This window comes from Populus nigra, chromosome 16, assembly GCF_951802175.1.
Source record: "Populus nigra chromosome 16, ddPopNigr1.1, whole genome shotgun sequence".
Taxonomy (NCBI): domain Eukaryota; kingdom Viridiplantae; phylum Streptophyta; class Magnoliopsida; order Malpighiales; family Salicaceae; genus Populus; species Populus nigra.
This window is the reverse complement of record NC_084867.1, coordinates 3,653,318-3,797,496: the sequence shown is the minus strand read 5'-3', so window position 1 is coordinate 3,797,496 and position 144,179 is coordinate 3,653,318. Positions and strand designations below refer to the sequence as shown.

The 144,179-nt window shown below is 32.4% G+C and overlaps 9 protein-coding genes across 12 annotated transcripts; 3 read left to right on the top strand and 6 right to left on the bottom strand.

Annotated features, from left to right (window-relative positions):
• Positions 1–551: 551 nt before the first annotated feature.
• Positions 552–4,983, bottom strand: LOC133675274 (pre-mRNA-splicing factor SPF27 homolog). The gene is made up of 7 exons (XM_062096602.1): positions 4,629–4,983; positions 4,360–4,538; positions 3,559–3,642; positions 3,077–3,146; positions 2,850–2,983; positions 2,708–2,767; positions 552–804 (listed from the first exon to the last, which is right to left on the bottom strand). Exons 1-6 carry the CDS (start codon positions 4,875–4,877, stop codon positions 2,716–2,718), a joined length of 768 nt encoding a protein of 255 aa, XP_061952586.1. The 5' UTR covers positions 4,878–4,983; the 3' UTR covers positions 552–804; positions 2,708–2,715.
• Positions 4,984–14,901: 9,918 nt separating this feature from the next.
• LOC133675089 (peroxisome biogenesis protein 3-2-like) lies at positions 14,902–21,722 on the bottom strand. The gene is made up of 7 exons (XM_062096365.1): positions 21,316–21,722; positions 20,762–20,923; positions 20,463–20,662; positions 20,232–20,362; positions 16,805–16,932; positions 16,037–16,264; positions 14,902–15,340 (listed from the first exon to the last, which is right to left on the bottom strand). Exons 1-7 carry the CDS (start codon positions 21,327–21,329, stop codon positions 15,079–15,081), a joined length of 1,125 nt encoding a protein of 374 aa, XP_061952349.1. The 5' UTR covers positions 21,330–21,722; the 3' UTR covers positions 14,902–15,078.
• An 11,146-nt stretch (positions 21,723–32,868) lies between these two features.
• Positions 32,869–34,996, top strand: LOC133675865 (small ribosomal subunit protein RACK1y). Its single transcript, XM_062097389.1, has 2 exons — positions 32,869–33,875; positions 34,667–34,996. Exons 1-2 carry the CDS (start codon positions 32,988–32,990, stop codon positions 34,763–34,765), a joined length of 987 nt encoding a protein of 328 aa, XP_061953373.1. The 5' UTR covers positions 32,869–32,987; the 3' UTR covers positions 34,766–34,996.
• A 2,777-nt stretch (positions 34,997–37,773) lies between these two features.
• On the bottom strand, positions 37,774–47,046 carry LOC133675912 (uncharacterized). 3 transcript variants are annotated; one of them, XM_062097468.1, is made up of 10 exons: positions 46,500–47,045; positions 45,940–46,409; positions 45,154–45,353; positions 43,816–43,986; positions 42,169–42,483; positions 40,392–40,550; positions 40,161–40,310; positions 39,830–40,036; positions 39,700–39,738; positions 37,774–39,530 (listed from the first exon to the last, which is right to left on the bottom strand). In XM_062097468.1, the coding sequence occupies exons 1-10, from the start codon at positions 46,900–46,902 to the stop codon at positions 37,991–37,993; spliced, it is 3,654 nt and encodes a 1,217-aa protein (XP_061953452.1). In that variant the 5' UTR covers positions 46,903–47,045; the 3' UTR covers positions 37,774–37,990. The 3 variants fall into 3 exon arrangements, with proteins under 3 accessions (XP_061953452.1, XP_061953453.1, XP_061953454.1); XM_062097469.1 differs by having other exon boundaries at positions 43,816–43,983; XM_062097470.1 differs by lacking the exon at positions 39,700–39,738 and having other exon boundaries at positions 46,500–47,046.
• Positions 47,047–54,111: 7,065 nt separating this feature from the next.
• LOC133675890 (exonuclease 1) lies at positions 54,112–59,395 on the top strand. Its single transcript, XM_062097427.1, has 12 exons — positions 54,112–54,276; positions 54,367–54,403; positions 54,503–54,677; positions 54,806–54,884; positions 55,268–55,312; positions 55,480–55,629; positions 55,764–55,878; positions 56,269–56,369; positions 57,544–57,641; positions 57,802–57,894; positions 58,230–58,447; positions 58,526–59,395. The coding sequence occupies exons 1-12, from the start codon at positions 54,199–54,201 to the stop codon at positions 59,068–59,070; spliced, it is 1,734 nt and encodes a 577-aa protein (XP_061953411.1). The 5' UTR covers positions 54,112–54,198; the 3' UTR covers positions 59,071–59,395.
• Positions 59,396–59,543: 148 nt separating this feature from the next.
• LOC133675891 (beta-glucosidase 44-like) lies at positions 59,544–62,985 on the bottom strand. Its single transcript, XM_062097429.1, has 11 exons — positions 62,690–62,985; positions 62,462–62,520; positions 62,060–62,135; positions 61,893–61,964; positions 61,696–61,783; positions 61,306–61,558; positions 61,089–61,204; positions 60,325–60,542; positions 60,194–60,225; positions 60,011–60,113; positions 59,544–59,896 (listed from the first exon to the last, which is right to left on the bottom strand). Exons 1-11 carry the CDS (start codon positions 62,937–62,939, stop codon positions 59,619–59,621), a joined length of 1,545 nt encoding a protein of 514 aa, XP_061953413.1. The 5' UTR covers positions 62,940–62,985; the 3' UTR covers positions 59,544–59,618.
• A 3,488-nt stretch (positions 62,986–66,473) lies between these two features.
• On the bottom strand, positions 66,474–71,293 carry LOC133676287 (actin-interacting protein 1-2-like). Its single transcript, XM_062097942.1, has 6 exons — positions 70,830–71,293; positions 70,553–70,714; positions 70,249–70,435; positions 69,266–69,688; positions 68,102–68,509; positions 66,474–67,057 (listed from the first exon to the last, which is right to left on the bottom strand). The coding sequence occupies exons 1-6, from the start codon at positions 71,219–71,221 to the stop codon at positions 66,800–66,802; spliced, it is 1,830 nt and encodes a 609-aa protein (XP_061953926.1). The 5' UTR covers positions 71,222–71,293; the 3' UTR covers positions 66,474–66,799.
• A 26,958-nt stretch (positions 71,294–98,251) lies between these two features.
• Positions 98,252–100,666, bottom strand: LOC133675678 (transcription factor MYB3-like). Of its 2 annotated transcripts, XM_062097129.1 has the most exons (4): positions 100,442–100,666; positions 100,189–100,342; positions 99,903–100,032; positions 98,252–98,919 (listed from the first exon to the last, which is right to left on the bottom strand). In XM_062097129.1, exons 2-4 carry the CDS (start codon positions 100,316–100,318, stop codon positions 98,622–98,624), a joined length of 558 nt encoding a protein of 185 aa, XP_061953113.1. In that variant the 5' UTR covers positions 100,319–100,342; positions 100,442–100,666; the 3' UTR covers positions 98,252–98,621. The 2 variants fall into 2 exon arrangements, with proteins under 2 accessions (XP_061953113.1, XP_061953112.1); XM_062097128.1 differs by lacking the exon at positions 100,442–100,666 and having other exon boundaries at positions 100,189–100,434.
• A 20,777-nt stretch (positions 100,667–121,443) lies between these two features.
• LOC133675337 (protein MOTHER of FT and TFL1) lies at positions 121,444–123,695 on the top strand. Its single transcript, XM_062096687.1, has 4 exons — positions 121,444–121,656; positions 121,838–121,899; positions 122,012–122,052; positions 123,472–123,695. Exons 1-4 carry the CDS (start codon positions 121,462–121,464, stop codon positions 123,693–123,695), a joined length of 522 nt encoding a protein of 173 aa, XP_061952671.1. The 5' UTR covers positions 121,444–121,461.
• Positions 123,696–144,179: the final 20,484 nt, after the last annotated feature.

Here is a 144,179-nt window from a genome sequence, read left to right as displayed (position 1 = left end):
GGAATTAAGATCCACTCAATGGATACATGCGTGCCAGCAGCATTGTGAACGAGGAATTAGTCTTCGGAAATGAAGAAGAACCCAAGCATAAATCTATAGACAGAGTGACGGTCCATTTGGAAGCCAAGTTGGTAATCGTTCACTAAATTCTTTAATATTTTCCCTATCGATTCAATTTGATTAATATCAACTAGGACACTGGATACAATTGGGATTCCTTAGGAAAAAAGAGAGGGAGATTTGAAAGTAATTGCAAGACTAAAGGCAGCAGATTTGCTTTCAAATTGGCAAGGAATATTGTTTCTTTCGCTAACAAATTTAATATTGATATATTGATGTCAAAAAAAAAAAAAACATTACTTCATTGCAACACAATCGTTGCAAAATACGCAGAACAGTCTTAATGCATTCTCGTTTCCGGTTGCCAAATACCAATGACCGTGGGGGAAGTACGACTCTGTCTTCATTTTTCTGCATATTTTCTAACATTTAATTATCTCTGAATAACTATTAGTTTCTCACTTGGCATGAAACAACATATGCAATACAAGTTCTTTGCAAGGCAGATTTCTCTTTCAAAGTTCACAAAGAGTGGGTTTGATTAGATTGTTTAATTCGAATTACATAAGAAGAATCTAGGTAGAAATGAGGCCAAGTACATTAGAATTTCTTACTCCTGTAGAGACATCAATCTTTGCCAACAGGGGGACCTGTATATCCTTCACGCACAGGCCACCATATGCAGCAGTTTAGATCCGTGCTTTTACTGATGTGGTTGGACTCTTCCCAATCTGCTTATGGACCCTGGATCACAACCAAATAACAAATATACCTAGTCAAAAATTCCTGTTGAACAGCAATATCCGCAATGACAAAAATATGAGTATTTTCTTAATCCAGGCAATGATAGAACTTAAATCTAAACTTTATATATCAAAGTATACTCATGCAATGTAATTTTGGAAAAGAATGGTGAGTGAGAAGGTGATGGGTGGGACTAGAACGTAAGACAGCAAATCTGCAACCCATATTTTTGCCAGGTATCATGATGGACATGAGTGTTAAATGCAAGGATATATGTCCCAAATAGGGTTTTGGTGCCGGCTTTTGCTGTTTTTCAGTAACGCATGTTTGAAAGTTGAGGCAACAGGCTTTGGAAGCCACAATTCAGTATTATTTGCTAGCAATCACTACACAGTATGGTAGTGGAACAAATTCCCAATTGCGCCACTCTAGGTCTAGGCTAAAGCTCCTTTCCATCAATCACACATCCCCTCCACACAGACACACACAACAAAGCACCCTCACCTCAAGTTTTTTTGACTCGTTTCTATGCATCTTTGTGGTAGAGTTGGGAGACACTAAACTGGATTGAGCAGATTATTAATAAGGAAAGTAGTTAAACAAACTTCCCATATGAACCCATTCTCTAGTCTAGGATAAGGTTCCTTTCCCTCTCTCGTGCACACATGCACTCACCCACTTACACACGGCACACCCTTGCATCAATTTTTTGACACATTTATCTGGTGTTGGCTCAGTTTGTTCTGGGAGTGGCATAAACTAATAAAACAATCAATCGAGAGCAGGCCAATCCCCACAGAGAAAGTTCAGAATCTGTCTAATCCTTGTTTGATCCCATCTCATCATTGACATGGAGGTTTAGAATCTCAACTAAGAATTAATATTAAAACGACAATTTTTTTTTTTGGAGCTCAGCCCATAATAGTTACCTAACAAGCTGACCTGATTCACATTTATTGACCTAAGAAACCATATCTAAAAGTCTATGCATATCATCCATGCGACATGCACACATTTAGTCATGCACACCTATAGGATAATTTTATTAGTGTTTCTATAGATTCAAGTTACATACACCACATTCATTCACAGTAATATAATCTCAAATGGTTCAAATTCTAAGTTTCCATTGTCACAAGCAATATAAACACTATTCTATCAACAAAGAGACAGCACCACCACCAAAATAATTTTCACAACTAAACTTGCTCTATTGAACATATTCATAAGAAATCCATTAGGTTCCCATTCCGCAAGTTCAGACCTCAAGCCAACCCCCAAACCATCTAGAAAACTTCCCATCTACCATGTGATCCACATAGCATTCTAGATACCTCACGAGTGAGTGACAGACTAACCCTTTTTTTTGGATAAGTGTAAATTGTATAAAAGGGAAAAACTGTACAAAATACGAGAGGCATAACCCAAGAAGTTCATAGTTCTATTAACCAGATCAAAAGACCTTTAAGGTAACAAATAAAAAGCAAACGCTAAGGAAGAAGCTCAAATGTTAGAAAAACAAAAGGTTAAAAAACAGCAGGAAAACATTTCATTGCACAACCCGTGGCATCAATTTCAAGAATACATATCAAGACATCTGAAATATCTTTAGAAACTTTCACACTTTTAATTACTCTTTGTCAAGATTAAGCACTAAACAAATCCAATCTGACTAACAAATGATTGCTTTCAATCTTTGTGATCATCTGTGACAGTTGAGAGCCAGAATTTATTTGAATCCCTTTGATCTGACATTTATAAATAGTTTTCTTATCCTGGCATATTTTACACTGATGCATAAGTGGGTCTCTTCAGAGGGAAATCAAGGCACATAATCTTTCCTAAATACTCTAAACACATTATATGAATCACAGTCAAATGCCAGATAAAACAGAATCAGTACCTTATTGATTATGAATGCAACAGGGAACCATTTTCTATATTAGCTTCCACATTCCAGCCTCTGAAGAAGTTGAAAGTAATTAGCTTATAAACTTGTGAACTGCTTGTAAGAGAAAATCAACCAAGTGGAGAAGGTATATCACCTCTCTGAAGATTCTCTCTTAAGTTCCTCTATCTGATTTTCAATTTTAATACATGCCTCTTGGATTTCTATATTTTTCTGACAAAGCTCCTTCCATTGTGCGGATAAAGCATTCAGCTCATATGCAGTATTTTGCTGAGCATTAAAAAAAAACGGAAATATTTAGCAGGTGACAGTCAGGATAGTATTAGAGCAGAGCATAAGATGAAAGCTTGAAATCAAAATCACCTGATGGTATTTCCTTTCACGGTTCACAGCTTCAATCTTTTCATTTTGTTCCCGTGCTAATTTTTGTGTTCTGAAATATTCAGAAAATTTTGAAACTATGAAATACAAAACAGTACAAAAGTAAAACTTGCTTCGTTGATAAAAATGGAAAAACATCCTAAAGCATTTCTATGTTGTTGCAGGAGCAAGTACAGCAAGAAATTACAACAATTTTTTTCCCAACTCATAACACAACTGGTCATCTAATTTTGAACAATTTCTAAATTGTTTGCAAGGTGTCCACCTCAATCACTTGCACAGCTAAAGTACAAAATAAAACTTTTTTTTTTTTGGCAAGTTAGCTTTGTGCAAATAAAACTTTTGATGTACCATACAGCGCAAACTACAGCCAAGAGATGATTTCAGGAGTCTGAGTCAATAGTTTTAAGAACAAACAATCAGCATAACGGATGCCCCCAAAAAAGTGTAACCTTAAGACAGACCTGGTTAGCATTGTTTCCAACTGTCGGTTGTGCTGTATCCAAACCTCAGGACCATATTTTGACATGAGTTCCAAGTTTTCCAGCCTGAAAAATCACAATCACTGTGCCATCAATACTTCACACAAGGTCATTAAAAAATTTCATATGCAGAAACTAATTGATAGATAGAAATATCACTAGAAGTTGCAGCATTAATAGGATTTTATTAGGGATAATAAACAAGATTAAGAAAGAAAATTTACAATGCAGCTCTTCAGCCATTAGCAATTTCCTGCCCAACTAGAAGCAACATTGATAAAGAATTAACAATGACTACTACACATAGTAATAATCATGACACCTATTACAGGTTTTTTTTTTTTTTAAAAGCAGAGGGTTATGTGCATGGCCTTAGGCAACCGTAACTAATCCAAACACTGCTCGGGACTGGCACACCAGTTTGAGGCTCAGTCTTATTCCAAGGGCCTCCCATGTCCTGATACTATCAAGGGCAGCAACCATCCGAGCTGTCCAAGGACATGAGTTGAACTCACAAACTGGGTAAATCAAGACATTCCATATCACCATCAGAGCCCCTCCCCATGACAGTGGTATGATGCCTACTACTCGGAGAATACATTTCATTTAATAAGTTGTTTAACCTTTTCAAGACAACTAAACACAATCAAAAAGACTAAAAGTAATCTCAACCACATCTCTCAAATTAACTTCCACTCTCAAACACAATAAACTTGTCACCAACAATTATTTCCATAGCAAACAAATAACGGATGAACACTGAACAGTAATACAACAATTAACCTGATTACTTGATGCTGCAGCAAGCGTTGGGCACGCTGAAGAGCCTGTTTCCAAGCAGTCTCGTCATTCATTTTGTTCGCAGCTGGCAAATCCAAATGAGAATACCTCGAAAAATCGAGCGTAACCGGCGGCCTCCCCGCTCTCACTCTCTCGTACTCTTTAGCAAGCATCGGATAATTCTATTTATTCCCAAAGAAAAAAAAAACCAAAACTCCTCAAAATCAATTCTCACTTTCAATAAATTAAATAATAATACAAAAAACCCTAACCTCGAAAGTGAATTTGGGGACGGGTGGCAATTCTTTTAAGAAATCCGAGGGTTTTTTGGAGCTTCGACGCATCTCTTCCTCGACAAGACGATCGACTTCAGCTTTGACAGAAGGGTTTCCGTAATCGTCGTCGATGTAAGGCAGTGCATCAATTATTTCAGCATTGGAAGAGGTGGACCAGGGACGTGAGGCCTCTGGTGCTGCTTCTAGCATCAACACGTCACCGTTCGCGCTGTTGCTTGTCGCCATTCTCTCCTTTTCGAATTCAAGCTCAAATAACCTAAGGTGAGCTTGATCAGTCCAAGTGCTGGCTACAAGAGGGTGTTTTTTAGTTTCTCTGGGTTACATTTTGGTCCTTAGAAATATCATAAAAGCAATTTTATACGCTTTGTTTCTTGGCACATTTGATAATTGCTCGGTACCCTGACTAGGAAGTGCTATAATAAAATACGGGGTTACTATTTAGAATTAAAGGTTTGTTTTTTCTATATTATTGATTTGATTCGAGTATTATAAATTTTAAAATTATTTAAAATTTATATAATTATTAATTTTAAAATTCATAAAATTAATTAAAATATATATAAACTGGCATGAACATTCATATTAATAAAATAAAAATATACCTACATTAATAAAAAAAAATTACAGAGTTACATTATCACCTCACTTCTATGTCTTTCATTCATGTCAAAATACATATTAATTTTCAAATTCAAAACTAAATCTTAATTATTACCTAAAAATATAAAAGAACTAGATTTTCATATGGTGTTCAAAGCACCTAACTTCTTCTTCTTTTTCATTTTTTTTTTCAATTAAATCCTTTTGCGACCTAATTAGATCAAATTAAGTTTATAATTGTGGTAAAAATACCAAAATAAAAAAATATAAAACTAAATTGTAAAACAAAAAGAAAATATATGGTGAATTCTAAATTCACAAAAAAAATTTATTTTAATCCAAAAATTATTTTATTTATTTTTCAATCTTTATTTAGAAAAAATAAATAAAACCCGTAATAAAACGACAAAAAAAAATTATTGATTGTCATGATTTAAATAACTAAAATAGTTGAATTTAGTGTAAAAAAGTTTTGTTCAACTAAAGTTTGATGATGGTGAGTTTTGGTCTTTATTTTACCTAGAAAAAAAAAATTAAGTTTAAAAGAAATTATTTTATTTGAGTTAGATTTATGTTTTTAGAAAAAGATGTTTCGAATTTATATCTTTATTTATTGATGTTTCTAGTTGTTTATTATATGTTTTTATATTAAAATAGGTTAAAAATAAAATTTTAAACCCAAAATACTTTAACTCGATTTTTCTGGGCGGAATCAAGGTGACAATTGATGCTTTGTGTGCTTTTTAAAAAAAAAACAGAGAGAGAAAGAGTTCCACACCTTAGAAAGAAAAATAAATAAACGAAGCCCAAATGCATGGGCATAGCCTACAAGCACAAATCTTGCATTCTTTAGTTGGGTCCAAGCTTTCGGCGTGATCCTTTTCTTTTTCTTTTTTCTTTTTTCTATTTTTCAAATCTAAAAAATTATTTAAAATAATAATTCACCTGCATTTTATTTTTAACATGATTCTTAAATAATATTATAGGTTTTATTAGAATGTTAACAATTGCTTTTTCAACAATTGTGTCTATAATATGTAAAAAGATTAATAGTAATAATAAATTTCTCATGAATATTTGTTTAAAATCAAATTATTATTTTTAAAATTTATAAATATATTTTGACATGATATTATCATATTTATTATTTTTTTTAGCTTTAAATCACATACAAAATACAAGCACATTATTTTGATATATTTTTTTAACTTGCTTTGACAATTATGAAATGTTTTATTTTTTAAATAATGATTATAGTTAAAAAAAAATAATTTCACTAAAATAATCAAGACATACGGGAATAAGAGAATTGGATTTAGATTTGAGAAATATATGTTTTCTACTTAGCTTAAAATTTTAACAAACATTTATTTTAATTTTTGCTCCTTTTTATAAAAAAAAATCATGATCCTAATAAAAAAAATGTCTTTGTTATTAAGAAGATTAAAATTTTTTTATAATGATATTAATGATTGCTTTATTAATAATTTTGCATTGGCATGATATGCAGAATTTTGATAATATTTTGTTCATTGATATTGAATGAAAAAAATATCTATATTTATTCTAATTATTATTTTTATTAAATTAAGAACACATGATGAAAAGCATAAATTATACTAGAAATTTCTTTTCAATGGAGTTTAAATTGTTTATATTCTAACAAAAACAATTAAAGATCTTCTTACACCATGAAATCAGATATTTTAATATAAATTTTAAATGGTGTTGAAATTAAGCTTAACATATCTTAGGATTTCTAACTTCATAGTAACTAAATTCTATATGAATTTCTCAATGGAGTTAATCCTAAAAAAAAAAATTTAATTGTTGGTAATCAGATTTTACTAATTTAATTAATAATCTCTCTCAAGCATTAATGAGTTATTTTAGCAAGAAAACTTCCTCCATCTCTATGAAAATTCATTAGAAAAAATAAAATCCTTAATGATTACACAAGTTCCATAGACATCTCTATTATATAGATTTTTTATAGTATTTCAAACAATGGTTGAAACAATTATCACTTCTTAGTCTCAAATCAAATCTCAAATCATGTAAACAACGATCAAATATACATAAGTATTAAATTCAAAATGAAATGCTCAACAAATATTGAATTAATTCAATAAAAAATATTCATATAATTATAGTTAGGCTACATCAAAAATCTTAGAACAAAAAACTACTCCATAGCTAAAAAAACCCTTAATATAATGAGCTTCGCTCAAGAGTATGAGAAAGTCAAAGAATTGGACGTCTTGAAGGGGTTGTTGTCCTTGGCTTCTTTCTTTTAGTGCTAATTGCTTCTGCTCCTAGTGTCACTTTTTTTTTTCGGTGTGTTTAGGGTATCAAAAACATTTCTTATTTGCTGCTTAAAGAAGTTTTTATAGTTTGGCTATAACCTTCAAAGAAAAAAAAATCACTTTCCTTCCTTATCACAAATTCTGATTTTATATTCTTTTTCTTGATACTGCGGGCCAGTTTCAGGGAAGAAAATGTGTGAATTGAGACTTATCTATTTCTAGAATAATTGTATACAATTAAATGTTCTTTCCAGCAAAATTGGTTGTGTAATTTTTGGACATTTAGAACTCGATATATGGGCCAAAAACTGAGACAGTGTCTGGGTTGTAGGAATTTTAGATCTAATTTAGACTCTGTATTTTAACTTACTTTTTAGGCTTCAAAACAGCAAGACTAAGTTCTTTTCTCTCATAATAATTGTAGGTCTATATTTTAGCTTTTTAGAAAGATAGAAAATGCATGAGCCGGAGTTGTATAATTTTATTATACCTCAAAAACTGATTAGTGCCCAGGCTTATCTGGGACAGACCAACTAATATTTGAACTCTAAGTTTAACCCATTGTTTATCTCTTCATATGATTTCAAATTGATCATATTTCAGGGGTTAAATATCTGAAAAATATATTAAATCCTCAAGAAGTAAATAATTTTTAAAAATACTTAAAATTCTAGACAACCCGTTAAGAATCATATAAAATTCTCTAAAATGAAATAGAAATGACTAAAAATATATATGCAATATATTTCCTTATCATTTATTCTATGTTTGTGCAATGCATTAAGATTGGGTTAGCAATCCGTATCATTACTATATTAACTTTTACTAACTTGTTTATTTTTTTTTATTAATTTGGTTAATGGTTGTAAGAAGATTATATAATTAAATGACAGTTGTCCTTTGATCTCTTTAACCTGTTAATTATTTTTTCTTCATTTTTTAATATAAAAAGTATTTATTGAAATTATAAAAAAAATATAATCTCAGTTTTTATAATTCTTCTATTGTCGTTTTTATTTTTTTTATAGTTTTAATAACTCTTTATATTATAAAAGTAAAAAAATAATTACTACAATTTTTATGTTCTGAATAAAATGTTAAATCACAAAACTAGATTTAATTATACTGATTGTAATATTTACATAAATGAATTAAATTAACAATCTTCCTTAACCCCCCCTACACACACACACACACACACACACACACACACACACATTAAAAAGACCTATCTCATTTAATTAAAATCCCAGAAATATATATTTGTTATACACACATTAAAAAGACCTATCTCATTTAATTACGTATTTTTAAAATCCCAGAAATATATATTTGTTATCTTTTCAATGTTGAGAATTTTTTTAGAAATATTCCAATAAAATTTCTAACATTTTACTCAAATCAAGATTTAATAAAATAAATATCAAATCAACGCAAATTACATTAATACAAAATAGACAAGTGAATGATTAGCATGATTTTAGCAATATTAATAATGCTTAGTTTTAATAATTCAAAAAATATCATCATACAAAATAAGTTTTTAACAATTAAATATATATAATTCACCACTCAACGCCACTAAGAAGAACATGTATAATTTATATAAGAGAATGAAACCTTAACTTGATGATGGAGGGTCCCCTAAATTTAGAAATGGTTTTTGACAACAAAAAATCTTCAATAGACCAAGACATTGCAATCTCATGAGAGATAAAGGAGCTGAACAATATTCTTCAATCAAATAATATTTCCGACTATTTTTTTTTTTTTTTACCTTTTCTACTCACCACATTTCTGTCTGATTTATTCTTCAACGCATCTTGTTTTTTTTCCCATGATAACAAAGAATAGCAGTTAAGAGTATGGTTTTTTTTATTAAAAAAATAGGTTTTTGTTGTTAAGAGTATTTTTAAAATGTTTTTTAATGTTAATTCTAAAAAGAATTATTGTAGCAAGTCTGATTTACCTTTATAATTTTTTAAGAAATTAAATTTCATTTTAAATTCAACAAAGATTTCAATATAAAAATTAATTTAACCCTTAGGTTCAAGCATTTTGTAAAGAGTTAAATAAGTTAAATGACACATGTCACATGATTATGCAATTTACCTATTATTATCAACAAATTCACTATCCAATAGTTTACAACAAACAAATTAATTTAATATAGATAGTTAAGTTGATACAAATATCTTATTAGTTAATGAATTGGATGCGATAATTCATTAAAATTAGAGATGGATTAAAATTGTTCGACAAACATAAATGCAACTCAAACTGATGAGGATGAGGCCAGAAGAAGACAACATTTTTCTCTCGATGCACCCGTCCAATCTTATTATTGTACTATATATTTTTTTCCTTTTTAGTATATTTCTTGAATAGCAAAATTCTTAGAGTATCCTCCATCCCAAGACTCGAGAAGATAAGTCTTTGAGTTGTAACATGTTAAAATGCTAGAAGAATATAATCAAATTAGAATATTTTGACAAGATAGATTGAAGAAAAACTTAGAGTGTTTTTGTGGTAGATTTTTTGGTTGAGGTTTTAAAAAATAAGTTTAGAAAAATCACTTCTAGTTGTGGTTGGTTTGATTTAAATAGGTGTTTGATTAACACTGTGAATGAAATTGTTGCTTAACCAAAAGCGTGTTAAAAATATTTGGTTAAAATTGTGATCGAAATTAATGTTGTAAATTAAATGACCAAAGAAGACAAAGTATTTTTTTTTATTTTGCATAGCAATTTTAATACATTGATATAACATAATTTAACTTAAATAGGAGCTCGTTAATAGAATTTTAGTTAGTTTGAATAGAACCGTATTGAACATTCACGCTTCAACATAAAAATAGCACTTTCACTGCATTTTGATTTGTAAACTATCATTATGAATTTTTAAGACCTGAAATGTTGTTGAAATGTGTATCGGTAATTTGATCATCATAATGGATGCTATTTTTACTATTTTATAAATATGTGTCTTACTCTATAGAAACACACTTGTCATGTTCCAACTGTAATATCACTCAAACCATCATTATCATGGTCGTCCACATAATATTTAAAGGAACACAGAGGAAAGGGATGAGGAAGGTTAATCTCATATTTTAAGGAATGAACAAAAAGGACAACACAAGCAAAATGACGAGGTAGGACAAGAGGTTAGTGAAGGTGACAGAGAGGACGGGGAAGATGAGGGGGTATTTTGGTAACTGTAAAAAACAACGGTTCTTTTCTTTGAAAAAGAGTTGTCAGAAGAGGCAAAACTGAGATTCCATCTTAGTAAAAAGCATCCAACAATTGCTTTTTGTAAACCTGTTATTGGAACATCTCTTTTAATGGGTTCTACTTTCACAAAACTGTGTTTCAACATTAAACAAACTTGTTGTTTTTATGGTTTATCTTAAAAGCACAAGCTGCCACAAAAACAAACACACTTAATGGAAATAAAGTTGAGGTTGAAATCCAAAATTGACCAAAATTAAAAAAAATAGTTAAGTCTAAAGAATTAATTAAACTTTCAATAGGTATAATTGATTTATTTAAGGACTTAATTCGAGAAAAAAAAAGTTTGAAAGTCAATTTAACAAAAAAAAATTAGAAAAATTAATTAAGTTCAATGACTTAATTAAACTTCTAAAAGGTTTTGTGAATTCAATCAAAGAATCAATTCAATAAAAATTAAGTTTGGAAGTCTATTTTAAATTAATTTACAAAAATTAAAAGATCAGGGGCCCAATTAAAACTTGGGATAGCCTAATCGGTACAATTAAGACTTAATTGAAAGAAACTTGAAGTGTGAAGGTCAATTGAGGACTACATTAAAGAAATCTGAGACTAATGACCAATTTGTAAAAAAATATTGAAATCCAAGGGTCTAATTGAATAATAAGGATAAGGGTGAAATTGAATAGATTCCCAAAGATTAGGACCAATTGAGGACTCAATTGAAAAGGGACTAAATTGAAAATGGATAAATTAGATAAAAAGCCCAAATTTTCCCCCTAATGGATGACAAGTCATTTGATTTTTAATTCTAGACCTTAAATGATATCTCATTTAGTGATTATTCATTGTCTTCTTCCCTTTTAAAACAAAAAAGAAGGTTATTCAAGTGTCCACCTTTCAACCATAATTTTTGTTTTACCTTTTTACCACAAGATATAAATTTCATGTCAATTTACACCCCAGTAATTATACTTCACTCTAAACTAAAATTCTAGCTCTAATTGCAAGGAAAACACCGGCAAATTCTCTCCCAAAAATATTATCCAACACTACTCTACATGTTAAAACAGTCTGGTGTACTTACTAGCAAACTATAGAGCTAGATGAATTTGGGTCTTCATCTTCAACCAATGGCAAGGATCACTTTCCTATAACTAAAGATTGAGGTTCCATCAAATTATAAGCCCTAGAAAACCCCTTTATTTCTCTCATAAAAATCCCCCACAAAACACTAACCCAAGAAGCCTAGAGGAGGAATACCAATCAAGATAAACATTACCATGAACTTGAGGGACAATGCTCTCTTTAGAGGTGTTTTGAAACTTGATAGTAAGTTTTAGGCAGTTCCCATTATCTTATACTTATTTGTTTTGTTGATGGGCAATGCTCTTTTTAATTTATATCTATTAATTTCAAATTGATAAAGGCATGAATGATATTGTAATTTCTGTTTGGCTTAAAATGCATGCATCTAGGTTTATATGTTCCTGGGTTTAAATATGAATAGTGTTAGGGCTATAATTTTTATTGAAGATTATAGATATAGATCTTTTGTCATGGATGTAGTTTTCGTTTATAATGTTTTTGGGCATGGACTGACAATTTAATGAGTTTATTTACTTTGATAAAGAGTTGGGCTACTATATTAATATGGATTACATGGTTTTTCCTGGTCGAGTGCTATACTTGCAAACTTTATGGGCTATTGTTTTTGGGTGTTAGGTCTAGGGTTGAGCCTATTCCAGATCTAAAGCGGTGTTTGGTTGTGTAAAATTTTACAAAAGAATAATTTTTTTTTTGTTCATAGAGTATATTTGGCAAACACGCCATAACGAATTTTGACAATTTTCTTTATAGATTTTTTTTCTTGTTTTGCCAAACAAAGCCTTATTATTATTATTATTAATATTATTTAATCTATGGTCTTCTTTAAGGGATCCTTTTGCAACTGTTTTTGGTCCCTTAAAGTTTTACCTTTTTCTATTTAATATTTAGGATTATAACCTACACGTGAGGTGTTTTTTTAATAATAAATAAATCATTTTTTATTTAAAAAAACAAAAAATCTCTTTTCCAAAAATACATTTAAATATTTTTATTTTTTGCATATGGCAAAATTTCTAAAAAATAAATCATATTTTCATAATTTAGCGTACTAAAAAATCACAAAAAAAAATATTTTTTTCATTTTATTTTGCAAGCATATTGGATTTAATAATCAATTTATTAAAGTCATGAGAACTTGGTCTACATTTTAAAAATACTAAAATTTTATTTTATCTTTTTTAAATATCCAAGATTATGAACTTATACGTAAGATGTATTCCTGATTTTAAATAAAAATATATTTTATTATTTTATTATTATTATTATTATTATTAGCAGTAACAACAATACTTACTACTACCATTAATATCATTATTATTATTATTATTACTACTACTATTACTACTACCACCACTACCACCACCACTAATATCATTATCATTATTATTGTTACTACTATCACTAATATCATTATCATTATTATCACCACCACCACCACTATTATTAAAAAAAAACATAAACTTAATTTGAAGGATAAAATTGAAAACCATAAAAATTTTAACAAAAAAGCCAAGGAAATAAAAAGTAGAATGACCAAATTGAAATTATTATAACTATTGAAAAAAGAAAAATCATAAACTTTATTTGAAGGATAAAATTGAAAGCCATAAAAACTTTGACAAAAAAAAAAAATCAAAAGTATAAGGATCGAATCAAAAAATATTATATATACATATTAGAATTGAAGGGTTAAATTGAAAAAAAAAAAAACTTTAACAAAAGGAAAAATGACAAAAAAACAAAGATAAAAACTAAAATGAGTGAATTTGAAATATCAATAATAATGAGGACCAAAGTGCTTTTCTCAGTGTAGGAGAGAAATGAAAGGGGGAAAGGATCACTAGCGATAAACCGGTCATTGTATGATGACACACACCACTCATAAAGAAAGAGGAGACGATAAAGAATAAAATGAGATGGCGGAAGCATATTTTCTATCACTAGCAGCCGCTACACGCGCTATCCAAAATACACGGCGGTTCTCATGCGCCAACAACTTTTTAAATTAAAAAAATATCAATTAAAAGCGAAATTACATTAGTAATCTCACTCAAACCAACAATTAACAAAATAATTGAGGCTAAAAAACTCTAATGCCCCTAACTCTAATTACTTAAGTTTCTTAGATTCAATAGCATATTTATAATTTCACTATGCATAAAAAGAAAAACACTTAAATATCCTTTCCTGACTTTTAGTTTTTCTATTCTTAGAGACTTTTTAGTTATTTAACTGTTTATTAAAATATAAAAAAAGATAAAAATACCTCTAAACAAACTTATAATAACTAATACACTATAATAAAAGACAAAAATACTTCTAATTCTGAAACAAGTAATTTTTTTTTATGAAGACCATAGACACCACTTTATTATTGCAGGGAGTAATGAACTGTATCTATGGCTATAGACAAAATCACTTTCCTTTTAGTTGTTTTTTTTAATGTATGCATGTGTTTCTTTTCTCTCTCTTTCTGATGTTATAATAATTCAGTGTATCAAATCAAAATGACTATAATTCATGAGGTGTTTGCACAGTGCCACTGCTTGATAGGTTGTAAGGATATTCCTATTCCCCAGGCCAGAATTACCATGGCCAAGTTCTCAACCAGTCCAGTAGCCATCGCCAGAATGATAATTAGCCTTCAAAGTTCTAAAATTGACTCTATGCATCACCTTCGTTTAGAACATTCTGTGGATGGCAGCCACTTTAAACAAGCAAGCACCTCAGCAGAAACGTTAAGTGCAGATTCTTTTCAAGCATCTTTAAGAAAGAAAAAAAAAATATAGCAAGTCCACACGGAGATAGAACAAGAAAGTCGCAGAACTGAAAAGAAATCTCTTCAAAGACGTACCAGATCGGGGGGGGGGGTTGTTTCCAGTCTGGTGCTTCATGCACAGTTTCTGTCATTTTTCCAGTTTTAATACCAGACAGATGGAATCCATCACAAAGCAAATGACACGTGACAATGGCTCGACGAAGATATTACGAGCGAGTAAAGAATTACAAAATGAAATCTCTTTTAGCCTTCTCTTTCATTCCTCCTTTCATGCGGTTGACATTTTGTAGATCCCAAGCCTGGTACCATACAAATTTTAACATGGGCGCGCGCACCCCTTGTATGAAAACCAAAATTATAATAATAGAAAAAGGAGATGGATAAAGATACAATCCGGCTCGCTAGTCTAAGAGGTTGTTTGCATAGAGGAGAGTGAAGAATAGTTCAACTTCTGGTACATTCCGGATGATTTGGATAATCTGGTTTTGGCTTGCTTCACCGAGTAAAGATGGTACTATCTGCAGAACTCGTGATAGGAGTTTTGCCAGTGGCATCCCTAATGTCAGACTGGCCCCAGTGGACTGGCTCTGAGCCTCCATATCATCTACCAGTGCATCCACCGCTACTTTCAAAGATATTTCCATGATTTTACCAAATTCAGCACTGCAATGGAGGGGAAAAATTCCTTTTAGAGGAGCCCAACATAGAGTTAGTTTGATTAATTTTCAATATCTCAGCTTTCAGCTGGTACTAGGCAAACCAAGAACAAAAACTTCAAAGGCATGTAATGAAAGGCATTGCAAGGATTATGATGACAACAAGCTCTTTGATGTTGTAATGAAAACAGGACAAAAAAACCTGGAAACAGAGAATCTCTTGATACTAAAATTCCAGAGCACCAAGCACAGTTCATACATTCAGGAAGCCACCAGCAAAAAGAAAGGAAGAAAATAGGGAAATGGAGAGAGGGAGGGTGTCTTTGGAGGGGAAATGGAGAGAGGGAGGGGGAACTTCGAAGGTTGATATTATTAAGCATCCACTGGAAAAAAGGAAAGGGTTAGAGAACTCTAATGGTTATTTTCAATTGTTTTCCATGCCACCACACAAGATTATAAGTGTGGAGAATAGTCAGCTCTGTTATGAGAGATCGTTGACCTTCTGCTGGCAATAATGGATTTTCCTAAGCAGTTTGAGTCAACCAATACAAAACAGTCCTTGACAATTGCACCTTCATGCAGTGTATTCTTGTAATTAATTTTCCACCCTTGTGTGAATTCCATGGGTAAAAGTAATTATTATTTTTTGTGCCTGAACATAATAAGCCTTTTTTTTTTTTTGCCTACTAGAACGTAAAGATACCTTGATAGCACTGCCCGTGCCTCCACCATAAGCTGATCAAAATTCATGCTATCAGGAAGGATCATGTCATCAATGCTGGAGCTTGGGCCTAGTTTGTAGTGCCCACAATCTTCAGGCATTAAGTAGTCTATCCATTGGTGCGGACTTCCCATGCTCATGAACTTGTTAAGTATTTGCATGACAGTTTCATGAAGTGATGTGGTGTTGAACAAATCTGTCAGCTTCTTTCTGCACAGAATAAGGTTATAAGAAATTTAAGCAACCCTTCAATCATCAAAACATTTATGATTATTTCCAACAGATGCTTCATATGCGCAATTTTCATTAAAAATGCCCTTCCAATACATTTAGCTTTTTGTTCACTATCCCAGATGTTACTGTAACAGATGTCATTGAATGGGTGGTTTTTAGACTTCATGAGCCTCTACGCATTTGGTTTGAGGTTGTTCTCATGTGCCTTAAACATAGAGAGCACCTAGAGACTATGTGATGGTGTGAACTTCTTCATGCAGTCAATGAAGCGCCAACAAAGTCAAACATAGGCCAGATTCACTCTGGATTGATCGAGAAAGTAGTGAAATTCTAAGTTTGATATTCAGTTGAGAAAACTTTCACTGTCTGATTTTAGCATGTTTATTTTGAAAAATGGAGATACAATCATCAGAAGCATGCAAAAATACTTTTAATCTTATAGAATGCACTTTCTTGTTTCAAAGAGAAAATTATTAGCTTCTATACATGCCATTTTTCAAACATGGAAACACTTACCCCTCAAGAACTTCTGTTACCACAGCTTGGATATTTGAAATCAATGCCAGCAGGCCATTATTTGCGAGAAAATCAGCACTACCCAAAAACTTTTGCTGGTCATCCCTATCAACAAGATCAACATTCTCCTGTGTGAAATGAATGAAATGGATTAACTTCAGAAAAATGACAATACACTTTAAGACATCAGAAGCAACATTAAAAATACCACAGGCATCGTCTACCAAGAGTGGGTTACACTATTTCAATGTACTAAACAACCATGATACCATCACATACCTAACTGACAGATAAAGAATAATTTAAACAGGAATTTAAAATATAATGTACACATGCAAAAAGCCAAAGACATGAAGGGGGAATGATCAAAACAAATGTTTATATCAAAATTGCAGAGAGATAAGTTTACCCCGGTTTACATAAATTGCTGGCTCCAAACTACGGTACACATTCCCCTTTTTTTACTTTTCTTATGAATACTTATTTTTCATGCGCTTTCATTGATGTTTAATTAACTGAATCAACATTTCTCCATTGTGGTGTCGCTCAAGTTTATATAGCCTTAAAGATGACACACTAGGCACCATGAACATCACAGCACCCAGAAAACAAGGTTGAACCATCCTAAATTCAGCATTCTCACTTCTGACAAGTAGTAGCCTGTTTGGGCCCATTAAGGAGCAAACTCAATATATTAGAAAGAAACAGAACTGCAAAAGACATGTTGTATTATCATGGGTGGCATAACTTTAAGAATCACAAAGACCTCTTACCATGCTTCTCTAACCACCTATAGTGTATTCCATTCAGATGCATCATTAAACAAGCAGCCAAAAAGGGAGGAATTAGAACCAGCTCAATTCAGTTATGAAAAAATCTGGTTCAAGAGATATTTTCGTTTAACACCATCAAGCCAATGACCTCAAACTAATGTCAGCATCTAAGATTCCACGTCAACTGTTGAAAGCGCTAGAGCATGCCAGTCCTGATGCACAACCATGGATGAGACTCCTCCAAGAACCTCCTAAAGCTTGAGTCCATAAAGAGTGGACAGAAAACAACTCCATCCCAAAGTTTTTTCTCAAAAGAGAAAAATCATCAAATGTTCTTGAGTTCTGTTCCATCCAAATGCTTAAATGCACAACAAACATAGTACAAATGCCACAAGATTTTACAATCTCCATTCCCTACTGAAGCCTCCCAAAAGTACTCAACCACATTATTCACAATTTATCCACTAAGCTAAGGACCAGTACCACCTAATGTTTACAACAAGTTATAAACAAACTCCTGAACATAACCCATGCCGCTGGACAAAATATTGAGAAATCATTGGAACATATATTATATGGTATGCAGACTTAACTAACAAACCCTGAAATATACAGCCACTTGTACAGGTAATAAATAGCTAGTAGCTGCTACCTTCAAGTTGCTAAGAAATAGCTAGCAAATAGGCATGTGGAGATTGTTCATGATGAAGGAAATTAAGGGTATATAAATACGAGGGAGGGGGAGTTAAGACAAAAAAAACGACTATGAATTGAGTGCTGGAATTCTACCCTTCCCCACCTCCTCACTGATTTCTCTCTCTTTCTCCTCAAGAACTCTCTCCCCCATTTCCTCTTTGCATAAATTCTCAGCAGATCTTGTCATAGTCTTTCTGTGAAATCTGGTTTCTAACAGAAGTCAGATTCTGGCCCCATTTCACAGCCTCCAAGGCTAGGAATTATACATTCATTTTTATCATAACACATCTCCAACCACCTTCCAAAGCAAGACATCACATAACCTCATTTATCAGTGCTATCCTGCATCACACATGCACAAACATCCTCCCACCTGCCTGACACACATGCCGGGGAATTGCTGTGAGACCAGGGTGCTATTTTGTCATTGAAGAGCGAGTGCTTAAAGAGAAGAGAGATAAATGGGTGAGGAGGTGGAGAAGCATATATTCCCCCACCTCCTCACTCATTTCTTTGCCTTTCTCCTCAAGCACCCTCTCTCCTAATTCCTCTTATTCTTGCCCCTCCTCACAGCCTCAAAAGCTAGGAGTTTACATTCATTTTATCATCACATCCCAGCCACCTTCCAAAGCAAGACATCACATAACCTCATTTCTCAGCGCTGTCCTGCATCACATAAATGCAGAAACATTCTCCCACCCGCCAATCCAATTGTAGGCACAAGGTTTACTTATATACAGTCACAATGTATGTGAAGGGAACTGCTGAAGGGCTCACGTTAGGGAAAACTGATGACTAAACTTGCATTTTTTGTATGGAGGATGCCTTAAGGCTTGAAACCTTCAATAAAAACAAAGAACATTGACATCTAAAGCCATATAATATCCATAGGGAGTTGAAAGGGGGTCTCTAATAGTGATCACATCATTTCTATACCAGAGATATAAAAAGGCATCATTCAACAACTGTCCCTGCTACAAATCACAAATACAGACCTTCATCAAGACAACCATCCAGAAACCCTTTCTCAGCCTCCCCCTTCAGCACATCAATGCAGTTTGTTCATGAATTACAAGAAAAACATTATTTATTCTTATATCAAAAATGAACTCCTGTATGCATGAGATGTTAATTAATACATGTGCTCCTCCAAAAGCCTCCCACCACCTCAACCATAGTGGAGAATGTCAGAAATGAAACTTGTCTTCGTACTTCACTTTAACAAAAGCCTGGAATATCTCTGTAGATCATCAGTTCTCCTAGGCCAACTATTGTTAACTCTCCGGAACTGAGCTCTTCATGCATTATTTCAGATCACTATACTACCAAACATCAAGAATTCTAAATTCCATTCGTGGCTAAATAACTTTAGAGTCTTAAAACATTATGTGATGTCATGAACATAATCGAGAAACATTTGAGTAAAACTATAAGAATTTAGTAATTCAACAATGGTGACAATTGACATTTACATTGCAGATATGCAGATCCCCAAAGCTGCTTTCTGGATCAGTTAATGGTCTGAGAGTACAAATCTTAAAAGTACATATTTGCAGTCCAACTAAGTCAATGCAGCTTAACAGCACAAATAATAAAGATGGGCATTGAGGAGCAGTATTTTGGTTGGTTATAGAATGTATACTTCATTCTCTGACTAAATTGCTCTTCCAAGAAACCCCTATGACTAATTTTCATTGAACATACTTGCTTAAATGACAAACTAATAGCAATAGCAATCTGAAAACAAATTACAGTTCAAGAACTCAGCGATTTTCAACACAAAAATCAATTGCACTGGACTGATTAGCCAAAGAACAACTATTTAAGATTATTGCATGACAGACATGAAAATGAAATTTGACAAAAGCTGCCTGAAGAAACACAGATACTTCTGGCAAATGATAGTTGTATGTGAGCATTTATCTTAAACATGGGAACAGAAATAGAATGGATCTTACAAGTAAAAGTGAGCTTCCAAGGCCACGAGCAGTATCAATATACAAATGTCTTCCTAGAATATTTACTTGAACTTTGATGTATAAGCTAAGCATTGTCACAGCCCACAGCGAAACCAACATTTGTGTGAAACCTGGAGGAAAATCAGCCATAAAATTTGAGTGAAAAAAAAATCTGTGAGAATGCATATTGTATGCACCATAAATATGTAGAAAAAATAAGTAGCTGCATACTTAGGATTTTGAGTCTGTCCCACAGTTCAAGTTTCTCTGAAGAGGTAAGCGTGGTTGGCTGACCCTTCCCTTTCTGTAGCCTTTCAGTGAGCTGAGAAAGGTCCAGTTCTTCTGCTATCCGAGTTCTTAAATATTGCATTGCATGAGGCAATGTTGTTGTATCAGCTATTAATTGCACATTCTCGAAATGGTCTTGCAGTCTATAAATACAAGTCATAAGACACAGCATAAGAACCAACAGAACATCATAAATAAGAGGGGGGAAAAGACAGACAAAAACATAATCAAATTCTCTTAACTGGGCCTTGATTAGTTCATCATTTGCCCTTTGGCGAGCAAGTTCCCTCTCCAGATCAGCGAGCTTCTGTTGGTGAGCATTGTATAGTTTACAAAGAAAATACCCACTTCCTAGAACACCTGATGTAATAAGAATTTTCCTCTTATGCCTTCTCCAAAAATTCCTAGTGTCAAAAGAGTACTAAATAGTCAACAAGCAATAAAACCACAAGGAATAGCTATTCGCAACCAAAATCTAATAATTAAAGCACAAATATAGTTCTTTATAACATAAAATCTAACTATTCACAAACAAAATGAACAGAACTAGAAGATCAAACAAGCAAATTGCGAAGCGTAACAGTTATTCTAGCAAAGACCATGCATAAAAGAAAACTTCACAGCCCAGAAGATATCATATAAAAACACAAACTACCGACAAGGGCAATTACATGGACAGAACTCCCACATAAAGATTGCCAAATAAGGAGGACCCATCTGAAGAAACAGATAATTAAAGCAATAGAAGAGTAAATTAGCATAAACCCAGAAGATTAAGCACAGTAGAAAGCACAACCTTAAAGAAAGCATTTTTAAATACTCTGATGCTATGCAAACACCCAAAAGCCCATCTCTAAGCTCTTATACCATTCAAATCCATCACTGATAATTTAAGTTGCAGGCAGGCTAATGATAGCCTGACTTTAGGCAATGCAAAAAGTTAAACTTCTTATCTAAGACCATACAAGATTGTGTTGAAAGAGAAATAAGGGTTTGAAAAGGGAGAGATGGATTGGTGAGAAATATGAGGTTTTTGAGAATAATAATTATTAAGGGGAAGTTTGGAATTTTTTTTTTAGATAATAAGTGGCAGTAGCCAACGATGGTTGTTGAGGTACCTATGTCTGCCTTCGTTTCTTTCTACTATGGTAGTTCTCTCTCTTTGTACTTAGTTTTGCGGCTTTTGCCAACATTCACAACTCTTCTAAACTCTCTCTCAGTCTCTCTTTCTTCTTTTTTTTACTGAAAGATGCCTATCATCCTTGAACTTTTGGGATATTTAAATTTACTCCATGAACTTTTCAGTTTTGACTGTGGCCTTACTTGAACTATTTTCTTTTAAAATCAAGTAATTCTACTAGTTTTTGTAGAATTTATTTAAAGAAAGCAATGGATTTTTGTACGTGAATCACATGATTGCCAAGAAATAATGAGAAAAAAAGATTTTGGAGACGTATGTATCATGCAACGAGATACGTAGATGGCATTCTTTTATTTTTTTAATAAATAAATAATAATAATAATAATAATAATAATATCCAAAATATTACTCATTTTTTAAATAAAATTAATAGTATTTTTAAAAATATATCCTCTTAGTATTTAATAAAAGAAATTTAAATCATTAAACATCAACTCATACTTTTTATGGGTGGCAATTTACTATCATCCAGTCTTAGACAATTCCCTTCTAACAGCTATAGGGATTCAGAATCCAACACGTATTAAACAAAAATTATTTTTTTAATAGTGATCATTTTATTAGCCCTAAGTCATCCAATTCAAGATGTTTTTTAGGGTTGAGCATGTCTTAATACAATAGTGTTTAATTGTGGAACATATATCCTACAAGTAAGTTTTATGTCTTTTTATGTGAAACATTGAGGTAAGCATTATCTAATCTAAAGAGAAGTTTCTTATTGTCCCAATGATTATCCTCGTGAAAGTAATATAGAGGCTCAGTAGATAGTGGGATAGTATGTATATCAATCACTACCAGTTCAAGCACGTAGCAAAGAGTCGAAAGGTTTCACATACTTAAACCCTAACTAAAAGTCATAAGGTAAACTGCTATTCCTCCACCTAACTTGGAGTTTCCATGTGTGTGCATTTCAAAGCGATATATCACAAATAGACTAGTGATGCATGAATACATTCATCCATATCCAACGTACATATATAAGCACGATAAAACATGTTAAAGTGTAACTAAAAAAGAAGACAACTATGAAAATTTAAACACATCAAATCACATAAAACACATGAAGTCTAGTCCAATACAGTCAAAAATAGAAAGTCCCTAGTGAATTTGTCATTCTAGCTCATGTGCGCGCGCGAAATGATGACATGTTGGGGTTAAGGAGTCGCCATCTAATTGTTTGGTTTAGAGTTACTAGAAAACCCGGGTGGACTAGTCTTATCATAAATTTCAAGGTAATGGACTGGTTGTGGTTAGGGAATGTATTGACACCCCTAGTGCAGCTTACCTGAGATAAGTTGTATTATGTGATTTGGACATGGTTTAAATGTGTTATTGGATTCTTAGTTGGTGGTCCGTTTATGGTTCGAAACAAAAATTTACGTTCATGAACAAAAATGACATTTCAAATTTATTATGGATTCGTATGCCCAAATAAATTCTTATAGAAAGAATTTATATAGGTGCCCTAACAAGGTTCACTTATTCTAGAAAGCGAAAGCGTTTTCCAAAACTAGTAAATTATGGTGAAAAATTTTCTAATTAAAATTGATGAATATCCAAAAATAATTCTGAGAACTTTATAGTCAACTTCTAATATTTAAATATCAACCTACTTGTAGGTCCATCATTTATACTAGAATATTTATCATTAATTTTCAAAAGAAAAAAAAATTAGAGTTATTGAAATATTGACCAAATCATTAAGGAATTTTACAAACAAGAAGTTTGTAAAATTCTTTTTTTTATGAATAAAATGCATTTTATTTTAGATTAGGCTATATGCAATAAGTAGAAATTTTTTTTAAGGTTATGCATGGCAAAAACCTTTTTTTTTTTTTCTAAAACCAAAATTGTTAAAATAGGCTTAAAGGGTGTTTACCAAACATGCCTTTAAACCAAAACAAAAAAAACCTTTAGCAAAAACATTGTCAGCCAAACAGGGTTTTAACCTTTGACCTGATTTTGACTTGACCGGTTGACCCGAAACTTTTGATTCGACCATAAAATAAACCAAAGTCCAATAGTTTGACTCAAAAAAAAAATCAAAACCTAAACCAGAATCCACAACGAAATCAAACTTAAAAAACACAAACTTAAAAACTTTTTATCAAAACTGATCAAAACTTAGAAAAACAAAGAACATGAAGAATACTGAAAAACATTCAACATGAACCCAACAATGTAGATTTTAAATCATACTAGATATGGACAAACCAATGACACAAACATGTTAGAAATTATACAAGGATCAATAATCTAGCATTCATGTACTTCGATTATCACTCAAAAACCATGATTTTATCAAAATAGGTTTCGGTTCAAAACCGAAACCCTAAGATTAAAACCTACTAAAAACATGTAATTGATGCAAATAAATCTTAGATTATTGACTAATAAAGTCGCGCGTAGGATTTTGTGCAAGGAATTTAACCAAAACTAGTTCAAACCATGGAGTTAAAACAATGTTCTTCCCAGAAACATTGCTTAGATACCTGACACACTCAAGCCTCAAAAACTAACATTTTTAACTTCTAAAACGTGTTTTCTTCATTTTAACAAGTTACATAACCATAACCAAACATGTTAGAATCAAAAACTAATAAATAACATCAACACATCAAAATAATGCAAGACGTTCCAAACTTTAAAATCATCAACTTAAAACAGCCTACAAAAACATTAAATTTTGATTCACAACTGCCTCTTTAAACACTTGGGCCCAAACCATGCCTAGGAACCAAGAACACACTCTAACAAACCAGAAAAAAAATCAATAGCCCTACTGTCAGATTTCCAAATCACTTTATTTAATTTAATATAAACATCCAAGCATATTCTAAACATTCGACAACATTAATTGATAGCTCCAAACAAGATCAAACAAAGAAAAAAATCATATTCTATGCATTAATCAAAATTAAAGCTAAAAGCAATATAATGCAACAAATGTTCAAAACACCATAAAACATGAAAGAACAGGCTAGAGATGTGCCTCATAGACATCATCTACTAGGATAAGTGAATATTTTATACCCTTCAAGCTCAAACAATGGTTGTTTCCTTTTAGTTCTTTATTTTCAAAGTTTGTCACTTTCTCTAAAAGTTGAGGAAATCCTTATTCTAAGCTCACTTTAGAGTTTCTTTATCAATCTTTTCCTCACCTCCTTCTCTCTTCATGCTCTGATTTTCCAGCAAGTATTTATAGGGTTTTGCTAAGGTTTTTTATGGGTTCAAACATAGATCAATCAAAACTTAGCCCTTTAATCAAAATGAGATGGTTTTGGAGTACATTTCATAGTTGTGAGCTTTTTACCCATGCTAGTTTTTTAATTATGGTTTTGCAACAAACTTGGTTTTTTAAGGTTTTGATGGTTTTCTAAACTTGGAGACCAAAAAGCTTGTTTCTAACCTTTTGATCTTGAGAGAAGCGTGACCAACATTTGATAAGAACCCACCGATAAGGCTTGAAGTGTGAACACATGAAAAAGATTAGTGGTTTTGTGAAATGGGTATCACGACCATCGATGATTGAGTTGACCACTTTCGAGGCTTTGTTGGAGCAGTTTTGATGTTATCATTATTGAAGACCATCTAATCTTGGTAGAGGGTGTGCACACCTTTTGTTTAGATCCAACCTTACTCAATTTAGAGGTCTGTAGTTTCACTTTTATTTATTTGAAAGTGTCAATCTGATCAGCCTAAAATCTGAAAATGCAATGATGACTGATCAAGAAAAAGATGTTGTTGAGTTCATTGAAGAAAATGAGATATAAACATTTGATGAGAGTAGCTAATCTTTGTAGAGGAGGTGTTTCTCAATTGAATAGTAATGGTTACAACCCCAAAGATGGTTAAAAATGTCACATTCATTTTGCTTGAAAAATACTTACTCGATCAACTAAAATTGTTGAAGAAGAAGCTAAATAGTGGTTGAACGACGCGTCATCTAGGTTAAACCTTAGAAATTATGGTTTTTAATTTGGGATTTGATAGATTTCATTTTAGTCCCTATTCTTCCAATCATTTTTAATTGCACCCGTATTGTCTCCAAACTCTTAATTTCAAGCAATTTCACCCCTGTCAAACTCAATCATCAGCCCCAAAGTTTAGCATCATTTTCATCTTGGTCCTTGGTTTCTAATTTGTGCACTTGGGCCCTTAATTGACTATTAAACGTTTAATTTTCTTAAATTTGGCCTCTAATTTAGCCAATTTCAGCCCTTACAATCACATGTCTTTTTCAATTTGGTCTTTGATTTTGGGTTTCTTCAATCATATCCCTAATTGTCCATCAAACTTCAATATTTATACAATTAAACCTCTATTTTGATCAAATTAACTATTTAAAATTGCAAATCAACTTTCAGACTTTAATTTCTTCCAATTAAGGCCTAAATTGACTTCAAATATCAATTTTTCTTGCAATTAAATCATCAAAAAAATTAAATAAGCCTTCCAAAATTCTTATTGCATCTTTACCTATCCAAATTTGTATTTCTTTACTTTAAATAGAAATATTTTCACCAAATAGCCCTTTTGTCAATCAGAATTAGTTTGCCAATTTTGTCAATCTTATACAAGTTGGTCCTCCGACTTTTTCACTTGTTATTTTGATCTTTCACCACCAACTTGAACAATCTTTTAAGCTTTCTTCATGTATATCCTCTTGTATTTTGGATTTTCTTTTTCTATTTTTTTTTCTTTTCTTGATTTTTTATGGGGTCGAGTGGGTAACAACAATACAATCTAGATGTCTTTACCTTTTCTCTTTGTGAAGGGAGTGGTCTCAATTCTACCAAAGTTGAAACCATTTTCAATAAGAAAAATTTTTAATCTATCATACCATACTCTTGGTGCTTGTTTTAAACCATATAAAGCCTTTTTAAGTTTGAAAACATGATCGGAAAAATAAAAGTTTGCAAAACCTTAAAGTTGCTCAATATATACTTATTTCATGATAAAACTATTTAAAAATATGTTTTTGATATCCATTTGAAAATGTGTAAAATTAGCATGACATACAAAAACTAAAAGTATTCTTATGGATTCTAGTCTAGCCACGAATGCAAAGGTTTCTTTATAATCAATACATTTTTCTTAATTATAACCTTTTTACAGCTAGTATAGCTTTGTTTCTCATTATGGTTCCATGTTCATCAATTTTATTCCTAAAAACCCATTTTGCTCCTATAATGAATTGAGTTTTAGGTCTAAGGACTAGTTTTCAAATATCATTCATTTCAAATTGGTTTAGATCATCTTGCGTGGCTAAAATCCAATTGCATCTTTTTCGGCTTCTAGGTAGGATTTAGGCTTTATATGTGAAACAAATACACAATGCTTATTGATATTCCTAAAAGATGTTATAGTCTTAGTTCCTTTAAATGGATTGCCAATAATTAACTTATGAGTATGAGAGCTTATATACCTTAGCTCTTTAGTGACACAAAAGAGTTACTTACCATTTCTTGTTGATAACTTGAGCTTAGTTGATCATTGTTCATCTCTTCATTGTTGTTCTTCATAAGTGTCTTATTATTAAGATTTAAACGTTGAACATTTTAATTTACATCATTTAGAATCTCATCAATTTTTTCATTTTGAGTTTCCTCAAAGACGACATGCATGGATTCTTCAAGAGAAAATGTTTTATTGTTATAAACTCTATAAGCTTTGCTACAAGAGGAATATCCAAGAAAAATACCAACATCGAATTTTGAATCAAACACGTCTAAGTTATCCCTAGTGTTAAGAACAAAACATTTTAAACAAACAGTTTGAAATATGAGATATTGGGTTTCTTTCCTCTTCAAAGCTCATAAAGAGTCTTTCTCAACTTTAGTCTCAAGATAACACAATTTAAAACACGGTAAAAAGTGTTTATGGCTTCTACCTAAAAACATTTAGGGATATTAAATTTATTTAACATTGTTATTGCCATTTTTTGAAGAGATCGATTTTTTCTTTCCACAACTCTATTTTGTTAGTGAGTCTAGGAATTAAAAAATTATGGTGGTATCTTTTCTCTTTATAAAACATTTCAAACAAATCACTTATAAATTCATCATCATGATCACTTCTTATGTTTATGATTTAAAAACCCTTTTTATTTTCAATTTTTTTATGAAAGCTTTAAAATTCATAAATAGTTTCATCTTTTGATTTTAAAAACAATATCTTGTAAAGTCATCCACAATCATGAACACATTTATTACCGCTTATGCTTCTAACTCTAGTTGGTCCAAATAAATTTGTGTGTACTAATTCTAAAGGTTTTTCGGTAGAAATGTGGTTCTTGCTCTTAAAAGATGTTTTCACTTGTTTACCATTTGATAAACATCACATAACTTATCCTTTTTTAATGCAATTTAAGGAAGTTCTTTAACAAGCTTATTTTTTACAAGTTTAAAAAGAAAACTATTATTAATGCTAGCAATAAGACAACTTTCTATCCTTATACATGCGTAAATTTTAATCTTGTAAACATTTCCTTTTATATTACCAATAAATAAAACTTTATCATTTTCAAGGATTAAGCAATATGCATGGTCAAACATGATTTTGAACTCTTTATCACACAATTGATTAATACTTAGCAAATTACATTTTAGATCATTCATAAGAAAAACCTTTTCTATTAAGAGAGAAGACTTACCTTCAATATTACCAACTCCAATGATCTTTCCTTTTGAGTTGTCTCTAAATGTGACTTTTCCACTATTGATCTTGGTTATGCTTGAAAACAATGAATCATCTCTAGTCATATGTCTTGAGCAAGCACTATCCAATAATTATTCTTCATATTCCTTTGATTCCTACACACACAAAATCAAGATGAAGTTTTTGGTACCCGTACCTTCTTGGGTTTTTTTTTTCGGTTAAGTGGTGGTTCTTTTTCAAACCCAAGTCATGCTACCAACTTTGTCCTTCTTTATATAACATGCATAAATTAAATTATCAATACTTCTACAATGATGACATGTTTGGTTTTGATCATATGATTGTTTGACTTTAACAAAGTAGTTCTTCAAATATTTTTTGTTCCTTTTGGTTCGATACCGTATACCTTTTTGTTGAAGACATATATTTAACTAGTAAGCATGATATCTAAAATCATAGAACCTTGAGTGAACTTTACTAATATGGTATTCGATTTGTCTACCTTTTCTTTTAAAGATTTATTTTCCTCTTCAAGTTAGCTAACATTGTCATTATCAATAATAATGTATGCTTTCTTTTCTAATGCATCTTTTTCAATAAGTAAACATGCATGACTCTTTTTCAATGAACTATATTTATAACCTAGTGTTTTAAATTCATTATACAATGATTCAAAGGCATTATATAGTTCATCATAAGAGAGGTCACACTCATCATCCAAAGAAATAATCGTATTATCATGTTTAATTGCTATAAAACACATGTTTGCAACATGCTTTTCATCGTCACTTGAGCTAAAGTCTGATTCAGCACTCCATGTTACTTTCATTGCTCGTTTATGATGGTAGTTCTTCTTTTTATTTTGAAAAAGAGGGCAATTGACCTTAATGTGTCTCCTTTTGTTGAACTTATAGCATCTAAGTGCCTCCTAACTAGATTCTTCCTTATTTCCATCTTTCTTGAAGTTTGAGAACTTTTTATTCCCTTGTTTTTTTCTTAGGAAATTTTAGAATTATCTTATTATAAGTGCAATTTGCTCCTCCACTTCATCATCATCATCATAGTTAACATGGTGTATGGTTTTGAATACCAAGTTTTTTTTGGCTTCTCATCTAATTTTTGCTTTTTCATGGTGATTTTTTTGAGTCATTAGTGAACCGATGAGCTCTTCTAATGGAAGTTTGGTGAGATCTTTAACTTCTCAGATTGTTGTAACCTTTGCTTTCCAATACTTTAGCAAAGACCTAAGAATTTTTCTCACAATATCAGTATTACTATAAGTCCTACCAAAAGCATCTAAACTATTAGTGACAGTTGTCATTCTAGTAAACATACTAATTGTGAATTCATTTGAAAGCATTTTGAATAACTCATATTACTGTACAAACATATCAATTTTGGATTCTTTAACTTGATTAGTACCTTCATGAGTTACTTTTAAAGCATGTCATATATCACTAGCATTTTTACAAGATGATATTCTATTAAATTCACTTCTACTCAAGATACAATATAAATTGTTTATAGTTTTAACATCCATAGAAAATAACTTCTTATCGCCATCAGTATACTCACTTCTAGGTTTATGAATCGTTATATCATTTTCATTCTTAGTAGGCTTGTAAGGTCCATTTTCAATAGATAGTCATAAATCATAATCAATAGATTGAAGATATAAAATCATCCTAACTTTCTAACAGACATAATCATTGTCATCAAAGAATTGTGGCCTAGAGGTAAATGCTATTTCATTTTGAACATTTATAGCTAGTAGTTGTCATTCTATTTAAGTCTAAGCAAACTTATATATATGAGAACTAAGCTTCAATACCAATTGTTGTTCTAGGATTAAGGCAACAACAACACCTAAGGGGAGTTGAATTAGTTGTTCCACTAATTTTGTCTAATAATGCAAATAATCACAAAAGGCACTTATAACACAATAACCAATAATATAATTAAAGTGTTTAAAGTAAAGAGATAAGAAAAGAGAGATTGCAAACTTGTTTTTTAATGTGGTTCGGCAAGCCTACATTCACATCTCAATTACTAATCGTACTTGAGTATTACAATTACAATAAGATTCAATTTCTCAAATAGTGGATCATTCAATTTCTTTATATATCACTCAATAGCACTTAAAATTATTAAATGTGTGCAAGTGTAATGAGTGTGTGAGATTTTATACTCTTATGCTAGAATATAAAGATTTAATTTAACATAACTTAGAGTATGTTAGAATTCATGATTTCTAGTTGGTTTTTCTTTTGGTATAACTTCTATATCATGTATGTTTAGAATCTCTCCTTAATTTTGCATCATATATATATATATATATATATATATATATATATATATATATATATATATATAAACTAGTCATTTATAGCCACTAGAATGCCTCTAACATCTAAAGTGGTCGATTAGTTCAAATGACCATATCATTTGGTTGACCAGTTCCTGCAAAATTCTCAGGTGTTCATCATGGATGAACAATGGTCGACCAGTTCAGTTTAAAAATCAGTTTTGACAGTTTCAAACCTAGTGAAACTTGAACCGATTACATATATATCAATCCTATTTATGCATGCAATGTGAAATGTGTGAGTTCATTTTAGTTTGCTATTGAGTAAGATATAAAGATTTAACAATAAGCTCTACAATAAATCCTTAATAGCCAAGTCTTCACTAGCTTTTCACCCTAAACTTATTGATGAATTTCTTCTCTCGATTCCATATACTTGTTGATGTGATATTCATATAAAACATGTTTAAATTTAATCTTATTCAAACATATCATTAGTCAATTTTCCATTTAATTGCTATCACTAAAATACAAGATATTATAAATATTAATATGTGACCCATAAGTCAACAATAACTTACACATATAACTAATCGAAGTTAAGTGTTAACTCTCAGTCTATCAAATCCAAATTATTCCAAATCCTTTTTTTCTACTTTGTATCTCTTAATGAGAGGCCTTTTGTACATGTAAAATCTAAACTCAATCATTCACAAATCATGTGATGTATATCAACTAGTTTTAATAGCAAAAATCAGAATGATAAATTAGAGACACAATAAATTTTAAAGATTATATTAAATGTAATTAAATATATAAGTATAAATTGAATAAGATATTATGGTATTTATAGTCATTTCTTTTAAGTTCGATGTTAATTCTTAAGCATAATAAATTCACTTTTATAGTTTATCTTTAAAAGTTCATATTTAACAATGCTACATATACTACCCTTTTCATATACTTATAAAATTACCAATAAAATGATTTTTTTTAGTTTTCTTTTAAAAAAACCTTTCATAATAATTTTTTTGAGTGTCAATTTATCTCACTTGCAAAATATTTTATGATTATAATCTTATTTTTTATATTACTAATACTAAAAACCTTGATTATACTCAGATAAAAAAATAAGATTTTAAAAATAAAAAATATATTTTATATATTTTTAAATGTTGGTTTTAAAATAAAAAGTTTAATTAATACTCACTAGAATGATGAGTTGCCCTAAAATATCTCTAAGAATTACAAAAAATTAAAAGAATAAATTGTATGATAATAAATATTTTAATTTAAAAAAAAATTTAAATTTTTTTTTTAAAAAATATAAAAAAATAAATTTAAAAAGTTACACAATAAAACTTGTTGTAAATATTTTATATATATATAAAAGATTTTCAAATATAGTTTAAGGATTTTGTAGAAAAATACAAGAAGATATAAACTTCCAAAAAAACTTAAAACTAAACTTATTGATCTAAAGAAATTATCATAAACTTGGTGATCATTTATCTTTTAAAATGAACTTGTTTATGTATTTTGTTTTTAAAGTCGTAGACAAAGACAAAGGCATTTGTCAAGGAAGTAGTGAGAATAATTATCTTATAAACACAAAATTAAAAAGCACAATGAAAAATCAAATAAAAAAATATATTGTGAGACATAAAGAGATCATTATTATCAATATATAGAAATAGGTATTATTATTTGAAGGTGGAATCAAATAATTAAACCAATTGAGGTTTTACATATGTTTTTACATAGTTTAGTTGACAAATTTATTAATTACATAAAGGTTGTTGGTATTTATGTTCTATTTTTGTTTTTATTTTTTGTAAAATAAAAAATTATTTGATTGATTTTAAAATCTATATTTCTTAAGTTAATTTTAAAATATAAATTATAAATGTTAAATTATAAGGTGACAATATAATAAAAATTTTAAAAATTTATTGAAAATATTTAATTATTTGAAATCCAATAATAAGAATAATAAAAACAAGTTTTTATCATTTTATTTTCAAAAGGCTTTTGAAAACAAAAACAAATATATACTCAAAAGTTTGAAATAATTTCAAAATAAAGAGAGAGAGAGAGAAGAAATTATTTGGGCTTAGGCGGGGCTGGTGTATCAGAGCCCAGTGATGATATCAAAACTCACAAAACCCTAGTTTGCCTGTGCTTACGCTTTCTCCGTCTATAAATATCTCGTTTCTGCTAACCAGTTCCTTCCTCGCTGCCTCTCTTGCTCAAAAACCCTAGAAAACAGCAGCAGCAGCTCTTGTTCTTCTCTGATCCAGCCATGGCCTCCGATACCCTCGTTCTTCGCGGCACCATGAGAGCTCACACTGACCAGGTTACAGCAATAGCTACACCAATTGACAACTCTGACATGATTGTTAGTTCATCCCGCGACAAATCCATCATTCTTTGGAGCTTAACCAAAGATGAAAAAACCTACGGTGTCGCTCGCCGTCGTTTGACGGGGCACTCCCACTTCGTCCAAGATGTTGTCCTTTCCTCGGATGGTCAGTTTGCTTTGTCCGGTTCCTGGGACGGAGAGCTCCGTCTCTGGGACTTGGCTACTGGTGTCTCTGCTCGCCGATTTGTTGGCCACACCAAGGATGTGTTGTCTGTTGCTTTCTCTATTGATAACAGACAGATTGTTTCTGCTTCCAGGGATAAGACAATCAAGCTGTGGAATACTCTTGGTGAATGCAAGTATACCATTCAAGAGGCTGAGTCTCATACCGATTGGGTTTCGTGTGTGCGTTTTAGCCCAAATACGTTGCAGCCCACGATTGTTTCTGCTTCGTGGGACAAGACAGTAAAGGTCTGGAATTTGACTAACTGTAAGTTGAGGTCTACCCTTGCAGGACATGGTGGGTATGTGAACACTGTGGCTGTTTCGCCAGATGGGTCATTGTGTGCTAGTGGAGGGAAAGATGGGGTGATTTTGTTGTGGGATTTGGCTGAAGGAAAGAGGCTTTATAGTTTGGATGCAGGTGCAGTGATTAATGCTTTGTGCTTTAGCCCCAATAGGTACTGGCTATGTGCTGCCACCGAGAATAGCATTAAGATTTGGGATCTGGAGAGTAAGTTGGTTGTTGATGATTTGAAGGTTGATCTCAAAGCTGAAGCTGAGAAATCCGAGGGTACTACCGGTACTGCTGCTAGTACCACGAAGAGGGTAATACATTTCTCTGCTTTTGTTGTTCTTTTTAGTTTTAGTTTTCGGTCTTTTGTTAAATAGGTTGTGCTATATGGATATCCTTTTGCTGATTGTTGGATTGAAATGATGATTTCTGTTAATTGCTTGTGTTATTTTTATATTTGCCGAGTTGGATGATTTCTGTTAATGGTTTGTTCTCTGGTTAGTCTCTGTGTGCGCGCGCTGCAAGTGCTAAATTTGTATTTGTTGTGAAAGTTTTGTATTGCTAGAAAATTGGTTTGTCTGCCTGTTCTGCTGTTAATTCTTATGAGAAGTTGTGATTTTCAGATGTGTTGGAATCGTTTTGCTAGTTGTTTTATGTTGGTTTTTGTTAATAGGGTTGGATAGCTATTATGGCAGGTAAATATGTCTTTTGTTTGTGGACACTGGAAATGTTCTAGAATGAATATTCTTGGCATCCTTATGACTTGTATTGTGCATGTTTTTAGGCATGGAACCATTCAGAGAGATTTTTTTCATTTGGAAAACCAATTAGTTAATTTGAGATGCTTAATTCTGGTCTAGTCAAACATATAATATAGATTTGTTCTTCCTGCTGATTGATAGATTGTTTTCTAAAAAGTACTTATTTTGATACTATGCTTTTGCTGATAATGGTAAGATTTTGCACCTAGAACTGTGCAATACATTTGAGTTTTTTATACCTATAGAATCACTTGATGGTACCATGATAAGATAATGATATGCCTTTTTTTTGGGACAATTATAGAGCAATCCCAATTCACATAATTTTGCTTTGTGTTTTGTAGATCTATTGCACAAGCTTGAACTGGAGTGCTGATGGAAGCACCTTGTTCAGTGGTTATACTGATGGTGTTATTAGAGTCTGGGGAATTGGTCGCTATTAGGGAGCTTTGAGTAGTTACCAGGCGCCTTCCTTTTTTCTTTAGTATTTTGAAGACCAATTTAAGATTTTGTTGAAATTATTGGATCTTATGTTATCTCTTGATGCTGGATGTTACACATTGGATTGAGCTGGGGCTATATTTTTGTTTTTCATATCACATGTTAGATATGTTGGTTTTGAATTTCACATCGGTACAAGTGGTTTATCAAGTTAATTGATTTTGATTCTCCTATCTATTTGGCGTTGCAAGTATTATAGCATTTGCATCATAAGCGTTGATGCTATCATTTTGAATCAATACTGATTGTGTTTTGTTACGAAGAGTCTGGTGAAGGCCAGCTCCTGAAGGACTGCTTTTTGACTAGCTGATATTGTTGTCTAATAAAGTGTATATGCTTATCAAACATAGTTGTCCTGTATTCCCCTATCGTGAATGTGTTGGGTATTGCTCTTTGCCTCGGCAAATCTGACATTATGCCCATTTAACTGGTCATGGATGATGGATGAATGTGTAATATTTGCTACTGGAGCACAGCATGAAGGGAGAATTCTCGGCTCTATCAATCGGAGGCTTGAAGTTCTTAAGGTTATTTGTGCATCTGATCGATTTAGTTCTGCTAGACAACAAGAATGAATCCGATGTAATCCTTGAGCTACAAAGAAAATCTCGTACAGGGTAAAATCTAAGGAAGATACCAGATAAAGAAGGTTTGATGGATGTTGAATGGAAATGGAGTGCAAACTCTTGGCAAAAATTTAACCTCCTGGGTTAAAAAAATCCCTGGAAATTAATTGTGATGTGGTATAAGAAATTAATGGTGTGATATTACTCTGTTTTTAGATTAGTGAAAAGTCAAGCTTTTTTTTCCTTAATTTTTTTTAGGATTCTTTTGTTTTTCTTTTTTTTAAAAAAATTAATTAACCTTAAGTTTAATGGTATAAAACTTTAGAATTTGCTTTCAATCTAAGTTATTTCATTATTATAATTCAAGCCATGTTTTGATTGGCCTTTTATTTTTAATTATTTTTTTTGTTATCTTTATTTTTTATTATTTAGTTAATTAAAAATTAAGTTTTATAATTATTATTTTTTGTTTTATATGATGTATTATGGTTTCATGATCCATTGTGAGTTTTAAAATTTAATCATCTTAATATAGGTTATTTTTTTAATTTTTTTTTTAATTTTATTCTTCAATTATATTACAAATAGATGCTTATGCATTTACATGGTGGACAATATTATTCATTAAGACTTGAATTTACCTTACAATATACTGAAATACCCGGGGAATTCACTATAGCAGTGATCATTACCATGGAAATTTTATTTTAATTTTATCCTCAATTTATGTTCAATTTTAATTTTTCATACCCAATTTGATGAGCAATTTGTCAAAATTGATAAATGATAAAACATAATTCAAAAAATGGATCTAAGTCAAAATTTAAAAATTCGATGGAAGTAAAACAAGGAGAAACCCATGACGAATTTAAAATTGAGGATAAAAACTCTTTTTTGTCTTTATATTGTTCTTTTTCATTCTTTATAGTTCCTATTTATTTTTTATACTTTCAATTTTAATTTAAAAATTCATTTTCCTTACATTTAAGTTCTTAAGTTAAATAAAGAAAAAGAACAATTATCGATTTGATCACTTTTAAACTATAAAAATCATCATTTTTGGTGTTAATAAATTCTATTCAATAAGAAAAATGTAACGGTGGTTGGTTTTTTCTCTAGACATTCATAAAAAAAAAATCTAGTTTAATATAGTTTTTTTTTAAATAATTTTAATTTTTTTAGTAATTTTATAATATTTTAGGATTGTTAAATCATTTATAAAGGAGTTTGTGGTGTTATAGAGAAGAAATCAAAAATTAGATTTTTGGCCGAAACAAAAGAAGTAAACCTCCCTCAAGTTTTTGTGTTTTTTTTAAGGTGTAGTTATGAGCATAGATGATCAACATGTCCGGTTGAGCGATTAAAGTGATGGATTTTAAATTTGGTGATCTTCCCTCGTATAGGTTCGACTCCTGTTGTCCACATTTGCCCAATTTTCTTTCTTCAAGTTCATTCCTTTTTTTTTAGCAAACTTTATTCTCTTTTTTTTTTTGGACGCTTTTTAAGTGTTTTTTTTTTAGTTTTTGAGAATATTGGAGAATATTATGTTATCAAGCATATTGGTAATAAAATTTGGATAGTATTTTTTGAAAAAAAAATAACAAGTGACATGCAAATAAATTTAAAAAATCTATAAAAAATTTATTAAAAATTAATATTGAAAGTTGAAATTGAAACAACATGATAAAATAAAAAATAATTTCTAAAAAAATAAAGTTATTAAAATAAATTGAATCCATGTCCTGAATTGTAAGTTTGACTTGTTTACTTGGATTGATTGAAAATTGAAATTTTAAATTTATTTTCAGTTTTTTTTTATGAGATTATCGCAATTTCAAATAAATATCTCAGCTTTAAGTTGGTGCTCAGTTTTATAAGCATCTATTTTTTTATATAATTAAATAAAAAAAATTTACAAAACAAAATATTAAACCCAAGAAAGTCTAAAACTCAAGTCACGGATTTAATAGATTAAGTTACGGAACCTAACTTATTCAATATATCATAGTTTTAATATTTTTAAAAAATATCATTTAAAAATATATTTTTAAAAAATTAAAATATATTTTTTCTTATTATTCAAATTTAATTAAATTATCAAAAAGTTTAATATTCAAAACTTTTCATGGTAACCTAGTAGTTTGTCTAAAAGCAGTATCGGTTAGAGGTCCATTACCGTTGTATACACAGCTGCTTTTGGGCTTGTTGGGGTACATGGAATTTTGTAGCTTTTTTGGTCTCCCTTGAGCAGCAGTTGTTTTTCACCGATTTTATCAAATTTGGACACCATGAAATCACCTCTGATTTTGATTAGAATTTAAAAATATTAAGCCACATACAAGGCACCCTACTGAAATAGCTTCTTTTTTTTTTTTCTTGTGGAATAAAATAAAATTGCTCCGTTTTCAAAACTTTTAATGTGTTAGTTTCCGCAGAAGTAACAATCACATTCAATTGTATACTACAAAATTCAGTGTACTCAGTCTCCAAGCAAAGCCCCGCCTCCACCAGAATTTCATCTTCGTTTCTTTTCCGCACTGCACAAAACGTTCCTATTTACAGATTTCTCTAACCCTGGAGGTGTAAGCTCTCCGCTCATGATCAGTGTTTTGAACGTCTTTTATAGAACTTTAAGGCTTCCCCACTGGCTGATGGAGAGTGGCTGGACCGTCCACCTGGCTCAATGTCATTGCCTATGATAGTTGGCTTGCTACTTGATCCAATTGAGTTCTTTACAGAACGTGACAACTTGTCTGGACCTGTATCACTGCGCGGTTGTTCTGCCCCTTTGGAATGCAGCTGCGGGCCCTTTCTTGCATGGGTGTGGGTGTTCACCCCAGAACCACTTCCAGCAGGAGAAATGTCACCGGGCTCAAGAACAGCTTCCTGGTCGATGCTTCCTGGTTCTCTCACTCCTTCCATGGGAGCGAATACGCCACAGTTGTTCACATCTAACTCACAGCGCTCTGTCTGCATATGATTTGATTGATGTGCGTACATATCACATGATAAACCGTTCTCTGAACTTCTGCCATGGGAGCATGTCTGTCCTTCACTATTGCGCACAGCAGAGGACAATTTATTACCATTGCTAGGTTGATCTACTCTGGAGAGCACTTCAGGCCTCGTTATCATACTGGAGGATGAGCAAGCCTGACCAGCATTTTGTGCAACTTTAAGTCTTTTCTTCTTTGATTTATCCCTAAGGAAGGAGGCAAGCACAACGTCATCTTCATTTTTCGTTTCTAAAACCTTTTTAGAACAAGATTTGCCTCTGGCTTTTGATTTTTTGCTGGTATCCTGCTGACAAGGAACAGCAGCAAAACATTGGTCTTTCCTTGATGGTTCTTCATTTCTTATTTTCCTCCTGCATGGAAGCTTAAAAGCCTTCCTCTTCTCATTTGTAGGGGTCCCAAATAAAGAGGATTTGTTCATGATTTCAGTACTAGTTACTCTTAATTCTGAATTCTCATGGGGCGGCAGCAGACAGTCAAGGCTACCTGTCCATTCTGAACTCTCTGAATGTAGTTTCGGTACCCTCTTCTTGCCAGGAGCATCACGCTGACCAAGTACGTTGTCCTCTTCATTGGTTGTCACTAAATTTGAATCCAGATAATCATTAACCAACGCACTAGCATCAATAGTAGTTTCTGATAACACAGAACTCCCTTCACTTGATTTAGCACATATGTTCTTCCTAGAATGCTGCTTATGAGCTCTTCTTTTCTTACTTGATGTGGTACTGTTCGGGTGAAAGGTCTGAGAAACGTCACCATTTATTATTCCAGCATCCAAGTTTTCAGGGGGTGACAGGAGAAGACTCTTGCTGTTTCCATCTCTGTCCACAGGCTTACGTCCCTTAGGATGCAAGTCGGGAAGCCGCTGGTTCTGACTGGAATCAACCCCTTGAAAACTGGTTGTCATTAATGGTGTCAAATTAGAATTAGATGATGGATGATCTTGACCTCGTTCAGCATGTCTGTTATTTTCTGAACAGTATTCCATTGTTGTCTCAGTCAAAACAGAACGACTTCCACCTAAGTTGCCAACCTGAGTGCCATCAGGTATCTCTGGCACTTCCTTGGAAGAAATTTGCACCTTTTTCCTACTCCTGTTTGATCTAATCTTCTTTAAAGCATTACTGCATTCCACAAAAAAAAGAGAAAAAATCAGAGCCATGATTGAACCAAGAATAAGCCTACAGATACTGATAGACATAATTCCTTAGTAGCTTAATAATATGACATGCAAGAAAAACAAAATCCTAATACATGAACAAAGCAAGTAACATGACTTGAAAGATAACTTACCCAGGTGCAGCAACTTTTTCCATCTGAGATTCTTCCCTCCTGCACAGAAGGGAAGGCCTCAAATCAAATACAGGGTGCACTAAAAAAACAAAAAACAAGGTGGCAATATTTGAAATTCTGAACAGCATACCTTAACTTTCTCTTACGTTTCCTAGATTGATCCATCTTTTCAGGTTCAGATACTGGTCCTGTAATTGCCAGTGGAACAAAATCATTTGGGCCAAGTGCTGGCCGCTCTGACTCACGATCTACGAAGTTGCTTATAAGAGCAGCTTTCTGCATCCTCCTAGCCGCCTGTAACAAGGGCACTTCATGTGGAACCAACACCTTCCATCTCCTGGTTATGCAAATAGATGCAAATGAGAACAAAATCTAGAGAAACTTCATATGATGAAAAAAAGTACAATGAACAACACAATCAGAGATTTTAAATCCATCCATTAAAATCCAAAACATGATACCTCAAACACTGATTATCAGTTCTTTGTGGGAGATGTTCAGCAACCTTGGACCAGCAATATCCACATTCTTCAATTGCTGCTTTTAACCTCAAATCCTCTTCTTCAGTCCATTCATCCCGATTCATAGAAGGATCTAAACAATTAACCCATCTGTCACATAAATAAAAAGTCAACATTACTTCATATTGTCTACAAAATTAAATCTACTTCGACTTTGAGATTATACTGCACCTTTCTCTACACTGCACTTGAGTTCTACCTGGCACAAATTGAGCTATTTTGTCCCATTTCTTTGGACCAAAAAGCTTTACAGCTACTTTCAGGCGTTTGTCTTCATCCAAAGTCCACCTCCCAACCCTTCGTATGGCAGGATGAAGGGTTTTCTTCCATCTGTATATTGAAACATCGTGATGGTACACTCATTTAACAGAACTGGACTTAACAGATGCACAAGAATCATATAAGAAAATCTGTTGTCTGCAGTAATGATCGTCATCAGATGGAAGGCATGGATTAACACATGAATCAATTCAAGAACTAATATAAAGGATGAATTGAGGCCACTGATGGTGCAGAAGAAAGAAAGTGAACTTTCATGGAACCAAAAAAACAAAAAACAAAAGAAATAGTGTAAACTCCTCAAAAAAATGCTTCAGTGAAAAGACATATTATGACACCTTTGATGACACTTTTAAGCATGTTTGGCAATGCTGAGACTGAATATATACAGTTGACAGGATGGTTTGTACTTTGTAGGCCACACGACCTGTGTTTGTGGCCAGGACCTCGGTGCCAACCACAGCTTAATTGGAAGATTAATAAAATACCTAAGGAGTCTTCAAAAACAGCTTACAAGGATAACCAAATAGAATCTACTAGTAGAACTTTCTAGATTTGTGTAATGGTAGGATAAAATCAAGAAGGCCCAATTGAATTTACAGATATAAGACCAAGTACAGGGGGGATATATTGCCACATTAAATTTGTGAAACATAGAGAAAAAGAAAAACACACATATTATGTGCACACAACACTTTCACCTTTTGGGTGAAGATGACAAGTAAAACAAATAATCCTGGAAACAAAACTGACAAAAATAAACCCTGATCTATCAACTAGGTGACTAAATGATTTAAACAAGTTACAAATATAAAATCCTTGATGATTTTACAGGGAGGTATCCTCCATCAAACTAAAGCAGCAGGCTCTATAAAATACTTCAAATCTCACTTGGTAAAAGACAATCTATCCTTGGCATTTATCACAATCACAAAATACCATGTATATAAGCTCCATTCATTTAAAGGCAGATTCAATTGGAAATCTTCCGCTGGCTTCATCATTTTTTTTAAAAAAAAAATCTCACCGGAATACACAATTTTAACGCGCAACCTTTAGGTTGTGTAACTTGTTGAGAAATTTTCATGGAATTTAAAAACTATAGAAAACACATTAACTAATAGAAAATGAAAATTATTCTCTTGGAAAAACTTGTTTTCTATTTCTCCAATTTTCTAGAAAATTGAAAAACACCAAAAAGTTGTTTTCCAAGTTCTCCAGTATAAAAACAAGGGCCTTGTTTGGTTTATCTAACTTTTATGCCTATTTCTTTTATTATTTTAATGTAAGCCAAACAAGGCCTTATTTTTTATTGTGGAAAATTTGTATTCAATAAACATGTTTCCTTAATTTTCCATCGAAAAATCTTTATAAAATAAATAAGAAACTAGAGATGGAAATTACAAAGCATTTTTCTTTCCGTGGGGAAAATGCTATCAAGAAATTACAAGAATAAAAGGTAATGTGGGAAAGGAAAATGCTTCACACTTGTTTTTATAGAGTAAATGGAGATAAAAAGAGAAGAAAAGTTGAAAACAGTAAACTGTTTTTTGGTTTGTACTTGCTTTTTTTTTTGGTATGAAGGAAATTTCGCACAGAGAATTCAGCGACTAAAAGGATGTGCTCAAATTAAATAGTTACAAGAAATGTTTAGAGGGAACAAACTGACCTGTTAGAGCATTGAGTACCAGCTCGTCCTTCCAAAGTACAAGCCACAGACTGCCAATCTCTTTCACCATAAGTTTCTACAGCAATGCGAAGTTGAGCATCCTCCTCCTTGGTCCACTCCCTCTTCAATATGCGCGCATTTAAACTCCTCTGGAAGCGAGATAGACACTGAGATGGAGTCCTATTCGTTCCCAATGATACTGCAATATCAAACCAGTTAGTGACCCCCTTCTCCTGGACAATTAACAAGAGATTCTTATCCTCTTTGATGGTCCATGGACTTTGATTTATCAACAGATCTTCAAAATTCAGCCACCTGCAGGCATTAACCATTTACATCAAGACAAACACACATGTAACAAGCAATTCAGAATTTATAGCACTTTTACAAGATAAAAATATGTAAGCACACAGGAATCTGTGATGACAATCATCATAGACGTAATCAACACTGCTGTTTTGAGTAAAGCAGAAGTCACTTATGGGTCCCACCTGTATGACTTGCATTAACCTTGCACTTTTATTCAAAGCGAGCAATGGTAAAGATGTCTGTTATGATCATCGTCATAGAAGTCTGTGAATCTAGCTTGACAGGGGCTTCATAGAAAATAAATAAAAATGAAAACACTTGTCAAGAACAGCACTAATGGAGACCAGAAGCAAATCGAACACGGCGCTAGTGATAGTTTTCCACTTAGATCGCCTAAATTAAATTAAATGGATTCTTAAGAGGGACATCGAAAGTCTCTTTTTTGGGAAGGTCCTAGAAAGTTGTCTAATAGAGCCGTTCTCGAGTGAGTTCCAATTCCTTCCAGATATTAGGCGAGAATCTCTACAAAGGATCGAGGCCTCAAGGGAGAATGCCGCGATATGCAATAAGCACACTGTGGCAAATCTCCCAATCACTTCCAACGAAATTTCATCGAAAGTCCAGTTTATAGGTATTTTGACGGTGGTGAGACCATTAAAGAAACAGAAGAACCTAGAACTAGAAATCCATTAGAAAATGCCAGGAGTACATAAAATAACAGAAAACTATGAAAGGGAATCAAATGTGTTTAGATACATACTTTGTTGAGAAACGAGATGACTTTTTTATAAATATAATTTGGGTGCTACATAGAATGTTAACTTGTGGAACTTGGATCTCATTTGACATGACTAAATAAAAATTAAACAGAAGCTAAATGCTGCTTGCAAAATGTTAGGATTTTTATTTCACTAAGACATTATTAATAACACATCTACAACAAATTAAAAAATTAGTTCTCCTATTAGCTGAAATGTGTTGCCTATCATCAAAGAAAGTAAAAGGTAATCCCAGATACCAACTGCGTAGTTAACAAACTAAAATTAATACAAGAGAAATCACCTAGTCATAAAGTCATAAACAAACCAGCCAACAAAGCAAGGATAAGAGGTCAATTAACTAGATAGAAGGGGAAAACATGGGCATAGAAGGTAAAGGGTGTGTGGCAAGGTTAATATTTCATAGACTACCAGAAGTTTTTTATTGTCAATTTAATAATCAAATGGCAAACAACAAGTCTATGGTTAAATACTTTACAAAATGTTCAAAACAAGCCATGCAAAGAAGGTTCATAATTTGACTGCAAAATAAGAGTTTACTGTTAAAGAGACTAACTACCGTGCTTCACACTCTGCACCAGAGCGACCTGCAACATACGAGGAAGCCAACTGATCCCAATTAACCCTTGGAAGAAACTCTCTAATCTTTTCAGGGGTAATTTCAAGATCTCTGATTGATAATAGAATGCTATCCAAATTTTTTCCATCTTCAGGAGATCCTTCTGAACTACTTCAAAATAAAGCATGTCAGAAAAAGAAAAGCTAGGTAAACAACAACAAAAAAATAAAAATAAAACCCGAAGAAGTCATTAATATGTATAATGCAATGCCTAAAAGTTTAATAAACAAGAACTGAAGGTGCATCCGTGCATGCATGCATCGATTTTCCCCGAAGATACATGCAAGGCTTAAGGCATACATACAAAGACAAACAAAATCAATGCATCAGCCTTTATCACTAAAGGACTTAGGATATCCTATTTTCGCACCTACACCACATAGATACACACACATCATACATATATAGACACGCCAACTCAAGCCCCCTCCCCTCTTCTGCCGCCTTCACACCCACAAACAAAACAAAATATGAGAAACTCCACGTAATCTAAAGTAGAATGATTTTCTAAATTATAATGACTAAATGTACATAGAAGTGTTACATATGCATGTCCAGGCCCGAATTAAAGTTTAAACTGTGAAGCACCTTTTCTCTTAAAAGACGCATATTCAGCAAAGAGCAGTCTGATCAAAAAGCACAAGCTTTTGATCATGTTGCTAAAAAGTGCATGTTATAGTTTCTACTGAATTATACAGGTGATTAATTAGGCCCTTGAACAACATTTATTTCATAAAATGCTCACAGCATAAATTTCCCTTTCAAATATTGATCAACGTTAATAAACATATAAAGCATTCAAAATGTAACAAATAAACTGTGACATCAAATTTTTATCATATAGTCTGTGCTTGAAACTAAATTGTAGCCACATAAATAAAAAACTGCTTAACCAAATTCTATATATGGATTATGGTAACTTTTTTTCATCACAATAAATGTACGTTGGGAGCTTTAGACATTCTGGATTTGATAGTTTGCTAATTTCACTGCATATCACACATGTCAGACCTTCTAGTTCACTAGCCAATTAACAACTAAAGCATCTAAAATAGGCGGACATAAAGTTTTTAATAGATGGCAGACAGAAAACACAAGAAAGCACCAAACGTTCATAGAAGTTAAAAAGGAATGCTTTGCAATAATAGGAAATTAAATGTTGACACACTATATCATAAAATGTAAGATTTGGAAGTCAAGAAGACTGGGTCGGACAGGGCTGCAACACCCTTAAGATATAAATTTTTGAGCCATCAGTAAAAATATAATTGAACATACCTGAATTGATCCATGGAAAACTGAAGCATCATTTCTTGGAGTTGTTGTCTTATTCCCTTTCCAAGATTTTCCTTCTCTGTCTCTGTCCACTTTTTACGATTCAGTGAGAGTGGAAAATTAGTCAATGCTGTTCTATAATTAGCAACATGCGAGTTCTCCACTGGCCCATCTTGCAAAGGAGAGACCTTTTTACCATTAACCTACATCAACATAATGTGTCCTTGGTGAAGAAAAAGCATTCAACTTCAAATTATAAAGACAACTAATATAATCCAACTCAAACACCTCTATAAAACTCAAGCCACTAATGTTACATGGGTTCGGAATTGTCAAAATTTCCTAAAACTTGTAAAATTTGGGCATATAATGAAACACCTATAGAGATAGGGATATGAGGCACAAATGGGCAAAGAAAGGCTTCAGACGAATTCTAAAATTGAAAAGGCCATGATTAGTAAATAAAAAAGCTCATGCTCACATACATTGGTGCTCGCGAAGACCGACCCTTCAACTCAATGAAAACACCTACTTGCTTCTAATAGTACCAAGCACCATTACATATTCATAACAGAAATATTCCATGCAAGGTGAATTTTTACAATAATTTATTTCTGAGTTACTGTAATTGGCCGTATAACTCGTATACAGATATTTCACCAAAAAACTCATTCAGACAATGGAGAAATGGATCCCTAGATAAAAATAAAAGGATCTAAGCAGTATGATAATCAAATGAAATACTTCAGTAAGCAGTATTTAAATGCCTAAAATAAACAGGATGATTACCTTCGGATGCTTAGAATTTGATGTCTTTCGTGCTGACACTAATTGGATCCGTGGATCCTTCCTCAAGGACAATGCCATTCCCGTAATTTTTCTACACGAAAACTGAAAATCTTTCAAAATTTTCACCTTGTCCTTCAATTTATTATTCTCCTCAATTCTTGCTTCAATCTGAATTAACTTATTTTGAATAAACTTCTGACACGACCTATTCCTCTTAATTGCATCAATAAACACCTGAGCCGACTTCGGAAAACTAGAGTAGTCCAACTCCAACGTAGATAATCTACCACTATCCAATTCATTCTCCTCAGCAGAAGCAGAATTCCCTATCTCCACATTATCACCAAGCAAATTCGCAGCATTATCATCTTGTTCAGTAACAGGTAACACTTCACAAGCAGTATTTCTTTCAGCTAATGAATTATCCGAAGCTCCAACCTCAGGTTTCTCCGTTTCAGTTTTCAATTTTTCTACATTAAACAAAATAAATTCAATTATAAGCTAAAATTAGAGAAATCTTAATTAAAAAAAGTAAATCTAGATACGTAATTACTACTTACCTTGATTGTTATTGTTATCATAGGCGGCAAAACGGCGTTTAACAGCACAGAGTGTTTCGAAATCATCCTCCTCGTCATCTGAAACCGGCGGAAGCGCACAAAGAGGTTTTAAAGATAACGGCTCGAGTGAATTCGCCGATGTCGCAAACCGATTCTGGACGCTCCGAAACAATTCAAAGTCATCCTCGCTCCCCGAATCCGAAACGGAGGCGCCACCACAGGAATTTCCATCTGCTTCACCGCTTCCGTCGGAGACAGCGGCGGAAGGAGAGATATTGGTGAGGTTAGTGCCAGTTAGTAAGCAAGCTTGCCTGAGAGCCTCCATGTCGTTTTGGAAGTCGTCGTCGTCGTCATCTTCTTCCTCCTCATCATCGTCGTCATTTGGGCGTCGGAAACGAGACATTGTGTGATCACACGATGGCGTATGAAGGAATTTCTTAGGGTTTAAGGTGAACAATTGTGGTGGAGATTTGAGGGAAAAAAAGCCTTGATGAAATAATTTTGGCTTCCATATTTTATTAAGCCCTGTTTGGTATTGGAAAAGATAAGAATCGGCTACATTTTAATTTTTTTTATAATTTTAGATGGTTTTGATGAGTTATATTAAAAATAATTTTTAAAAAATTAAAAAATATATTATTTGATCATGTTTATATAAATTGGGTTGAACCAAAAGCCTACTTAATTAGTTCTTCGTAGACTTAAGTTCGCATCCATTTTAAGAGACCATTTAGAAACATATATAAAACCTTGTTTTTAAAAAGTTGATTTTTTTATATTTTTTAATTATTTTAATATATTGATGTCAAAAAAAAAATTTAAAAAATAAAATAAAATAAAATAATATTATTTTGATGTATTTTCAAGTAAAAAACACTTTGAAAAGCAACTGTTACCACACTCTTAAACACCTCCTAAGTCATAGTTATTAAACCTGGTTGGAAAATTGACTTGACCAGGTGGTTAAACCCAGGTCACCCGGATTAACTTGGGTCAACTCAAGAAAATAAAAAAAATAATATTTGAGGTTTTAGTAAACAATGCATATACATATAGACTATAAGAAAAAATATGAAGCATGAAGTATATAGTTATCTCATACCGAAAAATTAAAAAACAATTTATGTGGATATAAGCTAATATATAGTTATTCCACATCGAAAAGTTAAAAAACAATTCATATGGATATAGGTTATAGAAAAAAAATGTAAAGTTAAGTATTCATAAATTAATTTATATTTTTAAGGTATATTAAAATAAAAAAATGTTAAAAAAGAGTCGAGTCTCACCTAGATTACTTCGGGTCACCCAAGTTTCGAGTTAACCAGATAGGTCACCCAGTTTGACCAAGCCAACTGTATCTTTGAGTTTTTATGGTTTGAAACTCGGTCAAGGCCCCAAGTCAACCAACTGGGTTGGGCCGAGTTTTATAAATATGCTCTAAACTTGCTTATTGTTTCTATTATATAGATATTTACTAGATTATTGATTCGCGTTATATTATAGGTTGAATCAATTTTTTATCCAATAGTTGATATCGTGTTTTCTAACATAATATTTTTTAGTCATTAATTCAAAATATGATGTATATTAGATGACATCTTCTTTAAATATTGATTTACAACAACATATTGAATGACATTTTCTTTCAAATATTAAGACTGTAACATATTGGATTGACCTGAATTTACCAATCAAATTTACGACTCAAGTCATGAGACTATGATAACCCTATAGAAATTAAATCAAAATAAATTATGAAAGTCAATTCCTAATTAATACAATGTTGAAAAATAAAATTAACTAAAATGAACTAAAAAACGACAAATCCACAACCTGAATCATGAGATCGAGATAAACCACGAAGAAGCAAATTAAAAACATTTATGAAACCCAATTTCCAACTAACTCAATATTGACAAAAACTACTCGAGTCAACTTAGGTTAACCTGTCAAACTCGTAACCTGGGTTATGAGATCAAGATAACCTAATAGAAATAAATTGAAAACATTTATGAAACCCAATTTCCGACTAACTCAATACTGAATGATGAAAATAAAATAAAAAGTAAAAAAAAAGACAAAAAAAATAACCCAAGTCAACCCAGGATGACATGTTAAATCCATAACCTAAGTTATGAGATTTAGATAATTTCATAAAAAAAAATTAAAAAAAAATATGATGCTTCATTTCTAACAAATTCAAAGTTGAATGTTGAAATTGAGAGACAAAAAATAAATCTGTGAGATAGGGATAACTCGACAGAAAACAAATTGAAAAAAAAAATGAAGCTCAATTACTAGACAAACTAATATTGAAAGATAAAATTGAAAAAAAACTAAATAATAAAAAATATTGAGTTGTTGAAGGGTAAAATTGAAAAAAAATATTCATTTAAAAAGTGACCTAAAAATGAACAGAATCAACCCGAGTTACTTGATTAAGTACATGTTTGGATATTTGACAAGATCTTGGTTCATTTACTTATGCAATGAATCCATTACTATCACATTACAAGACTGTTGGATTAACAATGCTACAAACCACACCTAGTTCAATGATAAACTTCTTGACCCAAACATCTTTTTTTACGCCTTAGATATAGATATGTATTTAGATTCAATTGTAAAATCAGTTGTGATCTTTTGTTTGGAACTCTTCCAACTCACAACACCACCATTTAGAATAAAAACATATATCCTGACTGTGAATAGTTATCATCAATATCTGATTGAAAACTGACATCTGAATAATCATAAACTTCTAGTTCATGCTTTCCATACATCATAAAGACATTCTTAGTTCTTCTTAACTACTTAAGAATATTTTGAACTATCTTCTAGCAACTCTTACCTGGATTAAATTGGTATTTACTCATTATACTGAAAGTATAAAATATATATAATCTTATACATAACATTAGGAGTGTTTATTTCTAGTTCGGTTCGGTTTTTATAAAAAAAAAGTAACCAAAACCAATTTTTTTCTGAAAAAAAAACTAAAACCGGTTCAAACTGACCGGTTCGGTTTTTTCCAATTTGGCTCGTTTTTTTTTGTTTGGGTTCGGTTTGATTAAATTCGGTTTTTTCAGTTTTAGGCTTATAAAACCGAAACTGAACAGAACTGATTGGTTTTTTAAAAATTCTAATCGGTTTTTTTCACGGTTCGATTTTTTCAGTTATTGTTTTTCTCGATTTTCTCGGTTTTTTGGTTTTTTTGCTCACCCCTACATAACATTACATACATAATGGATCCTATAGCCAAAGCATATGAAATCCTTTCTATCCTATATCTCTTAATTTATGTTTTAGGATACATATCTTTGGAGATATGCATTCCTTACTAAATAGGTAAGTATCATTTTTTGGATTCTTCCATGCTAAACAGTTTTAACATATTATCTATATACGTGGATTTGGATAATCCAAGCAAACTTCTAGATCTATCTCTATAGATTTTTATTCTCAATACATAGGTTGCTTCTTCTATATTCTTTGTGGAGAAATTCTTGGACAACCGGATAATTAATGATTGTAGTAAAGAAATGCAATTTCCTATTAATTATAGGTCATCTACATATAATATTACAAAACAACTCTAATCCCACTAACCTTTTTTATAAACACAAGATTTATTTATATTTTTAATGAAATCAAACTATTTGATTATCTCATCAAAATAGATTTTCCAACTCCTTGAAGTTTGCTTAAGTCCATAAGCTTACTTTGTTGGCAAATTTCTTATATTCAAACCTTTAGGTTGTGTCATAAACATATTTTTATGAATATTCCTATTCAGGAATACAACTTCGATATCTATTTGCCAAATCATAATCATTATACGAAGCTATAGCAAGGAAAATACGTGTGAATTTTAACATAGCTACCAATGAGAAAGTTTCATCAAAGTCAACAACTTGTCTTTGTCTGTAACCTTTAACAATTAATTTAGCTTTGTGCATTTGTATATTGACTTTCATATCAGTCTTTCTTTCAAATACTGATTTACATCTAATGAGTTTTATCCCTTCATATGGATCAACCAAAGTCCATATACGGTTAGCGTGTATGGAATCCATTTTAGATTTCATAGCTTTAAGCTATTTATCAAAATCAATATTAGATATTGCTTTCATATAATTGGTAGACTCATCAAGTATGAGAAACTTGTCATCATCAGCTTTACAAGAAGTTGATATCTTAATAGTACATTACATGTCCTACCAGATCTATAAAGTTCTTATGTTTGTTGAGTTTTAGGCTGAACATCAAATGTTATAACCTTGGGCTTTAGTTCCATTTAGATGTCAGTTCGTGGTTCTTGAACTTCTTTAAATCTTATTTTCCTCCCACTCTTCACTTCAAGAAAAAAAAAATTTCTCTAGAAATGTAGCATATTTTGAGACAAACACCTTTTTTTCTCAACAGGATGGTAGAAATAATATCTAAATAATTCTTTTGCATATCTAACAAACTTATAATTATCTGACTTATCTCCTAGCTTTTTAGATATTATACGCTTTATATAAGCGTTACATCTCAAATCTTTAAGTATGATAAAATTGGTCTCCTACCATTTCATATCTTATATGAAATTTTATCAATAAATTTTTATGGAATCCTTTTTAAAAGGTAAGCAGTAGTTTGTCGGGTATAACCTTAAAAAAAAGTGAAAGATTTGTATAGCTCATCATGGATTGCACCATATCGAACATGATGCAATTTTTTCTTTTAGAAACTCCATTATGTTGTGGTGTTCTAGAAAGTGTCGATTATGAGAGAATCTCATTCTCTTTTAGATAATCTTGAAAATCTTAGTTGAAGTATTATTCACTACCCCGATCTGATCAAAGTATTTTAATACTCTTTCTAATTTATATTTTAACTTCTTTTCTAAATTTTTTAAACCTTTCAAATGATTCAGATTTTCATCAAATACACGTGACAATATCCAATATGGTCATCAATGATGAAACATGTATATACATCTATGGTACAAATCATTATTAGTTCACATACATTTACAAGGAGAATAATTCAACAACTTAATTGTGATTCCTAATATCAGAAGGATACCAAGAGGAGGCAAAAAGGAACATTAAATGTGACCTACAATATTTTAACTTGAAAACCAAATAGACGAAAACAAACAAATGATAAATACAAAGTTGAGATTAAAACCCTATTATAACTTGAAAACCAAATAGACGAAAACTTCTCCTTTAGTTCCTAGGATTATTAGGAAGCAGTATAAGCTATAAATAAGTCTTGTATCAGACCTACAATATTTTCTTTTCTTATTTTCTTCTCACGACACATAAAAACTTAGGACTTATGAGCTTTATTTTTATTTTTGTTAGCTACATCCCAAAGCTTAAATGAACTTAATTAATACTTTATTTTCAGCTGAGATCCAAGACTTGTTTGAATCAGGGTTTAGACTTATCAATAAAGGTTTTGAGTTGGTTTTTATATGTGGATCAAAAACTAAAGTGCACAAGGATAGATCCATTAGGGTTAATTTTTTAGAATTATTTAAACACATGTAAGCCTAAATTTCAGCAGCTATTGATTAATAACACTTCTGAATTTTTCAGTTTTAGCATGTGAGAGAGATTTTTATATTTTTATATTTTTGATCGAACTGAATTTGACTTATCAAAGATTAAATAGCTTTGTGGCATCATTCGACTTCATTAGTGTTAGTGCCTTGAGATAAGTTTTTATTGTATCACACTCCTACCAGACTTCTTTCGACTTTTCAAGATCAGATCTCAATCTTGATTGTGGGTTGCGCGACCACGTGATTATAAGGTTCGCATCAAAAGTAAATTTTATTGATTACTTTTTTATAATGTAGCAAAACATGAGAAAATAATAATAAAAAAGTGTTTTATATAAAAAGTACTTTCTAGCAAACAAATTAGAGAGCCTTTTTATTTTGTAACGGACCAACCCAAAACAAATTTAAAACAAACCATAAATATTTTATAACTATAAAAAAAATGTTTTCTAGTCAATAAAAAAAAGAATCCAAAATATTTCCCTTGATAACACTACATTAGTATATAGTAAATCACAAAGTAGGTAAAAAATGACCATTATTTTTAAAAAATTCATAATATTTCATGATAAAAGAGGAAAATATAAAATTTTATATATACAAAATTCTCATACAAACTCATATAATAATAATTATTTTTTTAGAAGGAAATAATTTAGATTGATTATCTATCACTTACATATTTCCCGTATCATAAAAAAATATTTTATGAAAATATAATATAAAGAATTTCTGTATAAAGAGCAATAAGGAATTGTATTATTTTAGTTTTTTTGTTGTGTTTTCTAATCTCTTAAATTAGAAAACACTTTTTTTTTATCTAAAACTTATATTGTTTTAATCAAAAGTGAATTTCAATGATTAATTTTTTATAATATAGCAAAACACAAGAAAATAAATAAAATACTTCATATAAAAATTATTTTCTAGCAAATAAATAAAAAATAAACCAACCCAAAACAAATTTAAAACAAACCATAAATATTTTATAATTATAAAATTTTTTTTTTCTAGTCGATAAAAAAGAATCACAAAACATTTTCCCTTGATAAGACAAAATCACAAATTAGACAAAAAATGAGTATTCTTTAAGAAAAAACTCAAAACATTTCATGATAAAAGAGAAAAAAATAATGTTATACATACAAATTCTTATACAAACTCATATAATAATTATTTTTTTTATGAGAAGTAAATCATTTAAAGTAATTGAACCCATAATCACTTGATATTCACTCTATTATAATTTTTTTATATAAAAATATAATATAAAAACATTGTGTACAAAAACTAACGAGGAATTGCATTACTTTAGTGTTTTGGTCGTGTTTTTTAATTTTTTAAATCAGAAAACACTTTTATTTTATCTAAAATTTATATTTTTTTAATTAAAAAGTGAATTTCATTGATTAATTTTTTATAATGTAGCAAAACACAAGAAAAAAAGTGCTTTATATAACAAATATTTTCCAACAAATAAATTAAAGAGTCTTTTTATTTTGTAATGGACCAACCCAAAACAAATTTAAAATAGACCATAAATATTTTATAATTATTAAAGAAATGTTTTTAAAAAATCACAAAACATTTCCCCTAGATAAACATAACATTAGTACATAGCAAATCACAATTTGAACAAAAAATGACCATTATTTTTAAAAAGCTCGAAACATTTCATGATTAAAAAAAATAATAATATTATACATACAAAAAATTCTCATACAAACTCATATAATAATTAATTTTTTATGAGAATTAAATCATTGAAATTGATTGAACCTTTATCTATCACTTACATATTCCCCATATCATAGAAAAAAATATTTTATGAAAATATAGTATAAAGAATTTGTTTGAAAATCGTTTTCTTTAGGAAATATTAGGAAAAGATTCACTAAACTAAATCTTACGTACGTGGCGATCTAGAATTAGCCAGTGAAGGATTATTGAAAACAGCCACGTCAAGTTAATCCCCCAAGAGTCCCAGCAAGGCACCTCAGTGCCGCGCATTTTGACATTTTGCCAATTTCCCGCCATTTCTCACCCTCTAAAAAAGTCACTATGACAGGCACAGACCAAAATTAAAAAATCAGAAAAAAAAATCGAAGGAAAGAAAACAGAACCTAAAAGCTGCAAATGGGTGTCAAAGATCTGCTCAAGTTCATGAAACCCTACATTGAACCTGTTCACATAAAAAAATATAATGGCAAACGTGTATTAATCTAAACCCCATCTGGGTTTTGTGTTTTTTTCAATGCTTTGATATTATGTTTTTTATTTACTTTTTTTTTGGTTTTTTTGCAGGTGGGTATTGATGCTTATAGTTGGCTACATAAAGGAGGTGTATAAAAAATCTATTTGAACTCATTTCTTCTTTTATTTATTTATTTTTGGTGTTGAAGGGAATTGGTTTTTTTTTTTTTGGGAAATGGTGCTGCAGCTTATTCATGTAGCATGGAGATTTGTTTAAATTCAAATAGCGAAAAGAAGTTGCGGTATTTAGACTATTTTATGCACAGAATTAATCTACTTAGACACTACAAGATTACACCAGTAGTTGTTTTTGATGGTGGAAATATTCCCTGTAAAGCTGGAACTGAACAAGACAGATACAGGTTAGTTAAATTCATTAAAAAATATTGCCTTTTTGGATAATGTGCAATATGTTCTTTATTGAGTTCCCATTTGGGGTTTAGTAATTGGAAATTCGAAATCTTATTTGGGGTTTTGTATTTCAATTTAGGAAAAGAAAAGCAAATCGTGAGTTGGCAATGGATAAGCTCAAAGAAGGGAATGCTAATGCTGCTACTGAATTTTTTCAGGTATGAGAAATTTTAACCAAATGAGTAAATTTCATCTTCCATGTTGTTTGTCCTAATTGAAAGATGGGTCAATGAGTAAAATGTCATATAGCCATATACACCAAAGTTTCTTAGCAGTTGTGACTGTTTCAAATTGTCCAATTCCATCTCTTGTTTGATTTTAATCTGGAAAATTTGAAGGTCTTTGGTATCTCAAGCAATGAATTATTAGTTGTTACTAAACTTTAGCCTTCACAGAATCTTGTGTGATTCTTTTACCCTCATGTTATAGCTTGTGTTTAATTATTCTTTACATTTTGCTAGGGTTTATATAATAGCTATCTATGTTTGGTTTCTTTTTCAATGTATATAAATTACTAATCTACATTGCCCTTTCCATACAGAGAGCAATTAGCATTACCCCATTGATGGCACATCAACTGATTCAGGTATGTGATGGCAGCATCTTTGACTGTGACCTGCTATCTGTAGCTCTAGAAATTATCATATTTCCATAGAATATAGATATCTGCATGTTAGAAGCTATCTACATTTTCTTGCGTACAGTATCTAAGTTATAATAAACCATGCCCTATGTCCTGTGATTACTTTTCAGATCTTGAGATCGGAAAACATAGAATTTTTGGTAGCTCCATACGAGGCTGATGCACAGTTAGCACATTTAGCTAGCCTTGAAGCAGAAAGAGGTGGTATAGCAGCTGTTATAACAGAGGACAGTGATCTATTGGCATATGGTTGCCAAGCTGTAAGAACTTTCATGAAACTTTGGTTTGTTGGAGATGGAGGTCTACTGCTCTCCTAATTACACAGCTGTCTTTGTTCATTACTGACAGTATTAGTGGTGGTATTGTCTTGACTTGATTTGCATTGGTTGCTCAGACTATTTTTAAGATGGATCGGTACGGCAATGGTGAGGAGATAGTTTTAGACAAGGTTTTTGATGCTGCAGCTCGCAAACCTTCATTCCAATGTTTTGATAAGGAATTGTTCATGGGTGAGTCCACCACTTTGAAGCTTGCTTAAAAGTTTACAAACCATAGAGAAGTTTTGAATATGAACAAATAGAAACAGACTAAAACAGAGAATATAAAACACATCGATCGTAGTGCTTTCATGCATCTGAATGGAAATATTTCCATTCTTTTATCGACTTTGGTTGCAGATTTTGTTTCCATAATTATAATAATATTCACATGAGCTTTCAGTTTTCAATCTCACGAGATAGAACTAATTACAAGAGGACATTGAATAGAAAACTAGCTCATATTTTGACCTCTGGGGTATGTGTATCATAGCTGGTTGTAAGAAAAATAGTCCTTATGTTTCCATTGTCGAATTAGTGCAATTAAACTGAAAACTGGCTCATTTTATGACATGTGTACAGGTATGTGTGTCTTAGCTGGTTGTGATTTCCTTCCATCTGTTCCTGGAATAGGGATTTCGAAGGCTCATTCTTATGTGTCCAAGTATCGGAACTTAGATCGTGTAAGTGTGTTCTGGTGCTTTTGATAGTCCATAATGTTGATCAAATTTCAAAACCTTAAGATGAAATCAGGCATAAACATGTTCCAATGCACTGCATAAAGGCTATGTTCACAGTAACAATCTCATGAGGTCATAATCAAATGATTTTGGAACTAAAGTGCATATCTGTAAATCAAACATTATTTTCACTTGATTTTCCCAATCTATAATATCATCAATTCTGTTGGTGACAAACAAATTCGATGAACATATTTTAAATTTTGATTGATCTTCAGAAGATGTTGGAATTTCCAGTAGGAAAAAATTATTATAGTTTCTGGTGCTATGGAAATTCTGTGGAATTCATGCAAGATACAAGCTTTTCTTTACAGAAATAGCTTGAGCTAAAGGTTAAAAATGAACTTTAAATTATTCAGAAAATGTTTGTTGAGCTTATAGTAGCTGTTGAGGTAACAATATTGTGCAAGGTTCCTGCCTTGAATCTGAGTTCTACTGAAAACAAATGAAAGGAGGAGCAGGAAACAACAGAATGCAGTGATAGCAAGAAAAACTTGTGTTTTAGATGGTTTCTATCCATGCTAGTTTTAACGACAGCAGTTTATTTATTCATTTTATAATAACATCTAAATTTGTCTGTTTTTCTCTATTTAGTTATGAAAACATGTTAAAGCATCTGAAAAGATATCTGGAATCTCTCTCTCTTTTTTTTTCCTGTCTGGCTAGAGAAAATGAACTTCTAATTATTCACTCTTCCTGTGGTTCTTTGGGGAAGCATATCATTGTTTCTAGACTTCTCTTTCTCTTTCTCGTACCCTACCCTTTTTCTGAATATTATTTGAGCCAAGACAGGAAAAATACGGTTGAATTTTATGGTTTGGTTCTTTTCCCTAAAACATTTCTCATCTCACTAGCTGAGAGTTGATCATGTATGAGCCTTGAAAAGCACATCTGGTTTGGTTTGCAACCAGTTTATTGTACTGCCCACTTATTTTGTCTGGCATTGTTTTTGGTCAAGGAGATATTGCATCTGCTACCCAAAAAAGGAGCCTTATCGATGACAACCTTGTGAACTTTTGTATGGTTTTACTCTGCCATGGAGTTAAACATTTATCCAACTGATGCTTCTAATTAATCAGTTTCTTTTGAAAGCTTATATTTGATGGCATACTTTCAGGTTTTATCAGTTTTGAAGTTGGAAAAAGGTCGACAAATGCCTGAAGATTATTCAAAATCTTTCATAGAGGCTCTAGCAGTTTTCCAGCACGCCAGAATGTGTGTAGATTGCAAAACTAATTATTCCAAATGATTTATTTCCTCATCCTTGTTGTCTTTCAAATTTAAGTTACTAAAATGATCTATCACTCGTTGCTCATTTTCTCGCTGCATATACTTATGGACTGACCCTTTTTTTTTTTTTTGGCATTGGACGCAGATATGATTCGAACAGTAAGAGACTGGAACACATGAAGCCTGTCCCTCAAAATTTACTGGAATCTTTGGAAGGGAAGCTGGATTTCCTTGGACCGTATCCTGTTTTAATTGAGCGAATACTATTTCTGAAAGTTCTACAGCTCCTGTTTCAGCTTGCACTTCCATGTCAAGCATAAAGAACTGTAGCCTTCAAAACCCAAGATGTTCTCGGCCACGGCACAGATGCTTTAGTAAATTCATCGAGGTTGTATTTAAAAAAGAACTGTATTGTTTTGTCTGGGATGAACACCTGGAGAGTTCTGGATGCTGGCTCCATATTGGGCGTATTTGACCTTAGCAATGCTAATCTACCCGTATAAACCTGTGCATATTGTGTGCTTGTGTCTGGTGTGCAATTTTTTTTCCTTGACTGATTGCAAATGACTCCAGAGAAATTCCTCCTTCCGTAGCAACTGCAATTGCTGAAGGGAACTTGGATCCAACAACCATGGAGGCCTTTGCTTGTTTTCGAAGTCCTGGACGTCTTCCAGACCCTATTTTCATTCAAAATCCTTCTCAACTTCAGAAACCCAAAGCTAAGGTTGTATCCAGACAGATGAACAGCTCGATGGCCTTTCTTTCCTATAAATCTGAAGGAGACAGTTCAGGCAAGTTTTTTAACCCACTTGACCTTTATTGATACAGACAATTGAAAATAATTTTACACTATGAGTTTATTGTACCAGGTGTGGTACTGAAGCAGGAGCCACTTTCCACTGAAAGTATGTATATCAGCGAAGCTCTAGCACTTCAGAAACTAATTTCGCCACCTGAAGTTAATATTAAAGAAACAGCAATGGTTCCCAATGATGTTCCACTGAAAGTTCCTAAGAACCCATTCAGGATTCAACAAGTTGAAGAAATCAACTTGGACCAGAAAGACAGCAGCACTGGACAAATCTCAGTTGTGCTTGACCATGAAAAGATGAATATACCATGGGCCGCTCCCGATGACATCCAGTCAGAGGTTCATGATAAAAGTCCTCCCAAGAAAAGAAAACTCAACAAAGTTCACTTAGATCAGGGAGCCAGCATTACTGCACAAGCTTCAGTGGTAACCAAGGCAGAAAACTCAGACAACGTGTGTGTTGCCGAGTCCCAAGAAAATGTGAATTCCATGCCTAAAATGACTTCTAATGGAAAGGGTAAAAATGAAAAGGCAAAGAGAAGCAAGCACATGAGTCTGGAGAACACGAAGAATACTATTTTGAATTTCTTTTCTCGAGCGTAACCTTTCAATCCCTTTGTTTATGATTGATTGCCCATTTTCTGGGTATCTTTCAGAAGCCTTGGTTGGATTTCATTTTTCATTGAAGTCCTGAAATAGGCCAGAGAAAAATTGGCTTTAAGATGTGAATTAGAGATTAAACTGTTTAGGCGACAAGGTCAAGAGAGCTTGCCCCATTGTTGTCCACCAAGGGCGGGGGTCTACACATGACATTTGCAGTTTTTTGAGCCTGGTTGGTAAGAGCTGAATTTGATGTTCTGGTTGCTTATGGAGATACGAGGATAAATTTTCATTATCATTCACAGTTAACACAATACGTTCTGAAAAACACTCCACTTAATTTTGCAATCCAGTACAATTACCAAAGCCATGCTTGAGGACTTTCTGCAATTTTTACGTTCTTGATAGGTTAAGGTGTTCTGCCAATGTCTGAAATTTAAACACCACTGAACAATCATAAATCAAAAAAGGAGCCAGAAAACGAAGATCTCAATAGCTTTATTGCAAGAACATTGTTTTCCAGACAACTAAATCAAAGAAAGCCTGCCAGCTTAATGTTTGTTCCGCTCTAGGAGATGCTTGAACCAATTGGCAGACATTTTTGGGTACCTCTTAAGGTTGGAGTAATCAACATACACAATTCCAAACCTTGAAGTGTAGCCTAATCTCCATTCAAAGTTGTCAAGTAATGACCAAGCAAAGTACCCAACCAAATTGGCTCCATCATCAGCTGCTTTCTTCAGTTGAGACAAATAGGCCTTGTAGTAGCCAATTCTAGTGGTGTCTTGCATTGCTTTGGAACGTGTGAGATTACCAGGATCATCCATCCCTGCATAAGAATTTTTTTTTTTTTAAATTCTCATATTAACAGGGTCAAACAAGCCCATAAAAAGTTACAACATGGCTTAAATAAGAAATCATGACGTATAGTAGTAGCTCATACCATTTTCAGACAGTATCATTGTAGGGTTTCCATAGCGCTCTTTGATGTACATCACAGCCTTGTACATACCCCATGGTACATTATAAAGCCAATAAGAATTTGCCTGCAAATGTCCAATTACTCATATGAAATAAACCCAAACCCATAGCTCATGCATTGTTAACTTGTGTGGGAAGAACTTACTCTTGGACCAATTTCCACTCCCTTCTTCTTATCTGCAAGATTCACAAGACACTGCACTTTAGTGACTGAAGGAGTAAATGAACTTCGACGTTCCACTATTTAAGAGAGAAAGGAGGGCAAGAGTTTCTTACAAGCAAATCCAGCATTCCAGTCTTGCTGGTAGCCCAAGTTCTTTGGTTTGGACTGATGTGGATCATACATGTAGTAAGTAGTATAATGGTTGATTCCCACAAAATCCATTGAGCCCTTCACCATCTTGACTTCTTCTTCTGTAAACTTGGGCAGCCTACTCCCGACAATATTTTGCATTGTTTTCGGATATTCACCATATACAATAGGATGAATAAACCTGCATGAAGCCAAAACCAGCGTGACATGATTTTTTTTAAGCTATCAAGATGTCTGAATTATATCATAAGGTTTGTTGACTTTACCATATGAATGTGTAATGCAACTGGAATGCCCTTGAAAGTATCTCATTCCCCTTACTTTTGTGGAAAAATATGTATCCCAAGTCTCAACCATACTTTCATATTCTTTTCTAGGTACATTCTTTAGATATACTTTCACTAACAATCTAAGTGCTTTAAATAAATTTCAGATAGCCCATGATCGATGACAGTAAGATGCAAGTTCTTCAAAATGTGTCAGCTAAATGCATCGAATTTTAAGCCATTTTCAAAGATGCATGCAGCATCTACTGTGGTTTTCAAATTTTAGCTCATCAACTACATTTTGGTGATAATTTATCTCCATGGTCAAAAGCATTGACCAAGAAGGTCAGCTTTAGTCACCCTGGGAAAGTATATGTGATCCTCAATTACCCCGCACCGATCACTGAAATGAAATAAAGAGGGAGAATTTCTTGCATTACTAAGCAGTAATGAATTTTTACCATCCAACATGAAAATCTCTTGCTCTTTGAGCTGCTAAGTTGTCAGCTTTTGATCTGGTAAGAGGTTCGTAATAAACAAAATCCAAGAGAATTCCAATCCTTCCCTTTTGTTTTTCCTGCAATGTAAAATGAAAAAAAGGGACAAGCTATAACATATTGTTCCATCGAATAAATGAATTCCATCCCATTCAAAATAAAAGAACAAATGCTAAATTACTTGATACTTTTCGCGATATCTCTGAACAGCAGCTGCATGAGATAAAATCAAATGATGAGCAACAATATAAGGCTCTGTTGCAGAATTGCCGACTGTACAATTCCCAAATGCTTTGGAACACCTTCCAGGAGCAAAGAACCCATTATCATATCCAAGCGCAGCCACCACTCTAGGTTCATTGAATGTCATCCAATTCTTTACTCGATCTCCAAAGGTCTTAAAACAGAAGTCTGCATAATCGGCAAAGTCTTTCCTGCAGAGCCCGAAGCATTTATCTAATTTCAATCTATTAAAGATGATTGCTCAAAAACATAATCCCCAGAAACAATCATTATGAAAGGTAAAAACTACACATGGGGAAACATTACTTCTTAGTGACTGTATACTTACACTACTTGGTTACTCAACAATCCATTATACTTCTTCTCAAGTGCTAGCGGAAGATCATAGTGATAAAGATTCGCATATGGAGTAATGCCTACAAAATATTCATGGACATAAATTATATCCCTATATCTTGATAAATGTGAAAGCAATTAGTTGGAAATCAACATACATCTCATTTAAAATTTCATAGAAAAGCATACCTCTTTTGATCATGTAGTCGATCAACCTATTATAGTATGCAACTCCGTTCCAATTCACTTTTCCAGCTCCATCTGCATCAAAGAAGTCAAAGAAGGCTAGGAAATCCAATGATACAAACTCACAAACAAAATTTGAATTTAATAGAAACTGCAGATGAAACAATTACCAGGGAAAATTCTGGACCATGAAATCGAGAACCGGTATGCATCGAAGTTCAACTTTTTCATGATATCTACATCTTCCTGCAACATCAATGGCAGAGTTTAGATCTAGCATGTGTCCTGAATGGGAGAAACTTGATAGAAATCAGATACAACATAGAATGGACATTTAATGCCATCAGAACAACACAATTTAAAATCTGCAGATAAGAAAGTTACACTAGTTATAATAATGTAATAGTAATGTTTAGTAACAGTATGCTAGATGTTCATATTTTTGGGGCATTCTCCTCATTCTTAGCAATGTAGTGATCCAAAATGCTGAAATTAAAATCAAAATGAAAGCTCAATCATGGGGATTTCCTTAATAGTAAGAAAGGTTAAGGACGGACAGGAGCAGGACCTACCTTGTAGCGGTGATACTGGTCCACTGACACTTCCCCTGTAGCATTATTGGCAACGATCCCTGCTCCCAAACATCAACATTTCATTTCATATTATTACCAAAACAAAATAATCTAAGGCCTCAATATTAAGTTTTTAACTTTTATCACTAGCTGTTGCCATAAGCCAACAAAAACATCATTGACTTGACATTAATGAAGCAACCAAACACCAGAACATCTTATTATTACCAGGAATTTTGACAAAGGCATCCCAAATGCTAGGCCCACGACCATCCTTGTCAGCCATGCCTTCAACTTGATAAGCAGAAGTAGCAGTTCCAAAGACAAACCCCTTAGGGAAGCCCTGTCTCAGCCCTCCGGCTGTTTCGAAACTAATGGTCTCTGACTGCTTTGAAGGTCCATTGAGTTCTGCTGCATGGGAGATACAGTGAGTAATACTGAGAAATAATATCAAGAATGGCAATGCCTTTGCTCTCATCTTGAAGACACAGAGAAAGAGTGGTCAGCGAGCAGTTAGAGAATACAGATAGTGAGTGGGGGAGTGTAGAAATTTATAGAAAATGAAAATAGCGGAAAAAAAAATTGCATAAAATCTTTACAAATTATATAATAAAATAAAGAGAAATTATTCGATGTGTCGATGCCTCATGCATCTTATCCCGTGGATGCGTTGGCGTTTGAGATTATTTTCTTGTCTTGTCGCTTACCTAATCTATAATCAGATCTTATTTTTATAAAATAAGGTATGATTATATATATATATATATATATATATATATATATATAATATAATATAAAGTCCTAAATACAGGAATGCAATGGTAAAAAAATTAACATTGTGAAGGTTAAAAATAACCATGGGTTTACCTGGTTTAGTACAGGTTCTATTATATAAGGTATGATTATATATATATATATTATAAAATAAGGTATGATTATATATATTATATAATATAATATTATTGCTTAAAAATTAGTAGGTTTACTTAGTTTAGTACACGTTCTATTACAATTGAATTATTAGACTTAGTGCATTCAGGTATTTAAGGACTAGCCCCTGTTAATTATTTTAATAGAGAATTTTAATCTGTGGTATTTAAGGACTAGCCCCTGTTAATTATTTTAATAGAGAATTTTAATCTGTGGTATTTATTGAAGTTTTTTTAAGATTTCATGGATTTATTTAATTCAAAGGAAGAGCGATGTTTATAAAATATTTTTTTATTTTTTATTTAATAGTTAAAATAAAATTTATTAGAAAATTAAAAATCTTACAATCAAACTCGAGGTAAAAAGTATAAAAATGTAAACAAGTATTTACAACAACATGGTATTCAATATAGGATTGCATGCCCACATAAACATGAATATAATGGTGTCTCGAAAAGAAAAATCAATTATTTAGTTGATGGTCTCATCTTGTTGGCTCATGCTAATTTTTTTTTTGATTAAGTTTTATCATAAAGTTAAATTCTAACCACCTCATTATTAAAAAAATAAAATCGACAAAGATAATTTTAGAAAAAAAATATTACAAAAAAAAAACACAAAAGAAACTACAAAAAAACTTTGTGAGAAAAAACACTATGGCAATTCACAGTAATTTACGAGGAAAGTTATAATGCTTTTATCACATATTGTAATTATAATTTTTAACCGGTTCAATATTAAAAAATAAAATAAAAAAAAGATAGTTTCAGAGAAAATCATCAAAAAACAAAAACAAAAAAAAACCATGCGGAGAAACACTGCAGCAATCAACAATGTTTTAAAGAAAAAAATTACAAAACTAAATTCTCAATCAGCTCAATATTAAAAAAAATAAAATCAATAAATATGATTTTGAAAAATAAAAAAAATAAAATAGAAAAATCATGTGGGAAAACACCGTAACAATCCACAATATTTTAAAGGAAAAAAATTATAAAGCAAAATTTTTAACCAGCTCAATATTAAAAAAATAAAATCGACAAAGATAATTATGAAAAAAATAAATAAAAAAGGGAGGAAATTTGAAAAAAAAAGTAATTTAAAAAAAGAAGAAAAAATAAACGAAAAAAAAAGAAAATGAAAAAAAATGAAAAAAAAACAAAAAAATATTCTGTAGATTACTAATCCATGTGTATTACTGTAATATGTGTGAGTGAACAGTAAATTTCTCTAATCCTTTAGGTAATTACTTAATTATATATATATATATAAAATAAAACAACGTTTTGAAGACGGTGTCTGGACAAGGACATTCCACATGTTTTTAATACAAAAAGACGCTAAATATCTGATAGCATTTATTGTTTGTCTGTGCTGTGGGCACGTGAAATTGAGCTGCTAGAATTTGCTTTATAGCCATGATTTTTGGCTTGTAGGATAAAAAAAGGAGAGACCACAAGAAAGCTTGGTTGATTTAAAATAATGAAAATGATATAATAATAAAAAAAATCCCCAGCTTTTGCAAAGGCAACTTCTGTGATATTTATAGAAGGCGGGACCTAAATTTGCTGGTCCAACTTTTATTTTCTCACCACACCTATATCAACGGCTTTTGTTGCCATCTGGAATTTTTTTATTTATTAATATAGATATTTGAATTAATTTTTGTATATATTGATTAATTTTATAAATTTTAAAATTAATAATCATATAAATCTTCAGTGATTAATCCTTATATATAACCAAGTATTGATGAGCTTCTTTACACTCTCACAATAATCATGCTTAAAATTAATTGCATAAGTTTATAACAATTATTTTAGTTCATGGTCGCTTACCTATAGTTAAAAATTATTTAAATTTATTAAACTAGTAGGAGATTAGACTAGTTGTAACAAAATTTGGATTGAGTTATATTTCAAATTATTTTTAATTAAACCGATCAAATCTGAGTGACCAACAAGTTAGCTTGTAATCCGATTGACCTCACCAAATTTAATTTCTAATTAAATTTAAATGATTAATGAATTAGCTTGTGATCTAGTTGGTTTAACTAAATTTGATACCATTACAATTAAATTAAATTTAAAAAATATATAAAATCTCATAATTAAAAAAATTTAAGTTAAATCGGCAATTTAGTGATCTAGAACCTTGATCAACTACCATTCAAACTATTCAAAAGTATTACTAGAATCTAAGATCTTCTCATCTCATGGACCAATTCATTGTATGGTATAATATAATAATATAATTCTAATAATGGATGAATATTAGTGTGCTTCTTCCGTACTTCGATAACCCAGTTGCCCACGGGTAGGCCCTGTATGTTTGGTAAAGGCATGTTACAATATGGCTAGTAGTCAGTGTGTTGTGGCTGTGACCCTAGTCCATAAAGTTTAAGTTCAAGAGCTGGCCTGTCTTACAATCAAAGCTTATCCACTCATTCAGGTCCAAGATATCCTTCTGAGCAGTCAAGCCGTCTCTATTGATATTCGTGAAGGGGCCAGCGAAGACCACAAGTGCAGAAATTATTGGTGATTGGTCTAAAATTCATGAAGTTGAGGCAAGCTCTGTTTCATCTGCATTTTCTCGTGTACATGTCTGTGGCATCCAGTTTAAGTTTCAGGGTGCCTTGAGGCTGACAAGAAATTTATCATGTTCGGCGAGCCGAATCGAAAATCCAATCTGTTACGTGCCATTTTAGAGGCAGTCTAGTCTGATATTTTAGTAGCTGAACCGTTCAGCCTGGGCGATGAACATGGGCTAGCCATATAGAGCCCTTGTTCTCCCTCGGCTGCTGCACACTTCTACTTGTATAATCTGTCTATTGGGCCTGGAACCACGTTTATTATTATTGTTTCTTATGAGCATCGATGGCATTTCAGTGATGATGAACATAAACAACAGATGATGTAAAAACGGGATAAAATCACTTCAGCCAAACAAGAAGCAGAAAATACAGAGAGTGATGTCGCACGACGAGCATAATCCAAAAAAGAAACCAACATGACATTCACTTTGTGGCAAGTGCATAGAAAAAGGGGGGGGGGGGGGGGCGATTGTGAAGAAAAAGATCACCTAGACAACCAAAAACCATCATCTTCTCCGCCCCAAAAGCAAATTAATATCTCAGAATCCCAGCTGCGTTACAGCCTTTGTTTTTTAAAATACGTCCAGCCCTTCAAAGAAACACTTTTGAATCACGAGGAAGACCGCATAAGACCACAAAAAGCAGCTTAGCCCATCCTCAGCAAATCCCAAGAGAGAAAACCAGCAATGTTTTAGCTAGGAGAAAGAGCCTTAATCTAGTTACACCTTTTCAAAAATCCAAAATAATCCAGCATGGTCACCAAGTTTCAAAAATTTTGATCTGAATATATTCGTGGTGACCTCCATTCATTCATATCACTGTGGATTTACCTTCCAAACACGAACACAGGCATCCTCACCAGAACTTACCACACTACGATCATCAGTAAATGCTAATCCATAAACTCCACCCAAGTGAGCTCCCTTGATGGTCATCCGACTAGATGCTGGCTTGTTGATTTCATATATGATTATACAGGTGTCAAGCGATCCAGTTGCAACCATGCTGCTATCAGGAGACCAAGCAAGGCAGTTTATGCGGGCAGTGTGGTACAACATGTTTTTAAGCTTCACCTGCGCAAAAATATGCAAGTAAAAAATTAAGGCTCCACAGTTCAGTGAAGTAAAGAAAAGAAGGAAACCTGGTTCATTTTGACATAAAATTTTCATATTATCTTTAATTTAAGAAAACAAAAAAAATAAAAATAAAGCACGGACAATTAAAAAAACAAAACACAGCGAATTGACAATGAGGCCTAAGGGTGCCTGTGGCATGTAACACAAACTGGCAAATCCCAAATCAAGGAGCAGCATCAGACTGCAATATACCAGTCAACCTGTGCCTGCTTATACGGAAAGCAATCCTTCCACCAACCCCATCCATTGCCCCTTTCAAACTAAAAGAACAATGTATAACATAGAAAGATTTAGGCAATGTAAAGGTTGATGTTCAACTGTAAGAACAGTAGTTATTTCTGCATTTCACCTACAGTGCAGCCTCACTTGCCCCTTGCATGCATACTAAGCAAAACATCATCCAAAAATGAGTGACTGCTTATCTAAGCTGATTTTCTAGCAACCTCAAGAGTGATAGCTGGGCATAAAACAAAACATTCTTCTGGCCTATGCCAGATGTAAGACCAGTAACTATGGAAGTCTCTGTTTTGAAAACCGAGGTTAAGGACAATGATATGCTAGTAGGAAAGTAAAATTCACAGAACCAAAAACCATAAAGACAGGAGCTATGTTATTCATGGTTTTATATATAATGAACTGGCCAAATCCCCCAATCAAAATCGATATCTATTGCAAGTGCTTCATTTGATTTGGTGGCTTCTCCAAATCATGCAATTCAATAAAATTCCCATAGACAGAGATGTGACAGCCAAATTTGCTTTGCTCTGTGACAATTAGAAAGCAAAATAACAGAAAACTTTCACTGCCTCGCTGTCATGTAGATATGTACTTAGTGTAGCTCAATTGCATAAAGAGCACAGACCTGGCACAAGTTTGCACATCTGCAACTTCAACCAACAATAACTAAGTGCTATGCATAAACAGCTGTACAGAGAGGAGTATAGCATCAACTTTTTGGATCTAAATAAGCAATCAAAGTACCTCTCTGGAAGCACGATCCCAAACTACAGCTTCCCTATTTAAATCACCAGAAGCAAACATTGAAACATCTGGAGAGTAGCGGATGACACTGACAGCTCCACGATGTTTTTCAAGGACTGCATCTTCTGTGAGTGTATCACCCGTGACAGAATATATGTGCAATTTTCCATCCTGCCCACCTATGATTGCTTCACTTCCATCAGGTGAAATTGCAGATGCTGTCACAGCAAAGTCAAGATTGATGGTTGACACTACTTTTGTACCACGAATCATGACAACACCTGAATCAATTGCAACCAAAGCAAGCTCAGGGCAGAGAAGGGCAAGACTTATATCCTTTGGTTGGCTGTGGACATCAATGGAATCTGCATCTCCACATTGATCACCAAGAAAACGAACTCTCCATAACTGAAAAATAGAAAGAATAGCAGAAAGAAAGAATTAGAGGTGAAAAGGGGCACAGATTTCTTTCCTCAAAGGGAAGGAAATGCACCAAACCTTGTGTAGAAATCATAATTAGTTCATAATTTACCCAAATCCTGTTTAATTAACAGACATTGAGAAGAAATTAAAGAAAACAATGAAACTTATTTTGATAGAATTCAGGGCTTCGTAAAGCTTTCAGTTGGGAACGAAAAGCTCTCCTTTTTCTTTCTTCATTTCAACTTGTTTTTGTTTTAGGCTACTAAGAATTAGAAATCAAAGCAGGACAAATCATTTTCATATTTAGACAACTTGTAGAGGCACCAAAATGGCACAGATAGTTTTTAAGGATGATTGAAGAGGCATGCTAAAAATACAATTCAGGGGATAAGAATCACTTTCGCTTGCAATCAAAAGAGTATAACTATATACACATGTCAGGGAGAAATTCTCCATTCAATACTGATTATTTGATACATGTGGTCAACATAAAGAAAGCTACAACACTTATAGTCCTTCTAACAATAGTATGACTATTCAAATAAAAGAAAAACTTCCTCTCACAACCAGTAAGTTAGAAGCAGGAGAACCTACTACAATCCCTATAGCATGTTTCATATGTCATCTATTGATCCTGATGAGCAGGAACTCATTCACGTCCTCAAATTCATAGTAGATAAAAATAGAAAAGGAAAACAGCATACTCATTTAAGAATCAAAACATGTAGCCAAGCTAATCACCTTATTATCAAAACCAGATGTGATGACTTCTTCTTCAGCAGCAGCTAAGCATTTAATTTGAGAATTCTCCTTCCTCCGCAATTTGCCGCTGTATCCAATGCCTTGAATCCATTTAACTATCAAACCATCATAGCTGCTGGACAGGATTGTCTTGGGGACATTTTTAAGCACAGATAAAGATGTAACATTCTTCATATGACCAGATATTTGCAGTGCACTTTTACCAAGATCACTAGCTGAGAAAACGCTGATTGTGCCACCAAGAGAAACAGTGACAAGATGATCATTCTGCCAAAGGCAACTGACTAGCATATCATCCACTCCACCACAGTCAGAAGAAGTCAAAGTTTTTGTCAACTTTCCACTACCATCATCACAGATCTCCCACACTTTTGCAGACTTGTCGGCAGATACTGTTAGCACCTGTAAAATAGTTTAACCACAATTTGGTTAATTATCAGGCACAAAAAGACTTGCTTTGACCAGGTGGAGAAAGAGCAGAAAATAAAGGAATGCAACTACAGAAATGGGAAACAAAGTATCAACGGAAACGAAAACAAATCCACAATAAAAATAGAGCACTTTTTGTACAGTCCTCAAGCACATCAATCAAAAATAAATTACTTTTAACAAGTAAGAGAATAGCATGCAATTGGTCCTTAATTACGAAATACTAGTAATTGGCTGCAGATTCTGTTTCCATAAATGGTCAATGAAGAAGTAAGCAAAACACACCACATAATTCATTTTAATCCTCAGTAGTAGCTTCACAAATTGAAAGAAACTAAAAACAAATGATGAGATAAAGTTGTAATTTCTACACCTATGCTTCTCTACTGTAATACCCTCATTTAATGTCTTCTTATAATTATATTATTAACTAATTTTTTTTGAAGTGTCACATCAACAAGTATTGGTTTAGGCACCACAAAACAAGTGTGTTCACCACAAAAGCTTTCATTATAAGTTAATACCAGGCTTACCTGTTTACCATCAGGACTCCAACTAACAGCATAAATACTGCCCTTATGACCATCCTCAGATGACAACTCTCCGATCTTCTCTCCTGTCTTTCCGTCAAACAGTATGCCTTTCTTATCAGAACTTACACTGATAAACTTGCTACCATCTGGAGAGAACCGTATACAATTGACAAAATTTGAATGATCCCTGCATGTAACCTAAACTTTTCAACCAATGCACCCTCTTTATTTTGCTCTAACTCTAAGAACTTAAAATCAGAATTCAAACTCTCATAATTTCCTACAAAAATACACCATTACAAACCTGTGAGATGACTTGAATTTAAATGGCGGTCCTTCATAGAAATTAACCAAGAAATCCTCTCCACACGTGACAATTCGAAATGGCCTAGTTGGCTTAAACGCACAGCTCAAAACTCGCCGTGAATGCCCATCAAATTCCCCTACATTAGTCCCTGAATCCCACCTATAAAAACAAAAAATAACAACCATCAACATCAATCATAAAACCATAGAAACCCTCCTTGCTGACGTTTAGCCATACGTTTAAAAAGTAAAACAAAATTATTTTTTAGACTCACATAAAAGCGCGAACAAGAGATTTCCCTTTTCCATCCCCAGAGGCGACGATCCTCAACCCATCAGGGGACCACTGAAGATCATCGATCCGACCGGTGAGTACTTTAAATTCTTTTTTCAAGACATGATCATTGTAAGCACCCCAGATCCTGACAGTCCCAGATACATCAGCGGAGGCGATCCACTCGCCATTGGGAGAGTATCGTGCGACGGTGGCTTGGTAAGCGTGCTCACCATAGACGGAGACGTCAAGCGGGTTGTCAAGGTTGAGGATGAGAATGGATCGGTTGTTAGTGTAAAGGATTTTATTGGTTTTTGGATGACCGGAAATTAGGATCCCTCTGCCTCGTTCGGTCGAGGGAACGCAAGCGTAGGTTTCTGCGAGCTCTGTCATTTTCTTTTCCAGATTTGATTTGATGGAGATAGTGGAAATGGTGGGGATTTTGAACGTTTCTTGATTTTATATACTTGGGGACGTGTAGAGCATCCACCAATGGGGCGTTTTGAACGTTTAATAAAGTGTTTAAAATAAAATTGTGATTTTTTTTAATAAAGAATTTTTATTAGATTTTGTCAAATAAATGATGACACGACCATTAGACTGACAAGATAGCATATTTTAGGTGCGGGGAAATTATCGTGAATTTGCTATGTATATAGAATTATTGTACTGTGGACCGTGTTGGCACTATAAATGTTACTGTATTGTTTGGACCGTTGTTTTTTAATTAAAAAATATTATTATTTTTGTTGTTTTTTTTTTTTATAAAAAATTATTATATCCAATGCTATTGAATTTGATATAAAAATCAGATTTAAATTGCTTCCAGAACATTCTGAGTCTGAGTCTGGCTTGACAGTTAGACTCAACACTATTGAGTTTGGCCGTCTAATTAGACCCATTGATTTTTGATTTAGCTGCGCAGCCGAATCCAATATTCTTGGGTTTGGATGGACCGCTAGATATTTTCAATTGTTTTTTGTCGTTTTAGATTTTTTTCTTTTTATTTTTTTTCATATGGTAAAAAGAAAATAAATTAATAGAACTTTTTTTATATTGTACAAAAGTTGGGTGATGATATTTTTTTTTCTTTTGAGGTTGGATTGAATTTTCTTATTAAAACATGTTTGTTTTTGTGTTTCAAAAAGATTTTAATTTTTTTTACTTTTTTCTTTAATTCAAATTAATATTTTTTGTATTATTTTTATGTGATGATATAAAAAATAAAATTTTTAAAATAAAAAATATTATCTCAATATATTTTTTTAAATAAATATTTTAAAAAATAACCGTTACATAATAATACAATAACTAGTATATTGACCCGCGCTCCTCAGCAGATCAATAAATTATTTTTTTTCAAATACAAAAAAGCTTGAGTTGAGTTAAAAATATAGAATGTATTTGCACCATCACCATCTTCAAATAAGTAGCACCATGAATAGCGCATAACAGAGCAGAGCCCAATACATCAACAACTAATTTCTTTTCTTTTATTTTTTTCATTTTAAGATATTTCCAATTTTATTTTTTTTCTCTTTAATTTTTTTTCTCTTATTTAATTTTTTTTTCCATATTGTAAAGAGAATAAATTGATGATATATTTTTTTATATTGTACAAAAGTTAGGTGATGATATATATATTTTTTTCATTTGAGGTTGGGTTGAATTTTCTTATTAAAGTATGCTTGTTTTTGTTTTAAAAAAATGCTTTAAAAAATTTATTTTTTTTATTCTTCCTTACTTCAAATAAATATTTTTTTAATGTTTTTGTATTATTTTGATGTGATTATATAAAAAATAGATTTTACAAAATAAAAAAAATAATATCTTAATATATATATTTTTTAAAATATTTTAAGATACATATTGTTTTTTTTAGAATATTGGGTCTGGCTCCGTAGAAAGATCCAATGCTTTGAGTATGGTTCCGCTACCAAACCTAATGACTTTGGGTCAATCTGGCTAGCTAGACCCAATAGCATTTAGGTCTGGCATGATGCCAAACATAAGGCTATTAGGTCTTGCTTGGTTGCTAGATCCAAAGCTCTGGCCAGCTAGGCCCAAAGGTATTGGGTCTGGCATGACGCCAAACACAAGGCTATTAGGTCTTACTTGGCTGCCAGATCCAAAGCTCTTAGATATGTTGCTCTATACTTTTCATATTTATTTTATATTTGAAAAAAAATTGTTATTAATTTGCTACGGAGTGCGGACCAATATGCTAATTGATATATAAGCCAAGAGTGCACGAATATTATATTTTATTTTTAATTGAGTATCTATACTTTTATTTGATTTCCACTTGTTTGATTTGTGAGAAAGTGAAAGAAATCAATTCTATTTGATTTATTTTATTTATACATATATCCTTTTATTTTTATTTTCTTTTAATATGAAACAAAATTGTTATTTTTTTTATATAACCTGGGATGTCCGGACCAGCTTATGCACACCGCGACTAATTCCCGGATACACTGAACACCCTATAAGCCAAGAACACAAGTAAAGTACCGTGGGAATGACAAACGTATACACAAAAATTCAAACCTAGAGTGCAGAGGCAGAGAATTCCCTACCAGAATCGCTAGGCTAGAAACTTGGGTGCCAAAATTGTTGTTTAACTTGCTCCAAGAAGGTTTATATAAGGATTGTGAAATCTGCACGCTATTGAATCTTTCTTCTTCTAGAAAACATATTTAAAAATAAAAAATAAAAAATAAAAATAGATACATTTAAATAAAAAAATAAAATAAAAATAAAACTATATACACTCGATTGAAAATAAATTGTGATATTCACGTATATTTAGTGTGTATGTCAACATGATGACATGCCAATTTAATGACCAGCATGCTTTTGATAGAACCTAATAAAAAATACATGATCAGAATTTATTTTTTTCAAAGTTTGGTACTCTCTAATAGGAAAAAATAAAAAAAAAATTCATGCCAAGAATATTATAACTTGATTGGTTTTCTAAATTTGCTAAAAATTTTAATTGAATCTCACACACACATTCCTTTGCTAAGATTATGATAAGTTTAGATAAAAAATTGTTTGGAATGTTCTGATGCTTTAACTACTCAATTGAGATTAAAAACAATGGGGACTTGATTAATTGAGATTTAGATTATAATTTGAAAGCTAATTTGAGGTTTCTAAAAAAAAAAATTACAATGAGGCATATAAGTTATTAACTAGCCAGTTTACTCTCGCATTATGTCGTAGGTTGAATAAAAAAAATTAACGCAGAAAAAGAATATATTATGCTAGCATTAAGAAAGAAAAAATTTAATTATAAAAATAAAAATAGATGCTTTAATTTGATAAAATAAATTTGGAACTATATGCATTAATAAATATAAAAATAATTTAACGATAACTGAATATTAAATAAAGAAGTTGAAAAATAAATGCAAATTCAGATATCTAATCTCTTGCAACATGGATCTCTTTTAATTTTTGTTTATTTAATTATATTAAAATAAAGTTATTTTTATATAAAATTATAATTTAAATTCCATTAAACCAATAGTTTTACGGTATAACTCCTCCTTTTTTGTTAATATATATTTTGATCTATGTTGTTTATTCGATAAAAATTTAGAATAAATAGAAAAAAGAAAAATTTTAAATAATGATAAAAATAAATATTTTTAATCAAAATCCTTTCATCTTATTTATGAGCTCCTTTTTTGTTTGATATTTTTTACAAGAATAATTATTTTTTAGATAATAATTTATCAAAACCATTCAAGCAAGTTTTAATAGAGAAAAAAAATTGTTTTTGATAATTTTGACTAATAAAAAAAGAGAGAAAGATATATTGTCTACGTGCGGCTGCATAAAACTTTTTAGAATCTATTTTTTAATTAATAATAAAATAATAAGAAATTATTTGTAGGAAAGAGAATGAATAAAATTGTGATGGAAAAATATATTTTGTTTTTTTTGTCATAATCATATTTCTAATTCATGTATTTTTTTTCATTGTTTTGACCAAAATTTGTTTTTCATAAGAAGAATAATTAATTAAATAAAAAGTAAGAATAATGCAAAAACATTTCTTAAAAATTATAATTATTTGAACTTTGTTTTCGTGACCACAAACTTAAATAAGTTTGTATAGCACTTAAAAATTATTGAAATGATTGCTACCACTTAAACAAAAATGCTATAATTTTATTTGAAAATAAATATCAAATTGAACGGTATCTTATTGAAATAATATCTTAAATATAATTTTAATTATTTTATTTTAATTAATTTTTATCAAACTTTAAGAAAACAAATCCTAAATGGCTATATAAAAAAATCATTTGCTAATATTCTAAAAAAAGATTATAATTTTATTTGAAAAAAATTCAAAATGAATGATATTGAATGAAATAATTTTTTAAATATAATTTTAATTATTTTTATTAAAACAATTAAATAAACTTTAAGAAAAAAAATTAAAAAAAGGATTTATAAAAAGAGCCCAGGTGGCCTTGCTCTTGGAATCGTAGATATAAAACCTAACCTGCCAAATGGGTTGACCCGGACCTGGACGACACAAGACCTTGGTTGGGTTTTAAATGGTCTAAACTCGGATTTGCAATTAGCCTGGTAAAACTTAAGTGACCTGCTTGAACCCGAGTGAGACCTGACTTTTTTTTTCTTACATTTTTTTTTAATGAACCCAAAAAATATAAAGTTAATTTGTGAATATTCAGCTTTACATATTTTTTTATAGCTTACATCCCTATGAAATGTTAACTTTTTTTTATAAGATATATATAGTCTCTATTTACATGAATTATTTTTTAATTTTTTTTATGTGATAACTATATATATATATATATAGATCACATACATATTAAATATTTCTTAGCCTTTTCATATGAGATAACTATATATAGCCTTCATCTACATGAAATGTTTCTTAATTTTTTCATGTGAGATATAAAAACCTTAATTTTTTTTTCCCGAGTTGACCTAGGTCAATTCGTGGGCTGGGTTGAAAAACTATGCTTGACACAAAATAGAGAAGGTCAATTTGTTAAATTAGGCAGACAAAATGTCGCCAGCCTATTTGTTTTTCAAAACACAAAGCAGATGACAATTTATTTATGGTGGCAGACGATGCGTCATCTTTTGGTTGAACTTCAACTACATTGGGTGGTTGAAAAATTGAGGCTCGACTCCTAAGACCCAAAAACCCCATATTGATCGTTTTTTCACCTGAAAACACTTAAGAAATACCCTAGAGACCTTAATAAACCCATTTATAGTCTTAAATAAACCTTTAATAGGTAAAAAAGTAAAAATAAAAATAAAATAGCCTAAATAAGATGATAAGATGAATGACCAAGAACATCTCAACAAAACTTCTCTCATCAAATGGAATCCATTGATACTAAGAGTATTTTTTTGTTGTCAAAAAGTGGCATACATACAACTTTATCTCCCCTGCACCATTTTCCTAGGAATTTCTCTTTTCTCTCTCAAGCTTAGGGACTAGAACATTAATAAAATGAAGTGTAATATTCACGTATATTTAGTGTGTGTATCAACATGATGACATGTCAATTTAATGACCAGCATGCTTTTGATAGAACCTAATAAAAATACTTGATCAGAAAACAAATTTTCAAAGTTTGGTACTCTCTAATAGGAAAAAATTAAAAAAAATTCATGCCAAAAATATTATAACTTGATTGGTTTTCTAAATTTGCTAAAACTTTTAATTGAATCTCACACACACATTCCTTTGCTAAGATTATGATAAGTTTAGATAAAAAAATTGTTTGGAATGTTCTGATGCTTTAACTACTCAATTGAGATTAAAGACAATGGGGACTTGATTAATTGAGATTTAGATTATAATTTGAAAGCTAATTTGAGGTTTCTAAAAAAAAAAATTACAATGAGGCATATAAGTTATTAATTAGCCAATTTACTCGCATTATGTTGTAGGTTAAATAAAAAAAATTAACGCAAATAAAGAATGTATAATGCTAGGATCAAGAAAGAAAAAATTTAATTATGAAAATAAAAATTGATGATTTGATTTGATAAAATAAATTTGAAACTATATATATCAATAAATATAAAAATAATTTAACGATAACTGAATATTAAGTTGAGAAGTTGAAAAATAAATGTAAATTCAGATATCTAATCTCTTGCAACATAGATCTCTTTTATTTTTTGTTTATTTAATTATATTAAAACAAAGTTATTTTTATGTAAAATTATAATTTAAATTCCATTAAACCAATAATTTTACAGTATAACTCCTTCTTTTTTATTAATATATATTTTGATCTATGTTGTTTATTCAATAAAAATTTAGAATAAATAGAAAAAAGAATAATTTGAAATATGATAAAAATAAATATTTTTAATTAAAATCCTTTCATCTTATTTATGAGCTCCTTTTTTGTTTGATATTTTTTACAAGAATAATTATTTTTTAGATAATAATTTATCAAAACCATCCAAGCAAGTTTTAATAAAGAAAAAAAATTGATTTTGATTATTTTGACTAATAAAAAAAGAGAGAAAGATATACTATCTGCGTGCGGCTGCATGAAACCTTTTAGAATCTATTTTTTAATTAATAATACAATAATAAAAAATTATTTGTAGGAAAGGGAATGAATAAAATTGTGATGGAAAAATATATTTTGTTTTTTTTTTTTGTCAAAATCATATTTCTAATTCATGTATTTTTTTTCGTTGTTTTGACCAAAATTTGTTTTTCATAAAAAGAATAATTAATTAAATAAAAGGTAAGAATAATGCAAAAACATTTCTTAAAAATTATAATTATTTGAACTTTGTTTTCGTGACCACAAACTTAAATAAAGTTTGCATAGCACTTAAAAATTATTGAAATGATTGCTACCACTTAAAAAAAAATGCTATAATTTAATTTGAAAATAAATATCAAATTGAATGGTATCTTATTGAAATAATATCTTAAATATAATTTTAAGTATTTTATTATAATTAATTTTTATCGCACTTTAAGAAAACAAATCCTAAATGGCTATATAAAAAAAATCGTTTGCTAATATTATAAAAACAATTATAATTTTATTTTAAAAAAATTCAAAATGAATTATATTGAATGAAATAATTTCTTAAATATAATTTTAATTATTTTTATTAAAACAATTAAATAAACTTTAAGAAAAAAAATTAAAAAAAGGATTTATAAAAAGAGCCAGGTGGCCTTGCTCTTGGAATCGTAGATATAAAACCCAACCTGCCAGACGGGTTAACCTGGGACTTGAGCAATCCAAGGCCTTGATTGGGTTTTAATTGGTCTAAACTCGGACTTGCAATTAGCCTGGTAAAACTCGAGTGACATGCTGTAACCCAAGTGAGACCTGATCTTTTTTTTTTTATACATTTTTTTAATAAACCCAAAAAATATAAAGTTAATTTGTAAATATTTGGCCTTACATATTTTTTTATAGCTTACATCCCTATGAAGTTAAATTTTTTTTATGAGATATATATAGTCTCTATTCACATGAATTATTTTTTAATTTTCTTTATGGGATATATATATATATATATATATATATATATATATATATATATTAAATTTCTTAGCCTTTTCATATGAGATAACTATATATAGCCTTCATCTACATGAAATGTTTCTTAATTTTTTCATGTAAGATATTAAAATCTTATTTTTTTTAATTTTTCCTGAGTTGACCTAGGTCAATCCGTGGGCCGGGTTTAAAAACTATGCTTGACACAAAATAGAGAAGGTCAATTTGTTAAATTAGGCAGACAAAATGCGCTAGCTTATTTGTTTTCCAAAACATAAAGCAGATGACAATTTATTTGTGGTGGCAGACGATGTGTCATCTTTTGGTTGAACTTCAACTACACCGGGCGGTTGAAAAATCAAGGCTCGACTCCGAAGACCCCAAAACCCCATATTGATCATTTTTTTCACCTGAAAACACCTAAGAAATACCCTAGAGACCCTAATAAATCCATTTATAGTCTTAAATAAACCTTTAATAGGTAAAAACAATAAAAATAAAATAGCATAAATAAGATGATAAGATGAATGACCAAGACCATCTTAACAAAACTTCTCTCATCAAATAGAATCCATTGATACCAAGATTATTTTTTTTTTTGCCAAAAAGTGGCCAACATACAACTTTATCTCCCCTGCACCATTTTCCTAAGAATTTCTCTTTTCTCTCTTATGCTTAGGGACTAGAACATAAACAAAATAAAGTTCTAGATCAACTGTAAAATTAGGTTGTAGAGGCTGGTCAGGTCAACCTCTTTGGGTCAACTTTGCAGCGAGTTCAGCGCTTTCAAGGGACAATGTTTTTGTTTAGGTTCGAGTGCTATGACAGATCACGAGGGTGGCATATTTTTTTCTTGTATAGTGAAGGTATGAGAGAGAAGGAAGACTTGAAAGATGGCATCAGAGTTGCCATTTTTGTTGCTATCGGGTGGAGGTTGAAGGTAGTGAACAAGGGGTTTTGAAATGACGTCGTTTCTCTCTCTCTCTCTATATATATATATATATATATGTGTGTGTGTGTGTGTGTGTAAATTAACAAAAGGATGTTGTTTCAGATAAAAGGCGCTGTTTTGATGCTTTAGGTTTAAATCTTTTTTTTCAATTTCTTCCCTCAAATTTTCAATTTATTCAATGAAATCCTCAATTGAATTTTGATTTTAAGAATCAATTTAATTTCAACCCTGCCAAGTTTTAAAATGATGCCCCATGTTTATATGTTTAAAGCTTTTTTTTTTTAACTTGGTCCTTGGTTTTGGGTATTTTAAATTTCATCCCTAATTGATCTTCAAACTTCTATTTTCTTTAATTTCACCTTTGTTTTTAATTGAATTAGGTCCCTAAATTCGCACGTTTTTTGCAAAAAAGTCATTGGTTCTGAATTTCTTCAATTTTGTCTTTAATTGACCCTCAAAATTTGATTTTCTTGTAATTTTGTCTCTGATTTCACTTAATTGAGTTTGGAAAAATTTAATCTGATCGTTTAAAAATTTATTTTCAATTAAGTCCAAATTAGGCTTCCAAACTTAAATTTGCATCAATTAAGTCCCTAATAAAATTAATTTGACCCATTAAAAGTCTAACTAATTCCTTGCACTTAATTAATTATTTTAATTTGACCCAAATTAACTCTTAAGTATAATCAAACCTTTAACTGGACCCATGATTAAATCAAAATGTCCTATTAAAAGTCTAATTAAGTCTTTAGACTTAATTTTTATGCAATTCATCCAATAGTCATTTAATGTGACCTTATATTTGCATTGTCTTTCAAACTTGGGTATAATTGGGTTCCCGATTTTTGTCAAAAATCTCAGTGTGGTTCCTCTATGCATTTGAAAGCATAGTTATTAAACCCGACCCGGGGATTGACCCGACTAAGAGGCTGGGTCCCGGGTTTCATGGGTCAACCCGGGTCAACTCGGGTCGACCTGGATCAACCCAGAATTTTTTTTTTTTAAAATTAAGTTTTAGTATTTCATAGGAAAAAATTCATGTAAATATAGGCTATACATATTGTAAACAATGAAGTTTAAAAGAATATTTTAAAAAGTTTTTTATCCCATATTAAAAAGATATTATGTTAAGCTTTTAAGTTGAAGTATTTAAACTAAAAAAGTTTTTTTATCTCACATTGAAAAAACATAATTTTTTTATTGGAAACATAGAGTATATATATTAATAGGTTTCAAATCTCACATTGAAAAAACATAACTTTTTTCATGTAAGCATAGAGTATATATAAGAAAAGGTTTCAAATCTCACATTGAGAAGATACTATGTTATCCTTTTAAGTTAAAGTATTTAAACCAAAAGGTTTTTTTTATCCCACATTAAAAAAACATGATTTTTTTCTTGGGAACATAGAGTATATATACTAATAGATTTCAAATCCCATATTAAAAAACATTATTTTTTTCATAGGAGCATAGAGTATATATACGAAAGGGTTTCAAATCCCACATTGAAAAGATACTATGTTATCCTTTTAAGTTGAAATATTTAAACCAAAAGGTTTTTTATCCCACATTAAAAAAACATGATTTTTTTCTTGGGAACATAAAGTATATTTACAAAAGGGCTTCAAATCTCACATTGAAAAGATACTATGTTATCTTTTTAAGTTGAAGTATTTAAACCAAAAGGTTTTTTTATCCCACATTGAAAAAATATGATTTTTTTCTTGGGAACATAGAGTATATATACTAATGGGTTTCAAATCTCACATTTGAAAAAAAAAACCGAGTCTCGTTCGGGTTTGCCCGGGTCATGGGTTGACCTGCCGGGTCGCCCGGGTTTGGCCAGGCTGTTGCCACAGCTGGTCTTTTATTAAACCCAGACAGGTCCAGCCACCGGATCGACCTGCCAGGCCGGTCCGGGTTTAATAACATTGTTTGAAAGCCTTTTCAGCTTGCTCTTGACAAGTTGCCAATATTTTTTTTTTGTTTTGAATTTTAAAAGATAAAAATAATTTTGGGGGAAATCTGAAAATTGGGTTATGAAACTAGGTATCATAAAACAAAATACAAAAGGGCATATCAAAACCTAAAAAAAATGTAAATGAAAAGTTATTGAAGAGGCAGAGCATAAAGAGCGCCCCATTAGCTTATGGTCAAGGGTGAAAATTGTTTTTGAAAAAGTAACTATGAAAATTGAGCATCAAGGAGCGTACATCGAAAAAAAAGGTTGTGCATCATGATAGACAACCTATTGAAAACATCATAGGAACGTCCAAAAGTGATCCCAAATATTTTGAACCCTTACCTTTTGAGCAAATGAATTCCTTTATTTCATAAACACATGGCTTAGCCTACATTACATGCATTTACAAGCTCTTTCTAATAAAAAAGTGATCTATTAAACTAGAAACAGGTGAAAAACTTGGAGGACCTTTTTTTAAAAATGAATGTTTCTTCAAGTAAAAAATGATGTCATTTTAAAAATAAACTCAAATAAATAAATAAATTAATAAATAATAAGTGATACCGCACCTAACATTGCGATGCCATTTTAAAAATAGTCACCACTATTATTATGGTCAATAGGAAATCTATCTTGTTCTTTGAGGGAAAAGGTCTAATCTTATGAAAATGAGTTGCCATCTAATATTATGGTCAATAGAAAACCAACTTGTAATGCCGTGTGTCTTTTAATGTGATTCCAACTTTTTTTGTTAACCATACACGTGTAAAATAAAATGAATTGTTTTTTTAAATAAAGGGCAAAGTCTCACTTATATGGAGGCTCTCTTAATCATCACACCAGACAAAATTTACTCTGCATATACGTATCAACCATGCATTAGGGTTTTTCATTTAAATTAAAGGATTTATGCAATTTTAGAAAATCTTGACAGAGTCTCCCATGCATAGGGCCCTACCTAAAATTTCATCCCACAAATAATACTTGCATAACATAACTGTAATCCATACCACATTCACTTTACATCGTCAATGCTCATAGGCAGCCTTAAGCATGCCACCCAACAAATATCATCAATTACAATTATTTACCACATTAATATACAAGGAGTGTTTATATTATTTTACAAGTCATATGTGTATGTGTATGTGTATGTACATTGAAACTCATAATGATTAGTAATTCATCATTTTACTTGTTTATAATTTTAAAATATTAAACTTAATATATACTAAAATTTAATTACATGTCATAAGTTGAAGATTACAAAATTCTACCTAATACATTAAAAACTACACAGTTCCAATCACGAGATCACAACTGCTATAACATCCTCTATATTTTCATTCAATCAACACATGTTTTTTTTTTTTTATGTTTATTACAATTATTAGGTGAAATGTTTTTTTATATATACATTTTATTGAGAAATAATTGATTGGGAAATCTTAAGGCTTAATTGAGGACTAAAATGAACAAGCTAGAAACCAAGGATTACTTTGTAAAAGGCACCAAACTTTAATTATCTCAATTGATTTTCACCAGGGGTCTCATTGCATAAAATTAGTCAGTTTTGACCTCAATTAAGGATGCTTGAGTTTAAATTAAAACAATAGGGATCAAATTGAAGTTTTTCATATCCCAATTAGAAAACCCTAATTTTTAGGGTTTAAGAAAACAACATGTCACTCACTTTTAATGAAGAGATTGAGTGACACATTGTTTGTCCCCGTTTTACTATCTTTTTTGGTTGAGAAGGCTGATCGGGATGCCACCTTCAGGCGAATGAATGTGGCATCTTCAACCACCTCAGGAGCTCTAACCACTACCAATAAATAGAGGAGGTTATGCTTTACAAGGATTAGCTATTCTTATCAAATGTTTACACCCTATTGGTTTCAATGAATCAAACAATATCTTATCCTTGATTAGCCACCTTGCATTGACAGATTTGAGCTGATCAAAGAGCAATCTTTCAAGCAATAAATATGGAGTTCTAGACCTTCAAATTGAGTATGGTTTGTTTCTAAGGGTAGATATACATCCTATATACATGACTCAGGTGCACGAATGATGTATTTATGCTTTAATTTTCACAATGAACTCATCAAATTTATGCTTTAATTTTCACAATGAACTAATCAAAGTATCACATTTAATAAGCCATGATTGAGAAAGAGAACTACCTTGATTAATTAAGCTTCGAGGCTACATTTTCCTGGTTAAATAAAGCCTAAAAAATAACAAAAAGAACCAAAACCCATTTTTCTAGGGAGGTTAAGAAAGGATGGACAAAAATATTCCTTAAGCTACACATTTTTGGGTGAAAGGATGAGCAAGAATCTTCCCTAAGCCACACATTTTTAGGCAAAACCATCCTGGTTTCGCAACGATTGGTTTTGGATATAAAAAAGCATATGCTTTTTAAGGAAGAGAGAGGTCTTAGGAAAGAGAAAGTAGAGAAAAAAACAAAAGGAAATACGAAAAGAGTTGAAAAAGAAATTCTATAACTGATTTAAGAGAGAAACCAAAGAAGTAGTATACCAAACCGAGAGAGAACCCAAATCTAGACTAGTTAGAGGTGAAAATAAGCTAAAAATAAAAGGGAAAGAAACCAAGGATCTATAGGAGAAAACTATATCTTCTTCCCAAAGTATACCCTCAAACTTTAATGGTAGGGTGCAACTCCTTGATCACACCTCTTTTTTTATTATGCTTGTTAAATTTTGGTATTAGAGGTTCATTATGCATTCTCTTTTTAGCTACTTGTTAATTTTGATACATTTGATACTTTATTCGATATATTTCAAATGGTTAGTTATGACATGATTTAATATGTGTGTGTTTCTTTGAAATTTGTTTGAATGATTAAATATGTTCATTGAAGTGTTAAATGTTAGTATAGAGTAATGTTTTACATGTTTTGATGTTAATATGATCATTTTTTAAGTTATGGAAATGTGTTTTAAGTTTTGAAGTTGCTATGGTTTTAGTTAATTTAAGATAGCCTCTTGGGTTTGTTAAAGTTGTGTGCATGTTGTTTAAGCACTAGGATATTGAATTTATCCAATAGAACAATGTTTTTTTACCTAAGAAAATGTTATTTTTGCTCACTGTTTTATTTGACCTTGCTTACTGTTTTTGTTATTGATTTTTGTTTCTTTTTTGTTTTGATGATTTAAGCAAGTTGTATTAAGAATGCTTAAACTTTGTGTTTTAGGTTTAGTTTCTATTCTTGATTAAATGACACTTTTTCTATATTTAAGTTCTGTTGTTGGGTTTCTAGGTTTACAAACTTTCTAGGTTGATGTTCCTGCCATGAACTTTGCCTAAAGTCTTTGATTTTGATATCATTTTGGTTGATTGTTGGTTCTTACATGTGCGTGCATACTTGTTGGTCTTTAATTTGAGGTTTTAATGGCTTAAAGATATTGTTTTTATTGTTGGTTCTTACATGTGCGTGCATCCTTGTTGGTCTTTGTTTCTATCTTTTTTTATTTTTGCATAAAATCAAATAATCGTGGCTCTTGTTAAATATTGTGATGATCAAGCCCTAAAATCTTGTTTGAATGATGTTTGTGTGTGATTTCATGCCTTTAATATTGTGCAATTTGGTTTGAAATTGAATTTACATTTTCCGGGTTTATTTCTTGTTGTTCTTCGTGTTTTTCATCAAATTCTAGCAAAAACCCTATTTGATGTTCAATGTTTCTTTCTCATTTCTAGACCTTATTTATGGGTTTGGGCTTTTGGGTTAGGAAGCCCAGTCCACGTGGTTGGGCCGAGCCCATCTTTTAATAAGCCAGAGTTTGGCGAGTTTAGTTTTTACCAAAGAAAAAATGGATTTTTTTTGTCCTTAAGTCGTGTTTGCCAAACATGGTCTTAAAATATTTTTTAGCCTCTAATTCTTAATTAAGGGCGTGTTTGTCAAACACGCATTACTGATTTTCCACCAGTATTTATTTCTTATTTTTTGTGCTTTTTCCAAACAGACCCCAAATAATTTTCAATTTTTTTTCGAAAACTTTCAAGGACCATTTTAAAATTATTTTTAGGTCCCTCGGGTGTTTTTCAACCATTTTATTTAATATTTGAGCTATAGACTTATATTATAAGATACTGATCCGATATGAAATATACTTGCTTTTCTTAAAAATTTCAGAAAATTACAAAAAAAATGAAATTTTCTTATTCAAAGAAAAAATTAAAAAATATTTTTATTTATTTATGTGCATACGACTAAGTCTTTAATAATAATAATAATAATCATATTTGCATACATAATAAAAAACATGGCATGATTTAGCATCCTTAAATATAAAAATTCAAGAAAAATAGTTTTGTTGATATCTTCACATGTATTTTTGGATTTAATAAGTAGTTTATAAAATCCATGAGAACTTAGCCTATATTTTAAAATACCAAAAAAATTATCTTATTTGTTCGAATATCAAGGATTACAAACTTATATATAATGACATATTCTCGATATTAAAACAATACTATATATATATATATATATATATATATTTGTGTGAGCGTGTGTGTGATATTATAATGATGATGTTTTAACCTAATAAGATAAGAACCTCTTTATCAAGGAGGGTTTTTTTAAACCTTAGAAAGACCAACGATTAGAAAACACAACACCATTTTAGTTTATATAAGACAAACAAACAATGCAATTTATCTTAGGTAAGATATACTAGGTACGTCCTCTCTATACATAACTAGCCCTCTTATCCAGACTTTGAGACTAGTTAGGGTTTCCAGTGATCAAAATACTAGGTGGTGACTCTATTCTTTTTTTTACTGATATAAGACAAAAATTTCTTGTTTTTTCCACCTATCATCAGAGAGATCTTGATTGAGTAGGATGATCGTTATAACGTTGCACATGTGCGACATAACTTTACCCCAATCTTCAATTTTCTCTTCAATTAGACCCGTAATTGTCAAAATTGAACTACTCAACTTTGCAACTTTATCCATGTTGGTCCTTAAACTTTCAGTTTGTGTAGTCATGTCCCATCCTAGCCTATTTTCTTTAGCAAGATCCCAAATAATCTATCCTTATGGTGTTCTAACCAGTTGTGTGTTAAATGCTTGATTGTTTATGATTTAATTTTTTTTTAAGTTTGAGTTTTTTTTTTGGATTTTTGAATGTTTTTTTGAAAGAAAAATGTTTTCTATCTAAAATGATAAATTTTAGGAGACCCAAAATTTGGTTATAACAAGTGAAACGGTGCATTTCACATAAGTGAAATGATGCCATTTGTAAAGGGAAAAAAGAAATAGCCCAAAACAAAGTCGTTTTGAGCATGTATAGATAAATAGCCTTTCTTCATCTCGACATGACAAACTTGTTTTTCTTTTTTTTTTTGTCTTTTTTATTTTTTTATGGCTTTTGGCCATACTTTTGTCACATTTTTCTCTTTCCCATACCTCCCAAAGATGCCAAACAACACACCATTATCCTCCCATGCATTTGTACTTCATGTTTAACAAAATAAAACGTGCTTTGACCCTCTAAAACCACTGGAAAAATGATCCAAAGAGGCTAAAACAATCATGTTAGGCCAAAGGACACAACTATGATGGATGATTGATATTAACACAAGGGAACCAATGACCATGATTATTCTACCAAGAAAGATTCTAGGATATTCATCATTGCCTATAATAGAGGGGTAAGGCAAGAAACGAAGTGAGCCAAGCTAAAGAGAAAATGCGCAGAGAGAGAGAAAAAGAGAGAGAGAGTAAAACAGAAAAAGAGTTTTGAGTTGAGAGAAGTGTAGGTTTGAGCTAGGAAGTAACAAAAAAAGGAGGAGGAAGATGGAAGAGAGAAAAAATAGAAAGAAAAAAAAAACCCAAATGTAAAGAAAAACATGAAAAGAGAGTGGTTTTTGAGCTAGAAACACATGTCTTGAGCTAACTAGTAGCTGGGGGATTAAGAAGAAGAGGGAAATAAAAAGAAAGAAGATAAAAGAGAAAAGACACTACAACATTAAACAGTTTTACCGACGGACTAATTCTGTCGGTGACAGGCATGAACTCCGTCGGTGAAATTATTATCGATGATTTTACCGACGACCTTATTTTATCGGTATACTAATCATCGGTAATTCCCCTTTCCGTCGCTAATTCTATCACAAATAAAAAAACCACCCACCGCCAATCTTACAAACGGATACGCGTGCCAAAATTTTTTTTCTTGCAAGAACATTATCGATGGATTACACCCTTCTGAATTTTCAACGGTAATTACCGATGGATAATCTGTCGGTAATTATGGCATCGGTGGTAATTGTTTGGCAACTCTCTGTGAAATACCAACGATAATTATCCGTCGGTAACGCCGTCTGTATTTAAACACCGACAAAAATATTCTGTCGGTAATTATAGCATCAGTGGTAATTGTTTTACAAGTCTCTGTGAAATACCGACGGAACTTATCCGTCGGTAAAGCCATCGGTATGTATTTAAAATATATATAAAAATAATTTATTCATAGTAAAAAAGCTTAATAAACAAATAAAATTGGATTAAACATTAAAAATTTAAAAATAATATTAAATAATATTCATCCAAATATTAATTACAAATTTAATGTGTTTAAAAAACAAAATTAAATTAGAATAGCGGCGGAGTTGGAGGAGGAGGAGGAGGAGGAGGTTGGTTGTTCCCGGGATCATACAACAAAAAAGGAGCTGCACAAGTATCATCACCCATCTTTGATCTCATCTCCATGACTATTTGACGGAGCTCATCATAATTCATTGAGAGTTGTTGATATTGTTGTTTCAAGGCAATGAACTCCTCAGACTGGGTGCTTGATACTGATGGAGAGCTCCCAATGGTTGAGACACTACTGGCCGAATGCAAGTTTTCAGCCGTAGTGTTGGAGAGCCCGTAAACCCGATTTTTTGGGTCCACCAGACGATCCCACCTCCGTTCACAAATCTGGATCGAAATCTGGATGGGTCGAAGGATTGTCCCCATATCTCTCCCTTAACCAGCTATTATAGGTTTCCTGAAAATTAAAAAAAAATCAGCATATGCAATTCAAGAAAATAATATCTTACAAAATAAAATGAATGAAAGAACATACCACGAAGTGCTGAGCACAGTTGTCCACGAACTGCTGCACCCCATTTTGGCGGTCTTGAGTCCGCACATACGTCTCTACAAACAGCTCCATTGGACTCGGCTCACGTCCAAGAGACGCAGCCTGTAAGAAAAAAATAGGTTGAAAGTTAAATATATTATAAGGAACGACAAATTAATTAATGATATATTTCTTTAAAATTAATCTTACCATCTGCTTTGCATGTGCGCTGAATGGGACGGATCCGCCAGTGTGCGTGGTCACCGAACCATGAATTTGCCGGTTCTGGTTGTTTGCGCCGGACTGTGATGCTGTGAGAACCGCTTTGAGGTCACGTGCTCAATATATGCTGTCCATATTTCCCCCGAGATGAATGGCGGTTTGAATTCCCACCAAACCGCCACCTCATCCCATCCTTCAAGACCGTTATCCCTCGCATGTCTTTTTGATTTTTTTGGGTGTCATACCAAAAATCACGCAACCTACTTTCATAGTAATAAATTATAATTTAAAACATAAAATTATAAAACAAAAATAAATATTATTTTTGATGTTACCGAGTTGCCGTGTGATTCTCCCATACCCTCCTCACAACATTGTTGTTCGCCCTATCCCACTCAAATTTATTCTGTGTATATAAATAATTCATATAAAATAAAAATAGTACAAGATATAAAATTATAAAAAATAATTTATTAAAAATAAGCTGGAAATTAAAAGTTAACACCGACCTGAAATCGTTTAAACCATGCATCGATATTAGGTTTCCACTCAGGATGTCTGGAAAACTGGCTCCATTGAAACAATGGAATCTCCATCGAGGATTTAAACGCCAATGTTATAGCCCTTGCAGCCTCAGTGTTTGTGAACTTGAAATTAAATAAAATTAATAATATTAATTAGTTGTTCATAAATTATGTTATAAGTATTAAAAAAAACTAAAACCTAAACAAACTTACATTGAGAGGTCATCCTTCCATTGTGCCTGGTACTTGCGGGTGAATTGACCCCGCTGTGAAGGCACACCACTTCTGCGCTGTGAAACCGTGCTAGAAGTGGCAGCATCACAAGTTGACGCAGATTCCTCGCTGTGATCAGTACCTAAGGATACGTCCTCCTCGCTGTTATAAGAACTAGCTGCAAGCATCTGCTGACGACGTGCTATATATTTCATTCTACGCATCTACACAAATTTATAAAAATAATTACATAATTAACTTCGATTATTTAAAAAATTCGACAGAGTCTCCCCTATATTGGGAGGTCCCAAGTTATTGATAAAATCACATTACATTTCCAATTTTATTTCACATCCCGATCCAATTATCCTGGATCTCAACCCAACTCATCATCATCAACACAAAACATCTTATTCAATAACATCATATAATGTAATTCAAGTAAAAGAGTTGATTTCAATTATGAACATGCATTGTTAAATTGGTACTTAGAGTTACAAAAATTAGATTAAAGTCATATATACATTCAAATTTATGGATTAATATTACATTTCAAGTTTTAGGAGACAAGACTCTTAATTTATAAATAATTACATGGTTAAAATCAAAAGGTAACTAAATCAATATTATTCCTGACACGGCTCTAATGGACCTCAAAATAGAAATTAACGTGTACACATAAATTTAAAAATATAATAACAAGCAATAACAATGACAGGTAAATAATAATATTCTAAGATTAAGATAAACTAATTAAATTTAATTCTATATTTCAATTAACATTTAAAACATAAATTCAACAATACAATTATAGCAATAGAAACAATAATATCCTAAATTAAGATAAACTAATTAAATGTAATTCTATATATTAATTAATATTTAAAACATAATTCAAAAATAACAATTATGGCAATACAAACAATAATATCATAAAATTAATAAATAAAATGAAAAAACTTAAAAACACTATACAAAACAACCTAAACACAAAACAAACAATACATAAAACTAAAAAACACTATATCAATTCAAAATAAATTTAGGAATAAAAAAATGCTTACCTTAATAGTGTGTTGATTTTAATATTTTATCTACAAACAATACACAAAACAAAGAACACCAAAAAAAATAATCATAATTAAAATAAAAAAATACAAAGATAAAGAAAAAAGAATACATACCTTTTCATATGTTTAAAACTACCACCAAAACAATAAAATCTCTACAAAAAAACGGTAATAGAAACAGAGAGGAGAAGAGAAATGGAGAAGAAGAGAAATAGAGCCAAGAGAAAAAATGAACAAAAGGGGGAGTGGGGGGTTTTATATAACAATTTTTTGACGGTATTACCGACGGACATTTATTGTTATCGGTGGCATTAAATTTCTTCGGTAATGCTGTTGGTAATTAATTGATATTCGCACCAAAAAAGTTCGAAAAGCACGCCAGACTTTTCGATTCGTCGGTACTTGTGCCGACCGACACGCGTTTGGCATGCGCGCGCTTCGGGATGTGCGTCATCCATCGGTGATGTACATCTGTGACGCCGTCGGTGATGTACGTCGGTGACGCCGTTGGTGATTGTGGCACAATCTCGTAAATATTTTTCAACTCTCTATGAAATACTGATGGGTTATATTATGTCAGTGAAGCCGTCGGTGATTGTGGCACAATCCCATAAATTGTTTTTCAACTCTCTGTGAAATATCAACGGTTTATAGGTCGTCAGTGACTCTGTCGGTGATTGTGGCACAATCCCATAATTTTTTTCAACTCTATATGAAATACCGACGGGTTGAAGTCTGTCGGTGAAACCGTCAATATTTCTTATTTTTTGTGTATCTCCTTCATAAAATCTTGAATTGCAAACTTAGATCACACACAACACAATAACAAGAGCTGACAATTAAAGAAGAATAAATATTTCATGTTCCAAAATATTACATTATTAAAATAAGGCTTTACAACATGTTTAGTTAGTCAGAATTTTCATCTTCGTCCTTAATTGAATTGTTATCATCAGCTTCATCACACTCTTCAATGTGGTTATCATTTTCTTTAACAACATTTTTTTTTCCACCAGTAGAGCTCAAAACAGCATTCAACTCCTTTGCATCAACATCAACAAAACTATCGTTGAAAACATGAAAATTCTAATTTTCTTCTAAGTCAATCGAAGGAGTAACTCGGTATGGTTCAACCAACTCACTAGCTTGAAAGACTTCATCTATCACACTTGTGTCTTCGTTCTCATCCCGAACAACCTCGACACGACCCTTGGGTTTTGTTTTTAAAACAGATAACCAATCAACTCTTGATCGATTCTTTCTAAAGGAAGGGGTGTATGTGTAATAAACTTGTTGGCATTGCTTTGCGAAAACAAAGACATTGTTTATGTTGCGGTGTCTAACTTTTGAGTTGATTTCAACGAGATCATAGTGAGGATCTACTCTAATTCCCCTGTCAGTTGTGTCATACCAATAACATTTGAATAAAAACACTCTATTTTGCTCGCTATGATATTGCAGTTCGATGATCTTTTCCAATCTATCGTAGTAGTCAACTTCAAACTCACTAGACGTCGATCTCTTAATACAAACACCGCTGTTGTATGTCTTTCTTCCATGCTCATATTCTTCAGTATGAAAGACATATCCATTGATAAAATACCCGTTATCGCACTTGACTTTTCTTTCAGGACCCAGGCTTAGTAAAAACAGTGAAATAGTAGCACTACCTCCCATTTGATAAACCTTGTAAATTAAATACAACAATGATCAATAAACGGATATTATGTAATATTGACGTACAATTAATTACATTGCAAGAGATAATGAGTTTGTGATAGGACTTACATGTGTTCTAAACCATGTGGCAAACTGTTCATCTTGTAATTGAAAGATCTGGGATTCGATTAGCTGTGAGTTATTGGAAAGTAAGTATCATCGATGTTGCCTGCAAGGTTGTTCCAAATTATATGAGTTTATGGTATCACAAAACATAAATAATACACTCTTGACAAAGTTTAAGTTGAACATCTACTTACTTAATAAAAGGTCTCAGCTCATCACAGTTAAACAGGACATAATTGTGTGCTTGTCTAAACTCTATTTCAGACAAATATCTTCCCCTCACGACATTTTTAGGCGTGGGTCGTCCAGGATTGGAGAATATTGACAAGTCTCCACTTGAAGGCACTTCACAACCATCATTATGCCGTGGAACACGGTTGATCCTCGTTCTCAAATGAGGTTCAAAATAGTATGAGATAAATGTTGAGATCTTCTCAACAATATAGGGCTTACATATTGACGCCTCAACAGGAGCCTTGTTCCTTACCTTTGGCAACAAATCACGAAAAGCTAATGGGATGAGTGTTTACATAAACACATGACAGTCATGACTCTTCATTCCATATAATCTGCATTCCTCCGTATTAACCAGCCTTGATATGTTCGAGGCATGTCCATTGGGGAAACGCAGACTCTTAAGCCATTTGTAGACTAGTAGTTGTGCATTTTTCTCTAACACGAAGCTTGCTCTTGGTTTTGCGACCCGTGACCCATCACAAACCAACTCCATATTTTTACGGTTATAGAACAACGCTACATCCAATCTAGCCTTGATGTTGTCCTTTGTCTTCCCCTTCACATCTATGACGGTGTTAAAAATGTTCTCAAACACGTTCTTTTCAATGTGCATGACGTCAAGGTTATGGCGGAGAATATTGGTCTTCCAATAAGGAAGCTCCCAAAAGATACTTCGCTTCACCAAATTATGGGTCAAACCAAAACCAGGAAACTTCTACTTACCTAATTGGAGACCAAACACAATGTCACCGTACTCTGACACAACATCAAACAATTCTTCACCGGAAAGATGCGGGGGTGCAACATCCTTTTCCAACATCCTTTTCAACTCTGCCAACAAAGAAATCATTTTTGTTCTTTCTGTACCTGTGATTCGACGGCAAGAAATGACGATGACAGTAAAAAAAAGAAGCTTTACCCCTGTTTGTTAGTGTGAATGCCTTGTTGTTCTCCATACAATATGGACATGCTAGCTTTCCATGCGTGCTCCAACCAGAAACCATTCCATAAGCTGGGAAATCATTGATAGTCCACATCAAATCCGCTCTCATAACAAAATTCTGTTTCCTCGAGATGTCATAAGTCAAAGCTCTAGAGGACCACAACTGCATTAACTCATTAATCAATAGATGAAGATAAATATCTATATTCCGCCTCGGACTGCTCATACCTGGTATGACCATAGATAAAAAAAAAACTCCGGCCTCATACACATCCCCAGTGGCAAGTTATAAACCGTCAGTATGACCGGCCAACAAGAATAAGGAGCAGCAAATGACCTGAATTGGTTGAATCCGTCTGTACACAAGACGCACGTTCTTTGATTCACTTGAAAAGTGAGAATGCACACTGTTAAAGTGTTTCCAGGCTTCGCCGTCAGAAGAATGCACCATCACTCGATCAACCGCATGGTGTGATTGATGCCATGTCATGTGCTTAGCAGTCCTTGGTGACATGAATAACCTTTGCAGTCTAGGTGTAATTGAGAAGTATCTAAATTTTTTATATGCCACGAGAGTCTTCCCTTTACCAGTTCTGGGTTTTTAACGGGAATGCTCGCATGTCATGCACTCAGTCATCTCAACATTTTCAAGGTAGTATAACATGTAGAAGTTAGGGCATATGTCAATTTTCTGGTATCCTAAACCGATGGGTTTCATCATGGACTTGGCAGCATAAAAGTTATCTTTCAGCCTGTTCTTTTAAGGTAAAATGCTTATCGCCCATTCGATAATCTTGTCATAACCGGCCTCACTCAACCTGTGATCTGATTTGATGGTGAACACCTGTGCTACGACTAATAATTTACTGTGGTTCGTGCAGTCATCCCATAATGGTTCGTCAGAATCTTTCAACATATCAAAAAACCTTGCTGCATCTACATTAGGTTCTTTTTCTATGATTGGACATTCCCTGACATTACCTTCACTCATTCTCATGGCATCCATAACCATATTCTTGTAAGGATTACTGTTCTCATTTCCAACTTCATGCATGTTGCTAGCACTAGAAGTTGACCCAACCACCTGTTCTTCCATGCTCTCATCAGGAACAAATAGTTCTCCGTGTGCATACCAACACAGGTAATCCTCCATGAACCCTTTGGTTAGAAGATGCATTGTTACAACATCTTGATGCAGAAACTTTAAATTTTTACACTTCTTGTATGGACACCTAAGACCACCATCAGTAAAATTCCTCGGAATAGATGTTGTGAAATTAATAAAAACTCGAACACCGTTACAATAATCCATCCTCCGCAATCCTTGGGGTGAGTCCTGATACATCCATGAACGATCATCTATGACTTCTATTGAACCTCTATAAAATATAACAAAAATATTGGTTTTCCCCGACATTATCCAACACTAAAAAAACACTTATGTTAAATATTCATTATCAATTATCACTATCAACGTTCATACATACAAATTTATACATATATAAATTTACGAAAATCACAACTTCGCAATAGAATTGATAACAATTAAAATAGACCCGTTAAACAAGCTATTAATTATTTATTTCATCACAACACATTTAATTCAGTGTAATTCAAACAAAATTTCAACAATTTACAAACAAATATAATTTGAAAAAATCTAAAACAAACTATAACAACTACAAAATTATACATTCATACTACAAGTTTCTTTGACAAATAACAATCAAACAAGTATATACGTTAACAAAATACATATACTAAAAAAACAATAAAATTCACATTTAAATGTTAAAACTAAAAAGGATAGATTTACTTACAAAAAATGATAAAATCCATAAGAACGGATATTGTGACCACGTACAAAAGTATAAGAAACTTGAGTGATTGTGTTGAGAAGAGTGGAGAGTTGGGATGTGTGGTTGACTGCAGTTTGGGAGGGGAGAGGTATGGGATGAGAAAGAAGAAGGGGAAGAAGAAGGAGAAACAGAGAAAGAGAGTGTCGGCAGAAGGGGTATATAATGGCCTTTATCGATGGAATCACTAACAGAATGTATCCGTCGGTGATTCCAACGATGAAAGTGCCACGTCACTGTACGACTATCTCGGTTTGAATCCATCGGTCATTCCGTTGGTAACATCGTTTGAAAAAACTCCACGTCACCACACCGTTGCAACTTTCCAAACAAACTGTATAGGCCATCGGCGATACGGTCGGTAATCGGTATACACCGACAGAAATATTCCGTTGGTATATACCGACCGTATCGCCGACGGAGTTATGTTATCGGTATATATCGACAGATTTTGAGACAGAATTATTTCCATCGGTAAGAATTACCGATGAAAAAATTTCGTCGGTTTTCGCCGGTTTTCTGGTAATGAGAAGTAGAAACCAAAAAGAGAAAGAAACACAAAGCTAGAGAGAGAAAATTACCTAAACAACCCTAGCATTGCTGGCCAACCATCGTCTCTGCCACCAATGGTCACCACAGCAGTCCACTTTTATTTGAAACTAGTCCCAAGGTAAGCCAAATCCCAATCCTTTTTTTTTTCTAATGAGTATGCATGGAAGTTACTAACATTTTACTATTTATGCATATATATTATTTACTCATGTATTTGCATTTCCTTCGTGTTAACATTAATTATCTTTATTTCATGAAATTGTATCTTCGTCTTTTTACATACGTATGTGTGTTTAAACATTTTTTTTTGAAAAAAAGATGAGTTTATATCAAGTTTGAGTCATGTTTTGAATATATGTTATAACATTTTTTAATAAAAGTCAACTTTATCTTTTTTTTAAAAAAAAATTAAACATGTTGGAGAAATGGGGTTAAAAACATGTTATAACACTTTTTAACAATGAAATGAACAAAGAAACAAATATTTATATTAAGAGTTAAAATCAGTTATATACATGATGATGCATTCAATACTTAAACTTTAAACTTGAATTGCTTCGAAATCAGCAATGGTAATTATATTCCACAACTTGTTTCACAACTAGGTACACTATCCCACATGCAAAATTTCATTCTAATTAAATTCATGTCATCGGTAGCATAAGCCAAGCAAATGAGTACTTATATTCACGAAATTATAATATATATTATCAATAAATTTCATTAATGATAATAAAAATTAACCTTAACTCATTTTTTTTTTCAAGTAAGACTATATTAATTTTTTTGACCAAAACTATCCTTTCAAAATTAAAAAAATTAATATATATATATATATATATATATATATATATATATATATATATAAAATCAAAATAACCCAATAAACCATGCCAAGACTTGAAAAAAGTATGGGAACTTTAGATTGGGAGTGAATTACTACACTTTAAGAACTTTTTCTTTATACTGTTAATGATGCTTACCATTTGTTTTGTCTCTTATTTGTATCACGAATGAATTTTCGGATGCTAGATGTTGACAAAAAAATAAGAAAAAAGAAGTGCGATAGATCCGTATTCCGTTTGGAAATGCGATGCAAACCATGATTCTAAAAAAATTTAATTTTAATTTTTTTTACAAAAAATAATTTTTTTTGCATGTTTTGGATCGTTTTAACGTGCTGATCTTAAAAATAATTTTTTTAAAATGAAAAAAAATATTATTTTAACATATTTTTGCACGAAAAATTATTTAAAAACTAATAATAACCACACTCTCACACCCTATCATGTGAGCTCGAAAATCAAACTTCAGACAACTAAGCTTGTTGACAAAAATGCATATGTAAGAACAATGACGACAGTGCTCGAATAAACAACCAGCTGTTGTTAGTTTGAAGCATGTGCATCATGCTACTAACTTCCCCCAACTGCAAAATATTGGCACGAGCTTAGTCCATTTTGCACCACTTTGAGGTTTCTTTGAATGTTAGGTCACATGACATATGCTTACCAGAACTCCTGCTCTGTAGTAGTTTTTTCATTTGACAACGTACGAAGCCTTTTGTATTGAAAAGATAAACAATTTGACAGCAGAGAGTAGTACTTAAAGATAATATTATAATTTCATTTTCAAGAATTACTCGTCCTTAAAAACTTGAACTTTCTAGATAAGATCCCCAGAAATGTCGTCGTTTAAGTGAAATATATGTGTAAAAAGCAAAAACTTGGTCATTTAGTATATCATTGTTATTTTTTTTTAAAAAAGAAACCTTTTTTGTTTTTATTTCAAATTTTGAAGAACATAGAATAATAGCCAGCAGCCAATTGTTAAAATTTTCAATTCCGAACAAAAAAGTATATATCAAGATATTGTAAAATAGTTATTTGTTTTCCCCTTTTTTTTGAAAAAAAAAAAATCTAAGACAATTGCAACAAGCAGTACTTTTCAGGTTCGCTGTGCTTTCTTCTGTACTTTTTGGTTTAAATAGAATGTAAAATACTTGGGAGCTATACTATATAAACACTAAGGGTGAGGGTATACTTGAGAATACAATTTAAATCGTGTTCTATTAAATTTAATTTTTTTTAAATTTTTTAAATTTTTATACCATTTTAATATGTTAATCTTAATTAAAAATTATTTTTTTAAAAAATTATTTTTATATATTTATAACTGCAACTGATAATACAATCTATCTTGCCCTCACCATTGCAACTATGCTATTTGACCTTTTAACATGAAAATAAATAATATAATGAAAATAAATAATAATGTGTTAATCTTAATTAAAAATAATTTTTTTAAAAAATAATTTTTATATATTTATAACTGCAACTGATAATACAATCTATCTCGCCTTCACCATTACAACTATGCTATTTGACCTTTTAACATGAAAATAAATAATATAATGAAAAGTTATGGACTCAAACTCCATGACTTAAATTATATCTTATTATAAGCCTTAGAAAGCAACTGTCACTGGGATTACAGTCATAAAAATACATATACAAGCACTTAGATCCTGGCAAAGAGTGTTAGAAGAAACCCTTTTCTTGCCATGGAGGAGAGAACTTAATTTCCTCTCAAACAGCAAATCTACCCTAACTATATGTATACACAATTACTATTTCCTTGGCAAGAATATATTGCTAGGCTGGATTATAAATATTCCCAGTAGCGTATCTTGCAGCGAAAGTTGATTCCACATGTGATCCCATACATGCTTTGATTAGAAATTAACTCATAAGTATCCCAAGCACACGATATCCTGAAACTAGAAACATTGGTATATCATATTGCAGCATTAATTTTCATCGCTTGACTCAAGTTTTTTTGAAGGAATGCTTAGAGTCAGATCAAGGTTTATGTCAGACGAACTCTTGTTGCTGGGCTCAGGCTTGCCACCATTAGAATCTAAGACCTGAGTCTCCGGAACATTAGCCTGCCTCTTTGACCTAGCAGCTGATGATATTTCTGCTCTCAATCTGGTGAATCCAATATTGCGATGGGATGATTCCAGCTTCTTCCTTATATGAGAATTCCAATAGTTCTTCACCTCATTGTCTGTACGTCCGGGTAATCTTCCAGCTATCAAGGACCACCTAATCAACGATATATATTTCATCGGCATTATTTAACCTCTCACGACACTTGGATCATGCAATCAATTATACAAGTAAATATATAGTATCGAAATGTAATTCTACTTTATGTTACCCTTTAGAAAATATTGTGTTTTTTTTTTTGTGGGATATCAAAAGTTATTAATTTTCATTTCATGAAATTATTACAAGTTTTATTTACAAAATACATTACCTTTTATCTTTAATATAAACTATATATGGAGAATGTTAATAATCTTGAAAGAATCATTTTTTCCCTTAAGAATTTACTTTCTAAATATTAAAATTCAAAACTTATTAAAAACAAATATAAATATAAATATTTTCAAAATCTTAATTAATCTCTCATATTTCTTCTTAAATAAACTTTTTATTTCTTAATAATATTTGGAAACACAAAAAAAATGTAACATGACAAATTAAAACACTATTTTCGAAGAAATTAAATACACTGATAAAAAGGTAAAATCTTGAATATCCTAATTACAAAAAGGAATACTCTCTCTCTCTCTCTCTCTCTCTCTCTCTCTCTCTCTATATATATATATATATATATATATATATATATATATATATATATATATATGAAATAACAAAATTTGTGAAAATAAAATTAATTATCATCATTTATGAAATAAAATGAATATAGGTATTTTGGTCCATGTATATGATAAATGAGATTAATTATGGAATGAGATTAATAAGAAAAAAAGAAAAGAAAAAAATCTCCGTTTAATTCTCTTCAATTTTTCATATATCAAGTCCAACTATTAATTTATATAGTTCTCTACTGCAATACAACAATAATGGGTATTCATATCTTATTTGATTTGGTATATGGATGATCATCAAGGCTTGTTGACATAGCCAGGTGATATATTTGTAAAAATTGTATGCATGGGATCTAGATGAACTGTACAGAAATAGCATACTAATTAAAGAGCACATGATTTGATCATTACCGGTTGCCAAGCAGTGTATGGAGCCTGATGATCAAATCCTCTTCATCTTCTCCAAATCCATCTCTTTTCAGGTCAGGCCTCAAATAGTTTCTCCATCTCAGCCGACAACTTTTGCCACAACGAAGCAACCCTAATGAATGAATGAAGAAAAAAAAGCCAAAACGAAGAGTCCATTAATCAATATTGTTTTCCTTGAAAAAACAATGATAAATATTCCCCTCTCATGGCATGCACGAGCTTCTGTAAGTTAACAGATTCCTAGTAAAAGAAGGTGAGCAAAACCCACCAGCAGCCTGAGGAAGCGAGCGCCAACAACCCTCACCGTGCTTCTGTATGTAATCAATGAGCTTCTGGTCTTCTTGCTGGGACCATGCTCCCTTGTTTGTGTATTGCTTGTCACAGCAAGGCTTCCTCATTGAACTATACCCTAGCTAGAACAACTACAGAGAGTGATGACAAAAGCATGAAATTAGCACCAGATCAGTAATAAAAAGGGGCACGAGGGGAGAGCGAAATGGAGTGCAGAGTTGAATAAGTACTCCCACTATTAGCTTGATCTGGTAGTGAACTTGGACTGGTTGTTCATCCGCATGGTTTGTGTTGACAAAAACTAGCATAGTTTGGTCAAGTGTGCATGACGTGTGTTAGTTGACACCGCCAACCACCAGCACAGTTCAGTTGATTGGATACCCACACAGAGAGAGCAGTTGCTTCTTAGTTCCAAAGCACTGCATTGTGTTCTTTGAAAGCAGATTAAGAATGATGGATAGAATGGGTATAGCGTATATGTGTGTGTGTGTGTCTATATATATATATATATATATGCAATGGCTGAATCAACAAATTTATTTGAAAAAATAATTTTAAGAAAGATCACTACTAGAAATTTGCTAAATAGCAACGGATTTACCGACGGAAACTTTCTGTCGGTAATTTGAGGTCGAAATTACCGATGGACAATATTCCATCCGTAATTCAATCGGTGACTGCCGATGGACTCTTTTCATCAGTAGTTACCGACTGAATTACAAACGGAAACGTTTCCATCGTAAAAAAAACGGGTCGCTGACGTGGAGGTTTTGGCGGGTTATTTTTTCAGACGGAATCACCGACGGATTCAAAAAGACAGCCCCTATAGTGACCGCTGTTTATATTGCCGATGAAATCATCGACGGATTTGAAATGGCAGATCTGTGCGGTGACGTGTCGATTGTTCCGTCAGAATCATCGACGGTTTCACCGACGGAGTTTTCGTCGGTGAAACCGTCTGTAAAAGTTAATATATGTCCACTCCACTGACCCTTTCCTCCCCTATTTCTCCTTCTTCTTCCTAATCCCAACTCTCCCCATCTGCAAACAACCAGCCCCCCTCCCCCCCAAACAAAAATCTCCCTCATATCAGCACAACATGTTATATTTCTTGAAGTATTGTGGTCACAACATCCGTGTTCTGATGTACCGATGAATTTTATCAATTTTTTAAGTAATTCTTTCTTTTTAAATTTTAACATTTAATTAAATGTCAATTTTATCGTTTTTTTAGTATATGTATTTTGTTAGTAAATGTACATGTTTTATTGTTATTTCTCAAACAAACTTGTAGTATATGAATGTATAATTCTATACCTGTTATGGTTTGTTTTAGATTTTGTAAGATTGTATTTGTTTGTAAATTGTTAAAATTTTATGGAACTACCGAAGTACATGTGCTGTTTTGAAATAATTAATAGCTTCCTTAATGGGTTCGTTTAAAGTTTTGTCAATGGTATTGCGGAGTGGTAATTAATTTCTGTAAATTTATATATTTTAATTTGTATGGACGTTGATAAATGATAATGAATATTTAATATTTATGAGAAGTTGTGATTGGTTTGTTGGATAATCTCGAGGTAAAGTAATATTTTTGCAAGTTTATTTACCTAACTTAGTTAATTAATACATTATGTCATCATAATTTTATAGAGGTTCGATATAAATCATGGATGATTGTTCATGGATGTATCGAGATTCACCCCAAGGATTGCGGAAGATGGATTATTGTAACGAGGTTTAGGGTTTTATTAATTTCGCAACATCTATTCCTAGAAATTTTACTGGAGGCGGTATTAGGTGTCCATGCAGGAAGTGTCAAAATAAAAAGTATCTGCATCCAGATGTTGTAATGATGCGTCTTTTACACAAAGGGTTTATGGAGAATTACCAGTGTTGGTATGCACATGGAGAAGTATTTGTTAGCGAGAGTGAGAGGAGAATGGAAGAAACGGTGGTTGGGTCTACTTCTAGTGCTAGCAACGTGCATGAAGCAGCAAATGACAACACTAATCCTTACAGAAATATGGTTATGGATGCTATGAGAATGAATTAAGGTAATGTCAATCAATGTCCAATCGTAGAAGAAGAACCTAATGTAAATGCAGCTAGGTTTTTTGATTTGTTGAAAGATTCTGACGAACCATTATGGGATGGCTGCACGAACCACAGTAAATTATCGGCCGTAGCACAGGTGTTCACCATCAAGTCAGATCACGGGTTGAGTGAGGCCGGGTATGACAAGATTATTGAATGGGCAAGAAGCATTTTACCTGAAGGGAACAAACTGAAAGAGAACTTCTATGCTGCGAAGTCCATGATGAAACCCCTCGGTTTAGGATACCAAAAAATTGACATATGCCCTAACTTCTGCATGTTATACTACCTTGAAAATGCTGAGATGACCGAGTGCATGACATGCGGGCATTCCTGTTACAAACTTAGAACTGGCAGGGGAAAGACTCTAGTGGCATATAAAAAACTTAGATACTTCCCGATCACACATAGATTGCAGAGGTTATTCATGTCACCAAGGACTGCTGAGCACATGACATAGCACCAAGCACACCATGCGGTTGATGGAGTGATGGTTCATCCTTCTAAAGGTGAAGCGTGGAAACGCTTTAACAGTGTTCATCCTCACTTTTCAGCTGAATCAAGGAATGTATGTCTTGGGTTGTGTACAGACGGATTCAACCCATTTGGGTCATTTGCTGCTCCTTATTCTTGTTGGCCGGTCATACTCACAGTTTATAACTTGCCACCGGGAATGTGTATGAGGCCGGAGTTCATGTTTTTATCTACTGTCATACCCGGTCCAAGCAGCCTGGGGCGGAATATAGATGTTTGTCTTCGACCGTTGATTGATGAGTTGGCGCATTTGTGGTCCTCCGGAGCTCTGACTTATGATATATCGAGGAAACAAAATTTCCTTATGAGGGCGGATTTAATGTGGACTATCAATGATTTTCCAGCTTATGGAATGCTTTCTGGTTGGAGCACGCATGAGAAACTCGCATGTCCATGATGCATGGAAAACAACAAGGCATTCATGCTAGCAAATGGAGGTAAAGCTTCTTTTTTTGACTGTCACCGTCACTTCTTGCCACTTAATCACACGTAGAGAAAGAACAGAAAAGATTTCTTTGTTGGCAGAGTTGAAAAAGATGTTGCATCCCCGCGTCTTTCTGGTGAAGAATTGCATGATGTTGTCTCAGAGTACGGTGACATTGTGTTTGGCCTTCAATCAGGTAAGCAAAAGTTTTCTGGTTTTGGTTTGACCCATAATTGGATAAAACAAAGTATCTTTTGGGAGCTTCCTTATTGGAAGACCAATCTGATTCGCCATAACCTTGACGTCATGCACATCGAAAAGAACATGTTTGAGAATATTTTCAACACCGTCATGGATGTGAAGGGGAAGACAAAGGACAACATCAAGGCTAGATTGGATATAGCTTTATACTGTAACCGTAAAAATATGGAGTTAGTTTATGATGAGTCACGGGTCGCAAAACCAAGAGCAAGCTTCGTGTTAGAGAAAAACGCACAACTGCTAGTCTACAAATGGCTTAAGAGTCTGCGTTTTCCGGATGGACATGCATCGAACATATCAAGGCTGGTTAATATAGAGGACTGCAGATTGTATGGAATGAAAAGTCATGACTGCCATGTGTTTATGCAAACACTCATCCCATTAGCTTTTCGTGATTTGTTGCCAAAGGGAATATGGGATGCACTCATGGAGATCAGTCATTTCTTCAGAGATATATACTCCAGCAAGTTGAATGTTGATCACATTGAGAGGCTTCAAACGAATATCGTCGAGACACTATGCAAACTTGAGATGATATTTCCTCCATCATTTTTTGACTCAATGGAGCATCTCCCTATACATCTACTGTTCGAGGCAAAAGTTGGAGGACCGGTCCAATATAGATGGATTTACCCAATCAAACAATTATATATTACAGTTGCAATGTAATTCATATATAAAAGTATTTTATATGTTTTTCTTAATTGAAAATACTTGATTAATATTTCAATGCAGGTACTTGTTTAATCTCAAGAAAAAGTTTAAGAACCAGGCGCATGTTGAGGCTTCGATATGTGAGGCCTATATTGTTGAGGAGATCTCAACATTTATCTCGTACTATTTCGAACCTCATCTGAGAACGAGAATCAATCGCGTTCCACAGCATGATGATGGCGGTGAAGTGCCTTCTAGTGGGAACTTGTCAATATTCTCCAATACTGGATGACCTATACCTAAAAATGCTGTAAGAGGAAGATATTTGTCGGAAATAGAGTTCAAACAAGCACATAACTATGTTCTATTTAACTATGATGAGCTGAGACCTTTTATTCAGTAAGTTTATACTAATTAAACTTTGTTAGTAATATAATGTCAATTATATATTGTAATATCATACACTCATTATCACTTGCAGGCAACATCGTCAATATTTGCTCTCCAATAACTCACAGCTGACCGAATCCTAGATCTTTCAATTACAAGATGAGCAGTTTGCCACGTGGTTCAGAACACATGTAAGCACTATCACAAACTCATTCTAACTTGCAAAATTACTGTACGTATGCATGTCATTACGAGATTCTCGTTCATTTACTGTTTATTGATGTACATTACATACAAGGTTTATCAAATGGGAAGGAGTGCACCTAAGTCATTGTCTTCACTAAGCCTGGGGCCTGAAAGAAAATGTAAGTGCTGCAACGAGTATTTTGTCAATGGATATGTTTTCCATACTGAAGAATACGGGCAAGGAAGAAAGACATACAACAGTGGTGTTTGTGTTAGGAGATCTACTAGTAGTGAGTTAGAAGTTGACTACTATGGTAGATTAGAAGAGGTCGTTGAACTGCAATATCATAACGAGTAGAATATAGTTTTTTTATTCAAATGCTATTGGTATAACACGACTGACAGAGGAATCAGAGTTGATCCGCACTATGGTCTGGTCGAAATCAACTCAAAAGCTAGACTCCGTAAAATAAACGATGTCTTTGTTTTCACAAAGCAATGTCAACAAGTTTATTACACATACACCTCTTCATTTAGGAAGGATCGATCAAGAGTGGATTGGTTGTCCGTTTTAAAAACGAAACCCCGGGGTCGTGTCGAGGTTGCTCAGGATGAGAACGAAGACACAAGTGTGCGAGATGAAGTCTTTCAAGTTAGTGAGGTGGTTGAACCATATCGAGTTGCTCTTTCGATTGAATTGGAAGAAAATTCAAATTTTCATGTTTTCGATGATAGTCTTGTTGATATTGACGTTGACGTAGAGGAGTTGAATTTTGTTTTGAGCTATAGCGGACAAGCAAATGTCAATGAAGAAGATGATATTCATATTGAAGATTGCGATGAAGGTGATGATAATTCAATTGATGACGAAGAAGAAGAAAATTCTGACTAACTACCAAAATGAAGCCCTATGTAAAACCTTTTTTTTCATGTAATTTAGATTATGGATGATATATTTTGAAACACAAAATATTTATTACTTGAAATAATTAGTTGAAATGCCACAATTACGAAATAATTACTTGAAATAATTATTGATCATGGATGATATATTTTGTGACATGAAATAATTACTTGAAATGCCACCACATCACCGACGGCAACACCGACGGACTAAAGTCCGTCGGCATTTCACAGAGAGTTCGAAAATAATTACTTGAAATGCCACCACCTCACCGATGGCAACACTGACGGACTTAAGTCCGTCGACATTTCACAGAGAGTTCGAAAATAATTACTTGAAATGCCAACACATCACCGACGGCAACACCGACGGACTTAAGTCCGTCGGCATTTCATAGAGAGTTCAAAAATAATTACTTGAAATGCCACCACATCACCGACGTCCATACTGACGAAGTTATATCCGTCGGTACCTTGCGGCAGGTCAATTTTACCAACAAAATTACCGACGGACCGCGCGAATTTCAAAGGGTTGTGCATTAAATGCATCTCTGACCGCGTCATATTGCCGACGGATTTACTGACGGACCACGAAAAATATGGAGGGTCATTGAAAAATTTGGTGTGAAATTCAAAATTTACCGACGGATTTTTAACACCTCACGCGATTTTTAAAATAATAATTAATTTTATATCCGTCGGTAAATCCGTCGGTAAAACTGGCATTTAAGTTCCCCCGACCGCCTCTTCAGTTCATTTTTTCTTCTCCTTAGTTTTTCATCGATTCTTTTCCTCTCGGTTCTTCACTCCGTTCTTCAAAGGTTTCTTCAAAGGTTTCACAAGCGATCTCTAGCATCTTGTCTCGTGAATCTCCATCAGTTTAAAAGGTTTGTGTTTCTTCTATTTCATTTTACTTTAAGGGTTTTTTTTTGCTTTTTTTTTTGTTTTGGTGTATTTTTTGTAATGTAGATAAAGTCTATAGTTTTTGTTTTGCATAATTCATTGCTAAAGTCTATAGTTTTTTTTTTGAATTTATTGAATATTTTTTATTGTTGTATTGGCATAATTATTATTAGTTAATTTGTTGAATATTTATTGTTAATGTTGAATTTACCATAGAATTAGTAATTGAATATGTTGGAATAATTATTAATTTTACTCTATTATTGCATGCTTTGTGATTAATTTTTTCCATTTATTTTGATTGTTATTCTAGAGTTTTTTTTTAATTTATTGTTTTGTTGTATTGGCATAATTATTGAATAATTTTTTGAATTGTAATTCTTAGTGTTGAATTTACCTTAGGATTAGTAATTGAATATGCTGGAATAATTATTAATTTTACTCTATTATTGCATGCTTTGTGTTTAATTTTTTCCATTTATTTTGATTGTTATTCTAGAGTTTTTTTTTAATTTATTGTTTTGTTGTATTGGCATAATTATTGAATAATTTGTTGAATTGTAATTTTTAATGTTGAATTTACCTTAGGATTAGTAATTGAATATGTTGGAATAATTAGTATAGATTGGGTAAATTGGTTGTGGCTATTGTTAATATGTGCAGGTTTGTGGATTTGGGTAGTATCCGGTATAGGGGAGGTGCTGTCGATTTTTTTTTTACATTTGAATTTAATTATATAATTATTTGTATAAAATTGTATAGATGCATATAACGAAAACCAGAGCTGGTCGCTCATGTATGGTCGCAACTAGTTCGTCTAGCAGCGAGGATGATATTTCCTTAGGTGCCTATCAAGAAGAGGCACCTACACCACCTACGCCGTCAATTGATGCTGCCTCTTCCAGCGGTACTTCACAGCGCAGAGGCGGCGTGCCTTCGCAGCGGAATCAATTTACCTGCAAGTACGAGGCACAGTAGAAGGACGACATTTCAATGTAAGTTTGTTAAGGTTTTAGTTTTTTTTTAAAAAAATTACAACATAATTTATGAAGTAATCACTATTGAATTTATTTTATTTATTTTTAGGTTCACAAACATTGAAGTCGCCCGAGTAATATCATCGGCGTTTAAATCGTCGATGGAGATTCCATTGTTTCAATGGAGTTAGATATCCAAGCATCCTGAATGGATGCCTCAAATCAATGTATGGTTTAATAGGTTTGAGGTTGATATTAATTTATAATTTTCAGCTTATTAATATAATTGTAAATAAATTATTATTTATTTAAACTTGTTTATTTATACACAACACAAATTCTGCTGGGACAGTGAGCATAACACTGTTGTGAGGAGGGTGTGGGAAAATCACGCGGCAACTAGGTAAGATCGAAAACAATACAAGATTTTTTTTAGACAAAAATTTATGTTTCGAAATGTAATTTTTGGTTGCGTGAAGTAGGTTGCGTGATTTTTGGTATGAAGCACAAAAAAAGGCAAAAAAAACTGCAAGGGATAGGGGTTTCCAAGGCTGGAACGATGTTGCGGTTTGGAGGGATTTCAAACCGATATACATCCCGGAAGATATATGGCCGCACTATCTTGAGCACGTGATGTCTGAGCGGTTCACACGACGCTCATAGTCCGGTGCTGGCAACCGGAATCGGCCAATTCATGGCGGGGTGACAACGCACACTGGCGGCTTCGTTCCGTTTGCTGCACATGCGAAAAGGATGGTAAGATTAATTTAAATGAAATATATCGTTAAATTCAGTTGTTGTTAATATATCTTTTTCCATTATAGGCTGTGTCTCTTGGACGTGAGCCGAGCCCGATGGAGCTGTTTGTGGAGACGCACGTGCAGAGTCAAGACCGCCAGAAGGGGGCGCAACAGTTCGTTGATAACCGTGCTAGCCATTTCGTGGTATGTTTGTTCAACCATTTTATTTTGTAAGTTATTATATTTATTGTATTGAATATGATGATTACCTTTTATTTTATTTTATTTTCAGGAGACCTATAATAATCGGTTGAGGGAGAGATACGGGGACAATATTTTGACCCATCCGGATTTGTGGATGGAGGTTGGCTCGTCAGGTGGACCCGATAAAAATCGAGTTTACGGGCTCTCCAACACTATGACCGACAACTTGCAGTCGACCCATAGTGTTTCAACCGTTGGGAGCTCCCAATCAATATCGAGCTCCCAATCTAAGGAGTTTGTGGCCTTGCAGCAACACACGGCTCAGCTCACCGAGAAATAAGATCACCTTTCAGCGGAGTACGCACAACTCAAAGCGTCTCAAGCACAACAAAAAGCGAAGTATGAACAACAAAAAGCGGCTTATGAACAACAAAAAGCGGCTTATGAACAGCTTCGCGAAATGGTTATGAACATAACAAATAGTGGAACATGTACGCCTAATCTTTTTTCGCCGTATAACCACCAGCCTCCTCCAGGATCTCCTCCTCCTCCTCCAGCTCCACCTTTATATTAATTTGTAATAAACATTATTTACCTTTAAAACTTCATTTAATATTTTTCTTGAAACATATACAATTTGTAATGAATATTATTTCACTTTGTTTTTTTTTATTTTTAATATAAATTTTATTTGCATAATTGGTTTGTATTACAATTAATTTATATAGTTTTATATTATATATCCTAAATAATTTTTTAAAAACAAATTCAGAAAAAAACTATTACCAATGATTTTACCGACGGATTAATTCGGTCGGTATTTTGAACACTCACGACGGAATTAATCTGTCGGTATTTAACAGTAGCTGCTACACGTACCGATGAATTTACAGACGGATATATTTGGTCGGTATTTCATACACTCACCGACACAGTTACTGACGGTTAGTGTCTGTCGGTAAATCACAATATCACCGACGGAATAAAAATTCGTCAGCATATTTTAAGCGGGAATTTTTTTTGGCGCGCAAATTCCGTCTGTAAAACTATCGGCAAATGGTTTTTTTTGTTTTGCCGACCGCTATAGCGACGGAAGGGGGAATCGCCGATGAAAGGAAAGCCGACGGACGTAATCCGTCGGTGATGATGTCGGTAAAAAAATTACCGACGAACTTCTAATCACACACCGACGGAATATTTCCATCGGTAAAACTGTGAAATCTTGTAGTGGATCTGTGCTCGAGCTCGCCAGAAATTTTGCAATACTTTAGGAGTAATTATTGATTGTTATTCCATAACCCATTTTTGAAGAAAGAAACAATCATATCTGGATTCACAAAAAAAAAATTAAAAAATTCACTACCTCCTGTTGATCCTTTTAGAATTTTTAGTTGTTTCATTTTATTTGTCGAAATCTTACCAACTCTAATTTTTTCATCTATACTTTAGTATTTTTAAAATTTATAATTCAAGAATATATAGAGATTTAGAAAATTCATATTATCACATATATATTGCCCTATTTATATATTTATATATATAGAAATTATAGTAGTAACCATCTAAGTAGGTGGTCAATGGTAAAAGTTTGGGATTAAGGAGTTTGTTCCCTCTGTAATTTCAGATTCGAGTCATGTACTTGCTAATATGATAGCCACTAGAGGTTTACATGGTCGTTAACTTCAAAACTCATGAGATTAGTCGAGGTACTCATGAGATTATCCTAAATTCTTACAATTTTATTTAATTTTATGCATTTCATTTCTTTGTTATTTAAAGTACTTACCATTGTTTTCTTCTTGTCTTCTGCCAGAAACAAAACAATTCTCATCAATGTGTTAATTTAGTGAAATTGATGGAAATTATAATTTTTTTCATTGATGGATTAGTTTAAATTAAGTGTATGATGTCTTAATTTAATATATTAGTTTCTTAATTTGCAAAATTTCACAGGATACTGTGAATCTTTTCTTCGTAATAATCGCCTGCAGGATAATATATATGTCCAAAAAATATAAATGACCATCAATATATTTTTTTATTTAAGAATTATTTGTTTGAATTTGATTTTCCACAAAAACCTATAAATTTATTATACATAAACCTCTGTCTCAAGGATTTTGTTTGGTGAATTAAAAAAAAAATATTGATTAGAGTTTTAAATCCACTTGGTATTTTCTTAGGCAGGCGCCTAAAGTTAAGTGTCTAAACTAAGATGTTAATGAATCTTTTTTTTTAATATACTATTGTTAATTTGTCATTATCTATGATCCTTAAATTTCCATATCCAACTTAAGAGTAACCTTTGATGGGCAGTATTTTACACATGATTAGTTAAACAATTAATTTTTTCTTTTAATTACGTGGAGTTTTATTATTGATATTCAAATTACTTACAGAGGTCAACGTCTCTTAGTGTTCTTATATTGAACAAAACCTAATATTTTATTTTTAAACTTGTAATTTGGAATAATTAATGGAGTTTGCTCTATTTTACTTAAGAATTTATCTTTCTTGTTATCTATTCAATATTAAGTAGAGTCTCAAACTAATATATTGTATCATTTTTTGCAGCTACACAATTATTTTTATTTTTATTGTATAAAATATTATACGAGTCATTCTACTTAATTTTGCAATAGATTTTAAAACTATGTAAGGAGAAATTAAAGTCTTTCTTTATTTAATATTAAATGTTGAGAAAAAAATTCTTAAATTGATTCTTACAATTACAAATCAATTGTTAGCTATATGTTGGAGGCTAGAGGTGATCATTTTTAGTTCGGTTCGGTTTTTATAGAAAACAGTAACCAAACCAATTTTTTTTTAAAATCAAAACCGGTTCAAACCGACTGGTTTTGGTTTGGTTCGGTTCGATTTTTTAGGATAAAACCAATTTAAACCAGTTTGGCTCCGTTTTTTTACTGATCCCTATTGGAGGCACAAAGCTAGTTGATACTGAATTTGGTTGGAATGCAAAATTGAAGTTGATGCCGAAGCTCTTGAGCAATTAATTTCAATTTAAAAATCGATGAATTTTAGGAACTTAATTTGTCAAATCTGATTAATTTCTAGAATTGTCCGAACATCTTATGTTACCTTCCTCCCAAATTATCAGGTTTGATTAATTCCTCTTTATTCCTATTAATTTAGAGGCTTTTACAATATAACAAAACATTGCATTAATGTCTTCATCATTAAATAAAGAATAAACAACTAATTAATACCTTGTTTGCATGCTTTTGAGTTGTAATTAGAGATCCAGTACCGTCTTTGATGTAATTTGATTTCTTTATGGAATATCCATAGGTATATTATACTATGAAACTTTAGCAACATGGGTAGAAACTTTTGTATTTTTTTCAAACTAATTATTGCCCATTTGAATTGTGTTCAAATATTGAACTAGCTTATTGAGGTTCTACGACTAAAAAAGTTGAAAGAACATTGGAATGAGTATTAAGTTTGATTTTTTTATGAGTCGAGATAAATTGATATTATTCAAGTTTAGGTCAGATAAACTTATAATTACTACACTCAACGACGAGGGAGAAACAAAATGATCTAGTGTGTAAAGCCATTGCATAAGCAGAAAGAGTGAAAAACTCAAGTTCTTAACACATTGCCAACAAAACCCAAGGCTAACATGACAACTAGGGATGTATCAATGTATAGGGTTTTGGAATATCCATAATCAAACCCAAATTTTTTTTTCCAAGCCTAACTCGATCGGGTTTTGAGTATCTATAGGATATCCGTTGGGCATCCCAAACTAGAATTTTGTTCTGCCAATTCAATAATAAACAAAAACAAAGAATCTTCTACTATGAAAAATCAAAATACATCCAACAAAATTCAAAATCACATTTTCAATCTAGTACAATCAATTAAACAAAATAACTCATCTCAATTTTAGAATTAGGGATGATCATTTTCGGTTCGGTTCGGTTTTTATCTATAAAAACAACTAAACTGAAAATTTGTAAAATATAAAAACAACTGAAACCAATTCAAACCGACCGGTTTCAGTTCAGTTATTTTATATTAAAAACCAAAACCCAACCGTCCGGTTTTGGTTCTGTTTGGTTCGGTTCAGTTTTTGTGTGGTTCGATTATTTTATATTAAAAACTATATTGCTTTTTGGGGTTTTTTTGGACTTTTTTAATGGGCTTGGTTTCAATTTGGTTTGTTTTTTTCAGTTCGGTTTTTTTATTATTTCGGTTTGGTTTTTAGGTTTCAAGCTTATGAAACCAAAACTGAACCAAACCAAATATTTTTTTAAATATTCTAATAAGTTTAATCAGTCTTTTTCATGGTTCAGTTTTTTCAGTTATTTTTTTAATTTAATTATTTTTTTGATTTTTTTCTCATCTCTACTCATAAAAGAAAGTAAAATTACACTAAGTAATTCATCACAACCTTGAAACAGGACAAGACACACTAAAAAAAAAAATAAAGATTACCCCTTGCAGACCATTTCCTTACAACGATTTTTTCATCTCTCAAATTGTTTGCTCTTTTAAATGCATCAACTTCTTTCAAAAGATCAAACTCCCCCCTTTACCATCTTTCTTCTTAATTTCTAGCTTCAAAAGGGTCAGTAGAGGATGAGTTAAAAAGATGAAGCAAAGAAGTGAAGTGGAAAATAAAAGAAGAATATTGAAGACAAAAGAAGAGGCTAGAGAGGAAAGAGGTAAAAGGGAAAACAAACCCTAAATTTTTAATTTATATGTGCTCGGTAAAAATATGATTTTTCAAACTTGTTTAAGTTGGGTTCGGAAAGGGTTTCAAGTCAAGCAGGACAGTATCTATATTCTATTTAAAATTGATTTTTTTGATTTTGAGTATTACCTGAATCCAAACAGGTAAAAAAATTCTTTTATATATTTATATGGATTTGGGTCGCCATATATCAAGATGAAGTAAAATTGTCATATGCAATAACAACATCCAAATACCCTGAGCTACTTATAACACACAAGCATGCACTCCGCCCACACACCTGGCCTTCACCTTTTATTCTAGTTATTAAACCTGGACCGACCTGGCGGGTTGATCCGATAGACCTGATGCGGGTAAGGTAAAAGCCTGGCTAGTGAAAAAACCCTGCCAAACACGGGCAAGTTGATCTGTGACACGGATAAACCAAGACGAAACCTTTTTTTTTTTCAAATGTAATTTTTCTCCCAGACCTCTCTTTTTAAATATTTTTTTAGCTGGTTATTAACCCTTTTCAAAGTTTATTATATAAATACTAGAAGAATATTTTATTTTTTCAATGTGGAATTTGAAACCTTTCAGTATATATACTCTATGTTCCCAAGAAAAAAAGTTATTTTTTGAATGTGGAATTTAAAGCCTTTTGATATATATACTTTATGTTCACAACAAAAACATTATGTTTTTTCAACGTGAGATAAAAAACTTTTTGAAATATTTTTTTATATTTTATTATTTACAATATGTATAGTTTATATTTATATAAATTATTTTTTAATTTTTTGATATGAAATATTAAAATTTTCAATATATTTTTTTAATTTTTTAAATTGACCTATGTAATTCATAACCCAACTCCCAGATCATGAATCAAAGTATGCCTTTTACCGTTCATTAAATCCTCCTCTATCAATCTTATAACAGTATCAATGTCTAATCTCAAACATCCAAAAAACCCAAAAAACCCACCACCGTTGCCAGCAAAATCCTTATCTTAATCATTCCAACCTGACACTCTATATCACCTAAAGAGAGAAAGAAGGAAGGAATGAAGGAAAGAGAGCTAGCAAATAACATCTAGATTAAGATTTATTTATTTATTTATTTTTGTTCTTAGAACAAGTTTGAAAAAACAAAGATCGAATTTCAAAGCATGACTAGAAAATGAAACGGTCAAAGCGATCTGTCCCGAGCTACTGCCTAATATTATTAATTTCAAATGAGGCGGCAATATGAGCTAACTGTAGCAGAAATTATGCACACTAATCTATTCTCTTCAATAAAATAATATGCATATGTTGAAATAGAGAAGAAGATTTTTAAAAGGGATGCTCATAGGCTAATTAGATCACATTTGCAGGAAATGCATTAAAGTTTTTTTAAGATATGAAAAATATCTTTTCTTTTCTTTTCTCTTTTCTTTTTAGTTACTATCAAAGAACCATCTCAACCCAATAGTTTAAGTTGTTATCTTGTGCTTAATTTTTATTTTGTGTTTAATTTTTATCAAATAAAAGAGGATGGTGAGATTTGAACTCGTGACTGCTTGGTCATCAAGATTTTAATACCATATTAAAGAACCACCTCAACCCAATAGCTTAAACTATTAAATGAGTTTCAAGGATATAATTTATATTATTATCTAATACAATCACTAACTTAATATCTAATTAATTTTATGATATTATATCTAAAGATAAAAGGAATGTCAGCTCAAAATTTTGCACAGAAAATGTCTTTATTGAGGGGTGATTTAAAAAATACAAAATATTGTTGGTGCAAAAAAGAGTTTCTATCATGCACATATATATATATATATATATATATATATATATATATATATATATAACTAACTTAGAATGTTTTTTTTTTAGCAATCTTCAAATTTTGGGTTGGTCCCTCTAAGTTCATGGTAAGCTTGATAAAAGTATAATAGTTTACAATTACTTAATGACCTGAATTTTTTAATTAAAATAATTTACCCCATTTTATGACTTTAAATGGAGTTGTAGAGCTAGCTAGAGTCTTTTCTTTAGGGGGACATATAAAACTAAATGGAATATTATTAAAAAATATGTTTAAGTTTGAACTGAAATGCACAATTTTCAAACAATAATCTAATTTGTTTTAATTTTTATCCTGTTAAATTCTCACTGATGCGTCTATAAAATCAAAATTACTCCTACTATATTACTATCATTGAGACTTTGAATTTCAGAATATCTACTATTAAAAACTACCATTTAAGATCACAAAATGAGATTTTTTTTTCATTCAAGTCTTTTTGCTGCCAGGTGAACACGGATGCAGTCTTTGTAATGCTTCCCACACATATATATTGTCGAAATTCCTAGTAATATCAGGCATTTGATGTAAGTCCATTTAATTTATTTCTTTTTTTTTCTTCCTTTTTATCCATTTACTCTAACTATTTAAATTTTTCCTGTCTTTTTAAGTTAATAAAATAAAATAAAAATATGCTACATATTAACATATATAGCTGAATTATATCAAACCAAACACATTATCTTGACATAGTAGTTAAGGAGATTCACTCACTCACTCAATTTTCATATTTCAAATCTTAAAATTCATTAGTATAACCACTAGAAAATTGAATTACACTATCGAAATATTTAGTCGGTGAGAAAGTTGTGTTTTTATCGGTAAGAATAACATTGATTGATTTATCAAAGGAACCATTTTGTCGGCTAATGTCGTGTCGGTGATTACATATCTATCAGTAATTTAATCTTTGATTTAAATACCGAAAGATAGGTTGATAGAAAATTAATATTAGTAACAAAAATACAAAGATTAATTTTTGTCAGTTTATCGGTCAATAAATATTATTGACAGATCATCAACAGAAAAATCATCGGTAATATATCGTGTATTTTCAATGGATAACCAGCAAAATTACCGATGACCATTTTATATCGGTGATTCCATCAACCTATATCAAAATAGTTAGCATCTCTATGCAATTCTCCGAGAAAAATTGACATGTTGTATAGACGAAATAACTGATAGAGTTTTATGTCCGTCAGCGTTTTCATTAATGGCGTACAAATTTGTTTTTTTTAATGCTATCAAAACAATTTGATATTAAATAAAATTAAACAAAAAAATTAACTTAAAAAACATATTTAATATTATTAATTTAACTATCAAAATCAATTACAAAAGTTCAAAAGCAAATTACTCCCAATATGTTTTTCACTAGTGATCCCAAATCACCAAATTCTTCCTTTAATGACAACTTTCCATCAAAATCACCTTATAAATCACTCTTCAAATCATTTATTCAACTAACTAAATTAGTCAAAAATTAAAATCATATCTACAAATCAATAAAAAAAAACACATTGCATATTTGCTTAGTCTGAATTCAATTCAAAAACCTAAATGCAAATCCATAATCAAATGATACATCCCTAATTCTATTGTTTGCCGATGTACAGTCTAAATTCAGATAAGAAACCTAAATGCAAAATCATCATTAGATGACACATTGTCTTATTCAATAGTTTATTCAAGTCAGGAAAAAATAAATTAAAACCCAAAGATAAATTAATTCGAGGAGGAATAAATAATAGTAGTACTTATTAATAAAAAATATTTCAATAGTATCTTCATATCATAAATTCAAATAAAATTCAAGATTCGCATAAACCTTAACTTCCTTCAAATTGGGGATTTTATAATTTTAAACACAAAAAAGTGAAAAAACAGAATTATAATTGAAGAATGAAGAAAAAAAATGATAGAAAATGTAAAAGGTAAAAAGGATGAAAAAAATAGAGGACTTATGCATAACATGTAAACAGTAGAGGTCAATAGGTGAAAAGAAATCAAACATAGAGGAAAAAGAGATTGCCTTCCAGAGAAGAGAGGGTGTGACAGTGATGTAGAGGGAAAGAATGTTAGTGATGTTTGGGGTAAGCGAGATTAGAGAGGGTCTCGAGTTGTCAATTGAAAGGGAAAAAAGGAAAAGGTAGGGGTTGCCTTGACATATCTTGGTTTAAAATTCAATAACAACCTCCGCACATTACTAACAGAATCACCGATAATAAAATTTAAAATCATCGGTGAATTAGTTAGTCATTTAAAAAAAATGAAATCTTTTAAAAACTCCTAAATTCATCGATGATTTTTCATATGTTAGTTTATTTATTGGTGAATCCATGGCCTAAATTCTTCCCCAAACTTGTTTGTAATTCTCCGATGATTTTATATTTCATTGGCAAAGCCTTTGGAGAATTTAAATTCTTGAATTCTTCTTTGTAATTTTCTAATGATTTTAGGTTTTGTCTGTAAATCCATCAATAAATTAAAATCCTTGAATTCTTCTTTGTAATTCTCCGATGATTTTATTGCTTGTCTGCAAATCTACTGGAGAAATAAAATTCTTGAATTCTTTCCCAAAATATCTATAATTCTTTGATGATGTTATTGTTTTTCAACGTGTATTATATCATCGACATACTTATTTTTGTCGAATAATCCATCTAATGATTGACATTCTTGAATTCTTCCCCAAACTCTCTGTAACTTACGATGAATTTATTGTTCATCGGTGAAGTTAGTTAATAATTTATTAATTTTTTTAATGCTATCGGTGATTTCATCAACAAATTTATTGTAATTTATTTTCTTATATATTGGATATAATCCCTATGAAACAGAATTAAACAACAACAATAGATGCATTCATAATTTATTCAACAACAACTCATTAAAACCACAACCATAATAATAAACACTTGATAAATATATAAAGTAAAATGCATTATACAATGACAATAAATATGTTAATTGCATAACAATGTTTTACATCTAATATCAGTTAGATCCACTAATTAATAAGAAACCTCATCATCTATATTTTTATTATCTTCATGTCCATCATTTTTTTTATCGAACTAAAGTTGTTCAATCCCTTCATCTTTATCAACTTTTGTATTTCTTTTACACTTAATGTATCATTTAACTCAATAAGATCAACACAAACATAAGTATTCTTTGTAACATGGAAATTTAAATCTTCTTCTAACTTAGTAGATGAAACAATTCGATATGAATTAATTAATTTATCTAGTTGATTTTCTTTCTTAGTTACTTTATCATTACCATCTTTAACAACCTGAACATGACTAGTAAGTTTGGTTTTCATAACGAATAACCAATCAACTCTATTACAATCCTTTCTAAAAAAAAAGTGTATGTGTAATACATTTGTTTGCGTTGTTTGACAAATACAAAAACACCCTGATGTTGCTAAGTCTATCTCTTTTATTGACTTCTTTCGTAACCCATTTTTGGGTTATTCTCTAAAATTTACTTTTTTTTCCTTTTAAAATAAATAATAAATAATAATAGCAAGAAGATTGATATTTTAGCAAAAACAAGCTAGGAGGATTTCAAATATATAGAAAAATCAAGCTGTAATTTTGGATGAAATTAGGAGCTTAATCGTACCCCATTGCACCTAAAACTGGAGAGACAATGTGGATTCAAGGTCAAATTAAGTGATTATTGGATGAATTTGCATAAAATTTAGTCTAGAGACAAAATTATATTTTTAATAGGCCAATTTGATTTAATCATGGGTCAGATAAAAGTTTAATTAAATTTAAGAGTTAATTGGGTCAAATTAAAGGATTTAATTAAGTGCAAAGACTTAATTATACTTTAAATGGGTCAAATTAATTTTATGAGGTACATAATTGGTAAAAACAAATTAAGTTTGGGAGCCCAATTTGGGCTTAATTGAGAAGATTGAAATTTTAGAGAACCAAAAATAATTTTTATAAAGTCATTTGGTTCAAATCAGGGGTAAAATTGCAAGAAAATTAAAAGTTTAGAGTCAATTAGGGGTTAAATTGAAGAAATTTGCAGCCAATGATGTCTTTTGAAAAAGGCGCCGAACCCTAGAGATTTAATTGATTGAAATCAAGGGTGAAATTGAAGCGATTTAAAAGTTTAATGGTTAATGGAGGGTCAATTTGTGTAAATCCAAGATCAAGGACCATATTGAAAAAGACGCTAAAATTCAGGATTGATGTTGAAGTATGGCAGGGGCAAATTGTATAAAATTAAAAGTTTTAGGTCAATTAGGGGTGCAATTAAAAGAAATCAAAAGTTGAGGGACTAAATTGATTTTTGGTTAAATCCCTAAATTAAAACGGTAAACGCTAAAACGACACCATTTCATTTAAATGAAACAACGCGTTTTAACCAAACAGTACCAAAAAAATATGAAAAACTAGACGACATGTCGTCTGATTACTGTTCGTTTTCTTCTTTCTATTCACCAAAAAAAGCTACAATGGTGACTACTTTTCAGGGGTATAATGCTTCATCTCTTCACCAAACTTGACAAAACATACATTACCATGATGGCTTGACATTTAATCATACCCCGGTATGATTCCTTCAGGCTGATTAATAACACAGTGGTCGTGGCGCTGGTAAAAAAAGACCAATTCATATAGCCTTTAACTGCCAAAATTTGACAGTTAATGATGACCACTTTAAGCCAACGGTTGAGTTTTTTCCGGGCTGAATCAAGGGTCAAGATTTGTCCCCAATAAAAAAAAATATCCCTCTTCGACCCCTTTAATAAGGGTGGATTCCATGCATTGTGAGCGAAGTTTAAAAAATCTAGTTGCATCTATATTTGATTCTTCATCTACACATGAACCTTCACTTGAATAACCATGGTTATTCTCATTGCATCCATCATCATACTCCTATAACGATTAGTATTATCACCTACAACTTTATATATGTTGCTAGAACTAGATTTTGAGCCAATAATCTTTTCTAACATGCTCTTATAAGGAACATAGGGTTCTCTGTGTTTAAATTAACACAAGTATTTTTCAATGAACTAGTTTTATTAGAAGATGCATCTTCATAATATTTGATTGGTGGAACATTTTATTTTTACACTTTACACATGGACATCAAGTTTTGGTTATAACACTTTTAAATTTATCGATGAGATTTTCGATATAATTTTACAATGAAAAATATCATCAATCAATTTGTTCTTATGACATGTAATCTTAATGACAAAATTATAGATATAATATTTCTTCATTTCTTTATTATTTTTATTCTGTTGGTGATTTCATTAGTAATTACCAACAAAATATTTTGTCACCATTATAATCAGACATTACTAACGGATAATATTTTGTGGGTAATTTCATTGCTATTTAACAATTTTTTAGTGATATATGTAAAAGAGTTTATTTTTATAAGTTCACCAAATTAATATAAAAATAAATCTTTCAAATAAAAAAAACTCACTCTTTATTAATGCATAAATTGATACAAAAATATCCCTTATTTTTATGCTTAAATTTAAATAGTATATAGTTAATCGACCAAATTAATCACATTGTGCAAGTTTTATTAAATTAATTATTCATAATAATAAGGTTTTTGTTAACACATACTTTTTTAAAGCTTAGTAGCCCAATTTATCATTTTGTAATTTTAGCAAACCCAATAAGTAGTTAAAATGTAGTCATTTTTATTATATAATAAAACCAGATCCATTTGATATAATAGTATATAAATTTAATGAATGTGACAAAATAGGAAAATATAAAACGACAGAATTCGGTATGATAACAGGGCGTTTCAAGTTGTGTTGTTTTCACTGAGAAATTAATCAACGTAACGGGATAATTTTATCTCTTTCCCAATTTTACTCCAAACCATCAAACATGTCATTGTCACTCTGGCATTTCATTTGCTGTCAAGCAACCATTGGTCACTGAATGCCCGTTAAAGGTCAAAAACTAAAAGGAGGCTATGCTGCAGTGCTTTCAGGTCCACTGTTACCATACTGTACCTAACCCCAAAACCACTGTTTTATTCTGCTTCTCAACAGAGAGATACCTTTTCGCTTGCTCGTGTACATTTGTAAGGCGGTAACACAATTCAACGGCGGAGATTAAACCACTTGTTAGACAAAGAAACAAAAATGGTAGTGGTTTTGTTTCAGAGGGCTGCTATCCATGTGGCAGTCTCTGCTTCTATTAACTTTATGTTGCCCTATGCATGGCTAGGAGGTCACACTAATCCACGACGCCAATTCACCTTTTACGCTTCTATATAAGCTAGGCACTGGAAACTCTTTTGAGTCACACAGCAAACCATCTTAAGAGGGGTTTCTCTCCTCTTGTTCTTACTCTTCTCTTGCAGTTGTTCTTTAGCTTTGATCTTGCTTTCGTTTTCCATGGCTGCCTCTGTTGATCCTCTTGTTGTTGGTCGTGTTATTGGTGATGTGGTTGATATGTTTGTCCCTGCTGTAAAAATGTCTGTTTATTATGGATCAAAGCATGTTAGCAATGGGTGTGATATTAAGCCTTCTTTGTCCGTGGACCCTCCCAAAGTGACCATTTCTGGCCATTCTGACGAGCTGTACACTCTGGTTAGATTTTTAGCTGCTTGTGTTTTTAATGTTCTTGCATGCAGATGTCTTTTATGCTAAAATAATATGTACTGTGTTATTTTTCTCTTTGTTTGTGCATGTCGATCTGCTGGGATGCTGTGTTCGATTCTTGCAGATGATTATACATATTTCTAACAAGTTGATGATATGGTTCTTGCAGGTGATGACTGATCCTGATGCACCCAGCCCTAGTGAACCCAGAATGCGAGAGTGGGTTCATTGGTATGTGCTTTTGCAGGAAAAAAAAGAAGAAAAAACACGTTGGATGATTCTTGTGATCTAGATTTATAGTTAAGGAAAAACATAAAACTTAACGTTTTGCTTCTTATTGTAGGATCGTTGCGGACATTCCTGGGGGCACAAACCCTACTCGAGGTGAAAATATATGAAACCTTACCTCTCTCTCTCTGTTTTTTCGAAAAAATCATTTGTTTCTTTACAAACTAATTTCGACCCTTCTATGATCTCTTTAATTTTCTCTTGTTTAACTTATTCAAGATCAGAAAGAAAAACTTGAAATCTCTTTTCATGACCATATACAAGTTGCATGCACGCAAAATCTATGAGCTTATTTTCTACATTTTTCTTCGTTGTTTGTTCATGTTACAAATTAATCTCAAGAAGAAATTTATTGTATTTGTTTTTTTTAATTAGTAGAAAGAAGATCATCGTATTCGTACAAAGCCAAAAGTTCTTATATCATTGCAAGAATTATTGCTAGAAAATCAATGGTCATGAATGGCAGGTAGTCAGTAGAAGCAGCACTGACAAAACCTACTGTGTCTCCCACCTGCTTCCATAGCTAGTCATGCCTCTTTACTGCCAAAACTTCCAGTTCTTTGTTTTTCTTTACTGTTAAGCAAATGCTTGGCAGAAAATTAAAAGAAAAAGAAAAAACGACATGCAAGCACACACTATTTCATGTCCCGCAGCTCGAAGTTTACATCACAGCAATAATTAACAAGATAGTTTATAGTATCTGAAACAAAATTTAGCCAGCAGGAAACACCATCCCCACAGTTTCATTTATGAGAATTAACATCTGTGTGAGTGAAAGTAGGCAGGAATATTTTTCATTTTTTCCTCACTGGCAGACATGACCCCAGGGTGGCATATTGGCAGTAATTTCTCTTCTCTTGCCACGTGTGCATTTGGTAACGTATGCAATTTTTCCCGGTTCCCCGTCATTGCATGTACAATCCTATTAACAAGTGGGTGTCTGCATTGGCTACAAGTATCACCCCCAACGTTGCCACTGAAGTTACACGTCTCATGCCACCTGTCACTTCCACCTCTAAAGCCTGGTGGAAGCTATTATCTTACTGATACGTGGCATATTATAAGCTATCCACGTGGCAAGCATGTGCTATGCCTAAAAATTGAGTTCATGTAGATGATGCTTTACTCCCCAACTTGTGCATTCCCTTATATAAATAATTTGCATGTGTTAATCTGTGGCAATCCTAACAGTTTTAATTATCATTAGCTAGTGAAACATAAATTTTTGAAAATTTATTTCTTATTAATAGCAGAGAAAGAAAGAGATACTCTTTTAGTTAGATCACCATTCCTCTCAGAGTATATCGAGCTATACGCAAATTCAAAGAAAGTACGAACATCACTTCTTATACTGTGTAAATGTTGCAAATAAGCTTTGATATCTATAAATGTTGGACGAGCTTGACAAATATTTATGAAAAAATAACAAATGTGAGTGCGCAACATTAAACATGGACAATTCAGTTTGCATGGTGCCAAGTACTGTTGGGTAATTGGTATAACTAATGTTTGCAGGGAAAGAGATCCTTTCCTATGTTGGGCCTCGTCCGCCGGTGGGAATTCATCGCTACATACTGGTGCTTTTCCAGCAGAAGATGCCGCTGGGGAGCATGGTGGAACCACCGCAGAACCGTTCTCATTTCAACACTCGACTCTATGCTGCTCATTTGGACCTGGGCCTGCCTGTTGCCACCGTCTACTTCAATGCTCAGAAGGAGCCAGCCAATAAGAGGCGCTAAGTTATTAAATACTCTGTGCATGCTCGTTTGGGGGCTAATATGATAGCTAGTATGCAATGGGCTCTAGAAAAATAATGAAACTTGTTTCATTCGTCTTTTTATATGTTTTTATTTACAAGGATATTAGTCTTCCGTTTTTAAGTTTGTGAGTTTAGCTATGTCGTGCTTTCTCTAAGGGTATTGCGGTCGTTGGATCCATTTTTCTCGTTATCTTCATGCATCTGATAATGTGAAAAGAGGACCTGACTCCATGTAAAATAAGTGAAGAAAGTGCATTTAATGCAAGGGTGCTCATTTGTTTTCTTTGTTTCCTTAAAAAATCTTATTTGTGCAAGATATATAATATGGATTACCTTGCTCATGTAAGATTATTTTAACATATAAACACAACAAAAAACTAACAGGATAGATACATCCTGTCATGATTAATTATTAAGTGTTGAAGTAATTATCTAAAATGTTTTGTGCTGTAAAAAATAAAGGGTCTTCTAATATATGTCAATACCTTAAGGTTATTTTCTATAGATGGAACATGTCATTATATTTTTCATTAACTTTTTTCTAGGTAGAATAAAGATATTTTATATGTAACCTAACTTTTATATCTCCATCTATCATGGATATGCTTGGCCCATTTCTAGAGTCCAATAGACTCTAAGCCTTCAATTTGAATCAAATATCAAGAAGAGTTTATTATTTCTCTTATTCTTGAATGAAGAATACATGCAAATATATATAGTACTAGATCAACAAATCTGTCTATAATATTACTCCTATAATTGTTAATTTGTATAAAACAAAGACTATAAGCTTGTATATTACTGCAATCAGATAGAGAGAAAATAGAGAGAAGTGAAGAGACTAAATGAATTCCTTTTCTTTATTCAGCTTTCTTTCTCAATCACACGAGATAATTGTTTATATAGTTGTAGTTAACAAACTAACAACCTTCAGCTAACTAACTAACTGACTGCTATATTATGATTATGACAAGTGTCAATATATAAAGCAATATACTCTAACATTCCCCCTCATGATCAGACTTGGAGAAACCAAGCATGAGATTGCAACAATGAGTGCAGAATAGAGGAGCACTCAACCCTTTGGTAAGAATATCAGCAAACTGTTCTTGAGAGGAAATAAACTGCACTGAGAGTTGGTTGCGTGAAACTCTTTCACGAACAAAATGCACATCTACTTCGATGTGCTTGGTCTTTTAATGCTGAACAGGATTGAAAGACAAGGCAATGGCTGACAGATTGTCACAAAAAAGAACAAGCACACCAAGTAGTGAAATGTGTAGAAATGCTAATAACTGTTTTATCCAATCCAATTCAGCAGAGGTGAACGATAAAGCATGATACTCAGCTTCAGTTGAGGATCGAGAAATAGTTTGTTGCTTCTTAGAGGACCATGAAATTGGATTGTTGCCCAAGAAGACCACCAAACCAATTGTAGATCGCCTGTCATTAAAGTCCCCTACCCAATCAGCATCACTAAAGGCTTTTAACTGCAAATCACCTCTAGTATAGGATAGACCAAGCTGCATAGTGCCCTTAAGGTATCGCAGTATACGTTTAACAGTAGTAAAATGAGACACCATGGGATTCTACATAAATTGACATACTTGATGCACAGAAAAGGCAATGTTAGGCCTTGTGAAAGTTAAGTACTGTAGAGCCCTGACAATGCTTCTAAACAGCGTAGGATTTAAGTGAGGTTCCCCATCCTCTTTGAGTAGCCGATGGTAAGGGAGACATGGAGTATCATAGGGTTTAGCTGTAACCATTTCAGATTTAGTCAACATATCCTTAACATATTTGGTCTGTGACAGAAACAAACCGGTGGCAGTTCGAGTGATCTGGATCCCTAAGAAATAGTGGAGGAATCCTAAATCTTTGATATCAAATCCAGTAGTAAGAGCACTAATAACTTGCTGAATTTCACCACACGCACATCCAGTGATAATAATATCATCCACATAGAGAAGCAGTACCACAATCGCTGGACTAACATGTTTGACAAATAAAGATGAATCGGAGTAGGTGGTTTCAAACCCCACAGAAGAAAGAAACTGAGTAAACCGATCATTCCATAGAGAGATTTATGCAACTTACACACGAAATGAGGATGATTGGAATCTTCAAAACCAGGAGGTTGAGACATATAAACCTCCTCTTGAAGAATGTCATGCAAAAAAGCATTTTTGACATCTAATTGTCGCAGAGACCAATTGAAATGTACAACAAGAGCAAGAACTAACCTGACGGTTATAGGTTTCACAACAAGACTAAACATCTCCCCATAATCCAATCCATGTTCTTAACTGAAACCTTTAGCAACCAACTTTGCTTTATGTCTAGCAATAAAGCCATCAGAGTGTCTCTTGACCTTAAAAATCCATTTACAGCCCACCAGATTCATGTTTGTTGGCATTGAAACTAGACTCCAAGTGCTTTGAGCATGTAAAGCATTCATTTCTTCTTTCATGGCTTGTAACCACACGAGAATTTTGACAGCAGACTTGTAACTAGCTGGTTCAACCAAGGACATATTAGCACCTTCCAAGTCCTGAATACTAGTTGAGAAGGCCTTCTTCCTAAGAATCCCACTCTTGCTTCTAGTCTGCATTGGATGTAAATTGAAGGGAGGGATAGACAAGACCACTTGCAAATTATCAGGAACAAAACCATGAGATTCTGAACCAGAAGTAATGCTGATATCAGGTGCCATAGGAAATAGAGGAGTGGCTTCGAGTGGAGCATCAATGGACTGGGAATGAGCAGAGACGACAGAAGGGACAAGTGTATAGGTACGAGGAAAAAGAGATGGAGAAGCTGGGATGGTTGGGACAATTACATTTTCTGGAGTTACTATAGGCACACGACAAGTGGAAGGCTGACAAGGTGATTGTGATGTTAGTGTGTTTGAATGTGTAGACAATAAATCTGGATATGGAAACTGTTGTTCATTAAATATAACATGCCTAAAGATAAACAATCTCATTATATGTACATGATAACACAAATAGCCTTTATATTTTGTGGCATATCCAAGAAACACACATTTTGTAGTTTAGCCTGCAATTTGGTGCTATTGTAAGGTTTGAGGAGAGGAAAACAACATCAAAAAATTCATTGATGAGTAAGACTTAGAGATGAGTCGAATAACATCTCAAAAGGGGAGCTATGATGAAGAATAGCAGTAGGCATACGATTGATTAAATATGTGGTTGTTTGACAAGCATAGGACCAAAACTGAGATGGCAATTTGGCTGTTTATAATAAGGTGATAGTGTTTCAATGATATGCCTATGTTTCCTCTCAGCTACCTCATTTTGTTCAGGAGTATATGGACATGAGAGGTGATGAGAAATGCCCTTGTCAAGGAGAAAATTCTTTAATCTAGTGTTGGTATATACTCCCCCCCCCCTAAATCAGTTTGAAGAGTTTTAATGGTGGATGTAAATTGATTAATAATAAAGGAATAAAAAAGAACAAAGGTAGAAAACAAATCAAACTTATTTACTAAAGGAAAAATCCAGCAATATCTGGTACATTCATCAACAAAGATGGTGTAGTATCGATAACCATCAACCGATATACAAGGTGCATTACCCCATAAATCAGTATGTATAGTTTCGAAAGGAATTACAGACTTATTGACATGCTGTGGAAAAGGTAGTTTGATAAATTTCCCTTCAAAACATGGATGACACATTATAGGTGAGGTAGTTTTGAGAACATGCACATTAGCTTTATGTAAAATTAGAGAGACAATGTTATTTGTAGGATGACCTAACCTGTCGTACCCTCCCAAGAGCTCGACGTCGCAGTGACCCATCCTCGTAGCGAGGATTGATGTTGGGGTCTTTCTGTTGTGAAAAAGGGAGTCGCCACCTAGTATTATGGTCACTAGGAAACCTAACTGGTCTTTCAAAGATTCTAAGGCAAGGGACTGGTTGCGTAAAGGGAAGGTTTTAGCACCCCTAGTACGCCCTACCTAAGGTAAGCTACTTGGTGTTTGATTTGCCTTATAACTATTATGGTGTTGATGTTCTCTAATCCCATCAGTTTCCTAGGATAAGTCTGCTCTGATGAACGAAATCTAGGGTGCTTTAAAAACCTTTTTTTTATCTTAGTGTTTTAAATTTCACTTGAACAGTGCAAACACAAAGCAAAGAATGCTCACGGTGCGGGAGGTGAAGAGAACAGACTTGGGAGCGAAAGGATAACGACGAGGTTTGAAGGCTTACTGGCTAGTCGATCAGTGCTGCCGTCTGTTGGCGTTCTTCTTTTGAGTTTCCTCCTCTGCAATCTTCATTCCTCTCTCTTTCTTCTGGTTTTCTGCACTTCTTCCTCCCTGTTTTTGCAGGTTTTATATGCAAGAAAATGAAAGCAATGACCGAAAGAGATGATGAGCTGGTGTGGTTGGTGCGGCTAGTAGTGTTACTGCGACTGCTCTTCCTCCTAGTGTGGCTGCCGAAACGAAGGAAATGATGAGCTGACGATGGCGCTGCGGAATGGATGTTCTTCCCTCTGTGTTTTCTTGCTCCTTTGTTTTCTTGTGGGCTGCTATTTCGTTGCACTGCTGGAGGAGAAGAAAGCTACTGGAGATGGAAACGAAGGGACAAAGGCGATGTCGAGGGCGTGCTGGTTGGTCCTCCCGTGTTTTCTTCTGTTTATCTTCTTTCCTCATCCCTATTGTGTTCTTCCTCGTCCGTTTGTTCTCTGGTTTTCCTTCCCGTGCTTCGTGTGTTAGTTCTGCTGAGAAGAAATGGTTGCTGTTGCTGTGGGGTTCGGTGGAGGTCGGTCTTAAGAGAAGCTGCTGGATCATGGGGGAGAATCTGGTGGTGTTGGGAGGAAGCCGACGATGCCTCACGGTGGTCAGGAAGGTGGCGGTGTGCTTCCAAACGGTGGAGGGAGAGAGCAGAGAGAGAGGTTACAGTTCTTCTATTCCCCTCCTTTAACTGCCCATTTCTTTCATTTCATTTTCCCTTCCCTTTCGTTCAAAAAAACTTTTCCCCTTCTTTCAGTTTTTCCAACCCTCTCTCTCGTTCAAAAAACTCTCCCTCTCATCCTTCTCCCAAAAAAAACCTCAATTGTTACAGATGCTAAGGGCAGTATTTATAGGCGAAGGGGGAGTGGGGAAGGCGTCGCTGTGCATGGGGGAGCAGGGGACACCAGGCGAGATCTTCAAGCAGGGGGCGTGGGACTTTAAGTTTTCGGAGCAACATGCAGTCATTGTTTCTTGTTTTAAGGGGGGCGTGGGGCTCTAGCAGCATGCGGGAAGAGGAACAATGTCAAAACGACACTGTTCAGTTTCTTTTTTTTAATTTTATTTTATTTATGGGGTACCCAAAAATGGGTTACAACATAACCTATGATGCCACAGATTGGACTGAACAAGTTGACCAAGAAAAACCTGAGCTGGATATGGCTGCTGGGAATTTGAAGGTGAGAAAGAGTGGATAGGATACAATCCATTACTGCACAACCCCTTGTAAATGATCTTCCCTATGGCTTTATCCTGAATCCAAAAACAGAAGGCATCAAATATAAGCCAATAATTATTGTCAAGGCAAAGTCGATGGACTGACAAGAGATTCTGAGTGAGTTGAGGAACACAAAGCACATAATTCAATTTAATTGGAGAAAGTGATGAAGTAATGGTAGAATGACCAATATGAGACACTGTCAAACCTTCACCATTGGTAGTGTGAATGATTTCATTTGTTAGATATGGTGAGGCCAACGACAGATTGCCCAAATTAGCTATCATATGGTTGGTGGCACCAGAATCAGTCAGCCACACTTATGAAGGACCTGAAAAACATGAGGATGAAGAGGCAAAGTTAAACCCGTGTGCATAGCTTGCATAGGAGGCTGTTGAGCTGCTCTGTGTTGTGCAGATGTGATTGATACATGTTGAGAAGGAGCTGGAGACGAATTATACTGCAAGTTTTGTGGTGGCAGATGATAATAAAGCTGTGGAGAATAAGAAGCGTTGGTATGCACCCCAATATAGTTAGGACCTTTATCATTATAGAAGCAATATCAGGTGGTATGATTACTTCTTCCACAAATATGACATTGGTATGTTGAGGAGATAAATTTCCAGAAAATAGGGCAGTGTGGCCCTCAGAGTTGCATAAATGACAAATTGGAAGCATTGATGCAGGAGGAGTTTGAAATTGCTGACTAGGAGATGAACCTAGAACTCCAGGAGTAGAGTTGGGAAACACATGTGGCAGGGGAGAAAATGCTGATCTAGAAGCATAAAATCTATATCCTTGAATGACGCGGCCTCTACCCCTGTTCTTATTCCCATTATAGGACTAAAAGCCTCTATTATTCACCTGAGATTGGCCATGATTTAAAAAGAAACTTGGTGACTAAAAAGGAGCCCCTTGTGTGGAACCTGTATAGGCAACATAGCTGTCATAAGAAGATTATGAACTGAAGTGTCAACAATCATTTCTTCTACAAGTAACTGCGATATAAAGTCTTTAAATGAGATCACACTTTCACGCCCTCTAATAACACATTTGAAGGTGTTATATTCAACAGGTAGATCATTCAAAGCAAGAATAACAATATATTCATCTGCAAAAAAGACCCCAGCCGCAGAAAGGTAGTTCCCTAACCTCTTTAATTCGATGAAGTTACTGTGAAATTGAATCTGACCCCTTTTTAATTGTTTACAGATTGGATTTCATTTGAAAAATGCTAGTCCTAGATACAGTGGAGAGTTGTTCCTTCAACCTAGTCCATAGATCCTTAGAACTGATATTACCAATTGCACAAAACATAGCAATAGGTGATAATGTGGCAGTGATCAATTGCATAATAGCTCGGTCATGCATTTTCCATACTATATACTCATCAGTAGGGAAAGAAGAAGTAATACTAGATTCATCATAGTTTGAATCATGTTGAGGTGGACAAGGGAGCAAACCATTAACATACCCCATAATTCCATTGCTTTCAAGCAACAGTTGCAGCTGAAGTTCCAATTTAGACAGTTTGAATCATTAAGTTTGACATTAACTAATGTAGAAATAGAGGAAATAAGGGTTGTAATTGGAGATTGAAGTAGTTGAAGTTGTGAAGCAGTAACCATTGTGATTCTTGGATCAATTTGTGAATGAGACAATACACCAAACACTTGTTGTGCACAATACAAAAAAATTACCAGTCAAGAAATGAAGATTAACATGAAGCACTAGAAACTTCAAATGTAAGTAGAACTGCAGAGCACGAACAGAATTGAAGTAAAGGTAACAAAGAATGCGGAAGCAACAGAGGATCAAGAATTTCAAGCGTGAGCAACAATGTGCTTTGATACCATGTCAATCTTTATAAAATAGAGACTATAAGCTTATATATTACTGCAATCAGATAGAGAGAAAATAGAGAGAAGTGAAGAGACTAAATGAATTCCTTTTCTTTATTCAGCTTTCTTTCTTAGTCACACGAGATAATTGTTTATATAGTTGTAGTTAACAAACTAACAACCTTCAATTAACTAACTAACTGACTGCTATATTATGATTATGACAAGTGTCACATTCTAGAGCAATATACTCTAACAATAACTATGAAAGAAATAGTATTGTTCCTATAATCAATCTAACCTACCATATACATTAATACTATAATTAGGAAAGAATCCTGCATAAAAGGAAACATGTAGAACAGGAAAGAATCATAAAGAATCCTGCAGAGAAGGAAATAATCATAATATTTCAATACTCCCCGTCAAGTTGGTGCATGGATATCACACATGCCTAATTTATCCAGGAACTATGAGAACACTTGCTTTGAAACTACCTTGGTTAGGATATCAACTAATTGATTATTGGTATGAATTTTTGGTAACTCCATGCTTGATATTTTCCCATCCAACTTTTCTTTGATGAAGAATCTGTCTACCTCCACATGCTTGGTATGATCCTGTTGAACTGGATTATGAGTAATGTCATAATATAATTGAATTGGTTGCTCAAGAGGATAGCCCAAATTGCTTAAGAGAAGTTTTAGCCATAATGCTTTATAAATTCTGAGAGACATACCTGTAAATTCAGCTTCTGTACTAGAACGTGCTACTACATTTTGTTTTTTGTTTCTCCATGTAACAAGATTGCCACTTACGAAGGTAAAATACCCTGAAGTAGATCGCCTGTCATTTATTGATCAAGCCTAGTCAGCATCAGTATATGCATCTATATTTTGACAATCTATATTCTTTGTGAATAATATTTCTTTTCTAAGAACAGCCTTCAAATATCTCAAAATTCACATAACTGCATTCATATGTTGTTCTATAGGATTATGCATAAATTGACTGATAATACTTAGTGCATATGCAAGATCTGGCCTTGTGTGCGCTAAGTACATCAATCTTCCTACAAGTCTTTGGTACCTGCTTTTATCAACTGGTATCTAATTAGGATCAACATATAATTTCAAACCTTCTTCCACTAGTGTATTAACTGGTTGACATGCTGACATATGAGTCTCTTTTAGTAAATCTAAGGTATATTTCCTTTGGGAAAGGAAGATACCCTTTCTAGATCTAGACACTTTGATTCCAATGAAATATTTCAAGGGGCCAAGATCTTTTATTTTGAATTCTTCGAACAAGTAATTATGTAAATTCTTCCTCTCTTCAGGATCATTTTTCGTAACCACCATGTCATCAACATATACAATTAGTGTCGTGATTTTATCTTGCTTTCTCTTTAGGAATAATGTGTGATCTAAATTACTTTGGTGGTAATGAAAGGCTATCATAGATTTTGTGAATTTTCTGAACCATGCCCTTGGAGTCTGTTTCATCCATACAATGATTTCTTTAATCTGCACACCTTTTGGCTGTGTATTTTTGGTATCATGCATCCTAATGGGAGATCCATATAGACTTTTTCAGACAATTCGCCATGTAGGAAGATGTTTTTCACATCAAATTGTTGTAATGGCCAATCCAAGTTCGCGGCTAAAGATAACAAGATCCGGACTGTATTGATTTTTCCTACTGGTGTAAATGTCTTTGTATAATCAATCCCATAGGTTTGAGTGTACCCTTTTACCACCAGTCTTGCTTTAAAACGCTCAATTGTACCATTTGCTTTATACTTTATAGTAAAGATCCACCAACACCCAACTGACCTTTTACCAGGTGGACATTCAACCAGCTTCCATGTTTTATTTTTAACAACAATTGTATCTCTTCATTCATGGTTGTTTTCCATCTTGGATTTGTTAAGGCTTCCTGCACACTGTTAGGAATAGATACAGTAGATAATTGATTTACAAATGACATATTTGATTCAATCAAACGATGGTTAGACACATAATGACTCATAGGGTATTTGACTCAACTTGAAAGTTCAGGTTCATATGTAGGTTTAGGAATACCTTTGGTTTGATGTTGTGGTAGTGTTTTAACTGGCTTAGTTATAAGAGCAACCTCGACAAGTATTTGGTGGATGATTCTATAGGTTCTCAAGTACTGCTGAAGTTCACAACCCATGTATTTTCCACCATAGTCACTGCGAAGAACCTGAATTTTTGCATTATATTGAGTACTCATTATTTTATGAAATATTTGAAATAACACATTTACATCACTTTTCAATTTCATCAAACACACCCAAGTCACCCTTCTATAATCATTAATAAAAGCAACAAACCATCGAGATCCACTCAATGTAAGTACCTTGGATGGTCCCCAAACATCTGAATGTATTACCATAAAAGGAACAGAGCTGCTATTCAAACTTAATAGAAATGAAACACGATGGCTTTTTGCAAGTTCACAAACATCACACTTAAAGCTCGAAGTATCATATTTTTCAAATAACTTAGAAATAACTTTTTTAAGTAACCAAACAAGATATGCTGCAATCGTCGGTGCCATAACCAAATGTCTGATGACTTCTTCTCTCCTTGAGAACCATCTACTGCCAAGGCTTGACGCAATTTATTTGAACTATTTGAAGTCAAGTCGAGGTAGTATAGCATCCCTCGTTTAATACCACAACCAATTGTCTGCCTTGTTTGAATGTCCTTAAACACATAAGAGTTAGGCCAAAAAATGACAATACAAAATAAGGCAATGGTTATTTGGTAGACCGATAATAAATTATAATTTAAAGATGGAACAACTAAAACAGAATCTAAACTCAAGTCATTAGTGAGAGTTACTGATCCTTCCCCTCTAACTGGATTTCACGTGCCATTGACAGTGGAAACAAATTGTTTGGAGGATGGTTTTGATTAATGAGACTTGACTAGAATCAAATGTCATGTGGTCAAATGCACTAGAATCAATTATCCATGCACTATTAGAAACAGATGCATAAACATTAAAAAACTTACCGCTGTCATATGAAACCTTCCGAACAGTATTAATTTTGCCATATGTTACGACAACTGTTGTAGTAGAGGATGTCATCTTTGGGTTCTTCTTTCGTGGATCACGATTATGATCCCACTAGTCTGGATATCTTACCAGTTCAAAGCATATGCTTTTAGTATGACCGTTTTGATCACAGTGATTGCATTTGTATGCAGATTTATCAGCCCATTCTTCTGATGATTATATCTTGTTCTCTCCTACTAATACTTGCCAAATCGATTTTGGGCCACCATTGCTGAGGTTTCAAAGTGTTATGTTTCTCCGTTCATCATTATACGTCGAATGGATTCACGACGGATTAATGCATAATACTCTTCTAGTTCAGGAACTGGTTACTTTCTCAGAATTTCTCCACGGATTTGTTTGAAGTCATCATTTAATCCATCAAGAAAGATATACACCCTCTGCCGCTGGACCAGTTTTCTATAAAATTCAACATCTTTCTCACTATCCATGATCACCTTATCACGGTGATCTAATTCACCAAAGATCTTAGTCAGTTCCCCATAATACACAGACAATGTTCTGCCCTTTTGTTTGGCAGATATCACCTTCTTGTTTAAGGCAAAGACTTGAAGCTCATTTGTTCCATCATAGAAAGCTTTAAAGAGAGCTTTCCAACTATTATGGGCAGTAGGTAAGTGCAGGTATCTCTTCATTATTTCTGGAGTCATAGACATTGTCGCACGTCAAAATCCGCGCGGCGTCCACTGGTGATTTTTTTTATTGTTGGTGTTTCACTTGGTTTGTTGGAGTCGCCACCTAGTATTATAGTCACTAGGAACCTATGGTCTGTGAGAGTCTGAGTAAGGGACTGGTTGTGCAAGGGGAAGACGCATCACCCCCAGTGCACCCTACCTAAGGTAAGCTGCATTGTTGTTTGATTGTTTTTCTAGGTCGAGTTTTTATTCGTTGGTCTTATCTAAGGTTTAAGGCAGATCTCCCTTCATGAGGGAGTCTCTACCTTATCAGGTTCAATCCTAACCATTCTAAAGTCTGAATTTTAAAATTGCTTTTATTTACACCTTGTATCTTTAATACCCGAGGGTGTACTTTATCGTGTAATTTTACACCCCACAAATATTAAAGTCTACATCTGGATCCTAGAAAAAAAGTTGAAATAAAAGTTTTTGACATTTTGGCCAAACCCTAACAGATGATTATAAACTAGTTATGATATCCATTTTTTGGATTTTTAAAACATGAGAAAGATGCAATTTTTTTTATTTTGTTTTTGAAAACAAACATGCTTGGAAAATTATTTAGGACTTGGCCATATGCAATAAAATATTTTTTTTCCTTTTTGAAATTTTTTTTTTGAAATATTTCGAAGAAAACCGGGTATTTTAATACCGGATTTGTATCTTACAATGTAAGTATACAAACCAATATTAAGCAAACTTGGTGGAAAAACATTTGAGAAAACCACAAAATTTTTTAAATGATTTTTTTTTTAATATCTTTGAAATTTTTTTCTGCATGAACAGTAGATATGAATAGTAAGGGAAAGAAGAAAGGGAAAGGGAGCGGACCACCTGGCGTGGCGGCGATGGCTGGCTGGAGGAGGAGGACCTGAAGCTGGTGGTGGAGATGGCGGTGGAGTTGACCGGAGCGGCTGCAGCTGGAAGAGGAAGAAAAGAAAAAAAATCTGCAGCAGGAAAAGGGAGGAAGGCTGGTTTTTTGGCTTACTTTGGACCTGATTTTCTCTTCTCCTTTAGCATGAAAATTGCTCCTATTTATAGGGCTGGAAAGAGGGCAATCTTGTCTTCAATGGGAAAAAATATCAGCCCTTGATTCGACCTGAGTGATCCAAACCGTTGGCTCAAAGTGGGCACCTCGAACTGCCAAATTTGCAGACTGCCCGAGGTGCACACTTTGGGCCAATAAACGGGGCCGTTTCAAACCTTTTTGACCCGACCGGACCACTCCCTGGGATAGAGGGTTTCTAGGTGGACATGTTGGTGCATGCTTTGTCGGATTTGGGGGCCAAACGAGGCAGAAAACACGGCCTGAAGTCGGCCACTCGGGCAGCTCAGTGGGGAAGAAGATGAACAGTATCAGGCGACGCGTCGCCTGGTCCTGCCCCTTTTTTTGGATTCAAAATGGCGTCGTTTTGATAAAAATAGGGAATTTTTCTGAATTTCAATTTAGTCCTCCGTCTTTCAATTTCATTCAATACTATTCCCTAATTGACCCTGAAACTTCTGATTTGATGCAATTTAGTCCCGGCGTAACTTCATCTTCGGCCCCAAAGTTACGCGCCTTTTGCAATATGGTCCTTGGTCTCGGATTTATGCAATTTCATCCCTAATTGACCATTAAACTTTCAATTTCTTCAATTTGGCCCCCCGGATTTTGTCAATTAGGCCCCTGCAATGTGGAGCCTCTTGCAGTTTGGTCCTTGGCTTTGGATTTTGTCAATTTAACCCCTAATTGGCCCCAAAACTTCAATTTTCTTGCAATTTGGCCCCTAATTTCAATCAATTAACTTGGTAAAAATTAAATTTGGTCTTTTAAAATTCCAATCTTCTCCATTAAGCCCAAATTAGGCTCCTAAACTTAATTTTTCACCAATTAAGCCCCAAATAAAATTAATTTGACCCATTTAAAGTATAATTAAGTCCTTGCACTTAATTAAATCCTTCATTTGGACCTAAATTAATTCTTAAACATAATTAAAATTTAATTTGGCCCATGATTAAATCAAATTGGCCTATTAAAAATTTAATTATGTTATTGGACTTAATTTTTATGCAAATTTGTCCAATAATCATTTAATTTGACCTTGAATTTGCTTTTTTTCTCCGATTTTGGGCACAATGGGGCGCCGAAAGGCCTTGAATTTCCTCCGAAAATTGCAGATTGATTTTTGTCTATTTTTCTTGATCAGTTTTCTCCACATTGCCAGCCTGTATTTTATTTTTTGATTTTTATTTTGAAAAAAAATGAATTTTGGGGAATAACCCAGAATTGGGTTATGACAGACATCAAGAGCCATCTCTTGAATTATTAATTATATGCATACCATTTTTTGTATCTCTCTTCTTTCTTTGCAGGTGTCTGTGTACCACGAATGAATGAGAGTTTCTCCTTCTCAGCAATATGCATTTCAATGATTTGAGACCACATTTCATAGTTTGTTTCATTTAGTAGAATTCCTGCATTAAACGAGGATCCTTCAGATTGAATAATAATTGGACCAAGTTTGTTACCAAAAGCTTCAACATCTGGTATGTTCATAGTGGCGTTTAAAAGAAAGAAAGAAAGAAAGAAGAACTTTTCAAGAGGCTCTGATACCAAGTTTGAATCAAATATCAAGAAGAGTTTATTATTTCTCTTGTTCTTCAATGAAGAATACATGCAAATATATATAGTATTGGATCAACAAATTTGCCTATAATGTTACTCCTATAACTAGGAAAGAAATAGTATTGTTCCTATAATCAATTCATCCTACCATATACATTAATACTATAATTAGGAAAGAATCCTACAGAAAATGAAATCTGTAAAATTGGAAAGAATCATAAATAATCCTGCAGAGAAGGAAAGAATCATAATATTTTAACACCTTCATTAACAATATTTTTCTAACATTCTCCTATTTGGTCCATATGGCACCATATGAAAAGTGCCAGTATCTTTATAGAGTTCAAAATATCTAATATGTGGAAACACTCACACTTAAGTCAAGAATATAATATATGAATCATAGTGGTCATACTTGATAATGAAGTAATTCCTTCCATGTATTACAATACATTGCATCCTCAAAATAAAATCTTAATGAGCAAATAAACTTTATTAATGAACTTTCAATAAGTCATTTAGGCTTAACTTTATATATCCCAATAGATATGAAAAATAATATTTTATATGCACAAAACATCACTTTAGTCTCTAAGAATAACATAAAGAAAAATATCTAGACAATCAACTAAAACAAAATGAAGTCAAACATCAAATGGGATAGCTAGACCTATATTATCCACATGATCTCTATATTGTTTTATCAGCAATACTTTAGTTATGGGATCCGCAACTATTAACTCAGTGTTAATATGCTCAATAAGCACTTCATGTTCCTTCACTTTCTCTTTTATAATAAGATATTTTATGTCGATATGCTTGTTTTGGCTTCCACTTCTATTATTCTTAGAGAATAAAAGTGTAGCCAAATTATAACAGTATATCTTTATTGGTCATAATATGGAATCGACAACTTTAAGACCAAAAATAAAATTTCTTAACTAGATTATTTATGTCGTTGCTTCATAATATGTAATGAATTCTTCTTTTAGGAAGCGTTTGGTAATGCGGTGCAAACCACGTTCCCAAAAAAATTAATTTTTTTTGCTAAAATTTAATATGGTTTGTATGTTTTGGATCGTTTTGATATGCTGATGTCAAAAATAATTTTTAAAAAATAAAAAAAATCATTGGCATGCATTTCGGCACAAAAAGTTATTTGAAAAGCAACAGCTACCACACTGTCAAACATATTCTCATAGTAGATGAAGCAATAATAGTTTGCTTAGTACTTTTCCAAGACACAACTCCTTCAACAAAAAGAAAACAATATCCTAAAATAGACTTTTTGTGTTTACATAACTAGCAAAATTCGAGTCTGAATAAGGAATCACCTCAAGGTGATTAGTATGTTTGAAGTCAACCTGTGGTTCCTTGTAGATACCTAATGACTTTCTTAGCAACTTTCCAATGTTCATTCTTGGATTACTTTGGAACTTTTCCAATATTCCTACTGCAAGTGCCAAATTAGGTCTTGTATAGACTTATGCATACATGAAACTGTCAACTATAAATGCACAGGGAATATTACTCATCTGCTCATTTTCCAATATATTTTGTGGGCATTGATTTTTATTAAATTTGTTCCCTTTGAAAATAGGTTCTATTGAAATAGCATAATTTGACATCCTTAATCTTTCCAAAACTTTTTCAATATAGACTTTTTGAGACAATTCTAAATATTCTTTGAGACTTGTCTTTGTGAATCTCTATGCCAATGATATAAGAAGCTTTACTCAAATCCTTCATATCAAATTTTTGAGAAAGAAATTGCTTGGTCTCATGCAGCAAACTGAAATCACTACTTGTAAGCACAATAACATCTATATATAAGAAGAAAGATATATTTTCTCCTGCTAAACTTAATGTATATATATATTGATCAACAATGTTCTTAATAAAACCATATGAGACTATAACATAGTGAAATTTAATGTACCACTATTAGGAGGCTTGCTTTAGTTCATATATAAATTTCTTTAGCTTACAAAACAAGTGTTTCTTTGTGTTAGCATGAAAGCCTTTAGGTTGATTCATAAATACCTCTTCTTCCAAATCTCTATTTAGAAATGTTGTTTTCACATTCATCTAATGTAACTCTAAATCAAAATGAGTTACTAATGCCATTATTATTCTAAATGAATCCTTCTTATAAGCTAGAGAGAAGGTTTCATGGTAATTTATGCCTTTTTTAGTATAACTCTTAGTTACAAGTCTAGCTTTATATCGCTTGATATTACGAGAAGCATCTCTTTTGGTTTTGTAAACCCATTTACAACTTATGGCTTTAGATCCTTCTTGTAATTCGACAAGGTCCTAAACATGAATTTTAGACATAGATTCCATTTCTTCCTTCATGGCATTATACCATAGAACAAAGTTTTCTTAATTCATGCATTGTGAAAATAAATTTGGATGATCTTTAGATCTAACATCAAAGTTAGACTCTTGAAGATATACAACATAGTCATTAGAAATTATCGGTCTCCTTGTTCTTGAAGATCTTTTTAATTATTCATTTTTTTCATGTGGGTTTACTTTATCAAGAACTAATTGCTCTTGAATTGGTTGCCCTTAAATTAGTTGTTGTTTAAAATTATCTAAATGATTTTCTTGATCAATAACTAATTGTCTTTTATCTTTATACAACTCAGTTGAATCTTTTGTTTCCTCGAATTCTATCTTTCTTGTAAAATCACTCCCACTGAAATTAAGATTATCAAGAAATTTAGCATATTGCCTCTACTATTCTTATAGTATGAGAAGGGTAACAAAACATATATCTTTTATAGTTTACTACATAACCAATGAAATATCTACTAGTTGTTCTTGGGTCTGATTTCTCTAATTAAGTATTATAAATCCTTACATCAACAAGATAACCCCATACATGTTTATGATTTAAATCGGGCTTCCATCCATTCCATAATTTAAAAGATGTCTTAGGTATAATTTTAGATGAAACTCTATTTAAAATATACACAACATTCTTTAGTGCTTCACTCTATAAGGATAATGGTATATTAAAATTACAAATCATGCTCTTTATTATGTCTATAAGTGTGCGATTCATTCTTTTAGCTACACCATTTTGTTGTGGTGTGTCAAATATTATATATTGTGCAATAATATCTTTGTCTTCAAGGAATTTTGAAAAATGGACCCGACATTTATCCTTTTTCTATATACCTACCATAATACTCTTCACCTCTATTTGAGCTTACAATCGTTATGGTCTTTTCCTTTTGTTTCTCTACCTCAGACTTATAGGTCTTAAAAGCTTCAAAAGCTTCAGCCTTTTCAAATAAGAGATAAAGATACATAAATCCATAATGGTCATCAATAAATGAGATAAAATATCTTTGACCTTTCAAAAATGAAGTATTAAATGGTATACAAATGTTAGTATGTATGATTTCTAAAATTTGTTAGCTTCTCATGGCACCTTTAGTGGTTTTGTTAGTTTGATTTTCCTTTATGTAATTTATATAAGTACCAAAATCAATAAAATCAAGAGTGCTTAAAACTTTATCATTCACTAATCTTTTAATTCTTTTAATAGAGATATGACGTAATCTTTTATGCCATAACATAGAGGAATTCTCATCAATTTTGCTTCAATTAATACTGAAATCAACATGTATTGATAAATAGTTGGGATTAAAAATAAGATTTAGATCAATTATATATAAATCATCAATTAATGTTCCACCACCAATAAAAACTTTATTTTTTAAAATACTAAAAATATTTCTAACAAACAAAAATCTATAACCAACATTATAGAATCTAGAAACTAAAACCAAATTTTTAGAAAATGATGGAACATAGTTAAGAATAATTAGGAAAAACAAAGAATATGGCAATATGATAGCTTTGGAGGTAGACAAAGGAGTATCAACAAGTTTGCAAGTTATTATACCAGCCCAAGTGAGGATGTCAAGTGTATATTTATGTGTCATAGCACAAGACCCATACCAGTAGACTAGACCTCAATACCTAAAAATAATAAACAGTACTCAAGTCGTAAAGCTAAAATTCTGAGCTTAGTAATTGTATGAGGCGTTTAACCATAAGAGAGTTGTTACCTGTAAGCAGAATATTATTAATATAGACCAGGAGTTAACAAATATCAGTACCAACAGAGAAGATAAGTAATGAGGTATCAACCTTGGAGGTGCAAAAAGCAATTGATAGCAGAAAGTCATTCAGAAAGGAGAGCATAATCAACAAAACCTGGAGGATGTTTCATATGGACCTCTTCGTCAAGAACTTCATTGAGAATTGCATTATGAATATCAAGTTGATGAATTTTCCAATCACATGAAATTGCAATAGAAAAGACTAATATAACGGTCGCTTGCTTGATAACAGGGCTAAATGATATTGTCGTTGTGATTACCTATATTGTTGTTTATTATGATTATCTACAAGTTATCATCATTGTGGTTTATTAGGATTTTCTAATAGAAACCGTCGTTGTGATTTATTTCAATTATCTAATAGTTATTGTCATTGCAGTTTATTAAATAATTAAAAAGAGCAAGGAGGGTAATGTCTTACCTTGAGTTTTTATTATACAATCTTCATAGAAGTCAAATTCTACTTCAAATGCTTCTCCTATAACTCCGAAACAATATAATTAGTGTTCTTACCACTAATTAAAAACCAACTTAGAAATTTCCTTACATCCTAAAATTTCAAATTAATATCCACACATCTCAACCATTTGTTATACTACAATTCTTAGTTTAATATTCATGTCATAAATTAAATCCTCACTTAGAACTTTTACACTACCAATTTCAAACTCTACCAATTAAATCAAACTTGACATGTAACATTTATTTTATTTTATTTTTTGAACTTTCACACTTAATTAAACTCAACCTTATTTATTTCCCAATAATACATAAAACACTACAACAACATGATTTAACTAATTTATCACAACATGCTTCAAAACTTCTCTTTTCATACCAACAACATGCAACACACGGAATTTCATAGTCCAATATTTTTCAAAACATGTCCATCATCAACATCTAGTCGTATTTTAACTCTAATTTCATCCCATTACAATAGTTACTTTCATACATCAACTAATAATACAAAAATTACATAATTAGGCTAAATTCCCAAATTCTCCATCCTTAAAATTATTTAATTGTGGTCATACTTAGAAAAATTCAAGACAACCAGTTAAAATCTTTCAATCGATTCCAAATGTATTTAATACTGTTTGAAAAATTAGGCCAAATGTATTATGTAATACAAAAATTACATAATAGGCCAAATTCCTAAATTCTCCATCCTTAATATTATTTAATTGTGGTCATACTTAGAAAAATTCAAGACAACTAGTTAAAATCTTTCAATCGATTCCAAATGTATTTAATACTGTTTGAAAACACGTATTTCATATATTTTCATCAATTTCCATACTTTACTCCTTACTTAATTAGATATAAGACTCTTCACTAAAATAACTTATTCTACGTAAATCCCAATTTAGCTCAAACATAATTAAATCATATTTTAAAATATATAAGTCCCAATGCACTTTATCCGCATTGATTTCTATCCTAACATCCACAATTTATTCTTCGATCATGTTTATTTTCATATCAAAATGGTAAAACACAACCCATCATCTAATTCAATAATATTTCTCAAGCCACCTTAATAAATTCCTTAACATTTATTTAAACCTCTTTATTTCCTTTTTTGTTCCATTTATATTTTTAACATCAAAGGTTCGAACATCCTTCCTATACTTCCAACATATCACATCATATAAACATATGTTAAATCATAATCTATTTCTCAATTACCAATTCTAAAGCATTTATCATAACCCAAGCACATTTTATTTTACAACATCTCATTTATTTATCACTTTCAAATTTCATTTCCCTACACATACACATGCATTCAATCCAATTCCAAAATTGTACACAATACACAAACACAAAAAATCAAACCTTGTAAACAAATAACTAAATCAATTTCTTAATAAACCTTAACCAAACTTTCATAATTTAATCAAAACATTTATAAATCTCATTTCATAACATGTAAAGCATGATTACTTATATATTCCAAACACATACTTAATTCTCATACACACCTACCACACTCAGTTATACAATTTAATCCAAATTCTCAACTTTTATTTATACCAACTATATCATTATTTCTATGTTGTTAAATTAATATTCAAATATCATAATTCCTAAAAATCTAATTTATATCCTTTACACCAAAAGAAGACAAATTATTTATTATGTTTACACCTATAATTCTATCTTTTTACATCCAAATTTCCAAGCTTCATTTCCCTTGCATTCCAACCATTTTAGGTTCAATATCTTTCTAATTTATATACACAGTTTTCTATTCTTTTCAACTTTAAACTATCTTCAATTTATCAAATCTACTTTCATATAAGATATTTAAACCATTTAAGTCATCTAGTATTTTGACCCCTTTTGAAATTTCACCAACTTACATATTAATTTTCGATTAATATGAAACAACACTAACAAATTCAAGCTTCCTTAATATATACTCCAACATTATATCATAACAAAACAACAATACATACTCATACATAATTCTCTAACATTCACACGTATCTCTTCCATTATATCCTTATATTTTTTTTAATTGTTGTTTTATATAAAAAATTTAACTAACAATACCTTCCTTTTGTGGGCTATGGTTTTTTGATGTGATTCAAGATCAATTGAG

Excerpts from the sequence above, each read along its gene's own strand:
- LOC133675274 (XM_062096602.1), bottom strand. The coding sequence starts at position 4,877 with ATGGCGACAAGCAACAGCGCGAACGGTGACGTGTTGATGCTAGAAGCA. Across the intron at positions 4,539-4,628 it reads TCCCCAAATTCACTTTCGAG|AATTATCCGATGCTTGCTAA; the intron begins GTTAGGGTTTTT and ends GGGAATAAATAG. Across the intron at positions 2,768-2,849 it reads AAGAGAGAATCTTCAGAGAG|AGGCTGGAATGTGGAAGCTA; the intron begins GTGATATACCTT and ends CAACTTCTTCAG.
- LOC133675089 (XM_062096365.1), bottom strand. Across the intron at positions 16,933-20,231 it reads TTGGAAGCTCACTTTTACTT|GAGAATGTTGATCTTGTTGA; the intron begins GTAAGATCCATT and ends CATTTCACACAG. Across the intron at positions 15,341-16,036 it reads GCACGGGCAGTGCTATCAAG|TGCTGAATTTGGTAAAATCA; the intron begins GTATCTTTACGT and ends CCTCCATTGCAG.
- LOC133675865 (XM_062097389.1), top strand. The coding sequence starts at position 32,988 with ATGGCCTCCGATACCCTCGTTCTTCGCGGCACCATGAGAGCTCACACT. Across the intron at positions 33,876-34,666 it reads CTGCTAGTACCACGAAGAGG|ATCTATTGCACAAGCTTGAA; the intron begins GTAATACATTTC and ends TGTGTTTTGTAG.
- LOC133675912 (XM_062097468.1), bottom strand. The coding sequence starts at position 46,902 with ATGTCTCGTTTCCGACGCCCAAATGACGACGATGATGAGGAGGAAGAA. Across the intron at positions 40,037-40,160 it reads ACTGATAATCAGTGTTTGAG|GAGATGGAAGGTGTTGGTTC; the intron begins GTATCATGTTTT and ends TTGCATAACCAG. Across the intron at positions 39,531-39,699 it reads GAAAAAGTTGCTGCACCTGG|TAATGCTTTAAAGAAGATTA; the intron begins GTAAGTTATCTT and ends TGTGGAATGCAG.
- LOC133675890 (XM_062097427.1), top strand. The coding sequence starts at position 54,199 with ATGGGTGTCAAAGATCTGCTCAAGTTCATGAAACCCTACATTGAACCT. Across the intron at positions 57,895-58,229 it reads AAGCTGGATTTCCTTGGACC|AGAAATTCCTCCTTCCGTAG; the intron begins GTATCCTGTTTT and ends AAATGACTCCAG. Across the intron at positions 58,448-58,525 it reads ATCTGAAGGAGACAGTTCAG|GTGTGGTACTGAAGCAGGAG; the intron begins GCAAGTTTTTTA and ends TTATTGTACCAG.
- LOC133675891 (XM_062097429.1), bottom strand. The coding sequence starts at position 62,939 with ATGAGAGCAAAGGCATTGCCATTCTTGATATTATTTCTCAGTATTACT. Across the intron at positions 60,226-60,324 it reads CTGGAATGCTGGATTTGCTT|ATAAGAAGAAGGGAGTGGAA; the intron begins GTAAGAAACTCT and ends TGAATCTTGCAG. Across the intron at positions 60,114-60,193 it reads GAGTGGAAATTGGTCCAAGA|GCAAATTCTTATTGGCTTTA; the intron begins GTAAGTTCTTCC and ends GGACATTTGCAG.
- LOC133676287 (XM_062097942.1), bottom strand. The coding sequence starts at position 71,221 with ATGACAGAGCTCGCAGAAACCTACGCTTGCGTTCCCTCGACCGAACGA. Across the intron at positions 69,689-70,248 it reads GGAGTCCTGATGGTAAACAG|GTGCTAACAGTATCTGCCGA; the intron begins GTAAGCCTGGTA and ends ACTATTTTACAG. Across the intron at positions 68,510-69,265 it reads CATCTGGTTTTGATAATAAG|TTATGGAGAGTTCGTTTTCT; the intron begins GTGATTAGCTTG and ends TCTATTTTTCAG.
- LOC133675678 (XM_062097129.1), bottom strand. The coding sequence starts at position 100,318 with ATGAGGAAGCCTTGCTGTGACAAGCAATACACAAACAAGGGAGCATGG. Across the intron at positions 100,033-100,188 it reads CTCGCTTCCTCAGGCTGCTG|GGTTGCTTCGTTGTGGCAAA; the intron begins GTGGGTTTTGCT and ends TTCATTCATTAG. Across the intron at positions 98,920-99,902 it reads CATACACTGCTTGGCAACCG|GTGGTCCTTGATAGCTGGAA; the intron begins GTAATGATCAAA and ends ATCGTTGATTAG.
- LOC133675337 (XM_062096687.1), top strand. The coding sequence starts at position 121,462 with ATGGCTGCCTCTGTTGATCCTCTTGTTGTTGGTCGTGTTATTGGTGAT. Across the intron at positions 121,657-121,837 it reads CTGACGAGCTGTACACTCTG|GTGATGACTGATCCTGATGC; the intron begins GTTAGATTTTTA and ends TGGTTCTTGCAG. Across the intron at positions 122,053-123,471 it reads GGGCACAAACCCTACTCGAG|GGAAAGAGATCCTTTCCTAT; the intron begins GTGAAAATATAT and ends TAATGTTTGCAG.